The sequence below is a fragment of the Rosa chinensis genome, chromosome 2, assembly GCF_002994745.2.
Source record: "Rosa chinensis cultivar Old Blush chromosome 2, RchiOBHm-V2, whole genome shotgun sequence".
Lineage (NCBI taxonomy): Eukaryota > Viridiplantae > Streptophyta > Magnoliopsida > Rosales > Rosaceae > Rosa > Rosa chinensis.
The window spans coordinates 73,476,936-73,620,211 of record NC_037089.1 but is presented as its reverse complement, the minus strand read 5'-3'; the positions used below and the strand labels follow the sequence as shown (position 1 = coordinate 73,620,211).

Here is a 143,276-nt window from a genome sequence, read left to right as displayed (position 1 = left end):
CTTCCTCATTCGATCTGGTGTGGTACTCCCAACCATCTATAGCGACGCAGAAGGTCCCCCGCCAGTAGGACATTGAGTCCCTTAGATTCTCCATCAGCTTGGGCGCTCCCTGCCGGCGGCTCAAGTTCACTTGCCCTTTGCAGCCTCGGCGCTTCACATACACTAACTCGTAGAAGTGAAGCACTTCCGCCACAGTAGGCCCCTCGCACCCGGATAACCGCCAAAGGGAGTTCATGGCCAACATCAACCGCCACATATTGGGGCAAATCTGACCAAAAGCAAGGCCAAATTCGCACACTAGGATTTGGAGATTCGGCACCAGTGGGAGTGTCACTCCTTGGCGGAATATCTCCTTGTGAACGGCAGCAAATCCCGCTGGGAGCATCGAGGCTTTCTCATCCGCTGTCGGCGGGCGCAGCTTCACCGAGCTCGGCAACCGGAACGTCTGCTTCATCTGGTTAACAGCGGCGGCGTCCATCCGCCCTTCTGCCACGTCGATGGCGGTGCCGTCCGAGAGGAACCACGCCGACTCAGCATGTTTCCCCGCTACTTCTTCTTCTCCAGCAGAGCCGCTAGCAGCACTATTACTCGCCAAACGCTCGTCGCGCCTAGCTTTGGCAGCAGTGGCCTCACCCGCCCTAGAGCTCTCTGGACACGAACCACGACCCATAGCTACTTCCCAGGGGATGGTCTGTAGCGGCTCAACTTCTAGCGGTTCTGGCAGTGAGGTTCCTGCATGGGCAGACGGACGCAACGTATCAATAAAAATTCTATCCGCCGCGCTGAACGACACGTCAGACCCGGAATCCTCACTGCTCGAAATCTCTATGACGTTAGCCATCCCAAACCCTAAAACCCACATCAGTTAGCACAAACACAGATCTAGCCTATTCTCACATCAGATATAGCCAAAGGCATCAAGAACAAAACCCAGAAAATGCCAATGTACGAACAGACGCACTCAACCCAGATTCGGCTATCTAAATCCTTAACCACTAACGCTTGGCTAACCATAATTCAACCCCCCCCCCCCCCCCACCCAAAAATAAACCCCATTTCACACCTCAGAACAAACCCAACAAAACCAGCAATCACCAAAGAGAGACAAAAACAGCAAAACCCAGAAAGTAACAGACCCACTGAAACAAAAACAAAAGGGGGAAATCCAGGTACCAACCTCAGTGATGCAGTCTTCGACACGGTGGTGCACGGTTACGATCAACGTCTTTCTGGAAACGGTATACCCAATCTTCGGCAAACTCTTCTTCAGTCTCGGACAAGCAGAGCTCGAAGACGACGACTAGGTTTTCAAATTTTCACAAAGTGGCAAATCTCCCAAGGTTCCCCCCCTTTTTATGTCGGCATCAACGCGTCCTAAGCCGTCAGCTCCATAACGACATCACCTACCAGCCGTACACGTGTCGTCAGTCTCCACTCACTCTCCGGATTACCCGAGGCATTACCTCGGTTACGAAACCCACAGTTACTATCATTAAAGGCTAGAAGACGGACAGGCTTAGGAGACAAGCCTACGCACGCTAACCCGCTATAGGTTCGACACGTGTTAACCACCGTAGGGACGACTTCTTAAATACCACCAGCGGAACTTCTCCCTTGTCATTCTCCAAGTGGCGAAGTCTCCGCTGAGCGAAACCCCCACCAACGGAACTTTCCCCTTGCCATTCTCCAAGTGACGAAGTCTCCGCTGAGCGAAATACCGCCAGCGGAACTTCTCCCTTGTCATTCTCCAAGTGACGAAGTCTCCGCTGAGCGAAATACCGCCAGCGGAACTTCTCCCTTGTCATTCTCCAAGTGACGAAGTCTCCGCTGAGCGAAACCCCGCCAGCGGAACTTCTCCCTTGTCATTCTCCAAGTGGCGAAGTCTCCGCTGAGCGAAACCCCGCTAGCGGAACTTCTCCCTTGTCATTCTCCAAGTGGCGAAGTCTCCGCTGAGCGAAACACTTCTCCCTTGTCATTCTCCAAGTGACGAAGTTTCCGCTGAGCGAAACCCCGCCAGCGGAACTTCTCCCTTGTCATTCTCCAAGTGGCGAAGTCTCCGCTGAGCGAAACCCCGCCAGCGGAACTTCTCCCTTGTCATTCTCCAAGTGGCGAAGTCTCCGCTGAGCGAAACCCCGCCAGCGGAACTTGCCCCTTGTCATTCTCCAAGTGGCGAAGTCTCCGCTGAGCGAAACCCCGCCAGCGGAACTTCTCCCTTGTCATTCTCCAAGTGGCGAAATCTCCGCTGAGCAAAAGCCCCGCCAGCGGAGCTTCTCCCTCGCTATCCTTCAAGCGGGGTGTCTTCCGCTATACACCTCTGGCGGAACCCCCTTTTCATCTTGCAAAATACCGCCAGGCACGTCTACCGGACGCTGCTTCCTGCTGCATCCAGCGGGGGGATGTCCGCCAAACGGCAAATCCCGAGGCCACGCCTCACTCTGACAACGACCGCCACGCGGCGTTACCGTCAGACCGTCCCTACGGGACACGGGGACTAGTCCAAAAGTCTACGACGGCCCTGATCAGGCACGTTGACCCCCGTCATTTGGGTGCTAAACATTGGGCTCGCTACCCAACACCCTCTGCTCCGTGCAACTCCCCCTCAACAAACAACTTGCCGACCATCCGGAGGTCTATCTTCGCCGGGGAGTGAGGGACTCCCTGAGGGGCCCAGCAGCGGCCCACCCGAAAGGGTATAAAGCGTTTGCTTAGTAAAACCAACGGTTGACAACGCACTGACGCTAATTATGCTCTTGCAAGTCTGGCGGAAGAAAACGCTTCAAACCGTCGAACAACTCCCCAACCAAGATTGCCCTTCTTGACTGGGGACTTGGGGGACTTGTACATACATGTACATCTGCAAGCATAATTAGCTATAATGGGCCATGCTCATTGTACCACCAAAGGTACTAATTCCAACCAAAGGAATGACATGCAGACACACCGCCAGACGGGCTACAACCTCAGCATCGGACCATCTCCAGATCGCCGCCGACGCGCCGCCACGCGCCGCGCCAAGATGACATCAGAAGCTTCTGAAACTGGGAACTGAAGCATATCAGTCCCACATTGAAAACAAAGACAAGATCAGTCTCTTCCTCACCTATAAAAGGTTCTCTCCTCTCTCCTCATTAACTACGCATTCAATACTTACCTACTGTTACTTTGTCAACATAAATACATTGACTAACTTAGGCATCGGAGAGTTGAAGACCGCTCGGCGCGGTCTCCCTCTGACGCCCGTTGTATTTTACTTAACAGGTAACGGGAGCTACAATAACAACACAAATATCGATCCGCCCACCGGATCAGCGTTAGCTAAGAGCCAGCTATCGCTGGACTTTTAGGCATTAACAATATCTATCATGCCCAACTTGTCAACTGAGCTGTCAAATACCTTCATGGACACTCTTTTAGTAAGAACATTAGTTAATTGCTCCTCTGAGTTTACAAATGGAAAGCGAATAACCTTTCTGTCAAGATTTTCTTTAATAAAATGATGGTCAACCTCCACATGCTTTATTCTATCATGCTGAACTGGATTATGTGCAATATCAATGGCAGCTGTATTATCACAATGCAAATCTATATGCTTTTTAAGCTTGTATCTCAGGTCTTTCAAGACATTACAAATCCACAACATTTCACAGACTCCGTGTGCCATACCTCGGAACTCAGCTTCTGCACTTGATCTGGCAACAACTTTCTGCTTTTTGCTACGCCAAGTGACAAGGTTCCTTCCAACAAAAGTGAAGTACCCAGATGTAGAACGTCTGTCAGTTTTATCACCAGCCCAATCTGTATCTGTGTACCCAACAACTTCCAATTCATCTTTTTTCTGAAACAGTAACCCTTTACCTGGCGCCATCTTTAAGTACTTCAAAATACGAAAGACTACATCCATATGCTCTTCACTAGGACAATGCATAAATTGACTAACAACACTTACAGCATAAGCAATATCAGGTCTAGTATGTGAAAGATAAATCAACCTTCCTACAAGACGTTGATACCTCCCTTTATCAGTTGGAACTTGATCAGGATAGATAGCAAGTCTGTGATTCATCTTAATGGGTGTCTCGATGGGTCTGCAGTCCAGCATCCCCGTTTCAGTAAGTAAATCAAGAACATATTTCCTCTGTGAAAGTGAAATCCCCTTCTTCGAACTTGCAACTTCAATACCCAAAAAATACTTCAGTTGTCCCAGATCCTTTATTTCAAACTCTTTTGACAAATACTTTTGTAATTCATTTATCTCTTTCGGATCATCCCCTGTAACAATCATGTCATCAACATACACAATAAGAGCTGTAATCTTACCACTCTTGCGCTTGATGAACAAGGTATGGTCAGAATTACTCTGTCTGTATCCAAAGGCTTTCATGGACTTTGAAAATCTTCCAAACCAAGCTCTTGGAGACTGCTTCAGGCCATACAAAGACTTCTTCAATTTACACACCTTGCCAACGTCACTTGGGTAATTCTTAACACCTGGGGGCATATTTATGTACATTTCTTCTTCCAAATTCCCATTAAGAAATACATTCTTCACATCAAACTGGTGCAAGGGCCAATCTTTGTTTGCTGCAAGTGAGATTAGAATCCGGACAGTATTAATATTTGCCACAGGTGCAAAAGTCTCCTCATAATCAATCCTATAGCGTTGTGTATATCCTTTGGCAACAACCTCGCCTTGTATCTATTAATAGTTCCATCTGCATTAAGCTTCACAGTAAATACCCAACGACATCCTACAGTCTTCTTTCCAACCGGCATAGGTACTAGCTCTCATATTGCATTCTTTTGAAGAGCTTCCAATTCTTCGTTCATCACCTTTGTCCATTTTGGATCCGTCAATGCATCCTGCATGTTACTAGGAATAGATACATTAGATAATTGATCAACAACAAGTGCATGTGACCCAGAAATCCTATGGTTAGACATAAAATTAGCTATAGGGTATTTAGCTTTGGCTTTGATATCTGGTTCATATTGTTCCTTAGGAATTCCCTTGGTAACCCTTTGTGATTTCCTAGGTTCGACACTTTCTAACCCAGAAGACTCATTACAGTTTAGGGGTACATGAGGTGGATCATTTTGACCAGGATATTCAGTTGGTGATGCACAAGGGGAAATATGTTGTGTGTGAGCTTCAGATATGTCTTGATTTTGATTCAAACTATCCAAAAAAGCTGTCTCTTCTGTCTCAGAATTCACAACACTCTGTTCGGCAGTTACATTTTCTATTTCAGAATTCGCGACACTTCGTTCGGCAATCACATTATGTTCGGCAGTCGTATTTTCTATTTCAGAATTCGCAACAGTTCGTTTAGCAGTCGCATTGTCTATTTCGGAAGTTATAATGCTCTGTTCAGCAGTCGCATTGTCTATTTCGGAATTTACAATGCTCTGTTCGGCAATTGCATTTTCTGTTTCCGAATTTCTACCTTCAAATCTATCCTTCAAATTTTCCAAGTCTTCAAAGACTTCAAAATCAATAATAGAATGAGAACGAGGATTCCCTTCACAACCTCTCTCCCCCTGAAGGGAAGACTGAGAAGCTCCCCCTGATTAGTAAGGCTCGGATTCACGAAGAGCAACATCAAGAGAGACATATATAGTGCCAGTAAGAGGATCATAACATCGATAACCTTTCTGGAAGTGAGCATAACCAACAAAGATACACTTATGGGCACGAGGATCAAGCTTGCTGCGTTGAGGCTTGGGAATATGAACATAGGCTGTGCACCTAAACACCCGGGGCTCCAAATTAGGCATAGAAGGGATGGTCAAAAGTGTATGAAGTTTCTGATGAGGATTCTGAAACTCAATCACTCGTGAAGGAGTACGGTTGATAAGATATGCTGCTGATTTTACTGCTTCTCCCCAATAGGACCGAGGTACATTCATGCCAAATAAGGAAGCAAGAACAACTTCCATCAATTGCCTGTTCTTCCGTTCTGCTAAACCATTCTGTTGAGGAGTATAAGAATTAGAGGTTTGATGACGAATTCCATGTGACCGGAAAAACTCAATCATAGGGCCATTCACAAACTCTCCACCATTGTCAGACTGAAACACTCTAATGGATTTTTGATACTGAGTTACCACCATTTTGTGAAATTCGGTAAACATCCCAAATACATCACTCTTATTCTTCAGTAATGATACTCATGTCATGCGAGTACAATCATCAATAAACGTTACATAATATCGAGCTCCAGAAAGAGAAGGAATTTTCGCAGGACCCCAGACATCAGAGTGAATTTTCATAAAAGGAACAGGACTTTTATTAAGACTTGGTGAATATGAAACACGGTGGCTCTTGGCTAGTTCACAAATGTCACAATGGAAATCCAAATCACTGACAACAGAAAACAAATGAGGTTGCAGTTTCTTAAGATAACTAAAAGATAGATGACCTAAACGGCGATGCCATAACCATACAGCTTCCTTCGCATTCTATACCCCAGTGATCTGATTAGCTTGCCCCAAAAGATTCTTCTGGTTCTCTCTAGTCTCTGTCAGATCCAGGTAGTACAATTTCCCCCTTCTAACACCATAACCAAGGATCTGCCGAGTCAGAATGTCCTGAAACACACAAAAAGATGGATAGAAGGTCACAATACATGCAAGAGCTAAAATAATTTGACCAACAGACAGGAGATTATAAGCTAGTAATGGCACAAATAAGACAGATTCAAGGGTTAATGTATCAGATAAAACAATAGAACCTTCTCCGGTGACCGGAGTTGGAGTACCATCAGCAGTAGAGACAACAACCTGAGGGGAATGTCTAAGGTTTTTCACAAGATTAGGGTCATTGGTCATATGATCAGATGCACCTGTATCAATTATCCATGTATTATTCAAAGTAACCTTACCCTTCATACCTGATTGCGCTACATTAGCGGAGGCATTGTCTAGACGCTCTTCCTCTGTAGTAGCAATGGCGGCCTTGCCCAGATTCTTTCGTGGTTTCTTGGTGAAGTCCCACCAATCAGGGTAACCAATCACTTCATAGCACCGCTCTTTGCTATGACCTAGTTCCCCACACACAATGCACCTTCTATTTGCATATGGATTTAGTTTACCTAGAGGACGATGTGAGAAGCTTGGAGGAGGACCTAGTTTGCGTTGGACAGCCATAACAGAGGATTCTGTAGGTATCGAATGCCCCATAGCCTGTTTCTCTGATTGCACCTTGCGAATGTAAGCATAGCTCTAATCCAAAGAGAATTTAGGTTCCTTGCGCAAGATTTCTCCACGCACCTGATCATACTCAAGGTCAAGTCCACTCAAAAACATGTGAACACGCATCCGGGACATTGCTGAGTTCTCTTGAACAACAGCTGCAACATTATCATTCTGAGAGGCCACCCTTTGATCAATCTCCTGGAACATCGCCACTAACTCATTATAGTAGGTAGGAATAGGCCGTCCATTTTGCTTTGCTTCAAAACACTTCTTGTTCAATTCAAAGATCCGGGTTTCATCAAAATCATCATAAAAAGTTTTCTCTACAGCTTCCCAAATATTTTTTGCAGTAGGGAGACGAATATACCGGTTCATAAGAGAGGACTCCATGGAGTCAATGAGCCAACTTTTCACCTTTTCATTGTCCGTGGCCCAAGCTTCATACTCTGCAGAATTTATGGTGGGTTCAGCCTTCACTCCGATCAGATAACTAACCTTCCCTCGTGCTCCAATGCGCATCTGCATGAGAGGAGCCCATATGGTGTAGTTGGATTCATTCAAGACAACACTTGTTGGGAACGCAGAGTTGTCTTGTTGGGTGGTGTAGTGGTGATGGATGACTTATGAGGATAACACCATTGCCTTCTCGAGATTTGACTGTTCGCCTTCAATTACAGTTTCGGCCATTGACGAATTCGGGATTTTTGCAGGATTGGGTTTTCTAGGGTTTCAAGATGGATCTGAATTTTTTTTTGAAAAAAAGGTAGAGTGATGGTGGTTTGGAATTCAATGGTGGTGGTACGCAATGGTTTGTGGTGTTATTCAGGATTCAGGATTCAAAGGATGCAGCGCAAGTTCAAAGGATTGAACCTACTCTGATACCAAGTAGAAAAGAATACTTCAATTCAGGGTTAATTTGATGATTCTATTCATCCCACAATGAGGGTATATATACAAGTACAAAGAAGTAGACTAACTCTAATAGGAAACTATCTTTCCATAATTACAGGATATCCTAATTAAATAAAATCCTAATTATATACAGATTTACAGCGATTCTACAATTATGTTGTAGCACATGAAGCTGGAAGAAACTTTCAAATCTTGGGAGAACGTATGTGATACTTGGAAAATATGAAGAGATACATAAATTCTCCCCACTTGTATTATACCACCCTAGAGCAGAGAAGTGTAAACAACATTTGGCGTTATGGTAAGCATACTCCTATTTATACAAATTAATGTTCAAAATTTCTTTCAATATATAACTTCGCAGTACACAAAATGATATGTCATGTTTCTTGATTATGGACCTTAAATAAGATGTCATATATGGTTTTAAAGTGAGGAAGATTAAAACCAAAAGGAAAATTTCACAAACAGTACACCAAGTAAAGACCACTAATAAAACTTATACATAATTTTTCAAACCGATCATTTTGGTACACGGACTCCTGAGCCCGACCCACTTTATAGACACACCGTCACTAACGCTGTGAAAACCTCTGCCACCTGACATAATTTAAGGGGTAAATTGGTCTCTCCTTATCTCTTGCTCTGGCCACCCATATATTTCTCTCTTACTCTGGCCACCCCTCTCTCTCTCTCTCTCACCCATATCTTACAGTGTCCTCCTTCTCCTCCACCTACCACGTACGACTACGTCTCCACCATCTGCTTTGCCGCCTGCATCATTGGGGTCTCCGTCGAGTACAGCCTCTTCCCGACCCGGCCCATACCCGCTTGCTACGAGGACTCCTGGGCCTCTCTCCAATGGGTCGCCACCCACGCGAACGGAACTAGGCCGGATCAATGGCTAAACGAGTACGCTGACTTGAACCGCATATTCATCGGCGGCGACAGCACGGAAGGGACCGATGATGAGATGTGGCTTTACATAAACAAGGAGAATGAAGGGGTGCAGGATACCAGGTTGAAGCCGGCCGGGGAGAATTTGGGCCGGGTCAGGTGTGAGAAGGTGTTGGTGTTTGTGGCGGAGAAAGACCATTTGAATGGAGTGGGGAGGAGCTGAAGAAGAGTGGGTGGAAAGGAGTGTGGAGATGAAGGAGAATAAAGGGAAGGACCATTGCTTTCATTTCCATGAAACCAAGGACGAGAAGGCTGTGAATTTGGTGAAGACAGTTTGTTCATGGTTTCGAGTTTTGGATCGACCCAAATGACCATATTGATTACTTGTGTTAGTTATTGAGAAATCCATAAACATGTTATATTGTTCCCTTTAAATAGTTGTATATAAATAGGTTTTGTGTTATTTGAGCTCTCATCCACCAAACACCATGTTAAGCAAGTAAAAAATTATGAGTTGAACATTTAACTAAAACTGTATCAGTAGTTTCTCCATAATGGCGGAACTAAAAAGTTGCCATTAGATAAGCCAAACAAATTAACAATTACAAAGTTTTTTCACGTGTGATGTTTTATTTTAGAAAATAAATTGATTAATCATAACTCTTAGAACAAAAAAGAAAGTTAACTAAAAAATGGAGAGTAAAGCAATATGTTTTAAAAATATTTACTGCCATTGATTTTGAAATTCTAAATATTATGGTTTTTAACCTCATTTAATTATAATTTATTTAAGAAAAAAAATTAAATTAGATAGTTCCTAACTTTATTCTTGTATTAAATTGGGAGGCCATGTATAGAAATTTGTTGTGTTTATATAACTTTTAAAAAAAAAAACCAATTCTCATTTAACTCAAGCCAGAATGACACGGATACATACATTCCGTTGCCAACTCTATGGGCAAGTCTAGGACGTGGCATGGTAGTACCACTTAGGGCTGGGCACGGGCCGGGATCTTGATAATCCCGATCTCGGGCCCGGAATTATTTTTCAGGACGGGACGGGACGGTTAATGCTATTTTGAGAAGTGATCCCGACGGGCCCGAACCGGAACAGGACCGGGTCGGGACCGGGACATCACGAAAAAAAAATGCATCGGAGTTTGGATTTGTTCGTGTTGTGAGCCGCCTGTAGAAAACTTGAAGTTTGGATTTGAGCAACTTTGAATTCCCAGTTCGGATTGAATTCTTCCTTTCAGAGTAGCCATCCTAGGCTTCTCAACATGAACAAGTATCACGTGCTTGGGAGAAAGAAACTTCACCAGATCCATAATCCCTTTGGCATCTGTATGAGGACTGAAAGTCAATTGATGAATCTGACAATGCAAACAAATCACCTCATGAATTAATTCCAATTAACTCGACAAAAAAGATATGAATTATGCTAAGGAGTAAGTGAAGAAGATAAACCTGGCATCGCACATCAATTCGGGTGTCCTTGTCCAGATCAATTTTGGTCGGTTTACCAGACATTAATTTATCAGAGAGATGTGAAAACGGACGAGGAGAGAGAGGGAGAAGAAAGAAAAGAAACTGGGGAGGGAGGGCCAGAGAGAGGTGAAGACGGGGGGAAGAGAGAGGGAGAAGAAAGAAAAGAAGGGGGGATAAGAAAGAAAGGAGGAATAAACTAATAAAAGGTGAGAGAGAGATGGAGACAATACCAAGACAAAAGAAAACAGGAGCAAAGATAATATAAGTTATACATATTATATATATATATATATATAAATCGGTACGGGACGGGCCCAAACGGGACATAGAAAATGAGAACCGAAACCGAACCCGTTTTCATGGGACGGGACGGGACGGGTCCAAATAGTAAATTTTAAATTTTGATCCCGTCCCGTTTCGGCGGATTTCGGGACGGGACCGGGATTTAGGTTTTGGGTGCCCACCCCTAGTACCACTCATTAGACAACCAGTGCTCACTTATTTAAAAGCGAGCCTATACACTATGAAAAAACATAGTAAATAGGATAAGTCTAAAAAATAAAACTTAAAATTGGGCAAAAAAACATAGGTGCACAAGAGTGCTTAGAAGCCCAAGACCCTGACTGCAAACCCTAGGCCCAACAACGAAAGCTCAGATTCATCTGATCTTCACAACTTGCACACTGCTCATACGCCAACAGCTGCCCACCCTCGCCGTAGACCACCATCTCGAGCTGTCATCCTGCCTCAAGAAAGACCACCGTCATGCTCCGCCATCAAGGCTTCCCTTAATTGTGCCATAGGTAGATCTAAGGCCGAATTCCCATACATCCAAGCCGCACGAAGCCTTAACAACGGTGCCCGCACAGCCGTTGCTGCCATCTGGGACCAAACCCATTTCGCCGCTGCCCTCGTCCATCCTGAATCAGTGAGCATGAAGCTAATCCACCGCCACTTCTATCCGAACAAATCCAAAAAACCCTTACTGCCAAACTGAAGGCAAAGCAAAATCAGAGGTCAGTGGACCATATTCCATCCATCACCAGTCCGGCAGCATCACCATGTCAGCGACGCCACCGGACAAGAAGGAAATCGCTGAAAGTCGGCCTTGGACTGGCTGCCTCTCTTCATTCGTTCTCCACGACTCTACATTATGTGTTTATCTAACTATACATAAATAGAATAATATAAGAAAAATATGACTATTTTTTTCTTGGCAAAATAGCCAAATTACCCCTAGCTTTTCCCATGGCTTCCGATTTGCCCCACGACATATCAATTTTGATTATCTACACCCTCACTTTTCTAATTGTTGTCGATTTACTTTTTTGTCTTTTCAACTATCACAAAAAAAAAATTATACAAACCAACGCATCGTAAAATAAATAAAAAAATATATATAAAACTGTTCTTCGATAAAAGAAGGGAAAAAAAAAAACTTGCCTTGGTCACTTCTTCCTTGTCCATCTCTTCTTCTTCTTCTTCACTATGTTTATTTCAAGATCGGTCGTTAGCTTGCAACTGTTAGCTTAATTAATATTTAGTCATTAGCATACAAAGTAGTTTTGTATTTTTTTTTCTTGATTTATTAATATATGAGGGTAATATTGGAAGACAGAGGCAAAAAATTTATAGTTGGCCAGGGTGTACTAAGATTTTTGTTCAGTACAAAGAGCAATATTCTTTTTTTTGAGTGACAATTGCAGAGTCGAAAAGGTTTCACACATGCTAACCAAGTTAACGGAGAAATTGGATGGAAAGTATAAAATTTAATTATAGGGTGTAAATTGGCAACATTTAGAAAAGTGAGGATGTAAATAATCAAAATTAAAATGTCAAGGGGTAAATCGGCAGTCATGAGAAAAGTTAGAGGGTAATTTGACTATTTTGCCTTTTTTCTTCTTCTAATGCATAGATGTTTGTTTTGGTCATTTAACCTACTTACAAAATCTAATTTAAAACATAAAGTAATAGAGATACATGTGTATTAAGTGATTAGAGATGTGTATTTAAAATTTCTCATTTATTTATAGTTTTCATATCTTCTTTTGTCAATTCTGCTTTCTCATCATTATATTTGTAAAAAAATTTGCGCCTATAACGTAAAAAAAGTAGCATGTTACGTAAATACTATAATAATAGATATTTTTGGCCATAAAAAATGTAGAATGTCACGGAATTTCACCAAAGTCTTCACTTAAACTTCAATGAAAATATCGCCACTTCAATTGATAGATATCATCTTAGAAACTAAAACCCACCAATTTTTGGAATCATTAGCGTTAGCAAGAAAGGATTGCAATTTGTCTTCTCTTTCCTTCCTTTTAATCTTCTTCACTGCAAGATTATAACCAATACGTTTCTCATCCCGATACCAATCCAAAGGAACAACACCAATTGTATTAGCACCTATTGTATTTTGAGGAGCAACATGTTAAAAACAGAAAAATGAGGGGAAATGTCCTCAAATGCATTAAGATAACTATACTAACATAAATAAATAAATAAATAACTATACTAAAATAAAAATCTTAAGAAAAAAAGAGGAAAAAAACAGACCTCAGGTCCTCATCTTCAAATGAGTCACTTTACTCAACTTCTTCATGAAGTCTAGAACTATCATTTTCCTCCTCATTACCATGATCAAACCATCATTTCTGCTGGTGTTGAGCTCGCCTTGCCATGGTTAATACTTACAATATTAATAGACAATAGAGAACATTCTCAATGCAGACTGGCACATTTTTCTTCAAATCATGAAAACTTTATAATGCCTGAACTTTAGACTATGTGGAGTTCATAATATAGAAAAATAATTCATATCTTTACTTCTTTACGCATATTTTCTTTCCATATATCTGCATATATATCTCATTTTTGGAGGAACCACTCTTCATCTTCTGAGTCTGTGTCTCTGCTTGATGGATAATCCTCTGAGTGAGATCCTAGCCTTCACCATCAGACATATCCTATAATTATAAAATGTTACTCATGTTTTAGGGAATTAGAAATTGAGAGATAATTGCTCTGTATTCTCATTGATAATAGGGCCCTCTTTATATAGAGGATTACAATGCATAGAGTTAGAATCATACAAGGAAAGATAATCTCTAGATTCTTCTAATTAAACCCTATTACCACTAGGTCAAGTAACCTAGAGTTTGGGCCAAACACAAATAGAGATATCCTTAAACACTCCCCCTTGTGTTGTCCAAACGCGGTGCTTCTCTCGTTGCCTCGTTAAAAACCTTGCCGAGTAACAAAAACCCAGTGGGACAAAAATAACCTCAGTCGAAGGGGAAAAAGAGCACAACACACCCTTCACGTTTCGAGGTGAACATGTAGACATCTCCCCCTGATGTCTACATCTCCCCCTGATGACTACGATCATGGGAGTTCAGATAATTTCCGCAAGTCAATTCTTGCCACATGTTTCTCGAATGTGGATTTGGGCAATGACTTAGTAAACAAGTCTGCCTCACTGTCTTCAGATCGAACCTAGTTCACCTTGATCTCGAGGAGTGTCTGTTATTGCTTATTATGCTTGGTGTTATCACTTTTGATGTAACCTTGCCTCATTTGTTCAAAACAAGCAGCATTATCCTAAATGCTCGTAGGCTCATCTGTGGTAGACTTCAAACCACAATTGTTCGAACATGCGTAATTATGAATCCAATCCATATTCATTCATGAACCACTTCATGAAGAGCAATGATCTCTGCATTGTTCGAAGATATAGCGATTAGAGTCCATTCTATAGACCTCCAAGATGTCACGGTCTTTTCCCATGGTGAATACTTGACCAAATTGGGAATGACCTTTGTGTGGGTCAGAGAGATACCCAACATCAGCAAAACCTTTCAAAACACATGTCGTTTTGGGATTGGGATAGTGGATCAGGCCAGTGTTGGCGGCGTACCTGGTGTGTGATGGGTCTAAATCCATCATCTCTTTGTAGGGATAAAACAAGCCCATATCAATCATACATCTCAAATATCGAAAGATATCTTTTACACCAATCCAATGGCGTTGCATTGGCGCAGAGCTATATCTAGCTAACAAGTTCACAATATATGAGATGTCTGGTCTTGTGCATTGGGATAAGTACAATAATGCGCCTATTGTACTAAGTAAGGCACTTCTGCCTCTAGCACATCTTCGTCATCATATTTTGGACGAAGAGGATCATTTTCAGGATCAAGACTACGGACGATCATGGGGGTACTTGAAGGCTTGACTTTGTCGAAATGCCTAAGCATCTATCAGCATGATGCTCAAGTTCCAAACCGAGACATAATCGTGTTCTCCCAAAATCCTTCATCTCAAACTCAGATTTCAAGTGTTTAGCGGTTTCCCTTAACTTTTTAAGAGCTTCTAATGAAGATCATGTCCAACATGAACCGCGATAGAATCTGAAACTTGTTATAGAAACGCGTGGGCATATCCCTTTCCAATCAAGTAGTCACTTTAGTGAGCGTTTCAACCTTATTGTAAACGCGCTCCGTGGTCTTGAACCTCTTGACTTGGGTAAATGAAGTTCGCCATGAACCTTCATGTATATTCCATATTTAGATCCCTATAGAGATACATAGTGACCACATTTGTAAGCTTCATGTTCAGTTATTCGGAAACTACCAAACTGATAGGGTAGTGGAGTGCAATGACATCCAATACGAGAGAATCTGTCTCATCGTAGTTGATTTCAGGGCATTTTATGAGAAGCCTTGGGCCATAAGGCAGATTACCATCTCTTTTTCTCACTACGCTTTCTAACGAAGACCCCATTAGTCAACAAGTTTTATGTTAGGAGGTGTTAACATCTTTAGCTCGAAAACCTTCCTCTTCGTTAGAGAATCCATCTTAACCTGGATCGCATCTTTCCATTTAGGCCAAATTTCTCTACGTTGGCATTCATTAATCAACGGAGCGTGGTTCGATATCATTAGACTCAACAAACTCATGCGTAACGAAATGTGCAACTACATCATCAATCATGATGGAGTTTCTATCCCACGTCTCATGTACACTAGTGTAAGTTTCATAGAGCTCTATATTCTCAAGAATAGGTTCTGACGTTGAGGCATCCCCCAACGATAACCATAACTCGGAAGATACTCATGAGACGGATTTTGAGTCTTGATGATCAAAGGATTGGAATGTACCAAAGTATCCTTCGAACCCACGGGCCTCTCCACGCATCCTAGTTGGGGCCATGGCCTATAACGCCAAAGTGCCACTCTCTTTGGCAATGGCACCATGCCTAACTCCGTGTAGGGTGGCGCTACGTCCTCTAGTAGGGACGTCCTTCCTTGCAGGCATGTTTGCAGCATATTTGTGTGATCTCGTCACTTTAACAGGGATCGAGATGAGACATAGTGGGGACAGACCATGACAATTCATGTCGTTCCTGTTGAACATCTGTGTTCTTATCTCCCCCGAACTATGGGAAGACTGTCTCATCAAAGTGACAACCCTAAAATCTAGCGGTAAAGAGAACGCCTTGCAAGGGCATTAAGTGGCGGACGATTGTTGGAGTCTCAAATCCAATGTAGTTGCCTATTCATCTGTAAGGACCCATCATAGAGCGCTGTGGCTGTGCAATCGGCACATAAATGGCTCACTCAAATGTGCGTAAGTACAAAATACGTGTTCCGAGTCACTAGCTGTAACGCATAGGTACATTGAGTGGCGGTAGGTCGTAGACGAATTAGCATAGCTGCATGCGATATTGCATCACCCCAAGCGGATGTAAGAAGATTGGTGCGCATTACCAATGTTCGGACTACCATCGTAGGTGTTTCCGCGAGACCAATTGAGTGTGTACATGGGAATGTGATGTCCAACATCAAGCCCATTGCAATATCCATCAAAAGTCTTTCGATGTAAACTCTCTAGCTTAGTCAAATCCAATTGACTAAATAGGATGATCTGGGGAGTGAGCCCGTTGTCAAATGATATGTGCTAGGAGTGTAGCATAAGCAGCATTTATAGGTGGACAATGGCACAACACGTGACCGGCGTGTTTGCGTGCCAACCAACATCATGAAATATTTAAGCGTCCGCAAGTTGGTTGAATCAATCCACAAAATACCTACGGATTCTTTGTAAGAACAGAATGAGTATTGTCATATCCTTTGCATAGGACGGTCTCAGTCCTAATTTCCCTAAGGAACGGGCTTTGTAAAACGAGTGAGAGGCCTTAGAAGCAGCCATTGAGTATTTTGGTTAGGCCTGAGCGTCTAAAACGCTATTTGAAGCAAGTTGGTGATTACAGCATCACCTGGGGTGCCATCACCATGATGAATGCTATCCATGGCGTGATGGATATGGACTACGCCAGCCCTAGGCTGGTGGTGGACGGAGGCGGTGCCCTAGGCAGCTGTGTCGATCACACTTAGTCTAGAAATCAACTTTTGATTCATGCTTCGTTTCGCTCGAAAGAAATGATGTCCATGTGAAGTCTTTTGTAGACGGATCATCATATCATGACTAGGATGATCTATCCTGTCGTGACAAAGCCAATATGTGTCTAAATCCAAGAGATCTTCTCTCATAACTTTATTGGATTAATAGCTCGAATAGTGACATAGAATCCACTAGAGAGACACATAAACTTCTCTAAGATGCGTCTTTGTTCGTAATCATTAAAGGTATTGCAAAGGAACTCATTTCCGTTCTCTACATGCATTTTCGCATAGAATTCGTTGGCTATTCATAGGATACGATTTGCCCTAAGAGCGTAGAGAGTTTCTGTGACAGCTGTAATCAAGGTGCCAGTTGGCAAGTGGAACTTGGGCTATTCCATGTCCTTGAATTAATATTGATGGCCCAGCCATCGTAGTCATAAAGTAATATTCTCATAATCAAATTTGAGTCATAATGAAAAGAACTCGAAATTTTATTCATAAGCCAACGGAGTACATCATTGTTTCTTTGATCAAAGAAAATCTAATCCAATAAAAAGTAATATGGCAATCGCCTACTACATCTCTTGGAAAAATAAAGAGACTTAATCAAAATCACCAGTTTCTGGGTCTTGATCCTTGTAGTCTTCCACCCTTAGATCTAGATCGCCATCTTGATCTTCTTGTTCCATGTAATTTGCTTCCCTTGCTTCACGATACGTCTTGTATGCGTTTGCAACATTTTGGGGTGCTGTACATGTTTTGGCCCAATGTTCAGTTGATCCACATAGAAAACAAACATCATTATGGTCAGGCTCCCTTGATCGAGGCGCCATTGGGGTGTGATTTGGACGACCTATGCTCTTGGTGGCGTTACCACCATGATCGGAGGCTCCGCCTCTCTCTCTCTTCACACGTTGACCTCCATGGTTCCGTGCACGCCTCTCTCGGTGATTTCCTTCATCTTTAGGGCAAACATATGGACCAGAATGTCCAGAATTGTCCCTACTCTTAGGGTTTCGCTCCTTACGTCCTCCATTAGGGGCCCGACTATAGTTAGACTCTGGAATAGGCTTAGTTCCCACGGGTCTAGCATTATAGTTCTTCACAAGAATATTGTCGTGCTTTTCAGCTACGTTCATGGCACCAATGAGCTCATGAAACCTTGTGATGCGTCCTGCATTTACATCAATCCGGTAATTCTTTGAAATCATTAGTGCAGAGACGGGGAAGGTAGAGAGAGTCTTCTCGATCAACATCGTATCAGTTATGGCTTGGCCACAAAACTCCATCAGAGACTTGATACGAAGAGCTTCCGAGTTATAATCAAGCACAGACTTGAAATCACAAAAGCGGAGGCTATGCCATCGCACTTCTAAATCAGGAAGCAGGGAGTCACGAACGTTGCCAAATCGCTGCTCAAGTTCTACCCATAGCCTTCTTGGGTCTTCCTCATTGAGGTATTCATTTTGGAGCGCGTCATTCATGTGCCTTGTCATGAGAATTATGGCTTTAGCTTGTTTTGCTTCAAAAGCAGTAGCTTGCACAATGGAGAGCACTTTCTGACTAGGCTCTTGGATGTCTTCTAGAAGTCCATCAGCCTTAAGATGTTTGCACACATCTCGGAACCACCTATGGCATCCAGCGCCAGCTGTCTCTAGTGGAACAAAGTTAAACTTGTTCAGGTAACTCATCCTGAAAAACAACACAAGATTAGGGTTAGTTTCGGAGCGAAAAAAGCTACCACGAAAAACTATTAAATTTCTAAGTGTAGTCGCTTCCAATAAAATCCGATTCCAAGAGGGGTTTTGGATTATATCGAAACAACGATGTATGTGGTCGATCGTTTTCTTCTCAACAAACTCTAAGTTTGGAGGACTCAACAAGCTCCAAGCTTGGAGTGAGCACGAACCCCCACAGTTCGGCTTTTAGTCTCCCCTATGTAGAGAAAGGGGGGTAGAAGAAGGGATGTTGGAAGTCCTCGAGAAAAGAAGAAGAAATTAAAAAAAAACTTCAAAAACGGGAACTTTTAGAAAAAATTACCTTAAAAATGGCCGGAAAATGTAGTCGAAAAAGTACTGTAGATGACCGGAAAGTTGACGGAAAAATATTGTAGTTACCTGAAGTTACTGTAGATGACAGGAAAAGTCGCCGGAAAAGTGTTGACCGACCGTTGACTGGGGGTGCTGACGTGGCAGATCCGATGCTAACGTGGCGGGCTGACGTGGATGCTGGCGTGGCAGATGACGCAAGGATGACGTCAGAGGCTTCAGGTTGCTGGGCTTCAGGCTGTTGGGCTTTGGACTTCAGCTTCTGGGCCTTGGGCTGATATCTGGGCCTAGGGCTGACCGGAGATGGATTGGTTGACTGAAACACAGATTGATGATACAGGCGGCGGTTCAGCGGTTCAGTTGTTTCAAGCGGCCGGTTCGTGTGGTTCTAGGCCGGTTCAGGGGGTGATTTTTGGCTCCGGTGATATGGGGTTCGGTTGCAGCTTCTGGTACAGTTTGGTAGCAGTAGGCAGGGAAGAAAGCTTTGAACCGGGCAGAGGTACTTTTGCTACTTCCGGTGGCCGGTTCGATGGTTTGCCGGCCGGTTCTAGGGGTGGGGCCGCCGGTTCTGGACTTCTGGAGTTGAGATCTTCAAGGTGGGCGGCGGTGGTTTCTGGGATTTGAAGGCTACAAGTTTAGGATTTCAGGGTTAGGGCTTCGTGCTGATAACGTGTTTTAGGGAATCAGAAATTGAGAGATAATCACTGTGTATTCTCATTGATAATAGGGGCCTCTTTATATAGAGAATTACAATGCATAGAGTTAGAATCATACAAGGAAAGATAATCTCTAGATTCTTCTAATTAAACCCTATTACCACTAGGTCAAGTAACCTAGAGTTTGGGCCAAACACAAATACAGATATCCTTAAACAACTCATTTATTTTCTTTGAAATAAAACAACTATTACTTAAGAAAGAACAAAAATAAGTAGTTCCCTGTGTCTTTAGGTCTTGTCAAAAAAAAAAAAAACATTAGACTTCAGGATTGATCACTAATTTAAATCCATACAGAGTCAACTTCATCCAATAAATTTTGATATTTTGATAAATTACTACCTTTTTCAATAAACTTTATGCCCTTTTAAATCTAGGACTATATATTAGAACATGTTTAAAAGTATTTGATTAATTACCCCTAATTTGACTTCAAGGCTGAAGTTCCCTCTTTAATCCCATATAACCAAGTAGTTCTCAACAAAAACAAAAACTCAGGAGCAATAGGCACTGTGCATACCTACAACTCATTCTCTGCTTGGTCAAGATAATCCAAGTAAATAAACGAAAACTGAACCCAGAAAATAACAGAGGAATATCTGGTCCCATGCTATTGAGGACTTTACTATAAAACTGATATACATTTATAAATTAAGCTAAAAGAGTAGTCGAGTCAATTGCGTTAGTAAGAAAGAGTCAATACCAATTCCCAAACAAACAGAAGAGTGAAAAAGCTCCAACCCAAAATCCACCTTATCCACCTAATCTAAAATGGAAACAGGAAATAATATTGAAGTTGTAAAAATTGCGAGAGTACATGTAGATTAGCATCACCTTGAAAACTGGAAACCTCAACTTGTGACAGCTTGGTAAGAGCTAGATCTTGCATTAGTTCACTTAAAAGTACCCAAATCAGAATGGCAAAGCTAGGATCCAACAATAAATACCCTGATTGAAGTGATCATCAATCAACATATTGCTTGATTTTATGTCTCCATGTATCACTTTTGGAGTTTTGGTTCAATGGCCTGGTGTAAATAAGCAAGACTACAAAAAGTGTTGGAGAGATTTTCAAATTAGAATTATTTATTAAGAAATGAAAAGGTGTCAATTTATGTTTGCACCTTTTGGATTTATCTGAGTGAAGTGATATGACCAAAAATCAAATAATACAAATGAAAAGGTACCTTACCTTTTGAAGGGGTACATATACTTCTATATAAAGGATTCATTCTATTCATTCTCTACAGAAAAGGGAAATCCTACACAATCTCAAGACAATCCTAGAGAATCCTAAGAAGATCTAAGCCTCCAAATATTCACCATTTTCTGTTTTATTACATATAAAACTACTAGAAATTAATAGTGCACAATTAGTTTCTAGTAACCTTGAGCCATCTTGTAAACCTTCTTTTGAGTGTTTAGGTTGATCTTCGTAACTGCAAGACATCGATCAACAACAGCATTATGCTGGGCTTCATTGTATCCTAAAGGCATATTTGATTATCCCCTTTGCACACTTGATAGTGGGGCAAATAATGTCTTAAGGAAAGCGTTGCTACAACGTGCCTTAGAAGCATAAACTCTCTCATAACCCATACCCACAAATTTGTTCCAACAATCTCTAAGACATTATTTTAGCCAATGGAAAATTTTGTTGTAGAGAGTTTATGCCCAATTTTGAAAACTGGTGGAGGCTAATTCAAGAGAGGAGAAAAGAAAGTATCGATATGAACATGATGTAAGAATCTTTCATTTATTGTTAAATCTCTAAAAGCTACAAGCATGATAAGGAAGAGGCTGAATATCGTGGAGAGTTTCTGCCATAACTTGAAAGTTCGAGAAGGCCGAGTGTCGAATTTGGAAAGAAAACGCAGGCAAACGTTTATCAAACAAGGAAATCTTGCGCAGATTTGATATTTCAACGTGAGCATATATCATGATTACCGTATGTGCATATGATCTAATAATCTCTTAGTTAATTGTTAAGCTGAATGGTCCTTCATTGCCATTCTGAATTATAGAACTGGGTGCACGGTGTCTGTACCTTCCTATACAGTGAATATATAAAACAAAGTAAACAAAAGTTTATTTTGAAATGTGCATCTCATGATAAACAAAACAATGAGGCAATTGCGTTTGTAGCACCAGTAAGATCTGGATGCAAGGGTGCTCAAGCAAATTTTATGATAAAAAAAAAAAAAATTGCTTCTGTGTGCTAGTTGGATCCTATTTGGAAAGCAACTAGTTGATTATATGTATATCGAAAATGCAAGCTTATTAAAAGCCTCTGTGAATTAAGTTACATTGCATGATATCCATAAAAAAAAACTTGCAGCGTCTATGGCTTGATTATGGACTGTGAATACTCAAGTATTGAATATGAGTATATCATCTAATATAAAGATGAGTTTGGCATAATACTAGATGAAATGTCACTAGAAAATCCAAATCAAAACTTGAGATGGATCTTAAGTTTATGAATAAGAAATTCATTGATAGTCTTCACTATCACAGGGCATTTGCCAAGTAAATAATAACAATGATGATTACCGCCTCATTATTGAGACATAGCTATGCAACATAATTATAAATGACTATGAGAACCGTTAATTCTATGGTCATGATTAAGATTGATTGACCAATTAACAAAGTACTTGTAAATCTTTAAATTTACAAGGATTTGATGGGTGATACATCAAATGGGATGGGGAAGTCCAAAATTTTGATCACCAATGATGGAAACTCAACTCAACACTTGAAACATCAAGCCTTGAGTTCAATGAGCAAAGTACATCATATGTAGTGATTGCAAGCACTAAAATAAATAAATGAATATTTGTCTCTACATATATATCATATCCATCCAAAGGTGAAATAGTGCTTAGTATCTGTAATGTATGGTGGAGGTTGAGTTAATCCTCTTAATAAGCATGATTGAAAGTACTATAGTTACAGGGGTACTACATGCTTACCTATATGAGTGTGAAGGTGGTGCCGCCTTCTATGCGACTTGGACTAGTTTCTAGAGCACTCATGAAATAGGATATAGACACAAGGTCAATCCACGTGTCGGCTTGTAAAAACACTTTAAAGGGAGTTGAAAGATAGTGTGTGAAATGTGTCCGGTTAAATCACATAGAATCGCAAGTTCAAAGCTAAGGCCACTTCGCCATTCTGACTTAACTTTGATGTGTTCTCACTAAGCTAAGGTTCAAGTCCACAAGACACCTTAGTTTATGCACTAAGCTTTCCAAGATTATGCTCAAGAATTTTCAAAATGTTTTTAAAATCATATTTTGATTATATCTTTATATTTTGAAAATGGTGGAGGATTGTTGGAGAGATTTTCAAATTAGAATTATTTATTAAGAAATGAAAAGGTGTCAATTTATGTTTGCACCTTTTGGATTTATCTGAGTGAAGTGGTATGACCAAAAATCAAATAATACAAATGAAAAGGTACCTTACCTTTTGAAGGGGTACATATACTTCTATATAAAGGATTCATTCTATTCATTCTCTACAGAAAAGGGAAATCCTACACAATCTCAAGACAATCCTAGAGAATCCTAAGAAGATCTAAGCCTCCAAATATTCACCATTTTCTGTTTTATTACATATAAAACTACTAGAAATTAATAGTGCACAATTAGTTTCTAGTAACCTTGAGCCATCTTGTAAACCTTCTTTTGAGTGTTTAGGTTGATCTTCGTAACTGCAAGACATCAATCAACAACAGCATTATGCTGGGCTTCATTGTATCCTAAAGGCATATTTGATTATTCCCTTTGCACACTTGATAGTGGGGCAAATAATGTCTTAAGGAAAGCGTTGCTACAACGTGCCTTAGAAGCATAAACTCTCTCATAACCCATACCCACAAATTTGTTCCAACAAAAAGTATATCTTGTTAAATAAGAACAACACCTTGGCATCAGAGGAAAAGTAAGATATCCATGGTGACGCATAGCTCCATGAAGCCACTGCTCCAAGTTTCCATTGTTGACGTAGTCATAAACCAACATTCTGAGATTCGAAAGGCAAATCAGGCCTTTTTACATGACCAACTTACTGATTACTATTATAATTTTTTTTTAGAAGAGTATGCCACTATATGCACAACACCGAGAGATCAATCAACCTATCAGATACCAAAGCCACAAAAGATTCGAACGAACTAAATGCACTTGGATAACCCATTTTATGGATTCAAATCATGGATTCAATCAATCATACAAACTTCGGTGCTTCAGAACAAAGTGGTACCTGTGAGTCCCTTGGACGCAGTATCCCAAGAGATCGACGAACCAAATTTTTGTGGCGCACATGACCTATTGCTTCAACTTCCACTCTAAATTCTCTGTCTGCTGCCCAAATCCCACTAAAAACTCAAATTTTCCCACTACAGAAACCAACCAAGCATCAAACCACAAAATCCAAATGAAACAGAGCAAGTCGAGCAAAGAAGCAGAACCAAACCGTGGAAGTGGTGCGATACATACAAAAGAGTAAATAGGGGCATAACCGTCAAAGACCAGCGGAAGCACGTATACCACCCATTCTGTTTTAGTGTCGAAAGAATTCTTCAACCGCTAGACGTCTCTAACGGTTGGTTCAGTTGTTTCCCAAAGCAAATGGCGTCATCTCTTCTTATGAAACCAACAGTCAGCAGTAATAGAGATGAGGTGTATGTTGCAGCAGTGCCTCTAAGAGCCGCAAAAGGACCTGCCCAGCTCCTCACCTCTACTGCTTACTCTCTCAATCTCTGGGATTTGCAGCACTTCATGGTCATCATTAAGCCCTCCTCACCACCACCACATTCTCAGGTACTCCTCCCTCCAATTCCCACCATTTCGATTCACTTGGACTCTCTTAGTAACTGGCTTCTTTGGTTTAGTTAACTACAATTTGGTTTTGCTTTATTGGTTTGTATCAAAAATTTTAGTGGTGCATGATTATAGTTGCTACTGCTTCTTCTTTATGTCAAAATAAACTTTTGGGCTTTTGTCTCACGCTGGTCCTTGAATCTTTGAGGTCCTTAATCAAAGATATTTGATTTACAGATTTTGTTTACTATATGGAATCGCAGACTGGAATCGAGTATCAAGCTTTGTAATTGAAAGTTTGAGACTCCAGTTTTGGACAGTCTGTAACATGGTTGCAATATGTGAGATTGTGTTTCCTTCAGTAGAAAAGTTTGAACTTCAATTTTATCGAAACTTGTTTTGCAGGCTTTGGTTTTTGATTTTCAACCTAAAGATCCTGAAAACATATATGCAGCACTTGCAGTTCTATCTGGTAAAGCAATACCAGGTTAGCATACAGAACCTACTACATTTAGTCTCTGCTATTCATATACTGCTTTAATATTGTTCAAGAGAGAGAGTTCATCCCTTAGCGTAACTACTTTTGATCGAGTTACTGTGATATACAATGCAAACCATTATATTAGACATGGTTCTTTTTTTATACTACTCCTGAGGGAATAGATCATTGAATCCTTGGTAGTGTCTTTAAGTCTTGAGCCGCGTAATCATTTATTGAAACTACTTTTGACATACCATACTTATGATGTTCGTGCAAAAATCTGCACATGCCATTTCCTTTTGCGAATGACTAACATATAATGTGAAGCTGGGAAGGCAAGAATCATAGAATTGTGGTTGGAGTAAATTTATTCACTTTCACTAATGAACTTGGGGTTTCAAATTTCTTTTAGTTGTTTTCATTTCTGTGTTTCTTAATGGGCTCTGTTTTTTCTGCTAGGAGTTATTCTAACAAGGAAGTTATCGAAGCTTCCAAGAACCAAATGCTGGTTTGTTGGATCTTCCAAAGCAGGTGCCATCGATAAAGCTAGTGAATTTAACAAAGTCTGGAAAACTCATCTAAGGGTTGGCCATCATGATTGTCGAAACTATACCAATGGTACGTCATAATTGACATACCCTTATTAGAATAAATTCTTTTGAAAACATAGGAATATCATCGAATTTGGCAGGATTAAGAAGTGTGATTGAGGATCTTTATCTCTTAAAATACTTGTGAGTTTGCTTCAAGTCTTGGCTGTGTTTCAGCATTTGTGGTGATTACTGTTTTTTTTGGGATAATTTTTGAAGGCCTAGTTGAGTACTTAACAGGCGAAAATTATGTCTTGGATCGCTTGAGAAGTACTGATACTCAGAAGTAACCCCTGACCAGTGAGGCTATTTAACCACAAGCAATTTTCTGTGTTCTGAATGTGTACTTTGGCACTTTGTTTTGTCCAAGTCTGGGGACAAGTTTGCACATCCATGTCTAGCAAATTAGATGTCATGAAAGTATATTTTACTCTTTTATAAACGATGTATATATTAATCCATTAATTATATTTGGTTGATGATGGCTCAACATGATGGAGGATTACCTTTCAATTTTCTGCATAATATAGATTTTCATTGTCTATAACTAAAAGTTGATTATGAAGCTTCAGGCAAATGGGAAATATTCAACATTTATTCAGTTGCTCACATTCCAAAGGGCAATGGCAGCAAAGACAGTTCAATAATAGCAGGGATTTATTTCAATCAGCAGAATTGCAAGGAAAGAAGCTTTGACAGAATTTTAAGGAAACTAGCTTAGAATTCATCTTAGTTTGTACTTCACCTGTTAAAAACGGTATCAACCTGATCGAGTCTGCCCAGATGAACAACAGTTTGAAACCATCTTGGCAGCCCTTCGAATTCAAGCTCTGTAAAATTTCCATTAGTTGGGTCATAAAGAACTAGAGCCCTACCTTGGTACTCCAACAACATATTACATACTGCCACTCTCCAAAACGTTCAGGATCCGAATAATTACTCCTCTTGCTTTGTCTGCAATATTCACTAGGTGACTAGGGACTGTAATAAGTTCTCTTCACTACCTTGTATACTTCAATTAAGGGACCTTCTATACTTCAGTTAAGGGACTATATCCAAATCCAAATATCACGTCTATGTTGATTAGGATACTGGATGGTCCTGGGCAGGTCTATATAATCCCTAGTGAATGGATTATATATGTATGGTGCATCATTGCACACTGCATCAGCTAAGCAGAGCAAACCATCAAATGAGCCTACCAGGCTACCACTTCAAACTCAGGCATTAAAGCACAAAAAGGTTTGTTAATTTTCCTTTCTGCTATCTTCTTGCCATCATTGTTAGAAGGGTAATCGACAAAGTAAAGCTCATTTTTAATGGGATGATCACAGTGCAGGATGAGGCCCATATTGTTTCCAGCTATGTTTGAGCTATGCAAAGTATCAAGGTGACTGCCTGCTAGTGCACGCCATGATCGGCATACATACCAGAATTGCACCAGAGAGGAAAGAGGAAAACTTGATGAACACCACATTGTATAGAACCTAAGTTCATATTCATATATGATTTAGTTTTGAATTCAAATAGCACTAGATTAGTGTAAATCTAACAGAAGCCTGGAAAGTACGTTGACCATGATTTCAGATGGGAGACTTTGCTGCCAAGTTACTGACTGCTTTCCTCCTTGGTTTCTCCTCCTTCTAGAATCTGTGTTTCTCTGTATATATAATGAAGTAGAATATAATTCTATTTTGTGAAGACGAATCCAGATGATGATTTATGGTTGGTTTACAAGAAACCTTGAGTAAATCTTTGAATTTCATAACTAGAATTTAACTTCTATGAATTACTAGTTAAAACTTCATAATCAAGCATATCAGAAACATTCAAGATTTATTAAATGATACATTCAGATAAAGGAAATGGTGGCATAGCCAATGGAATAAAGGAAAGACGGTTAAAAAATAACAAGGTGTTTAAGGACAAGCAAAATTGACAGAGAGAGAGAGATTATAGAGATTCAAGTGTGTCTTTCATTTCATTCAAAGGAGATATTTATAGGGATACATTTTGAAGTAAATAATGATACAACTTGATGGCATCTTCAATTGTAGCCTCATCTTGTGGCTTCTTCATTTGCAGCTTCACATTGTGGTTGTGATGATGATGATTGCCACACTTGTTCCCCATTGGCATAAAGCTTGACTCACAAGTCACTATACCTAAAATACCTATCTTATACATGACATAGACATTTTATACTATGAACAATACAACATGTTTCATATATACTACAACACTCCCCCTTGGATATTTCATGTCGATAGTATTTGTCTAAACCGTGCGCTTCGAAATTGCCTCGTTAAAAACCTTGCCAAGTAATAAAACCCTGTGGGAAAAAACAACCTTGGTCGAAGGAGAAAAAGAGTGCAACGTGCATTGAGTGTGGAGTATGTTTCTAGATACTCCCCCTGATTTAGACTCCCCCTGAAGATCATGAGAGTTCGGATAATCTTCTTAATCCGATACTCTTCACATGTTTCTCGAAAGGGGTTTTTGGTAACGACTTAGTAAATAAGTCCGCTACATTATCCTCTGATCGGATTTGATTTACTTCAATGTTTAGAAGTGTTTGCTGTTGCTGATTGTAGAAGAATTTCGGTGATATATGTTTAGTGTTGTCACCCTTGATAAAACCTAATTTCATTTGCTCAATACAAGCTGCATTATCTTCGTAAATGCATGTAGGTTTATCTGTGGTAAACTTCAAACCACAAGTTCCTCGAATGTGTCTATTTATAGACCTTAGCCATATGCATTCACGCACAGCTTCATGTAGAGCAATAATCTCTGCATGATTTGAGGAAGTAGCGACAAGTGTCTGTTTTGTAGATCTCCAAGATATCGCCGTGCTTCTCATGGTAAAGACATAACCTGTTTGGGAGCGACCTTTATGGGGGTCAGAGAGATACCCTGCATCAGCAAAGCCCATCAAAACATTATTTTTATTTTGATGGAGGGGAGGAGGAGAACGTCGGTCACCATGGATGGTGTTGCCGGCGTCTGTATTACGGAAGGTGGCTTTTTGCCTCATAGGGTCTGATCCCAATCTTCCGTCTTTTATTTTCTCTCTGTAGGGATAAATTAAGCCCATATCAATCGTACCTTTTAAGTATCGAAAGATTGTCTTTATGCCAATCCAATGGCGGCGTGTTGGCGCAGAACTATGTCGAGCTAACAAGTTCACTGCGAATGAGATATCTGGTCTTGTGTATTATGCTAAATACAATAATGCGCCTATCGCACTTAGATATGGTACTTCAGCCTCTAATAATTCTTCGTCCTCATCCCTTGGACGAAACGGATCTTTTGTGGGCTCAAGACTTCGGCCGATCATGGGAGTACTTACAGGCTTTGCTTTATCTTCATTAAAGCGCCTTAGTAATTTTTGAGTATATGCTGACTGATGGATCATAATCCCATCACTACGGTGCTCGAGTTCTATTCCGAGGCAAAACCGTGTTTTTCCAAGATCAAAGATCTCAAACTCGGATTCCAAATATTTAGCAGTTTCCTTTAACTCATCTAGAGTTCCAATTAGGTTCATGTCATCGACATAAACTGCTACAATTGCAAATCCGGAACTTGTTCTTTTAATGAACACGCAAGGGCATATTTCATTGTTAATATATCCCTTTCCAATCAAGTAGTCACTTAGACGGTTATACCACATCCGTCCGGATTGTTTTAATCCATATAGTGAGCGTCTTAATTTTATTGAAAACGCGCTCCGTGGTTTAGAGCCACTTGATTTTGGTAATTGAAGTCCATCAGGAACCTTCATATATATCTCTGAATCTAGATCCCCATAGAGATATGCTGTAATCACATCCATAAGCTGCATGTCAAGTTTTTCGGAAACTACCAAACTGACAAGGTAGCGGAACGTTATAATGTCCATTACGGGAGAGTATGTCTCCTCGTAGTCGATTCCAGGGCGTTGTGAGAAACCTTGTGCCACGAGGCGGGCTTTATATCTCATCACCTCATTTTTCTCATTACGTTTTCTAACAAAGACCCATTTATGGCCAACAGGCTTTATATTTGGTGGTGTCAGCATTATAGGCCCAAATACCTGTCTCTTTGTTAGTGAATCCAATTCAGTCTGGATCACATTTTTCCATTTAGGCCAATCCGCTATTCGTTGACATTCTTCAACAGAGCGAGGTTCGATATCATCATATTCTATGATTCCTTTTGCAACATGATATGCAAACACATCATCAATTGCCATAGAATTTCTATCCATCATCTCATGTACACTATTGTAATTTATGGAGATTTCTCTATTCTCTGGAGTTGGTTCTGACATTGGAGCGTCTCCCAATGGTGTCTCTTGGACATAACCATAATCCGGAATATTCTCGTGGGATGGATTATTCATATCTATGATTAATGGATTATTTTGTGCCAAACTCGCTTTCTTTCTTGGGCGAGAATCCATCGAACATATAGGTCTCCCGCGCTTCCTGGCAGGAGCCGTGGGCCTAGCCAATGTGTCACCCATAGAGGGAACGTTGGCGCTATTCTCATGTATTTTTGAGATGGCATTATGTCTTTTAGGGACATCAATCCTTGCAGGTATATTTGCAGCAGGTATGTGTGATCTTGTCACTTTAGCGATATCAGAAAACGCATCAGGCATCGATTCTGCTACGTTCTGAAGATTGAGAATTCTTTGCACTTCTTTTTCAGATTGTGCGGTTCGGGGATCAAGATGAGACAAAGTGGGGACAAACCACGACAATTCCTGTCCTTTTTGTTGAACATTAGTTATGTTCATGTCTCCCCCTAAAGACGGGAAGACTGTCTCATCAAAGTGACAATCCGCAAATCTAGCGGTAAATAGATCACCTGTCAAGGGTTCTATGTAGCGGATTATGGTTGGAGAGTCATAGCCAACATAAAGGCCTAATCGTCTTTGAGGACCCATTTTAGTGCGCTGTGGTGGCGCAATTGGCACATAGACTGCACACCCAAATATGCGTAAATGTGAGACATTAGGATCATACCCAGTCACCATCTGGGATGCAGAAAAAGGTTGGGTGGCAGTGGGCCTTAGACGAATAAGCACAGCTGCATGTAATATTGCATAGCCCCAAGCAGAAATGGGGAGATTGGTACGCATAACCAATGCCCTAGCAACCATTTGAAGTCTTTTAATGGCAGCTTCTGCGAGACCATTTTGGGTATGTACATGAGGGACAGGGTGTTCAACCTCCATCCCAATGGACATGCAATAATCATCAAAAGTTTTTTATGTAAACTCCCCAGCATTGTCAAGACGAATTGACTTAATAGGATGATCAGGGTGGTGAGCCCTTAACTTAATGATTTGTGCTAGGAGTTTAGCAAATGCAGCATTTCTTGTGGATAAGAGCATGACATGTGACCAACGTGTCGATGCATCAACCAACACCATAAAATATCTAAATGGTCCACAAGTTGGATGGATAGGTCCAAAAATATCACCTTGTATTCTTTGCAAGAATGGTATATTTTCTTTAATGTCTTTTGCATAGGATGGTCTCGATCCTACTTTTGCTAAAGAGCAAGCTTTGCAAAACGAATGATATGCTTTAGAAGTAATTCTTTGAACATTCGTATTCCTTTTTGTTTTAAAGAATGGATGTCCGTGTGAAGTTTTTAATATACGGATCATCATATCACGACTTGGGTGTCCCAAACGGTCGTGCCAAAGCCTGTATGTGTCGGAATCCCATAAATTTTCATTCATGACATGGTTGGATTCAATGACTCTAATAGTGGTTGCGTACAATCCACTAGAGCGACACATGAGTTTCTCTAATACTCGTGTATTTCCGTAGTTATTAGAGGTGATGTAAAGGAACTCTTGTCCATTCTCACAATGTGTTTTCACATGAAAATCATTGGCTCTTATATCTTTAAAACTTAATAGGGTTCTTCCAGCCCTTGGAGCATATAAAGCTTCGGCGACATTAATATTTGTGCCATTCGGCAATAGAAATTGAGCTGGTCCACGACCATGAATCAATTGAGATGGTCCTGCCATCGTGGTCACTGAAGATTGACTAGGCGTCATCCATAAGAATAATTGCCTATGTCGTAATATAGTATGTGTGGTGCCACTATCTAGAAGGCATTCCAATTCTCCCGAAGACATACTGAAAAAATAAAGTTCGGAATATTAACACATGTCAATGACATTGATAATGCGATACTTTATTAATAGGGAAAATAGTCAATGATTACATCAAAGTTTCCAAAGTTTATTCCAATATAAAATCAAACTTTATACAAATTGTAATTGCTCAATCTGTTTGGTAATTCCAATAAAATATGACCAGGTAAGTAGAGAGATGTTGGTGAAGCGAGGCTCGCTTAAGTACCCCGATCTCAATTACTTGCCTAGACATCATACTTCATTGGGTACGCCACATGAGGTTATTTGACTTAAGGCACATTTGCCGTTTTATTGGAAAATAGAAAAGACTATTTTAATCAAAGTCTGCGGCATCCTCGTGCTCTTCATTTTCAGCTTTGAAGTCTTTTATGGTGAGAATAACATCTTCACCATCATTTTCTTCAGCAAGGTGAGCTTCTTGCTCCCTTATTTCCCTGTACTCCTTGTAGCGTGCAGCTAGTTGTGTACTTGCTTGGCATTGCTTAAACCAATGCTCGATTGATCCACACCTATGACACACGTCATTGTGGTTGACTTTCTTTATTTGAGGTGCACGTTGTGGATATTCCTTAGGCGGGTTGTTGCTGCTACTACCACGGCGTATTATGCGACCTCCACGGCCCACAGTGTTACGGCCCATGGTGTTGTTATATTCTCCTCTCCCACGTGTGGAATTGCCACCACGTGTGCCCGCTCCAAAGTTGCGGTTTCCTTCTTTGTTGGGGCGGTTGTATGGACCCATGCGTCCGTCATGTCCCTTGTTAGGGTATACATGCCCCTTATTAGTAGGGTACCGCTCCTTGTGCCCTTTCTTGGGTGCATTATAATTTGCCTCACGAACGCTTTTGGTTCCTATGGGCCTTGAATTATAATTCTTTACAAGGATATTGTCGTGCTTCTCAGCTACCGACAAAATATTGATAAGCTCATTGAACTTCGTAAGTCATCCAGCATTAAATTCAGTGCGATATTGCTTTGATAGTATAATTGCTGCGACGGGGAAGGTGGAGAGAGTCTTCTCAATTAGCTCTTCTTTTGTGAGAGGTCTTTCACAGAACTTCAGCATGGCTTTTAGCCGAAGAGCTTCTGAATTGTATTCAGCAACAGACTTGAAGTCGGAGAAGCGTATATTGTTCCATTGAACCTTCAAGTCAGGGAGGAGGGAATCTTGGATATTATCAAAGCGCTTTTCTAGCGCTACCCATAGGTCCCTTGCATCTTTGATGGACATATACTCTAATCTGAGTGCTTTGTCCATATGGCGTCGCATCAAGATAATTGCTTGTGCATGCTTTATGGGTGTTCGTTGGAACACAAGGCCCGCATTTGGTGCCTGGATTATGGGCAATATCCCTTTTGATGTGAGATGGTTCTCAACGTCGGTTTTCCAACTATGGTAATCCGAACTAGTTGAGTCAAGGATTTGAAAATCGAGTCTAGGTTCATTCGACATCCTTGAAATATAAGAAGAAAAAGATGTATTAGTTTCGGAGTTTAAAACTTCCACGAAAAACTAAAATAATAAGATTTCCGAGCTATGCTACTAAGAAATCAATTTCCAAGAATATTTGGATTAGACCGAAACAATGATGTTTAATAGGGTCATAAATCGATGCTTGCGGACGCTCTTAGTCCGAATATTATGAACACTCTTAGTTCATTGACTACGAACGCTCTTAGTTCGTTTAGCGTGAATTTCTATAATTCCGCTTTTTAATTGTAAGTTCCCAAAAAGAAAAAAGAGGAGAAAAATAAATAAAAACTCAAAAGCGGGAACTTTTAGTAAAGAATACCTTGAAATAGTGTTGTCGGAAATGACTGAAAAAGTTGCCCAAAAGTTGCCGGAAAAGTCACCGGAAGTGGCCGGAAAAGTCGCCGGAAAAGTGTCCGAAAGTCGCCGGAAAAGTGTCGGAAAGTTGCCGGAAAAGTGTCCAGAAGTCGCCGGAAAAGTCGCCGGAAAAGTTGTCGGAAAGTCGTGTCGACAGATGCTCGGCAGGGGGTAGGCAGGCATGTCGATAGCTGCTCGGCAGCAGCTCGGCAGGGGTAGGCAGGAGGTAGGCACGAGCTGTCGGCAGCACATCGGCAGGAGCTCGGCAGATGCTAGGCAGGGGGTATGCAGGGGTAGGCAGGCCTGTCGACAGCTGCTCGGCAGCACTCGGGCAGCGGTTCAGAACTTCCGTAAGCCGGTTCGGGTGGTTTCCTGCCGGTTCTGGGGGTTCTGAAACCAGTTCTGAGCTTCTTGAATCAAGGGCTTTGGTATGAGCTAGGGTTTGGAGGTTTTTTGTAAGTTTGAGAAAATGGCTTCGATTGGATTATGAACTACCTCTTCTCTTCTCAACTTCGATCCTAATTCTAGAGCAATTTCGTGCTGATAACGTGTTTAAGGACAAGCAAAATTGACAGAGAGAGAGAGATTATAGAGATTCAAGTGTGTCTTTCATTTCATTCAAAGGAGGTATTTATAGGGATACATTTTGAAGTAAATAATGATACAACTTGATGGCATCTTCAATTGTAGCCTCATCTTGTGGCTTCTTCATTTGCAGCTTCACATTGTGGTTGTGATGATGATGATTGCCACACTTGTTCCCCATTGGCATAAAGCTTGACTCACAAGTCACTATACCTAAAATACCTATCTTATACATGACATAGACATTTTATACTATGAACAATACAACATGTTTCATATATACTACAACACAAGGATCTATTTCAATCAGTTCTAGACTTCTGCTACAAGGAAAGAAGCATAGAATTCACTGCCTTAGCACTTCACACATCAACAAGGGCTAGGGTATCAATCATCGAATTGAGTCTTCCCGCATGAACAACCGTATGAAACAATTTCGGCATCCCTTCACAATCAAGATCTCTAAATGTTTCAGTACTTTGGTTGTAAAGAACCAGGGCGATACTAGCATATTCCAACAAGATTTGCCCACTTTCCAAAACGTCCAAAACCCAAACATATCTTCCTTTTCTTGCTTCATTTGTAATCTTTAGAAGTGCTCCAGGATGGCAGTGTATGAATACCTTGTATTTCCAGTACCTTGTATTTCATTTGTAATCAGTTCTACTATATACTTTTGATGCTGTTATATTTGGAGTATGCATTTTATTGGAAATATGACAATTTGGATAGAAATGAGGCTTGCATTGTCTAGCACATTAGGAGTTGTCGTGGGGGCACCCGTAGAATTGCGTGTAAAAACATGTAACTTCGTTAACACTATTTCTTCGTTAACATGTTAAGCTCACCATTCATAGACTGTGATTTAAACGTGTTCCAATTGACGAAACACTGATGCTTTGAACAAAATTTTTATTTTATTTTTTTATATTTTATTTTATGAATTTTATTATTTTTTGACTTTGAAGAATCGTAAATGAAACTTGCATCATAATTTTTGAGTTCCGTCAGTTCATGAAGTGTGTAAAAATCATTAGTTGAGGGTAGAAGAATTTTTGTAAGAAAATAAGAAAATGCAATTTTAGCCAAAAATCGCGTGCTATATTCCCCACAGTTTTGGTTAGAAATTATAGTAGTGGGTAAGTTATTTTATTTTTATTTTTGTGGAGTCTAATTTTCACGGAGTTGGGGCAATGATTATAGTTAGTCTATAGTTTTTAATTTTTTTACTTTTCTTTTTCACCTCGAGAACAAATAAATAATTTTATATTTAATTTTGTAATTTACTAACTAGGGCATAAGTAACAAGTTCAAAAATTAAAGCCTTATAGTGACACAAATGACTAAGATGGTGTTACATAACATAGAGCATCAATATATATCAAGTGCCCTATAGAACTGTTTAGTGAAGAGACTCAAACTCTTATAAACTTTTAGGCGAATGTATGTTTTTTTCCAATGTGCATGGAACAAGACTCCATAATCCCACAATAGTATATTTAGGTGGCCTTATGGCTAATAAAAGTTTCAAAGTGACACTTATGAGTAATTTTCAAATTTAATTTGTAAAATTAAATTCTTTAGTAGTGGACTAAAAACGTGACATTTTTAATATAGATAAAATATGACAATGGCTAATGCTTGATCAATCTAGAAATAACTGAGACAAACCAAAGAAATTACAAAGAAAGAAGCAAGAAGGTGTCTCCGAGCTTCTTGGAGCGACTTTGGTTTCGAAACCTAGGTTTCGACTGGCGGCGGCGTTTCTTCCTTTGGGTAAGGCGGCAATCGTGGACGGCGACGACCTAGGGAGGGATCTCTGTGACGATTGTGAGTGCGGCGAGGGATTTTTCTCAGACTGTGGTGGAGGGTTTCGGTCCAGGCGGTGAGTGAAGAGGTTGCCTTCGCGTCTATCGTCTAGGCTGCAGAGGAGCAGTGGGCGAGTTAGATCCAGCGGTGGCGGTTTGGTCTCGAGGTCGCAAAACTTTGAGTTTGGTTTAGCGCCGTAGATCGTCGCTTGGGCTACAGCTGCAGTTCTACTGGTGCAGTGGTGGTTTGGAGGCGGTTTAGCGGCTATTTGCGGTTGCTTAGAGGCCGGTTTCGTCTGGGTGATTGGAGCCTGATGGGGCGGTGGAAAGGACGGCCACCGGAGGGCCGGTCTGAGGCGGAGGCCGATGGGCAGCCGAGTGTTGAGGCAACTGCTTTTTTTGCTTGGGTTTGGGCTTGGGTTTTCAGACCTAGGCTCAACTTTGGGCTGATGGGGTCTATTTTATGGGCCAGTAGGGAGGATGCTTTGTCATCCTCATTGATCACTTAGTGATGGAAGTGGTCCGGCCTAAGAGGTGGACATTCTTGGGCATGTTAGGCCGCCATATGGTCCATGACCAATCATTTTCGGATCAAGATTGCTACGGGAGTTAGTAATTATCTGGAATAAGATTGACATTTTTTGCAAGCGGCTTATGGATAAGGAATTGCTCCTATTTGTTTGCTAGGAATTGGTACCGCAATTGCGCGCCTGGCTAATGGGGATGCTAGTCAATGATTTTGCCCTAGAAGACACGGAGTTGTTCTTTGTTTATGAGTCCGCTTACCAGGGCCGGCCTTGCCCATGGGCAGTGTTGGCGACAGCCCAGGGCCCAAGATTGATGGGGGCACCAGATTTCTCTCCCATTTCTTTATACTATAGTTTTCTCTAATAAAATTTTTATTATAAAATACAAAATGGTCGAAACCCTCACTCCCATTTCTCTATGTCTCTCTGCCACCACCGCACTACCCCATCTTTTTCTCTTTCTTTGTTCTCTTTTTCTTTTTAATTATATTTTATACTATATAAAATCTTTTTCTCTAATAAAATACAAAACCTACCCTATGCACTCCTATAATATCTTTTTAATCCCTTTCTCTTTCTTTGTTCTTTTTTTCTTTTTAATAATTTAAGTGTACTTTATATACTCCCGTCTCTTTCCACTTAGCCGCAAGCCCGCAACCATTCTTCTTCATCTCTCCAGATTCTCATCTTCCTCCTCTTTCTTCTTCACTTCATCGTAGTAGCTAGCTAGTAAAAAGAATAGTTTCGGCAAAAGTCTCTCTCTCTCAAGTCCCAAATCTTGAAACCCAACAAATTTTTTCTTTAAATTAGTTGCAACGTTTACTCAATATCAGATTTTCAAGTATTATTCTATGCTCCAGTGTTTATCAATTATTATTCAAAGTGATTTCTAACAACTTGCTCATTCATCGGTTTTAAATTTTCAATATTAGGTGAAGTTAGATTTGCAAGTCAGTCTCGATCAGAATTGAAAAGCTGTTGTTTGAATCTTGAAACTGCTTTGAGAAGTGGTGAGGGTTTTGCATGAGATGTTGCCGAAGAGGCATATGAAACAGATAGGCCTTGGACATCCATTTAAATTATGGAGTTTTCATAGAAAATGGATATGTTTCCGAGTGTTATGGTTGCCTACAGGATTTTATTGACTATACCGGTGACGGTAACATTAGATGAGAGAAATTTTTTTTTTAAAATTAAAATTATTAAAATCAAGTTTTTTGAAATTAAAATCTTATCTGCGGACTACATGACTCAAGATAGGCTAAATGGATTAACTATTTTAACCATTGAAAGAAATATGTTGGCAAATGTTGACTAGAAAAGATAATTGATGATTTTGCTTTAAGAAATGCAAGAAGACATCATTTAAGATGATTTGTAAACTTTTTTATACGGGGTTTTGGGTTTATCACTTTATGTTCCCGTTGTATAATGTTTCTCTATGTAATAGCCCCTTAAAAAAAGATTTAGAGTATGACATTTGAAAGAATTATTACATGTCTATTTAGGTTAGTTGGGCACACACACAAAATTTCGCCCTGGGCATCAAAAAGCTCAGGACCGGCCCTGCCGCTTACAAAGTGGGCTCAAAATTGATTTGTAATGAGTTTACATTACTTAGATAGGAGCGTGGTCGTTATCCCGCCATTTTTTTGTCTTTAAGTGTATATTAGACTCTGGCTTTTTGGTTGGTCATCTAATGCAATGAACCATTGTTTCATAAAAAAAAAAGATAAAATATGACCTTTCTAGCAAGGGATTCTTTTTCACTTTTTTTTGTTGTTATTTTAAGGAATGGTTTGTGCGACTCACCTTTATTTTTTTTTATCATATATCAGCATCTCAACCGTTTAATTTTTAGGTCTCTATATAAGTAGATCACTTATGCAAATTTTCAACCAAATTAATAATCATTAGGTATCAAATTAGATCAAGTCAATGGACGGACTAATCTTGCACATCTGAAATATTCATGTTCATATTAGTAAATCATGGTAATGAATTCATAATTTTCAATTTAGCCAAAAAAATTTTATAGAAGTGATTTACTCATGAATACCTAAAAACTAAATGGTCGACATATCAATATGTGATCGAAAAGTGGGTATCACAAGTGATTCTTTAAAATGAACCATAAAAAGAAAAAGAAAAAGATATCTTAGTGAAATGGCCCTCTTTTTCTCTAAAACCTAAAAGAGAAGAATATGACTAAATTTGAAATGACAAATGATGTAGTCGAGGGATCTTTGGCTGTATAGCAAACTCAACCCCATCTCAAGTTCTCAACCTAGAAAAATGGATTCAGCGAGAATTGATGTAAACACGATGTTGAAGATGAGGTCCTTCAAATCTTTCCCTCTATTTTCTCATGTACCAGATGAGGTTGCAATGGATGACAAGCAAGGATTTCTTGAGTTTCATTATAGCATTTGTGGTTTTTTGCAACCACTGTAAACTGGTGTCGAAATCCAAATCCTTTCAAATGTTCTTCACCATCTGATACCAATGTTGAATGAGAGACCTTTGTCACCCTGCTTGTTTATACAGGATATCCGACTCCCTTCTACTAGTTCAATGAAAGCCCTTCAATCCTCTAGTTCGAGAAAAAAGCCCTTCGGATCCACTTGATTTCCTTCTGTTTCACTTTCAGGGTACATCCTAGACAGATTGTACAAATATTTGAAATACATAACTCTTCCAAGGGTATGCATATTCACAATTCTTCCTTAAAACTAAGTTCAGACTTGTCTGGCAAAATTGAACAAACTCCAAAGCCAGCTCGAAACTATATGTTTTTATTATTAGTACAGAATTCTATATGTTTATGTTCGCTTGTATGGAAACTGTAAAGAAGAGCATAAATCATTGAAGGGTCACAAGCCTGCAAGTACCAACTAGTTGTTGAGTGGGTGCAACAGCTCACGTTGCAACATTGCCAGCACCCACCAACATATCAGTTTATCACAAGCATTTCTTTTCTCTTATTTCTTGCTTAAGGAAATTTATCCCCGAAATTAGAATGTGGTGTTGTTTTCTTTCTGATTCAGAAAGCATGGAAGTGTTTAACTTAGAATTTAGGGAACTCCAAGCATCATCTTACTAGAATCATGTTCATAAAACTTCCACAGAGACAAAATCAATCAATACAATGAATAAAGTCATTTGGGGAAAAAAAATTCACAAAGCTATGTATAACAAACACTTACAGAATCATCATCATAACCTAACTACTCTACATGTATCATGACACCAAATATGGGTTCTTCCCAATAACCCACAACCAATATCCCTCCCTATGAAAATGTTAACAAAACTCAATTACAACAAATGTATCTCCTACACAAATGGTGAGCTAGCTACACAGACCTGTCAAGCAATGCACATCAAGTGTTGGACGTAATTCCCCAGTGGCAGCTGCCGAAAATCCGAAATCCGCAATGTAGTCAAGAACTCTGCTAGAGAGCTGCTGCCATTAAATCCCCAAATTCAATCAATCAAACAATACACAATGAAATCAGAAAAGGCCGAACAAGACCGAAAAGCCGAGGACGATGAGCCAGACAATGTGAACCAAAAGCAAGGCCTGAGGGGCAGAACCGGCACTCCCCACCTCGCAAAACCCTAACTTGGCGACCTTGACCCCGGCGCACTGCGCATCCGGGCACCCGCACCAGTACGTGACGCCGTCGACGCCGCAGACGGGGTCGGGCCGGAAGCAATTGACGGGGCACACGGCCGGGGACCGTGACAGAGACGAGCCGCGGCAGGCGTCGCCGCCGTCGGATATGGAGTCGGTAGGCATTTTGATGATGGGGTCGGATCGGACGGTGGGGAAGGAGCAGAGGATGATGAAGACGGTGAGAAGGACTAGAGGGGCTTGGGATTTGGTGAAATTGAGATCCATGATTGAAGCCAGTCCAATCGAATCGTTCCTCGCCTAATTTCTTCTTCCCCAAAAATTGAAGAAGAACCCCCCAAATCAAAGCAAGGTACTTGGGTACGATTGGAATTAGGGAATGAGATTCGTTTCGTGGTGGAAGAAAAAAGGGGCAAGATCAAGGAAGCCCTAATTTTGAGGGTTGAGGAGGAAAGGGGGAATAAGAAAGAACCTGGTTGACGCGTAAATAAGAGAAGCTTCGCTGGACCGAGTCGTCTTTTGGGTTAATCGAATCGGGAAAGTTCAGACCTTTTTGGTTTTGGACCAACTGAACGTTGGAATCGTCGTACAATGGGGCCCGCCTAGTTGTTCACCAACTATCAACTATGTGCTGTTTTTTTAGGTAACAGAAATTTGCGTTTATTAACAAAAAAGAAATTGAAAAGCTAGGGGCTAAGCTTGATGGTTGAAGTTAGTAATCAAATCCTCGTAACTTTGGGTGAAAAATATTGCTTATCTTATATGTGATTTTGAAAGTAAGATAATTTGTTACGCACTAAGATTTGGAAGATATTTGTTTTTAATAAGTTTACTTTTCAGGAAACTACACCCACCTCCTTGACCAAACTCCAAAACACAAAAAACTCAACTACATTTGTTTTTAGACACTTAAGGACATTTTGTCTTTAGCAAGTTTCACTTTCTCTTCAAGTTTGTATCTTTCCTTTCAGTAAAAAGAAAATTGATGGAGCGTAGTGGGCCCATGCTTTGAATTTGTTTGTCTAAACATTTGCAGGTATAAACTCATCCTCTATACTCGAAGGTAAACAGTTATTTTACTATTCATAATTTCGATTGTTGACGGACTAGAGTTACTTGCTATTTGTAAAAATACTAGCAAAGAATTAAAAACATAAAGAGAAAAGTTGAGAAAATTGAAACTCTTTAGAGATAATCTCAACAGAAATACTCCCAACTACTGGGATATTATTTATAGACTCCAAACCAGAATCTATAAATTAGAGGAAGATATTGATAATCTCTTATATGTTCTAGAAATAGAACAAAAGCCTCTGGATTATTTGAGCATTGGTTAGATCCGCAAATCACTGGTATCAGAGCTTGTAAAATAGCTCAAAGGAGAACCCCTCCTTAATGGGGACAATGTCAGAATTGTTATTAGAAAAAATAAATTCTCTACTGAAATCTTCTGATGAGAAATATCAGAAGCTGTTACTAGAATTATCTAGATGTCAAGATCATCTAGAAAAATTTCCTACTATAATCCACCAATTGGAAAGATTGGAAAACAAACTGGATTATATCAAAGAACTTCCAAAAACGGAAGAAGAAAAGCTGACAGTCGTCAGTAGAAAAATCAATGAACAGCAAAAAACGCTGGATTCCATGAAAAATATACTGAATGACAAGAAAGTGCCTACAGTAAAAAAGAAAGCTAATGGATTCAAACCATTAGAAAGGCCAGACAAGAATCCTGTTCCAAACATGATTTTTCTGGATCCTTCAACTAGTTCTACTAGCATCCGGTATGAAAACCCGGAAAAAAGAGAAATGAAGATGTTAAGCATCTTTGGAAAAAAGAAAGGAGTACAACTCTTAAATGCAGAAGAATTTGAGTTCAATGAGATTGAACAAGAAGTAAAAAATTCCTCAATCCCAAAGTTAGATTTCAAACAGATCTACAAAAGAGGAAAATTTGATTTACTGGATAGCCATTATTTCAAATTACTGGAGATTACAACCCCAGCAACGGCAGGTGGAGAGACTGATCTTCTACTGATCACTCCAGCAGAAGTTTCCAGAGCACAAGAAAAAAATATATCAATTTATGCATATTGGAGCAGTCCAAGTAGGCATAAACTTGCTTGCTCGTGAAGGTATAAACTGTTCAGTCCTATGTGTTTTACAGGACAACAGGTTAACAGACTTCCAAGCTAGTCTGTTGGGAACCCTTGAAGCATCCTTATGCGACCAAGTAGCATATTTCAACTGCTTCCCCAACTTCACCACCAGCTTGAAAGATGCAGCTCACTGTCTCAGACTGAGAGTCAAGACAGATGGCATATCTATGAAAGAAGATATGCAAGAACTGGCAATAGTATACAGGATATACTATAAATTGATGAGCACCACAGTAGCCCCTAAGACGAGGATTACAAATATCCCAGGTCTTACTACTGGATTCCTCACCAATCAGAAGAACCATTCACAGCAGATCCACAAAGTTACTTGGAATGAAGTAACATTTCCCCCTGAATGGAAATTGTCCGGTCCAAAAAAGCAACCGGAAAGAGCAAAAGCAAAAGTCTACGAGAGTAGAAGAACTGGAGAAATCAGCCTCAACTTCGACAATCACAGGAAGAGTGATGTCTGTCCTGAGAACAACCTCAGGATAAATAGCAGTCTTCTGAGAAGAAGCTACAGCACCAGAGAAGCTAGCATCAGTGGTACAAAACCCACTATTGAAGAGCCAATATCAGAAGAAGATCTGGAAGCTGATCTAAACAGACCAGTCCATATGCTCAGAGCTGAGAGGCTCTATGATCTTTATGAAGAAGCTGAGAATTGTGAAAATCCTGAACGATTAGAAAAACTAATCGAAGAAATGAAAGAATTCAAAATCAGAAAGACGAGAAAAGTCTTTCCATATCAAGATATTGAAATGGAAGAAGGAGAAAGCTCCAAGACTTCCATCGTTCGAGAAAAGGGAAAAGTCAAACTCCCAATACAGAAGGCCCCTACGGGCAGAAACGGAGAAAGAAACTCTCAAAGATTTGTCCCAGAGGACAAGATACCCAGAGTTCCAATTTCCAACTATGGAATTTGGCTTGATCTGGATAAAGCTCTTGACAAGAGAAAAACTCTTGACCAATGGGTAGACAGCCTAATGATGGCCTCTGCTCTTACCCTTGGAAAATTTGAAGCTCCTGATCTTCAGATGTACTTTGAGACTACTCTCACCGGGGTAGCAAAAAAGTATTACTTCTCTTTCAAGGAAACAGCCAGAGGAAAAGAGTGGCTGGAAGAAATCAAGACTTCAAAGTCTCCATATGATTTTGCAGTACCCCTGTACGATCAGTTCTGTGGAGATCTCTCAAATTTGAGTGAAAAAGCCAAAGAAACGGCAAAGTCGAATATCTATGCTCTCAAAATTTGTGACATGAGATACTTCGAAGAATACCTGAATGAGTTTCAGGAATAATACTGTACAATCGGTGAACTAGAGAATACTGATCTAGTTAATCTGTTGCACAGAAAACTCCCTGAACCATGGAGAACAGCTGTGAGAGAAAGCATAGCTGAAAAACCAATTGAAAGATTTTCAGTTGGAGGAATTGCCGACAGAATCCGGCAATTACTAAAAGAGCAATGCAAAGCCAATCTTAGAGCTAAGATGGCCAAGAAGCAACTCAGAGGAATTGAAAATTTCTGTTACGGAATATTGGATATGCCCACAAACTGGGGATGTTATGAATCCAAGTTCCACAGAAAAAGAAAAGAAAAATATTACTCTAAAAAATTCAAAAAGAGTAATCAAAAGAAGAATTGGAAATTCAAGAGAAGTTCCAATTACAAGAAACAGAAGGATGAAGATCCTAAAAAGAAATTCTTCAAGAAAAAGAAGAATACTCCTCAGCATAAACAACCTAGCAAGAAAGCTTGCAGATGTTGGTTGTGTAAAGCTGAAGGGCACTATGCCAATGAATGCCCGGAAAAGGGTAAAAGATCTACTAAAGCTCTCTTTGAAGAATATGAGCAAATAGTAGAGGTAGCAAACTTGAAAGGCTACGAAATAGCCTATTCTGATGATGAAGATGACGAGTCAGTTTATTCTGCATGGTCTGAAGAAGAAACTTCATCAGATGAGTCTGAGATAGATTCTGAAGTAGAGTACTTCGAATCCAGACAAATGAATGTATTGAAAATCAAAAACTGGGAAGAAAGCAAGACAGAATCCTTAATGTCTTCTTATCAGGTGAACCCTGGTACATTCGTTTGTGACTACTGTTTTTGTCACGAAAAGAATGGTCTCCCTATGTTTTGTGAAGAGTCTAAGAAGACTTATCACAAAGAATGCTTCATAGCTGAAGCAAGAAGAAAAACCAAGAATGGCCTTGTCAGCCAATTGGTTGAGCAAGAATATGAAGAATATTTCTCTGAACAAAAAGAAAAAGAAGAAGGACAAGAGGTAGAAACTCTGTTCCAAAAAATTACGGAACCTTCTCCTCCATCTTCCTCAGAAAGAAAGGAAGAAATCATCGGTGAAGAAAACATCGATGAAGATATTGAACTGGTTGAAATACCAGAAAAAGAAGAACTGGTGAAACCACCAGAAACTGTTCATCTCTTAGAACGACAAGATGAGGTTACTAACACATGGGATCTACTTGGCCAACCATCTGGCAAGTTTGATTATAAAGTCAGGTATGACCCTCCGTCATGGTTCAATGATTTAGAAATCACAGAGATAACTCCTACAAACTGGGATGATAGAATTGATAAATCACCCACGCAGGAAAATGTTCCAGAAGAATGCAAACCATTCATTCCCAAGGAACAAGCTCAGAAAAATGAGCCTCAACAATCAAAAGTCGTCTCTACAAGTAGATACAGCAACTATATAGAGATTGGACTCAAGTTCCCTGATCACAAGAAATATCATCTACATGCTTTTGTAGATAATGGATCGGGATTTACTGTTGCAAAGAGATTTGCAATTCCAGAGGAACTCTGGAAAGAAGATAAGAAAAAATCTGCTACTGGTGTTACATTTGATGGGAGCCATCTCACCATGAAAAAAGTAGCAAAAAATGTTCATATCACCATTGGTGGCGGAACATTTATCATCCAGAATGTTTGGCAATCTGAAGGCCAAGGATCTGATTTCTTGTTGGGAAATGACTTTATTCTCCAACAACGATTCATTCAGGATGAAGAAGCGATAGGCTTCAGGAAAGGAGAACGGGTGTTCTGGGCAGACCGACTCACACATGCATTCAGTGTAGTAGGTCCCGGTTTTACTACTCATTATCAGAGATCGCAACAGAATAGTGGTGATCTTACCCCCTACAAACCCAAATTTGAACCCATACTCCAAATCAAGCAACAAGAAGAATTGCTTGTTGAAGAATCTTCTGAAGAAGAAGAAGAAACGAGTGAAGATGAAGAAGCCAGCTTCATCCATGAGCACAACCTCAAGCACTTTCAGAACAAGCTTGAGTCTCAACAAATTCCCACCCTTGAAAAAATCAAGAAACTACTAGAGCAGAATGTGGATACAAATCCTCAGAAGTTTTGGGAAAAAGACCCAGTGGTCTGTGAATTAAGATTACATGACATGAACGCTATCTGCCATGTCAAAGCCATTCCTCAGTACAAAGAGGAAGACCAGAAAGAATTCAGAAGTGATATTGAAGATCTCCTGAAAAAGAGATTAATTCAACCTTCCACTAGCCCTCATCATGCTCCAGCATTCTATGTAAGAAATCATGCAGAGAACCTACGAGGCAAAGCTAGAATGGTGATTGACTACCGAGATGTCAATAAGAAGACTGTCAAAGACGGTTATCAAATCGCTCAGGTACGAGTACTAATCAACCAGCTCAGAGGAGCCAAAGTCTTTTCGAAATTCGATGCAAAGTCGGGTTTCTGGCAGGTCAAGATGCATCCTGAAAGTGTACCTCTCACTGCATTTGGAACACCACAAGGTCATTACGAATGGCTGGTAATGCCTTTTGGTCTAAAGCAAGCTCCCTCAATATTCCAAAGAAAGATGGACAACATCTTCAAGCATGTGGCGGAGTTCTGCGTCGTCTACATAGATGACATCCTGGTCTTCTCCAAGAACCGAGAAGAACACATGAAGCACCTCCATGAGGTAACAAAGCTGATAGTTCAGCATGGGATTATCCTAGGAGAAAAGAAAATCTTCTTTATCCTTGATGAAGTAGATTTCCTAGGGATAAACATCAAGAATGGAGTCATAAAGCTTCAACCTCATATCCTTGAAAAGATTTGGAAGTTTCCAGACAAAATTCCTGATGCTAAGAGTCTAGAGAGATTCCTTGGTGTCATAAACTACGGGAGAGATTTCATCTCTAAAATCTCAGGGTTAACAGCAATGTTATCTCCTAAAACTAGTTCCAAAAGAAAATGGAACTTCACAGAAGATGATGAAAAGATCGTGAAGCAGATAAAAAATCTCTGTAAAAACCTCCCTCCTCTTCAACAACCAGAAGAGAATGATGAAATTATCCTCCAAACAGATGCGAGTGATAATTACTGGTCCAGTGTAGTCCTTGCAAAAACGCTTGGAACTAATATCGAAAAGATTTGCAAATTTTGTAGCGGCAAGTTCAGCCCTGCAGAACTGAATTATCCCACAGGGGAAAAAGAAATTTTAGCTGTCAAGAAAACGATTTTAAATTCTCCAGCTTTTCTTGGAAAACCCTTTACTGTCCGCACCGATTGTGCTAGAGTAAAAAATTTCAAAAATTTCAAACTTGATAAAGCTGCTGATAGAGGAAGATTAGCAAACTGGCAATTATTTCTTAACCAATATGATTATAATGTTGAATTAATTGCAGGAAACAAGAATTATCTTCCAGACGCATTGACCAGAGAACTGGCAATGTTCAGCCAGAGAGAAGACGACGAAGGTCGTAATCCCAGAAACAGAAGAACTGGGAAAGAACATGAACCTCAAGAAGATCCTATGGAAACCAAAGAAAAGGTTCTTAAAAGGTTTCTGCTAAGTCCAAAAGGCTTGGCCACAACTGATCAATCCCAGGGTAAAGGATTGGCTAGCCCGTCTCAAACGGCAGACGGTAAAGGCTCATCAAGACCGTTGATGGCTGCTGCTTTGCCAAAAAGCAGACCAACTCCAAATGGAGTTATAAATGTTTTTAATTATGAATTAAGAACTTTTGATACTCCTGTGTTCAGAACTGGCAGGAGATTAGCTTATCACCAGAAGGCAATCTTGGATAATCTCTTATTTGCCTTTCAAGAAAGAAGCAGTGGTCTAATGTTCCCGGCACTCTTTGCACTAGCTGAAGAACTATATGAGAATGCCATACCACAATTTGAAGAAAGTTATATACAGCAGAGTGCTGTAAAGAAAGAAAAAATTCTCTTCCTGGAAAGTCCAGAAAGTGCTAGGGTTCCTGTCATGGCACTTAATGAATCAGACTGGCATGAATTCCATAGTCTGATAGGAAGACATAATCCAGAAGACCTGGTTCCTCCAACTCTCTTTATTGTTTCAGGTCCTTATGTTGGAAGATACCTGGTTAATGTTCAGAGTGAACATCCTCAAGAACACAAGCTCTGGCTTGTTGAAAATGGTTTTGTCCATAATCTGTGGACTAAAACAAATGATGATCTAAAAGGTTTGCCGCCTGTCATTGTCAACACAGTCAAAAATGTAAGAAAGAATGACTGTATGCTTCGACTGAAGTTCAGATCCACCCCTCCAGAATGGATCCAAAAGGCAAACGGTGAAGTTGAATATATTCCTCCTTATCATTATGTTAGAATTATTCAAAGGAAATATCTTCAACCAGCCTGTGTAGGGTACAATGGCCAGCCAAACTCAAGCATCCCGTGGATGAAGGCCATGACTCTAGAATATATCAAAAAGATCATCTCTGAAGACGTTCACAATACCTTCCTGGCAGCAGGAGAAAAAATTATTATCACTGCCTACGATCATCCTGACGTAGTCAGCAGTGACTTATTCCTATCTCTTACCAGAAAAGAGATAGATTCGACACTGGCATGCTTACGATGGGTGGAAAAGCTTGAAACTGACAACCACTACAAGATGTATGTTGATACAGATGTCGAAGATAATGCAACAACAGTAAGACTGGCCCAGGCAGATAACGACTCGTTTGTCCTTGGTCACAATTCAGAAACTGACGAGAACATGTGAAGCAGCAGGTGTAGAAAACACCGAAAGTTCTTTTGGACCTTTTCCAAAAACAACTTTTGCTTTTCAAAAGGCAGGTGAAAAACATTTCACCTAAAGGAATCTGCTTTTCCCCGGCCGACCTCCACCAGCAGGAGCACTAAGGAAAGCAGGAAATCACGGAGTCGTACTGTACATTTTGTTGTTTTGAATTGTAATTTGAGTTCCGCTCCCTATATAAGGAGCTTTAGCTTCTCTTAGAGGGCATTCGAAAAAAGAGGACATCAGTGCTATATTCGAAAATCTCTAAAAAGCAGTTCATAGTAGCAGTCCGTCTGTGGACACAGTGTGCTTTCTATTACAAGTAAGTCTTTATAACTCAGCTATGAGTAGCTAAACAGCTTCTAGCTGTTTGCCCAAGAGTGAGGCTCTGTGTCCTGTATCTGTATTTATGTTTGAATAAATAAATTCAGTTTGTGCCCAGTACTCTGTCACAAAAATATTTTACTGTTTTTTGGTAACAGTAGCAGTCAGTATGCAGTAGCAGTCTTTATGTTTTACTATATAGACTGAACCCTTTACCATACTAAGGCAGCAGTGATTCCGCCCTGAAGTAGCCGTTTAGACAGGAAGTCGTTAGGTGAAATTGTGGCATGTTGAAGGCTAGTCCTTAGGCTGATACTGTGTTTAGCCTAGAACAATACAATATGAAGCTGATACTGTGTAAAAATATAAAGAAGGTAAAAGGAGAATAGTGTCTGTCCTTAATTGTATAGTGGAAAAGGTTGTGGACTTAGTTGTCAAAAAATCTGTTGTCTGGTAGTGCTTTGTAGTTAACCCATTCCCGCTAAAAGGCACCAAAATCCCTACACCCTTTTTCAATTTCCATTGAAATCTCTGTCTCCCTCTATATAGCCTCACACCCCTTGGCGCTCTCAGGTTTAAGCAAGCCTCTGATTCCCGTCACATCTTCACTTCTTCTCAAAACCTCCTCCCATTTGCCTTCGCCCGATTCACAATGCCTTCCATCGCCGACCGCAGCGTTGAACTTGAATCCAACGCCGTCGGAATGTCGGATCTGCCGGAGTTTCTACTCCTCCGAGAAACGATGAAGCTGAGATCCAATTCGTCGCCGATGAAGCTGAGTCCGATGAAATGCAAGCGCATTGGAATTTCTTCCGTCGCGAAATTACGCAACGTTGAGGTCGAATCGGAGAGGAGCGTGGAGGAGGTAGTCGGATCCGGCGGTGATTTGACTCCTCAGAAGCGGAAGTCGAGGTCCGATTCGTCGTCGCCGATGAAGTGTAAATCGGCTCGCCGGAACCTCAGTGCTTGCAGCAGCACTCCTGCAAATGTGAGATTTGGATTGGATAGTAAGAATTGAATCCGAGAAACGATTGGGCAAATCAAGAGTACTTAAGTGTGTTTGTTTTTGCAGGGAATTGAGAAGTATTTCAGTCAGAAAAAGCCTCAAGCCTTTTGCAAACCACCGATTGTTGCTAAGCCGAATTGGAATCCCAGAGGCAAGCCTTGTTTAAACAAACTGAGATTAAATTTTGGGAGAAAATGTGTTTGTTTTGTTTCTAAATTAGCGAATTGTGTTGAATTTGTAGATAAGGAGCAGATGAGGATAGTGAAGGAGGCATTGCACTTGTCAACGGTCCCCTCTACTGTTGCGTGCCGCGATGTGGAGCATAAGAGGGTTCTGGAGTTCTGCAAGTCATGCATAGAGCAAGAGAAGGCCGGGAGTTTATATGTATGCGGGTGTCCTGGGACCGGAAAGTCCTTGTCCATGGAGAAAGTGAAACAGCTTTTGGTGAATTGGGCAGGAGAGGTGAGATTATCGCCTTCTAAAGTTTATGTGTTCACTTTGTATAGATGTCAGAACTTCAAAATATCTAGGCTATAATTGATTTATTTTCAAGCCCTAAAATGTGATTGTGTTTATCTCGTTGCAATATCATATTTCACGTCTAGAAATGGCTTCATTGCTTCAAGTATGAAGTGTTTGACACTGAATTGTTTTAACTACCAGGGTGGATTTCAGGAACCGGATGTGTTGGAATTGAACTGTACATCGCTAACAAAAACTTCTGATATTTTCGCTAAGGTACTCAAATTTTGAAGCAAATACTATTGTTGATTAATGTATCAGATGTCCTTATCCAATTTTGCTTGGTAGATACTTGGTAAATACCAACCTCAAAAGAAAGCTAATGGCACTACCTCCCTGCAACTTCTTCAGAAATTATATTCTCAAAAGCCTCAGTCAGATGGGACTAAGATGATGTAAGCAAATTATCTGCAACCTATACTGTATTGCATTTCCAGATGAACTCATAATGCTTCTTTCCTCGTCTTAACAATTTTGATGTGACCAAGAGAGTGAATCTAAGCGGTTTCTATTTTATCAGGTTGATAATAACTGATGAGTTGGATTACTTAATCACTAAAGACCGGGCAGTGCTCCATGACCTTTTCATGCTCACAACATACCCATTCTCAAGATGTATACTTTTAGGTACTAACTGTAGTCAATAACACAATCTATTTTAAAATGTATGCCACATTTGTATGTTAAGTGCTCATAATATATTCGCATTGCAGGAGTAGCAAATGCAATCGATTTAGCTGATCGTTTTGTTCCAAAACTTCAGTCATTAAATTGTGAGTTCATTACCTACTTTTGTATTTCCTAACGTTTATGCATACAAGTTTAGAAATCTATAATCTTTTTGTAGTAATTACTGGTGCTTGTACTCATATGTTCTTCTAGGTAAGCCTATGGTTATAACTTTTCGGGCATACTCTAAGGATCAGATTCTCAAGATTCTCCAAGAGAGGCTTATGGTAAGTTTGTGCTCCTTTTGACTTTCTACTATACATGTAGAGTTCATTTACGTGTTCAACTCATTAATGTATGTAAATCTTGAAATAGTTTTCATCGGGAACCTTGATTAAGAATGTTTGTTTTTCCCCTTGGGAGGAGGATTTGGATAAGAGTGAATTTAATAATCCTGCTAAAGAAAAAATTAGTTTAATGTAATCAGAGTGTTGTTTTTGTCATACTTGTAATTATGAGTAGAAGCTAGTTATTGTTGTAGCTAACTAGTCTTTCTTAGTAATAATTGTGTCTTTTATTCTGTTTCAACAGGCACTGCCTTACACTGTTTTTCAACCACATGCATTGGAACTTTGTGCCAGAGTAAGTTTACCATGATTTATAATATTTCAAAGAAGATTTTTTTGGATTTTGAGGCCATTGCCCTTTTTATCAAAATCATCTTTATATGATGTAGTACTAATTGTATGAAATTGGCAGAAAGTTGCTGCTGCATCTGGAGATATGAGGAAAGCTCTCTATATTTCCAGGTTAGTGAAAGCTCAGGCATTCAAAAGCATCTTACTGAACATCATTTATTTAACTTCTGGAACATCTTACAGAAGCATTAAAAGCAAAATATTGGAATATATAGCTTACCCTTAATACGAAAGAAGAAAAACGTAGAACAAGAATGGTTGATACAACTCCAGTATGAAGGCAATTTAGGATGGTTGTAACCTAGCTTTGATTAGTCCCTCAAAAATCCCGGTCCTCCAAGTTGAACTGGTCCACTTCTATCCCTGTTACTGAAAAGTGTATCAATAAGACTAGGGTAACATTTTTGATATCGATGACCAAACAAAAAACATACTGATATCTTTGAGCTCTCTGTTGGGCATGAGCCTAACCTAAACTTCTTTTTTCCAGGAGTGCAATTGAGATGCTGGAAGCACTACAACAAAAAACCTCATTTGCGAGAAACAAATTCCTCGCTAAAAACAGACATTTCGTCGCGGAAGTACTTCCGCGAGGAAATTATTTTCGTCTTCAATTCGTCGGAGAATGCTCGTCAAGAAAAGGTTTAGCGACGAAAAAACAATGTCCTCGTCAAACCCTTTCCGTGATGAAATCTATTTGTCTCGCTATTATTCTATAGCGACAATTTCTTTCCTCACTCAAACCCATACTTTTTTCTCGTTAAAAAAGTTCAACGATTAGAAAATAGTCGTTAAATATATTTTCCGACATACTAGATTTCGTCACGAAATTAATTATTTCCTCGCCAATGATAACTAAAATAAAAAAATGTAAATAAACAAAATATTTAAACTACTTTTTCTGCGACAAATTTTCGTCGTTATAAGCTTTGGGTGAGGAAGCTTTTTCTCGCTGTAAACCTTTTTTAGCGAGGATATTTTGTTTCATTGTACCATGTATTCTTTCAATGAGAAAAAGTTTTTTCGTTAAAGATACTTAACAATGAGGAATATGTTTTCCATCGGCGTTGGAACTACGGTTTTTGGAACGAAAATATTTCCGTCGTTATAAATAGCTTTGGGCGACCAAGTTTTTCTTCGCTATAAACTGTTTTCAGTGAGGAAATTTTGTTTCTTCGTAAAATGTATCTTTTCAATGAGAAAATGTTTTCTCGATAAAGATACTCAATAGTGAGGAATGTGTTTTTCGTCAGTGTATAGACTACAGTTTTTGGGACAAAAATATTTTCGTCGTGATAAATAACTTTGGGCGAGGAAATTTTTCCTCTCTATAAACTGATTTCAGCGAGGAAATTTTGTTTCATCGTAATATATATCTTTTTCAAGAAGAAAAAATTTTCTCGATAAAGATACTCAACGAGGAATGTGTTTTCCGTCAGTGTAGGATCTACAGTCTACAGTGAGAAAATTTACTTTTGTCGTTATTGATTTTAATCTATAGCGAGAAAATTTATTTTTGTTGCAGTTATCTTCTTATTACGATACGATCTGTCAGGGATACATATTATTTTATTCTAAAAAGAGGATTCTTATTCAAAACTAGTTAAACAGTAAACAAAATAATAATTCATAATGTTGTCTACCATAACTACTAATTGGAATAGTCTAAAGTCAATATTGAACTAAAAATGATCCAAAAGTCAATTAACTTGTTTAACTGATACTAAATCCTAGATAAGCATAACTAACTTGATGCTTGTTGGTTCATAAAGGTTGTCATGAACTGCTCAAACTTTTTGCCTTGCTCCTGCAATTCTTGGATCAGCACGTTTTGTGCATCAATCTTTTCTTGTTGAGCCTTTATAGTATCTTGGGTCTCTTCAAGTTTATCTTCTAACTCTTTATTCTTCTCAGACATTTCATCTAGTGACGATCGAGAAGTGCTAGATGGTGGAGGCCTAGGGCCAAAACCACAACCCTTGATGTAGCCTGATTTTACTCCAAGAACCTTTGCACATATTTCATCATCATTCATAGTTTGAGTCCCATCAGGAAGGGTTGTCTCGGTTCGCATCTTAACCATTTGATCATGCAAATAAAAGAAAATACATTTAAGTGTGTATGCTTAGTTTCTAGTAAATCAAAATAATCTCTTATAATCTATAGGTATATTCATCATCTTAATCTATGTAATTGTTTTTTATATAAATACATATCTACGTATGAATATGCATATATAGTTATACATCTATAATTCAAGTTATATTATACACCTCAATAGGTCACTTACCCATAATTCTTTCGCTCCCAAGTCCCAACCTTTTTTAATGCTTTTGTACTCCATTTCAAAGCGTTCAATTGCACCTAGCATCTCCCCTGATTGTGCAGCCTATTGCATTAAACAAAAAAAATGTTGTTAAGACATGTATAATAGTTACAATATATTAATTAATAAAATTATATAGATAACTTACAATCTGTTCTTGATGCGACATAAAAGACTTCGACCCTGCTTTATGGTGATATTTCAAATGTGACCTATTAATAGAATTTTTCTCTGAAACAATCTAGAAAGTATAACATATCAAATGATTATTTTGGAATTATAATTTTATGTTCTTATCATTAAAAAGCAAACTGAAATGTAGAAATTATTATCAAAATTAGTGTAGTATTTGAAAAGCAACTATAGCAAAAATAAAAAGAATAAACAAACAATCTTGTACGTACCTGAAAATCTTCACTAGAAAAATAAGTGCACAGAAAAGCCCATTCATCTTCAGTTTTAACATCTTTGTGTTTATTTTCTAATGCTTCCTCTTTTGTTGAGAATTGCTCAAAATGCTTCTTCAGCTTATAACGGAAGTTAGCAAACACTGTTCCAAAAGATTTATTCACATATCTCTTAACCCAAGGCAGAGACATGTCAATGTCATACTTAGTCTGCATATAAATAATTTAATGTTAGACAAAATACTTTACTATAGTTATATAATAAAATAAGAAAATTATTTAGGAAAAAAAAAATCACTCACAGTTATTCTTTTGATCAAACTTGTCCTATCTTCTGGTTTTACTTCCTTCCATTTTTTCACATTTAGAGGTGCATGATTCCGAATGGTGAATCCAATTTCATTAGCAAACATTTCTGAATATGGACCTGTGGGTCTGCCATTTTCTTTCTTGAAAGTCACAGGTATTTTAGTACCAAGCTGCTCATGCACCTTATTAGCATTTAAACCTCTTGTCTTTCCACGCACTTTTTTTTCTGGACCTTCTGTTAAAAATTTAATTAGTGAAGTACATGTATAATTAATAAATTTTAAATACAACAAAGCAACACAATGAGTACCTGTAGTAGATCCTTGGATATCGACTGATGTCCTAGCATCATTCAACCCTTCAGTTGTAGTATTTATTGATGGCTGGTTAGTTCAGTGCAACCCTTCAGTTGTAGTATTTATTGATGGCTGGTTAGTAGTTTGGCACTGAACGTGTGCATTCATTGAGTCACCTGTTATAATCAATGTAATTTTAACTTATGATTTCTATTTTTTTTTTTTTTGGGAATCAAGTCATGGGTTGAAATAACTTAATATTACAGTAGTTGTTTTAGACCCATAAAGAATATATATATATAACCTAATTCAAAATTGTCAGAGTCTAACTTACCAACAGTAGGCCTTTGGATAATGGTACTAGCAATAGCCCTTTGGGTAGTTCTATTAGAGGTAGGCATATCAGGAACATCAAGTTCATCTTGCAAAGAATTTGGAAGTGAAGGTTCGTTTGCTTGTACACGTCGCCGTTTTGTCAAAGTGACACCTGTTCATTTAACATGATTTTGAGTAATCATGAGTGAAATAAATAAAATAATTCTATATTTACATACTATGTTTGTAGCAAAGAAATTATATTGTACATACCAACATTAGCCTTTTGGGCACCGGAAACGCTCGAACGAAGACGTTTCGACATTTTGTTACTGTTACTATAAGAGAAATAAAATAAGTTTAACTTGCAAGACTTACAAGAAGAGCCAAAACTACAACTACATTGGATATCTAAATCAAATTTCGAGCAAATTAAAAATTTGAACATACATGACTAATAATAATTATAAACTTCATACATAAATGAAAAGTCATAATATTATAGAGAATAGAAAAACAATGAAAAATTATTAAAAGAAGTTTCAGGAAATATATTTTGGAAATGTTAGTTTCAGGGAAGCATCTTAAAGTGTTCAGGTGGTGCCGCCGGCCGCACTAAGTCTCTGATCTTTGTAGGCCTCTGATTATATGCCTTCGTTGATATAGATACACGCACACACACACACACATCCTATCCAAAGTGAGGCCTCACTCTGAAATTAACATGTGAGGTTGGAGTTTAGGGTCACTTTTCAGTCTCATATCCACATCTCGACCGTTCAGTTTTTAGGTACTAATGTATAGATCATCTCTGCAAAGTTTCAGCCAAATTGATGATCTTTAAGGTATCTAACTCATTTAAACCAATGGACGAACTGAATCTGTCCACCCTAAACCGTAGTAGCTTTAAGGCAGTTATCAACGTCTTAACGACCATCAATATGAGACCGAAAAGTGACCCTAAACTCCAACCTCACACCTTAATTTCAGAGTGAGGCTTCACTCTGGATAGGATCTATATATATATATATATATATATATATATATATATAAGATATTTCTCAGGTGAGGAAGTCCGTACCAAAATTTCGGTACGGATTTGCTGTTTTCAACCACTTTCTGGTCACATTATTACATGTTAACCGTTCATTTTTTAGGTCCTAATGTATAGATCATCTCTGCAAAGTTTCAGCCAAATTGATGATCTTTAAGGTATCTAACTCATTTAAACCAATGGACGAACTGAATCTGTCCACCCTAAACCGTAGTAGCTTTAAGGCAGTTATCAACGTCTTAACGACCATCAATATGAGACCGAAAAGTGACCCTAAACTCCAACCTCACACCTTAATTTCAGAGTGAGGCTTCACTCTGGATAGGATCTATATATATATATATATATATATATATATAAAAGATATTTCTCAGGTGAGGAAGTCCGTACCGAAATTTCAGTACGGATTTGCTGTTTTCAACCACTTTCTGGTCACATTTTTCCATGTTAACCGTTCATTTTTTAGGTCCTAATGTATAGATCACCTATGCAAAATTTCAGCCAATTTGGTGATCGTTAAGGCATCCAAAACTACAATTTACACGAACGGACCGAATCTGTTAAACCGGAACCGTTCATATTTATAATGGTAAATTGCAGTTTTGGATGCCTTAACGATCACCAAATTGGCTGAATTTTTGCAGAGGTGATCTATACATTAGGACCTAAAAACTGAATGGTTAAGATGTGAAAATGTGGCCAGAAAGTGGAGGTGATCTATACTTGAGAAGGACTGATATATATATATATATATATGTGTGTGTGTGTGCGTATATTTGAAAAAAAATATATATATATATATATATGTATATATTTGAAATCGGTGGCCTCCAAACGCGCGTGTGTGTGTATATATATATATATATATGTTAGAAGTTATGAATAACGATTGCATTGCTAGTTCAATTAGTAAGACCGTTGCACAATTTTTCAGTCTTCGAATCCCTGCGGAGGTCTTCTTGATTTTTTTCATTCTCTATTTTTTTTTCTTTTCTGTCTCCATTGACTTATTCTATGTCTTTTTTGGTAACTTTTTCATTCATAAATCTTAATATAAAACAGTAGCCTTTTTTTATTACTTTTACTTTTATTACTTATTACGTGAGAAGTTAAAAGGAATCAGATCATTCAAACCAAGAATCTATATTTAACATATGAATACAACAAATTAAGGTATGAAGCCGCAGAAAAAATAAAAAGGATCAATCCTCAATCTTCAAACTATGACAAATTCTTACATAAGAAGAATTAGGCTACAAGAAAACAACAAAGTCGATTAACCAAAAGGAGAACTTCAAAAACAAATACATTGACATTGAACTTAATTAATCCAATTCTAAATAATATCAAGATTAGATTAAACAAAACAAACCATGATTAATCAAACAAAACAAAACAACAATAAGATTTTAGATACCTACCCACGAGGAGAGTTTCAGAGAGAGCTGATAAGGAGAAACTAACAAGTAGGGTTTTGTCCTCTTAGTTCTCTTTTATATGTTTTATCATTTTTTTTTTTATTGCAATCTTAATTACTACTATTTTTTACTGCCCACCAAAAGAAAAAATCTACCCGCTCTTTTTCTTTTTTAATACCGCCAATTTTTCTCCCTTATTTTTTTTCCCACCAAAACCTACAGCGATGAAATAATTAGATCCTCGCTAAATGCATCAAGGGCGAAGAGATCAATCATCGCTGAAAGAAGACTTTTTGCGAGGAATTCTTACATTCGTCCCTATTAAATTTGGTTGGTTTTAAATAATTTTCCGCCAAACAAGTAACGACGAAATCGTTATTTCCTCGCTAATTGCTTCTTTTCACGAGGAAATAGTTCATCGTAAAACACGGGTTTTTAGCGAAGAAACCATAATTTTGTCGCTATTGAATTTGGCGGGTTTGTAATGATGAAATCATTATTTCCTCGCTAATTGCTTCTTTTCACGAGGAAATAGTTCATCATAAAACACGGGCTTTTAGCGAGGAAACCATAATTTTGTCGCCATTGAATTTGGCGGGTTTTAAATAAATTTCCGCCAAACAAGTAACGACGAAATCGTTATTTCCTCGCTAATTGCTTCTTTTCACGAGGAAATAGTTCATCGTAAAACACGGGCTTTTACTGAGGAAACCATAATTTTGTCGCCATTGAATTTGGCGGGTTTTACATAATTTTCCGCCAAACTAATAACGATGAAATCGTTATTTCCTCGCTAATTGCTTCTTTTCACGAGGAAATAGTTCATCATAAAATACGGGCTTTTAGCGAGGAATTCATAATTTTGTCGCCATTGAATTTGGCGGATTTTACATAATTTTCCGCCAAACTAATAACGATGAAATCATTATTTCCTCGTTGAATGTCGTTTTTGCGATGAAAAAATTCCTCACCCTAGTCTCATATTTCCTCGCTAATAACTTGATGATTTAGGAGACCAAACTATGGTCACCTTTAGTGATGAACAAAAATATTCGTCGTAGAAAGTGGTGTATAGTGAGGAAAATATGTTTCTAGCAGAAAACCTAATGACATTTAGTGAGGAATTGAAATCTTCCTCGTAAAAAGTGACATTTACTGAGGAAAATAAATTCCTCGCAAAAAACTTGGTCGCTAAAAAGACTTTCTGTTGTAGTGAAGCAGAGTTGAGAGAATCTACCGACAAGTTAAATTCATCAACAGCAGAGAATCCATTCTCTGAGCAACAGACAGCTCCAGCTCTTGCTCTGGTGAAAAAACAGGAGATTGATATTGTAAGTAGTTACTATTGACACCATGCTTATCCATTGTAGACTTTTATGTCATTTTCATCAAGAGGAGTTTTGGTCCCTTTTGTTAGATAGACTATTCTTTTTCTTTTCTATTTTCCTCTTTAATAACTTCCCATGAGTTTTATGATTAGTTTTCAAATTTCAGACCTATAATTGTTTCACTTTAACTCCACGGTATTATTAGTACTAAGAGACTCAAAGTGGCAGAAGTCTGATAATGCATACATCCAATTAAAGCTAGTTCATATTATATTTTTGCTTACGAGTTTTACCACTGGTTGCAGGTGAGAATTGATCACATGGCCATTGCTTTGTCAAAGACATTCAAGTCACCAGTAGTGGATACCATACAATGTCTTCCTCAACATCAACAGGTAACCCTCATGCAAGTATTGTATTCAGTTGTACTAGTGCATAGCAGGAGTATTTGAACTCCTCTTTATTAATCTCACTACTTTCAAGCCATCAATTGAACATATTGACAGGCTATAAATTTTTGGTCATTGCTTTAGCTCAGTCTGCAAGGTGCCGTTAAATTAATTGCTAGCTAATATTCCTTGGCTCTATGTCTCTAAGTTTAGTTGTGTAAATTTTAGTCCTTGTAGTTGTGTTTAACAAGTGTTGATATATTTCCTCATCTGCATGACCACAGATTATAATGTGCTCTGCTGCAAAGCATTTCCGTGGTGTGAAGAAAGATACAACTATAGGAGAGGTGTGTTTTCTGGCTAATATTTGACCATAAAGATAATGGAAGCATGTGCATACTTTGTTACTGATCTCTTAAACTTGTTATCGTATGCAGTTAAACAAATCTTACATAGACATCTGCAAAGCAACACTAATTCCCCCGGTTGGGAGTTTTGAATTTTCAAGTATGTGCAAAGTGCTAAATGACCAGGTAAGAAAATACATTTTGTTAATATAACTCCTCTTAATAGTACATACCAACTTGGAAAATGGGAAACTAGTCAGTTACTGAAGCATCATCAATTTGCAGGGCCTCCTCAAACTCAGTGGCCAATCCAGAGATATAAAATCCAAGAGAGTGACATTGAATGTAGATGAAGGGGACATCACATTTGCATTGCAGGTGAGGACACATATCTCAGCCTCTGAGATGGTCTGCATTTCATTTATGTTGTATTCTTGATTCTCAATGTTTGCTTCTTGACATTAACCTTTTTCTTTTTTCTTTTTTTTGAACAGGGAATCCGGTTTTTTCGGACTTGTCTTGAGTAATTATGTTCAGCTTAGAGATCAATGCTCCCAATTTTGACATCAAGCCTTTAGAAAAGATGACAGAAGAATAACAAAGAAAAATGTAGTATAGGTTATACACAGGAGATTAATCTTTGTGATTGCTTGTACTAGCTGTTGTAGACTTGTAGTACATTCTTTACATTGAAAACCTGATTATTTGTTGTACACTTGTACCAAATGAAGCATATGAATTATTGATTAATAAAGATAGATATTGCAGCATGATTTTGTGTAACATTTTGTGTAATCTGATTATTTGCTAGTTGGTGCTTGTTTGAATACATGTATTTTGTAGAGATTCTTGATATTATTTCGGGACATACTCTAGATGTTTATTGTAATAAGGGGTTTATGCTCAATGTTTTCCCTTTGTATTCGGCAGTTTCATTAATCAAAACTTGAAGGCTGCCGCACTAGCTTTTTATTTAAAAAAAAAAAGTGGGTTAAAACAGTGGGTCCAAATAGGCTGGTACCATGAGTGTTTGTATAAAGCCAGCCAGCTAGGTTACACATAGAATACTCATGAGCATTAAAGATTACATGCGAGCACAACTAACATAGAAACTTGTTACTTTAGTTGTTAAGAATGTCTTATATACTATAGTGGCGCTTGCTTGTGTCATACATTTATACCCCTTTCAATATGTCTTGAGTAACTGTTTGAATATAAATTTGGCAACGCCCACGCGATAGATAGGTGGGGTGAGCCCACAAAGCATTTTTGTTTACGTGACCCATATCATAGCTATTTACCTGAATTCGATGAATGGCATGTGAGATCGCAGTTGAATGGCTGCGACATAATGAATGACCGCGATTGAATTACCGCCAAAATAAAGAATCACTGCAGTCAAATGCCATAGCCCAATGAATGAAATTGTAGAAAATGTGGTTAAATAACCACAGTATAAGGAATCAAGTTAGTCACCAATGTAGTCATATATCCCAGATTATGTGTCACACATCGAATGGATAGCAGTATAATAGATAAAAGGGGTAATGAACGTTAACTACGAATTCTTACATTTCTTTCCCATGCGCAAGAGCCACAGACACGGTCTCCGTGCGGTCAATTAAAGCTAGTTATAATAACGATTCTATACGTTAAAGACAGAAAGGACAGTTAAACTTTTATGAAATTACAAAAATTGCCACTCACTCTATATCATGATACAGCAGCTGTTTCTCTTTCATATCTCTTTCAAATCCATTTCTCCTCAAAATCAAAACCTCTCTTCCATTTTGGCGGCTAAGCAACAATTCGAGGCTCCAGTGACGAAGCAACAAATCGAGGCTCCGGCAGCGAAGCAACAAATCGAGGCTCCGGTGGAGAAGCAACAAATCGAGCCTCCGGAGGCCAAACAACAAGGCGAGCCTCCGGCGGCGAAGCAACAAAATGAGGCTCCGACGAAGCAACAAAACTAGGCTCCAGCGTAGGCCTTGAAGGTCAGTAGCAAAAGAAATTTCTAGTCACTAAAGGTCAGTAGGTATAATCTTTGATTCATGATATATTGATTGTTTGGTTTGGTTTGGTTATTGAGAAATCCAAAGTAAGTGAATAACGAATTTATGTGGCTATATATAGGATAGTAGGCTACTAATTTTGAGATTTGATTAGGAACTTTCTGATACAGTAGAGTGAGTTAGGGTTAGGACGAGAAAATGCATGAAACTATTTAGAAATGATGAGAAATTTCAATTTTAGTTAAAGCTAGTGAGAGTTTAGTAGCGGTAGCCTGTTTTGGCTTAAGTAAAAACTGAGTTGTGAGGGTCAGTAGTATTAAAATTTTAATTGCAGTTAAAGCTAGTGAGCAGTGAGTAGCAATAGCATGTTTGACTTCAGTGAAACCTGAGTTGTGAGGGTCAGTAGCATTAAAATTTCAATTGTAGTTAAAGCTAGTGAGCATTGAATAGCAGTAGCAACTAGCATGTTTGGCTTGAGTAAAACCTGAGTTGTGGGGGTCAATAGCATTAAAATTTCAACTACAACTAAAGCTAGTAAGGATTGAGTAGCAGTAGCATGTTGGCTAGAGTAAAATCCGAGTTTTGATGATCAGTATCATTAAAATTTCAATTGCAACTAAAGCTAGTGAGGATTGAGGAGCAGTAGCATGTTTGGCTTGAGTAAAACCTGAGTTGTGAGGGTCAATAGCATTAAAATTTTAACTGCAATTAAAGTTGGTGAGGATTGAGTAGAAGTAGCATGTTTGGCTTGAGTAAAACTTGAGTTTGAGGGTCAGTAGCATTAAAATTTCAATTGCAGTTAAAGCTAGTGAGGACTGAGTAGCAGTAGCATGTTTAACTAGAGTAAAATATGAGTTTTGATGGTCAGTATCATTAAAATTTCAATTGCAATTAAAGCTAGTGAGGATTGAGTAGTTGTAGCCTATATGGCTTGAGTAAAACCTGAGTTTTGAAGGTCATTAGCATGAAAATGTGTCATATGTGCAATGTAGTATTGAGGATCAGTACCTTTCTTTTCCTACATGAAATGGAAGAGTTCAAATTTTTATGCAACATATGACACTTAATATCCTAGTTTCTTTGGTCAATATTAGAGCTCCTTTGGTCAATACCCTATTGAGGGTTAGTACCCCATTGAGGTGTGTTTCAATAGCTTGAGAATGTGGGATACATTATATGATTCCCTTATAGTTGTGTTCTTTATACCGCAATACCGCATGATTGTGTAAATACATAACACATGAATTTCATGTGTAAGCTACTAAGTAAGCTAGTGAAGGTTAATATGTATTCATAAAGATGTTCTATTAAAGGTCAATATTCTTAGTTTTTAGCTATACTCATATATTCGCATATCATATACACAGATAAATCACAGTGGAAAAGAGGAAGGCTGTTGTAATGGAAGAAGATGACAGAATGTGTATTTGCTACTACATGGAATATGCTTGCAGCAATGTTTTCTGTAAGATTTCATTATACCTACCTTACTCAATGTCAGTAGCTTTAACTAAGGGGCCGTGACCACTTACCCAATTTTAACCTAAAAATTGCCCACTTGCTCCACTAAGACACTACTAGAATAAAGTTCATAGACATCAGTTCACAACTGATGTTAAAAAAAAAAAAATCCGATGTCTTAGTGGGTGATGTTAAAGATCACCAAAACTAAGACATCGGTTCACAACTGATGTCTAGTTTGCCACAAGACATCGGTTTAAGGTTCAGAACCGATGTAAAAACGTTTATGTGATCACCATTTTGGTGTGTTTATCTATTGTCGAACCTTCATATTTTGGCATTAGATGCTTAATGAAATATAAGTCTCACAACACAATTATCTATTTTAACATCGTTTCTGATTTAGAAACGATGTCTAATAATATTTTACACATCGGTTCTAATAAATTTTTACATCTGGTTCATAAGCTAGACATCGGTTTTCTACTTAGATCGATGTCCATAGTTACTCTAGACATCGGTTTTTGTTTATATCTCGATGTCCATATTAAATTATAGACATCGGTTTTGTATTTATATCGATGTCTATAGTTACTCTAGACATCGGTTTTTGTTTATACATCGATGTCCATATTAATTCTAGACATCGGTTTTATGTTTGTATCGATGTCCATAGTTACTCTAGACATCGGTTTTTGTTTATATATCGATGTCCATATTAATTGTAGACATCGGTTTTGTGTTTTTATCGATGTCCATAATTGTTTTAGACATCAGTTTTCGTTTATATCTTGATGTCCATATTTATACCCTTTCGTGCTGTATTTGGTACTAGAAAGTTGATCCACAAATAACATGAAATTCAAATATTGGGGAATTGCATTAATTTCTATACAAAATTAGAGCTTGAGGTAGCTTCAAAAATTAAACCCTAACCTACTTTAAGGCTAGTCTAGAAGATACCGCTACTGCAATAACTACATGCCGTATAATTTGTTCACAATTCATCCTGATATCACTACATCTACTACAAAATAGTCAGCAAAATCTAGCCTTACTCAAAATCATATTGCCCTGCAACATTGACATGACTGTGAACTAAAGAAACAAGTTCATGAAGAGCATGGACGGCAACCAGCTCCAGTTCCTGCAAAGTAGTTTCTTGCTTTAGCTCTTTTCCTTCAAGATCCTGCCTCTCACTCGCCCGATCCAAATCCTTGTCGTTCTTATCTGGCTAACATATAAAATCATGGCTGTCAGCAAAAAGAGAAATGCTGCTTGCATAAACATGCACTTCATCTTATATGTTATCACATTCCAAAGGATAGTTTAGATCTGATCATTGTCAAGAATTAGCCTGAACAAAACATTTGGATTTCCATCTTATATTATCAAATTCAGCTGCATAGTTTACTTCATTTGGAATAGAACAGAACAACCAACTTTCTTTACCTTGAAAGTTGAAACATGGAAATAATCATTTTAGAGTAAAAAGTAATCAAACTGTAATAATGATTTTCACTTGATCAAAAGTGGTACTCAAAATAATGATTTATTAACAGACATGTGTGGTATTTGTCCAGGTAATGAGCCTACTAGTAAATTTACATTAAGGCCCAAAAGAATCCACAACCAAGCTATTAGAATTTGGACACCATTATTAAATCTAGGCAACCAGGATGGTAAGGTCCAAACGACACTAACTGAAAGATTAGCTGGAACTTCGTTAATCAATGGCCAACTAACTGTTTTGTGCGTTCAAAAGCACATGTATGAGATGATAAAAAAAAAATTTAAAAATAATAATAATAATGCCAAACAGTCATCTCTAGCAACTTACATTATATTTTAAACTAGTATATATCATCACAAAGAGGAAACACGTACTATCTATATTTTTTCGTTTCAAAATTAAGCACTGAAGGCAGCTATTTACCCTCGAAGATGCTAGCTTTGTCTTAAAAGTATGCCATTGCTCCTTGCCGAACACACGCTGAGTAGAGCGGCTGCATACCGAGCATTATAACAGATTACACAAAGGTGAACTCTGATATGCCAAAAACAATGAACCAATGAAACATATATTTACTAAAAAATAAATAAAATAAATAAATACATAAACCAAAAAAAAAAAAACAAAACAATCTTACGTTACTACTACAACTTCATTCATCTGGTCCATCCTACAGACCAATAACTTGGCTGTTATAGCCTTAACCACCCAAGGTTCCACTTCATCATCATTAATCTGTCAAAAGAGTGCATAAATATTATTAACAAGATGAGAAAGGAAAACCAGCGGGACCAGAAAAGGTAATCCAAACCAACCTGAAGTGTATCTCTGATGAGACTATACGGAATTCATCCAGATTCATCAGAGCCCAGATCCACCAATGAAATCAACCTCATCTTAGTAATACAATCTTCATGGACCAGACCTGCAAAATGTGAAAAAGCACCCATAGTAAGCAATTAGAATACATCTATTGTTGAAGAACACAGAAATAGCCCAGATTTATGAATGACGTGGAACTAAAATTTTACCACAGCTTTGTAGCAGAGTAGAATTTGCTGCCTGAAACTCCAAGTAAGCATCCAGCCTCTGGGTCAAAAATACCTTCAAAAGTTGATATGCCAATGCATGTTTAGCATCCTTCTCCAACTGCGCTACAGCAGGCATATCTGGAAAATCACACTGCAATGTAACAACGCAAAAAAAAATCAATTTTCTGAACAACCAACGCGTGAGGAATTTCTTTCCCAAAGAAAGAAAAATAAGGAACTTGACTAAGGTCCAATAAAAACCAGAATAACTACTGTGAAAGACAATCCTACTAGAAAGACGTTGAACATCTGAGCCAAATGCCAATTATCTAGAGGTTTGAAACAGCTGACCTTAAGCTAGCACCTCCTATCGCTTATAGAGACCAATGTCTAAAATCTAAACAAAGACTTATATGTAACTGCAGATGACACTAAATGACTCCAAATCAATTTTGAACTGCTTATGCTGGTAACCTGAGTCTACCTCATAACATTGGAATATATTCAAACAAACAAAAAAAAAAACAAGTAACTAGGATGAACATGCACAAAGTAGAAATAGGACTAAGAAAGTGCTATGCGACATCTTTGAAATTCCTCAAGACATTACAATGCCTGAAACATGTCTTTTAAAACATTAGATCTTGACATTCCAGAAGCTTTCATTGCTATGAACTTGTTAAAGCAAAGGACTAGCAATTACTATAAACTGATTCACAGTACATTCGCAATAAACAATCATTTCATCATTCCCTTTCCCACGAGGATAACAAAAATATATCAATAGATTCAAATTGCAAGAGTGAATGCAATGATTTGAATTGTCTTTCTCAAATTAAATTGAGATTGCCCATATTACTGGAGCTCAAATATGGCCATCATGCCGAAAAATTTGATAAATGTATGCATAACAAATTATATACATGTATGCGTAACAAAAAACAAAGAAAATTAAAGATAAACCCGGGAGGTTGGTGGTCACTCTTTCTATCTACCTGAGGTTAGATGTTACCAGAACTAGACGTGTGTAGACTTCTTCTTGCTCAGTCCAGATCAAAACTATATAATCTGACCTCATCTGCACTTCAAACCCAACTAAGAGACTGATAACTATTAACATTCTAAACATACGAAAGAATTCAAAATGCAACAAATTAAATGGGGGAATCTAAAAATGTTACAATACCTCAAATACATATGCACCGGTACTTTCAATCGGCGTCACCGGAACAATTCAACCTACAACCAAGCAAAAACGAAAAGAAAAACAATCCAAAACATATATCAGAGCAGTGAAACATACAACCCAAAAAATTTGAAGCTTTAACAAGCTTGAGAGGTCGACAGAGAGGTCAATACAAGAGTAACTGACCTATAGTTTCAGAAAGGAGCTTTAACCTTGAAGAATCAGAAATCAAACACAGAAAGTAACCTAGAATTTCTGCTTTATTGCTTGAGGAAGTAAAACCCAGAAAGCCCAGAAAATCATGGAGATGCTCATGAGAGATAGATCGATTGAAAACCCAGAAAGTAAAACCCAGGCAACTATTCGACTGTCAGTTCGTCTTACCGAGTTACTAACGAGGAGAGCGAGGGCCATCGATGTCTCGATGGTCGAAGAGAGGGGCTGAGATGGAGAGGCCCATGGAGAGAGAAAGAAGAGACGGCGACTGCAATCTGTGTTTTGGGGGTGATAAGGATGGTCTGTGTCTTCGGATCTCGTCCTTGCTAATTGGGAGCTCTGACTCCGGCTTCAAACTAGAGAACGGTCAGAGGCGGACAAGGAGGAGAAGAAGGAAGGGAACGGTCGGAGGCGGAGAAGGAGGAAGTGGATGTCGGTTGCTAGACGGCTGTCGCGGTTGTTAGGTTTTGGGAATGAAAATTGACGAAGTGTAGGAAAACATAGTCTGGCAAAACTGACTAAGCGTTGGGGGGAATGAAATTTTGGTTCCGCGCTTCCGAAATTTTGGTTCCGCGCTTCCGAAATTTTGTACTTAGTTATTTCCGCGTTTTTTAAAAATTTTGAAAAAAAATATAGACATCGGTCAGATATAAAAAACGATGTTAATTGTATGAATAGAAATCAGTTTTTCAAGAACTGATGTTAGAAAAATAATTTACATCGGGTGAAATCTTAACTGATGTAAATGACATGATGTCTATTAACATTATTCTAGTAGTGAGAGTTTTTTGACCCCATTTACCCAATCTAACTTCTACTGACATAATTACCCTCATTTTAATCTCTCTCTCTCTCTCTCTCTCCCCCCTCACCGATTCTCTCTCTCTCTCTCTCTCTCCCCCTTCCCCCCAGCCGGACTACCAGATGTTGAGCCACGACGCCTTCAGCACCATCTTCTCCGAGATCGGTGCCGGCAAGCATGTCCCAGGCGTAATCTTCGCCGAACTCGAGCCCACCATCAAAGCCCACCATCTTCTTCTCCGAGATCGGTGCCGGCAAGCATATCCCAGGCGTAATCTTCGCCGACCTCGAGCCCACACTCAAAGCCCACCATCTTATTCTCCGAGATCAATGCCGGCAAGCATGTCCTAGGCGTAATCTTCGCCGACCTCAAGCCCACCGTCAAAGCCCATCGTCCCAGTCGCTGCTGCTCGTGCTTGAAGCACCCGGAGGCGCTGGTCCCGATGTGGGAATTCGGGTCGGGTTTGTTTGATGGTCTACTGGGGGGCAGTAGACACATTATTGGCCCCCAGTAGACTTTGATACGAGGGACATGGATCACTATAATGTGGTGTTTTGATAAGTTACATGTTGTTTTCTGTGTATTAAAGTCAAATTATCTGTGAATCCTATAAAAAGGTGCATTTTTGGTGGTCTATTGGGAGGCAGTAGAAACATTAGACTTTGTATTGGGGGGCAATAATATGATTACTGGGGGGCAGTAATATGATTATAAATTGATCAATTGTTCCTGTAGTGTATTCATTTTGGTTTTGGGAGTTCATACAATTCACTGGGCGTCAATAATATGATTTTTCGGAGGCAATAATATGATTACTGGGGGGCAGTAATATGATTACTGGGGGGCAATAATAGCCGGATTCTGGAATCCGGTCACTGGTCGTCGAAATCCGGTCACCGTTCTCCGAAGTCCAGTCACCGTTCCCCGGAGTCCGGTCACCGGTTGCCGGAGTCTGGTCGCCGGAGACTGCGCCGGCCACTAGTCACCGTAGCACAACAAGGTGGAAGGTGAGTTCTCCCTCTAAGTGAGAAAGAAGGAGAGGGCAAAAAAGTCTTAAAAAAAAAAGAAAAAAGAATTAATTGGGTAAAGGGGAAATAATCCCTTAGAGCATCTGCAACAGAGTAGCTAAATTTAATTTTTAGCTATATTTAACTATTTTTGAAGCAAAATTCAACTCCAACAGACTAGCTATAGCTTAGCTATATTTAACTTTAGCTAAATTGGCTAGCTATATTTAGCTAGAGAATCCTACATAGCTAAAGCAAAAGTTATATTTCTCTCTCCTCTTTTGTCCACATGTCAGTTTACGATTCGATGAAACATAATATATCACTTACAAATAGCTATCATTGATGGAGCAACATTGTTAAATCAATAATTATATTTCACAAGTTTAGCTAAATTTAACTAAAAAATAAATTCTACTGTTGGAGATGCTCGAGTGTTTTGGGTAAATGGGGTTAAAAAACAGTTGGTGGAGCAAGTGGGCAATTTTTAGCCTAAAATCGGGTAAATGATCATTTTCCCTTAACTAAATGCATACCTTCACTTAAATTTCTTTATGCATTTTCTAGTTTGATTGTGGAGTGTATATATCCTAAACTATATACAACAAGTTGCAGATAACCAAGAAGTCAAGGATAGAAGAGTTTAGGTAGAAAATGTGCTATAAAATTGGAAAGGAAATCAAAGAAAGCCTCAAGCACATGAGAAAATTTTGTTGGAGAAACTTCTTCATCATGAGAAGACCTGGAATTTAAAGCAACTTATATGGGGAAGCAGCAAAGCCATAAAAAAAATATATATTGTTTAAGTTTCATTCTGTAAAATGTGTAAATAAATTTTGGGATGTTATTATATAAATGAGTAGTTTATTAGAAAAGTCAAGATGAAATGTAATAGTTCTCTATTTCTTTGTATATTTCACAACCTCAAAAAAATATTATTTATATAGCAAAGACGTGAGCATAAATAGAAAAAAGTATGGGGTTGATTATCCATGAAGATAGAATTGATTCAATTCAAAAACAAAGAGAATCAGAGCTCGTTTCGAACGAAGAGGAAACCAGATCTACCAAACTAAACTAAACGAAAAACATATCTAGGTCTAAGTGAAGGGTATTTTAGTAAAATATCATTTAACAAAAAATCTTGAAAATAAACAAAATTAAGGCCGCATGGGTTTGTGCCTTGCGCATGGGTAATTTGATATACCGCATGAATTTCCTCAAAACAGGGTATGCGCACGGGAAAAGTTGGGCTGAGTTTGTAGTTTGTGGTAATTTGCTATAGATAAAATTGGTTGGGACCGCAATAATAGTTTGGGCTGTTGAATGAAATTGACCGGCACCGCGGGGTAATGAATGAAATTGTTAGAACCTTGGTCAAATGACCATAATAATAATGGATGAAGTTGACTGACACCGCAACCGCGAGATTGCATAGCTTAGGTTGTGGCTGTTACCAAATTAGGCCAAGGTCGACCGGTAAACCTAGATTGAAGTTTGACTAACCTGCCAAACCTAAGACCATGGTTGGTTCACGGATATGAGGAATCAGGAAAGGAAAGTCATTCATTTCCTTTGTTTGGCAGGCGCAAACTTTGGAAGTATTTTCTTGACAGAAGGGAAAATAGGGGGGAAAGATCATTCTTTTCAGACTCCATGGGATTGATTTTTCCTTCTCCTTTCCCAGCATTTATTATGAAAATTTTAAACTACAATATTCCTGCTCAAATGTGCTATTGTCAAAATTGGTGTACTTTTAAATTTTCATGATGTTATTTTTAGGGTTAAATACTGCTTACTCCCTATACTTATAGGGTTCCATCGTTTCAGTCCCTGACATTCGAATTTCACCTAAAAAGTCCATGAACTCCCAATTTCCTCCCAATTGGTCACTGTCGTCAAGCATCCGTCAAAAACTCCGTTATCTTTCCCTAAAACGTCTATTATACCCTCATTTACTTTTTAAAAAAAATCTCTTCCTCTTTTTTTTTTTTTTTCCTTTTTACCTCTTCTTCTTCTTCCGACTCTCTTGCCTCCTTCTGTTCATCTCCTCATCAAAATGGTTCCAATCCACAGACCTTTTAGAGGTGAAATGAAAAAAAGAAATAAAAGAGAGAGAACAAATAAATTAAAAAAAACAAAGTAAGTGAGGGCATAATAGACATTTTCGACAACTTTAACATAAAATTTTAATGACAGGGACTAATTGGGAGGAAATTGAGAGTTCAAGGACTTTTTAGGTGAAATTTGAAGGTCAGAGACTGAAACGATGAAACCCTATAAGTATAGGGAGTAAACAATATTTAATCCTTATTTTTATTTTAAAATATAAGGGTATTATTGAAACATAGATGTATTTTTGCCTTTCCTTTACTGCACCAATCAAACACCGGAAGGGAAATCAAATGGTCTTTTATGAATGCTTTCTCTGCTTTACAAAATATAGGAAATGAAACCTGACAGGAATTTTTACCCATCCCCATGGAAAAGACAATGGAAGTAATATTCCTTCCGTCAACCAAACAAGTCTTAAGTGTTCATCAAGTTTACAAAATCCATTAATCCCAGGAGTCAAAGAAAATTTATGGAATTCAAAGTCGCAGAGAATAAAAGTTGGGATAATCAGCTTGAATGCATGGTTATGAATTTTAATTCCCAAGTTAGTCATTACTTCGTTCAAATGCATATAACCGTTTTGGTTCTCAAGTTTGAATTCTTATAGTCAATACAATCTCGATAGTTACAGGCAAGAATGCATGGTTTTGAGTTTTGGTTCCCAAGTTAGCTGTTACTCCATTCAAATGCATGTAACCGTGCTTTTGTTCCGAAAAGAGATGCGGCTGTGTTGAAGAGACAATTATTTCACTTGCAAACATCTCAAGTTTCAATTGTTGTAGTCATATACGGTCTCGACAGTTATAGCCAACAATGCACATTTATGAGTTTTGATTCCCAAGTTAGCTGTTACTCCATTCAAATGCATGTAATCGTGGTTTGGTTCTCAAATTTCAATTCTTTTAGTCATATACGGTCTCGACAGTTACTGCCAAAAATACGCGGTTATGAATTTTAATTCCCAAGTTAGCCATTACTCCATTCAAATGCATGTAACCGCGCGTGCTTTGGTTCTCAAGTTTCAATTCTTATGGTCATATACGGTCTTGACATTTACTGTCAAGAATGCGCGGTTATGAGTTTTAATTCCCAAGTTAGCCGTTACTCCATTCAAATGCATGTAACCGTGCTTTGGTTCTCATGTTTCGATTCTTATAGTAATATAAGGTCACGACAGTTATTGCCAAAAATGCGCGGTTATGAGTTTTGATTCCCAAGTTAGCTGTTACTCCATTCAAATTCATGTAACCGTACTTTGGTTCTCAAGTTTCAATTCTTGTAGTCATATACGGTCTCTATAGTTACTGCCAAGAATACGCGGTTATGAGTTTTAATTCCCAAGTTAGCTATTACTCCATTCAAATGCATGTAACTGTGCTTTGATTCTCAAATTTCAATTCTTGTAGTCATATACGGTCTCAACAGTTACTACAAAGAATGCACGGTTATGAGTTTTATTCGTGCTATGGTTCTCAAGTTTGAATTCTTGTAGTCAATACAGTCTCGATAGTTATAGCCAAGAATGCATGTTTATGAGTTTCAATTACCAAGTTAGTTGTTACTCTATTCAAATGCACGTAACTGTATTTTGGTTCTCAACTTTGAATTCTTATAATCGATCAATACGGTCTCGACAGTTACAGCCGAGATTGTATATTTTATTTATTCAGTAGTTTTATCTTTCACTATAAAAAAGACCATAGACATCTTCGCTAGATGTGCTCGACCAAACGCTCAACGCGATTATACATATTATCTCAATAACTTGTCAACATTTCAACATAATTATCAGGCTTTACTTGTTCTATCTTACTGTTTTTCTTTACCGGTATTTATCTATCTTTCCTGCACTTTATATACCTACAATTTATCTTCTTGCTTGTTATTATCATGCACTATATTTTATGCACTTTACGTTCATGCAATTTCTTTACTTGCATCCACTTTTCTGCTATTTACTTCCTCCCATTTAATTATGCTTTATTGTATGCAAAAATTAAGGAAATCATAAAAATTATTGTCATAAATACTTTCACATCAATCACCCACATCACAAAGATTCCAGCTACTAAGGCCGATCCGTGTTAAAATTTTATATCCAAGATAGAGATAACCCCGCAGTTGAGATCAATCATATATTCTTCGGTCCACAATATATCAGTTAATTAGAAGTCAGATTAATGCAAGATCAAGAACCATAACAAAAGCTCGCCTAGCCTCGAGTTGGCACGACCGTGCACATGTCACTAAGCCAAAAGAACACTTGTAAACCAAAAAACCTTCAACCAAGTGACACGTGGTTGAGACAATTTTTGAGCAAACAGTATCAAAATAATTATAAGTTCTATTTTCATTTTGTTAGGTGTCAAAAGAAGTATAAGATCTATGTATAAAACTGGGCAACTTCTTTGAGCAAATCATCATATTGTTTCCATGTTCTTCTGGATATTTTTCTTTTTGTTTGAACAATTCAGGATACTTTTCTATAGTTGAGTTTATCAGAAGATCATTGGGTGTTGTTGTTTGAGCAAATCATCATATTGTTTCCACGTTTTTCAGGATATTTTTCCTTTTTTTTTTATCATATTTTTCACGAGATCTCAGTCCACAACATGGGGCCCAAATAAAAGGCCCACAAAAATCTGTCTCTTCTTTCTCAGAGCAGGACCGCAGAGACAAGTTAACACCACCCCCCCCCCCCGGTCTGTTGAAAGTTCAAATTAGTCCTGTTGCTTCCTCCTCCTCCGCTCCACCATGGAAACCCTAGCCGCCGTCAGCTCCCGTCAGCTGACGTCAACTCTCGCATTGCCGTCCACCATCACCGTCAATTTCAACGGCCGAGTCTGCAGCTCTCTACCTCTGCTTCGCTCCACTGCGCGTGTCCGTTCACTCAGATGCTCCGCTATTTCGTCTCTTTCAGTAGGTACAATGCTCTCTTCAATTTCTGGACTCCGTTGATGTTCGTGTTTCGATTTACATTAGAAATGTACATTTTGCTGCCATGAGCTGAGTAGTGAGCTCAGTTCAGAATTCAAAATTGAAGAAAAATGATGTATGGAGTTCTTGTGAAAAATTTGGTTATAGCACTGGAAATATGTTTAAAGTATTCTAATGTGAGGTTTGATTGGAATGCTGCTACAGCTGAGCAGTCAGAGAGGTTTTTCGACTCTTCGAAAAATGGGAATTTAATTCCTTTATACCGAAGTATATTTTCGGATCACTTAACTCCTGTGCTTGCTTACCGGTGTCTGGTTAAGGAGGATGATAGAGACGCTCCGAGTTTTCTTTTTGAGGCAGTTGATCCGGGTTTCAAGGACTCCAATGTTGTAAGATTCTTCAGTCTTTTTGCACATTTGTGTTTGTTTTTTATGTCACCTGACTTAGGCCTCATCAAAAAGCCCGCGGATCAAGTGGGCCGATGGAGGCCCGCCGGCCCGGAGGGCTTTTAGTTCGGCCCGGCCCGTCAAAAAACCCGCAAAAGCCCGCCTTGGTGGGCCGAGGGCCGGCCCGCCTAAAGCCCGCAAAAACCCGGCCCGGCCCGCTAAAGGCCCGTAAAATATTATATATATATATATATATTTGTAGTTATGTGTGTGTGTGTTTATAAATATATATACACACACATAGATATATATATTTGTGTGTGTTTATATATATATATGTGTGTGTGTGTGTGTGTGTTTATATATATGTATATATATTTATATATGTGTGTGTGTTTATATATATAATATATATATAGAGATATATATATATATGTGTGTGTTTATATATATAATATATATATATAGAGATATATATGTGTGTGTGTGTGTTTATATATATGTATATATATATATATATATATATTTATATGTGTGTGTGTGTTTATATATATATAATATATATAGATATATATATATATATGTGTGTGTGTGTGTGTTTATATAGAGGATATATATATAGATATATATATATATATATATGTGTTTGTGTTTGTTTATATATATAATATATATATATAGAGATATATATATGTGTGTGTGTGTGTTTATATATATGTATATATATTTATATATGTGTGTGTTTATATATATAATATAATAATATATATATAGATATATATATATATATATATGTGTGTGTGTGTGTGTGTGGAACTTCTTATACTTCTATTATTCTATATAGAATATGTGCATATATATATATTCTACATATCGGTAATCGGTTGACCAATTAGATCGGGTTCAAAACTATGGTGAAATTGACTAAATTTTTAACCACACGCATTATTTATTGTAATAAACTCATCCAACGGTCGGTTTTTCCATTTTCTTTGAATTGATAGGGGTTGCTCTTTGGAGTGTATGATATATAAATATAGGTTTATAAGAGTAACTAAGTTTGACCTAGTTGATCGAATTCGAAACAATAACGAAATTGGCTAGATTTTCTATAATCACCATAAAACATTACAATCTCTCCATCGAGCGGTTGGTTTCTCCGAATTCATTTTCTACTTCATGGTTGCTTTAGAATGAACCTAAACAATTTAAATGCAATGTATAAGTCATACAACTAAAGGAATAAAATTGGTATACACCAATGTGTTTGTAATTAAAATTAATTTTTTTATCTTATGTCCACGCACATCCATCGATGGAATATATACAAACGTGATGTGAAAAAATAAGCAAGTTTTCGCGGTTGCCACGCCATCGGTCAACCAATAAAACATATAAGTGACTACGGTTGACCAATCCGATCGGATTCGAAAATATGGTGAAATTGGCTAAATTTTTTACCACACTCATAATTTATTGTAATAAACTCATCCAACGGTCGGTTTTTTCATTTTCTTTGAATTGATAGGGGTTGCTCTTTGGAGTGTATGATATATAAATATAGGTTTATAAGAGTAACTAAGTTTGACCTAGTTGATCGAATTTGAAACAATAACGAAATTGGCTAGATTTTCTATAATCACCATAAAACATTACAATCTCTCCATCGAGCGGTTGGTTTCTCCGAATTCATTTTCTACTTCATGGTTGCTTTAGAATGAACCTAAACAATTTAAATGCAATGTATAAGTCATACAACTAAAGGAATAAAATTGGTATACACCAATGTGTTTGTAATTACAATTAATTTTTTTTATCTTATGTCCACGCACATCCATTGATGGAATATATACAAACGTGATGTGAAAAAATAAGCACGTTTCGCGGTTGCCACGTCATCGGTCAACCAATAAAACATATAAGTGACTACGGTTGACCAATCCGATCGGATTCGAAAATATGGTGAAATTGGCTAAATTTTTTACCACACTCATAATTTATTGTAATAAACTCATCCAACGGTCGGTTTTTTTCATTTTCTTTGAATTGATAGGGGTTGCTCTTTGGAGTGTATGATATATAAATATAGGTTTATAAGAGTAACTACGTTTGACCTAGTTGATCGAATTCGAAACAATAACGAAATTGGCTAGATTTTCTACAATCACCATAAAACATTACAATCTCTCCATCGAGCGGTTGGTTTCTCCGAATTCATTTTCTACTTCATGGTTGCTTTAGAATGAACCTAAACAATTTAAATGCAATGTATAAGTCATACAACTAAAGGAATAAAATTGGTATACACCAATGTGTTTGTAATTAAAATTATTATTTTTTATCTTATGTCCACGCACATCCATCGATGGAATATATACAAACGTGATGTGAAAAAATAAGCACATTTCGCGGTTGCCACGCCATCGGTCAAACAATAAATCATATAAGTGACTACGGTTGACCAATCCGATCGGATTCTAAAATATGGTGAAATTGGCTAAATTTTTTACCATACTCATAATTTATTGTAATAAACCCATCCAACGGTCGGTTTTTCCATTTTCTTTGAATTGATAGGGGTTGCTCTTTGGAGTGTATGATATATAAATATAGGTTTATAAAAAATTAGTGTCTTTAAAAATTTATTTATCAATAAATTAGTATGTATATATAAATATAGATTTTTTTGGGTACAATATAGTTATATAGATCTATTATCTTTGGTTGTATTTGATCATTATCCATTGAATTTCCAAAGCTTGATTAAAAAAAAAAACTTGTGTCTTTAAATATTTATTTATAAATAAAGCCCGCAAGGCCCGGCCCAAAAAAGCCCGCAAGGCCAAGCCCGGCCCTGCCCGAAAAAGCCCGCAAGGCCCGCTTTATATGAACGGGCTTGGATCCTTTGATTTTTAATAAAGCCCGGCTCGGCCCGTTGACGACCCCTAACCTGACTCTCATTTTATACAGTACTGGATCATATTTGTTAGGGGCGGTACAGTATTATTGGAGCGCAACCAACTATTGAGATCGTAGCAAAAGAGAACATGGTTACAGTTATGGACCATAGAGAAGGGCGTAGGACAGAGGAGATTGTGGAGGATCCAATGACTGTTCCTCAGAGAATCACGGAGGGATGGATGCCGCAACGTCTTGATGAGATGCCAGAAGCATTTTGTGGTAAGAGAAGTGCATGGATAACAAACTTGAATTTTACTCATAGTGTTCATATCTTAATATCACCACCCCTCTTGTGGTGTTAGATACTTGTCACGTGGTGATGAATTTCTTCCCGAAGAACACATATTTTTGTTTGTTTGTTTCCTCTTAGTTTGTGTCTAAGTTCTAAATTATGCAGATACAAGTTCTGGTCAGTCTGTTTTGCATGTACTTTTTTGTTGACAGAAATTCTATATATTATTTGACGTTATGGATTCTTACAGAAGTCAATTTTTTGCGTTGTCTAGCTTTTGAAATGACTAATTGGTGTTAAATCTTTGATCAGGTGGATGGGTTGGTTACTTCTCTTATGATACAGTGCGTTATGTGGAGAAGAAAAAGCTGCCATTCAGTGGTGCACCACCAGATGACAGAAATCTTCCTGATCTTCATCTTGGCCTGTATGATAGTGTGATAGTGTTTGATCATGTGGAGAAGGTACTTTGATCTATGACCGATTATTTTTCTTTATGTACAAGTTTTGACTCTAATTTATAGTTGATAACTTTTTATTTCTTGTCACTATAGGTAAATTTTATTTAGTGGCACTAGCTGCCTTGATTTCTGTGTACTTGGATTTTCATGCTAGAGTTCAATACCTTTGTCCAATTTACTCACTGAAACATAGTGAGATGAAGAATGAATAATTTGATACCATACCTAAATTTAAATGCAAGTCAGTATAACATATCTGCTCGTTAAAAAGAGCTTCTTCCTTCGCAATTACTCTTATTCATACATTCTTCATATATTTAAGATCATTGTTTTTTCAATATTTTTGAAGTAGTCCATGGTTTTCCTTAAAGAAAAAAAGAATTCCATGGTAAAACAAATTATTTAATCCATTAATAAAACTAGGAGAATGAGCTACTTGCATTCTTTTAGTTGTAAATTTGCATTTGAACATATTGGTTGCTATGCTCTCTGAGTATAACCATTTTATTTGTTAATCTTGTGACTATAGAAAGCACATGTAATTCACTGGGTGCAATTAGATCGGTATTCTTCAGTTGAGGAGGCCTTCAATGATGGGATGAATAGATTGGAAACACTGGTATCTAGAGTGCATGACATTATCACGTTAGTAATCAATTCTTCCTGTTTCTTTCTATTTTCAAGTGTTTCTTCTTCTATCCTACCTTCCACTAAGCCACCGTTTCAGTTAAAAAAGAAATATATATATATATATATATATATATATATATAAAATAAATGAATGAATAAATATATTAAAATAAAGAAAAAAAGAATATTACTGCTATGGCCTGGATAGCAATAGAGTTATGCCACAGCATGTGTTGGGAGGTCATAGCTGAGGACATGGCAGCATTTTGTGGTTGCCATGGTCATCAGAAAAAAAAAAAAAAATTTAAGGTTTGGCTCATAAAAGTTTGAAGGTACTTTTCAATGTTAAGGGTGAACTAATCTATTTTGAAGGAAAATTAAGTTAGTGCTGGTTGGGATTTGAGTATAAAGTGTGCTAGAGTACAATCACTTTTTTTTTTGTGTGATTTTTTGGGTGTTTTACAAATGCATGATTTTCAACTGTCCTTTTTCGGCTTGAGGCTGCCTGAGGGCAGGGGAAAAAATTGTTGTTCCTGTTGTAGTAAATAGGTAAAATGTCTATATCATGGAGTATGCACTTAAGAAGTGGAGAATGTGTGGTTTGTATGGAATGCACATTGAGAGGTAGAGAAATTGTGTAGCAAATATACTAATGTATGTAGGGCAAATTTACACTACTTTGTAACCCTATATAAACCCCCTCAATATGAGAAGAAGACTCACCAATTCACTCTTCAGTTTCTCTGAAACACGTTATCAGCACGAAATTGCTCTAGAATTAGAATCGAAATCGATTAGAGTAGTGAAAGTTCATGATCCGAACTAGGTCATTTTACCAACCTTACAAGAAACCCCCAAATCCTATCACATATCAAAGCCCTTGATCCCAGAAGCTCAGAACCGGTTTCAGAACCCCCAGAACCGGCCGGAAACCTGCCGAACCGGCTGCCGGAAGTTCTGAACCGCTGTCAGAGTGCTGCCGAGCCCCTGCCGAGTGCTGCCGAGCCCCTGCCGAAGTGCTGCCGAGCCCCTGCCGAAGTGCTGCCGACAGCCCCTGCCTACCCCCTGCAGACCCCCTGCGCAGCAGCTGCCGAGTATCTGCCGAGCCCCTGCCTACCCCCTGCCTACCCCCTGCGCAGCAGCTGCCGAGCACCTGCCGAGCCATCTGCCGAGCACCTGCCGAGCAGCCTGCCTAGCACCTGCGCAGCAGCTGCCGAGCTGCTGCCAAGCAGCTGTCGACACATCTGTCGAGCGACTTTCCGACAACTTTCCGGCGACTTTTCCGGCGACTTTTCGGACACTTTTCCGGCGACTTTTCTGACACTTTTCCGGCGACTTTCGGGACACTTTTCCAGCGACTTTCGGACACTTTTCCGGCGACTTTCGGGACACTTTTCCGGCGACTTTCGGACACTTTTCCGGCGACTTTCCGGACATTTTTCCGGCGACTTTCCGGACACTTTTTCCGGTCAATTCTTAAGGTAAACTTTTCTAAAAGTTCCCGTTTTTGAAGTTTTTATTATTTTTCTCTTCTTTTCACGGGGACTTCCAACATCCCTTATTCTACCCCCCTTTCTTCTTCATAGGGGAGACCAAAAAGGCCGAACTGTGGGGGTTCGTGCTCACTCCAAGCTTGGAGCTTGTAGAGTCCTCCAAACTTAGAATTTGTTGAGAAGAAAACAATCGACCACATACATCATTGTTTCGATTTAATCCAAAACCCCTCTTGGAATCAAGATTTTCTTGGAAGCGACTACGCTCAGAAAATCCCTAATTTCTTGAAAGCGATTACGCTCAGAAAGTTTATAGTTTTTCGTGGTAGCCTTTTTCGCTCCGAAACTAACCCTATTTTCTTGTTGTTCTTCAGGATGAGTAACCTGAACAAGTTGAGCTTCAACCCACTAGGGACAACAGGCGCAGGATACCACAGGTGGATCCGTGATATGCGCCAGCATCTTAAGGCTGATGGGATCCTGAGTACGATCCAAGAGCCAAGTCAGGACGTGCTTACTCCTCAACAAGCTCTTGCTTTTGAAGCAAATAGAGCAAAGAGAGAGGCTAATGAAGCAAAAGCCATCATTCTCATGACAAGGCACATGAATGACGCGCTCCAAAATGAGTACCTCAATGAGGAAGACCCAAGAAAGCTATGGGTAGAACTCGAGCAGCGTTTTGGCAACGTCCGTGATTCCCTGCTTCCCGACTTAGAAGAGAGATGGCAAAGCCTCCGCTTCTGTGATTTCAAGACAGTTCTTGACTACAATTCGGAAGCACTTCGTATCAAGTCTATGATGGAATTCTGTGGACATCAAATCACTGATACGATGTTGATCGAGAAAACTCTCTCTACCTTCCCTGTCTCTGCATTAATGATAGCTAAAAACTATCGAATTGATATCAATGCTAGACGCATCACAAGATTTCATGAGCTAATTGGTGTCATGAACGTAGCTGAAAAGCACGACAACATACTTGTGAAGAACTATAACTCTAGACCCGTGGGAACCAAGTCAATTCCGGAGTCTAATTATAGTCGCACCTCCAAGAGAGGACGCAAGGAGCGAAACCCTAAAAGTAGGGATAACTATGGACGTTCTGGTCCATATTTTCGCCCTAAAGAGGAAGGAAACCGCCAAGATAGGCGTGCACGGAACCGTGGAGGTAAACGTGTGAAGAGAGAGCGAGGCCAAGCCTCCGGTTATGGTGGTAACACCACCAATGGAAACAACCGTTTTCAAAGTGCTCCTAAAGCACCTCGATCAAGGGAACCTGACCATAATGATGCTTGTCTCCGATGTGGACTACCTGGACATTGGGCAAGGGCATGTAAAGCATCCCAGAATGTTGCAAACGCGTACAAAATGTATCGTGAAGCAAGGGAGGCAAATTACATGGAACAAGAAGATCAAGATGGCAATCTCGATCTAAGGGTGGAAGACGACAAAAATCAAAACCCAGAAACTGGCGATTTTGATTAAGTCTTCTCATTTTCCAAGAGATGTAGGCAATCGCCACATTATCCTATAGTAGATGCCAATGGGATTAATCTTTCTTCAAAAGTAGGCGTACTCAATGTGATTGTGATGTCTAGGAAGGTTTTGAGATAATTGGTACTTAAGCGAGCCTTTGCTCCACCAACATCTCTCTACTCACCTGGTCACCTTTGCATTGGAATTACCGAAAGAAGTTAGACAACTACCATTGCTTTGCATTAACTAAGTTTATTGGATTACGCTTTCTTTGATGAAATAAATGATGATGTAATTCCGTTTGGCTTATTAATAAAAGTTGAGTTCTTTCATTTATGACTCCTTTTTAATTACGAGCTTTTCTCTTAAGGAATGGATGAACTACAATGTCTCGCAGATAGTGCGACTACGCACACCATTCTACGACATAGGCAATTATTCTTGGAGATGTTGCCTACATATTCCACTGTGACTACGATGGCTGGGCCATCAGGTTTAGTTCAAGGACATGGAATGGCACAATTCCTATTGCCAAATGGCACCTTGATTAAAGTCACTGAAGCTCTCTATGCTCCTAAGGCAAATCGAACCTTATTGAGTTTTAAAGATTTAAGAGCCAACGGATTCCATGCGGAAACGCATACTGAGAACGGAAAAGAGTTACTTTGCATTACCTCTAATGATTGCGGACGAAAGCGCATCTTAGAGAAACTTATGTGTCAATCTAGTGGACTTTATGTCACTACAATTCGACCAATTGAATCCAATAATGTCATAAGAGAAGATCTCTTGGATTCTGACACATATTGGCTTTGGCATGACCGACTAGGGCACCCTGGTCGTGATATGATGCTCCGTATACTAAAGACTTCACACGGACATCCATTCTTCAGAGTGAGAAGAAGCAAGAATCGAGAATTGATTCCTGGACTCAACAAGACCGCAACAATTGCAGCATCTGGTGCTGCAGCCGTCTTGGGGCGCCATAAGGCTGCCCAAGTCCCATGTAATGACACCAACCATGAGCATAACGCCATGATTGTTCCTCCCAATGGCTACAATGCCATAGAAGGAGATGTAGTCACACATTTTGCTTCTAATAGCGCTACAGACGCTCAGGCCCAACCAAAATCCTCATTGGTTGCTTCTAAGGCCCCTCGCTCATTTTGCAAAGCCTGTTCCTTCGGGAAATTAGGACCGAGACCGTCCTACGCAAAGGATCCTAAAATACTCATTCCGTTCTTACAGAGAATCCAAGGGGATATCTGTGGACCAATTCAACCATCATGCGGACCTTTCAAATACTTTATGGTATTGGTTGATGCGTCGACACGCTGGTCACATGTCGCGCTGTTGTCCACTCGAAATGCTGCTTATGCTAAACTCCTCGCCCAGATTATACGTCTACGGGCTCACTACCCTGACCATCCAATTAAGTCAATTCGACTTGATAATGCTGGGGAGTTTACATCGAAAACATTCGATGACTATTGCATGTCACTGGGGATTGATGTAGAACATCCAGTTCCCCATGTTCATACCCAAAATGGTCTCGCAGAAGCTGCTATCAAACGACTACAAATGATAGCACGGACATTGGTAATGCACACTAATCTTCCTGTTTCTGCTTGGGGATATGCAATATTACATGCAGCGACGCTAATTCGTCTACGACCCACTGCAACCCAATCTTACTCTGCGTTACAGCTAGTGACTGGGTACGAGCCTAATATCTCGCACTTACGCATTTTTGGGTGTACTATTTATGTGCCTATTACGCCGCCACAGCGTACTAAGATGGGTCCACAACGACGAATGAGCATTTATGTTGGATATGAATCTCCAACTATCGTCCGCTATCTTGAACCCTTGACAGGCGATCTCTTTACCGCTAGATTTGCGGATTGTCACTTTGATGAGACAGTCTTCCCATCATTAGGGGGAGATAAGAACACAAATGTTCAACAGGAACGACAGGAATTGTCGTGGTCTGTCCCCACTATGTCTCATCTCGATCCCCATAGCGCACAGTCCGAACTTGAAGTGCGAAGAATAATCGAGCTCCAGAACGTAGCAGACACTCTGCCTGATGCGTTTTCTGATATTGCTAAAGTGACGAGATCACACATACCTGCTGCAAACGTGCCTGCAAGGATTGATGTCCCGAATAATGGACATAACGCCACTCCTATAACGCCAGGAGATGGCACCATTGCTCAACATGGCAATAATGTGGCATCTATGGCTGCAGGTCCCGCAAGGAAGCGCGGTAGACCGATTGGTTCGAAGGATACTCGCCCTAGAAAAAGAGCGAATGAGGCACAAATAAATCCTTTGATCATCGATACTCAAAATCCATCCCATGAGAATGTTCCGGATTATGGTTATGTCCAAGAGACATCATTGGGGGACGCCTCAGTGTCAGAACCTATCCATGAGAACATAGAGATCTCTGTAAATTACACTAGTGTACATGGGACGTGGGAAAGAAACTCCATCATCATTGATGATGTATTCGCGTATTCAGTGGCGCGTGAGATTATTAAGACCGATGACATCGAACCACGCTCCGTTGATGAATGTCAACGTAGAGCTGATTGGCCAAAATGGAAAGATGCGATCCAGGCAGAACTTGATTCTCTAACGAAAAGAAAGGTATTTGGCAAAATTGTACCAATACCACCCAACACCAAACCAGTTGGTCACAAATGGGTATTCGTTAGAAAGCGTAATGAGAAAAACGAGATTGTAAGATACAAAGCTCGTCTCGTGGCGCAAGGCTTCTCACAACGCCCTGGAATCGACTACGAGGAGACCTACTCTCCCGTAATGGACGTTATTACGTTCCGCTACCTTGTCAGTTTGGTAGTTTCCGAAAAACTGAACATGCAGCTTATGGATGTGGTTACTGCATATCTATATGGGGATCTAGATACGGAGATATACATGAATATTCCAGATGGAATTCAACTACCCAAATCAAGTGGCTCTAATCCACGGAGCGCGTTTGCAATTAGATTGAAACGCTCACTATATGGATTAAAACAATCCGGACGGATGTGGTATAACCGTCTAAGTGACTACTTGATTGGTAAGGGATATGTCAATAACGAACTATGCCCATGTGTGTTCATAAAAAGGACAAGTTCCGGATTTTCAATAGTAGCGGTTTATGTCGATGACATGAACATAATTGGCACCCTTAAAGAGTTAAGGGAAACCGCTGAACACTTGAAATCCGAGTTTGAGATGAAAGATCTTGGGAAAACACGGTTTTGCCTCGGTTTAGAACTTGAGCACCGTAGAGATGGTATCCTGATTCATCAATCAGCTTATACCCAAAAGATGCTTAGGCGTTTCAACACTGACAAAATTAAGCCTTCAAGCACCCCAATGGTCGTCCGTAGTCTTGATCCAAAGAAGGATCCATTTCGTCCAAAAGATGACGATGAAGAAGTGCTAGAGGCAGAAGTGCCCTACCTAAGTGCAATAGGTGCATTATTGTACTTAGCACAATGCACGAGACCAGACATCTCATTCGCTGTGAACTTGCTAGCTAGATATAGCTCTGCGCCAACACGACGCCATTGGACTGGTGTTAAAGATATCTTTCGATACCTAAGTAGTACGATCGATATGGGCTTGTTCTATCCCTACAGAAAGAAGATGGATTCGGACCCATCAAGTGTCAGGAACGCCACACATGGTGGATTGCGTTCCCTCTCCCCATCCCAAAACGATATAAGCGTTTTGGAAGGTTTTGCTGATGCTGGGTACCTCTCTGACCCACACAAAGGTCGCTCCCAAACTGGTTATGTTTTCACCATGGGAAAAACCGCGATATCTTGGAGGTCTACAAAGCAGACCCTAGTCGCTACCTCTTCAAATCATGCAGAGATTATTGCTCTTCACGAAGCAGTTCGTGAATGTATATGGCTTCGATCCATAGTTACACATGTTCGAAGCAATTGTGGTTTGAAGTCTACCACAGATGAGCCAACGAGCATTTATGAAGATAATGCTGCTTGCATTGAACAAATGAAGCAAGGTTACATCAAAGGCGACAACACCAAGCACATATCGCCCAAATTCTTCTACAATCAGCAACAACAGAAGCTCCTCAAGATCAAAGTGAACCAGGTTCGATCTGAGGACAATGTGGCAGACTTGTTCACTAAGTCATTGCCCAAATCCACGTTCGAGAAACATGTGGCAAGAATTGGCTTGCGGAAATTATCTGAACTCCCATGATCGTTGTCATCAGGGGGAGGCACAGACATCAGGGGGAGATGTCTACATGTTCGTCTCAAAAGCGTGAAGGGTGTGTTGTGCTCTTTTTCCCTTTCGACCGAGGTTATTTTTATCCCACTGGGTTTTTGTTACTCGGCAAGGTTTTTAATGAGGCAACAAGAGAAGCACCATGTTATCCAGAAACAAACTCCACACTCAACGCGCGTTGTGCTCTTTTTCTCCTTCGACCAAGGTTGTTTTTCCCACAGGGTTTTATTACTTGGCAAAGTTTTTAACGAGGCAAATTAGAAGCGCACCTCCAAGACAATACTACTGACATGATATATCCAAGGGGGAGTGTTGTAGTAAATAGGTAAAATGTCTATATCATGGAGTATGCACTTAAGAAGTGGAGAATGTGTGGTTTGTATGGAATGCACATTGAGAGGTAGAGAAATTGTGTAGCAAATATACTAATGTATGTAGGGCAAATTTACACTACTTTGTAACCCTATATAAACCCCCTCAATATGAGAAGAAGACTCACCAATTCACTCTTCAGTTTCTCTGAAACAGTTCCATACTTTTCATCACATTATTTTTTATCTTAAGGTTGATGTAAGAAGTCAATTCCAGCCCGAGGCTGCCTGCAGGTTCAATAAAGTTACACACTCATCTATTTGGTGCTAAATTGGAGGATTCAAACATGACAAGTGAGGAATACAAGGAAGCAGTTTTGAAATCTAAAGAACACATCTTAGCTGGGGATATATTTCAGATAGTATTAAGTCAGCGCTTTGAAAGGCGAACATTTGCAGACCCATTCGAAATTTACCGATCGTTAAGGATAGTTAATCCGAGTCCATACATGACTTATTTACAGGTTTGCCTCCTTTTGAGTAAACCACTATTTGTTGATTCTTGTTTACCGTGCAATCTGATGTTATTTGATTACTTACTTCCTGTGATCAGGGTAGAGGCTGTATTCTGGTTGCTTCAAGTCCAGAAATTCTTACACGTGTTAAGAATGTAAGTCATGGAAATCCAAAAACCTCTGTCATCTGAGTTTTCGTCTTATTAATTTATTATGTGACATTGTTACTAGCTGGGTGCCTGGGTTATTATAGTGTTAGTCATATTGCTATGTTTATTTTCCTTTTGTTTTTCTATAACATTCTCATTATCTTTGGTTGTTTTCTTGGTTGTTAAGAGAGAACAATCACCAATCGACCTCTTGCTGGGACTGTTAGAAGAGGAAAAACACCTAAAGAAGATCTAATGTTGGAAAATCAGCTTTTGAATGATGAAAAGCAATGCGCAGAGCACATTATGCTTGTTGACTTGGGGAGGAATGATGTCGGGAAGGTTTATACTCTTTTCTCTCTGCTACTTTACTCTCCAGACTGTAAAATAGGCATAAATTGTTGTTTTCAGGTTGATAGAAATTCTATATCAGAGAGCCTTGATGTTTGAAATATTATAGTGATTTAATATTTATTACCATATCACAAAGTTCTCCACAAAGATCTGTTACTTTGGAGAAGTGTATCCTCTTTTCTATGGCATATTTGATTCTCTCTTCCTATGGCATTTGCTCTAGAGCTCCAGTTAAGCATGTTGTGGATTTTGTTTCTCTTTTTGGTTCTTGAAGCTGATAAAATAACAAATCAAACCCACTTCCTTTATGTATCCCCTTTCCCTAGACTTACAGCAAAAGAGGCAAACTTTATTATATTTTATAGGAGTATGGTAATTGCTAAACTTTCCATTCCAATGATATTAAATTTTAATTTTCTGAATTAGAATTTCATGTGTCTATTTTGCATCAAATTGGAGACTGAGCATTTGATGGTGTTAGTTCTTGACTTTAGGCCAACCATAGCATGAGAAGAGACACACCATAGATGGAGTGCCCTTTGATTTGCATAGAAATTTTTCAGTCTGATGTGTCTTTTCGAATTAAGGCAACATATTGCTGTACTACCCGTTAAAAACTGTTTCACCAAAAGAAAAAAAGAAAAAAACCCTTAAATCTGGCTCAGTAGGTTTGTGCGGGATCTGACCAGTTATTATCTCTCAAATTTTATTAATTTTTTTCTTTTCATTCTGCTATTTTATTGAGTATATAGTGGCCATTATCATATGCTTAATTCTTCTTGCAGGTCTCAAAACCTGGTTCTGTCAAAGTTGAGAAGCTCATGAACATTGAGCGTTATTCCCATGTCATGCACATAAGTTCTACTGTAAGTAATCTTCCTTTGCTACACACATAATAATCATGAGTGGCCTTTAGCCTATTTAAGAATCCACGTACTTGTATACAGTAGTTTTGCTCAATTTATTCTTGTGGAGTGGATATCAAGAATGTACACTGTATTTTCATCAGTTTGATGTCACCACTGAACTCAGCAATGAAATGAATTAACTCCACTGAACTCACCACTTTTCATGGTAGGTCACTGGAGAGTTGCTTGATCATTTAAGTAGCTGGGATGTTCTACGAACTGCATTGCCGGTTGGGACTGTCAGCGGAGCACCAAAGGTTTTCATCATGAGCCCTATTACACTTTTTTATTCTGCATTTATGCTTTCAAAGTTTCTAATTAATTGGTTGTTTGCCATTCATGTTGTGAGAAGTCACCTTAGTTAACTAACATTATCCTGTATGTGCTGAAGAGGATAAACCTATATAGTTGGAAATGAAGTCGTGGACTTGCAACAGATTTTGGGAACATGTAGTTGGTAGATTAGATATATAGGAACATGATATCGAGATTCCTATTCTGTCTTAGATGGACTTGCTTATGATTAGATTCATTCTTAAATGACTTCATTTTCAACTATGCAGGTAAAAGCCATGGAGCTGATTGATGAGCTGGAAGTGACTAGACGTGGTCCATACAGTGGCGGTTTTGGAGGAATTTCATTTTCTGGAAACATGGACATCGCCCTTGCTCTGAGAACTATTGTTTTCCCAACTAGCTTTCGATATGATACAATGTATTCATACAAGGACACAAATAAGCGGCGAGAGTGGGTTGCTCATCTCCAAGCCGGAGCTGGAATTGTGGCCGACAGTGTTCCAGCTGAGGAGCAGAGAGAGTGTGAGAACAAAGCTGCTGGTCTTGCACGGGCTATTGATCTTGCAGAGTCATCGTTTGTTGATAACTGAATAAATTTTTCTTCACTTTCAGATTCTGTTTTTTTATGCAATTCCGAGTTTGCCCAAGAATTGAGTGAGGAATTTTTCCGGATTTATAATGCAAGTTTAAAGAGAAAAGATATGATGTTAGGATTGTCTCAGATGCTGGAATGCGCTTAATCTTGACGACATAAAAAACAATGACAAACTTTGTGCAATTTGCGACAAAGAAACAACGAGATAAACCGAAAATACTGGACCGAACTACGATGTATCAGTTTATAGTTGATAATTCTTTTGACAGTGAGTATATGAGTATACAACTGCTTAAAGTTGTTTATGTGATGGTGAAACTGAAACCGAAAGACCTTAATTGTTAAGCTTCTTTGCAATTCCAGCCACGTATTTACCCTGGTAAAAGGCTTGTTGTAGTTCCAGCTCTGTTGGTTGACGAGATCCATCTGCTGCAAATGTTCCAGCACCATAAGAAGAGCCACCCTTCACCTCGTTCATTTCATACATGCCCTTTCCAAATGTGTACCCAAGAGGGATAAATATCATGCCATGATGTGCCAACTGTGTTACTGCTGTTAATCTGCAGACGTAGAACATGGAATGAAAATGAATGAACTTCATGAAATCAGATTGTATTATAGAAGTGAAAATAAAAATTCTTCTCTTTTTGGGGTACAAAACCCCAAACAGAGGCCAAAGGGAAAGGGGGAAGTTCGAATTCTGGCCTTAAGTGTTGTCTAAGGCTCAGTATTATTGGAGCTACAAGTCACCATAAGTGAAATGAAAATTTAGAACATATTATTGTCCTTGTGGAAGAAAGTAGACACAACACTATAAGGTCTTCCCTAAGTTTTATCTCATATATGAAGTTTATGCACGAACAGTTAATGGAGTCAATGACACAAACAAGTATCCAAGACTAATCAAGTGAACTGGTTTATACATGGAAGGTTTTAAGGAGAAGTGGAAACTCACGCAGTAAGCTCCTGGCCTCCCCCATGAAATCCAGTACTCCAGAAGATTCCAGCAGGTTTGCCGGCAAGTGCTTGTGTTTCCCATATTTCATGACTGGCATCAAAGAAGGCCTTGCATTGAGCTGACATCACACCAAAACGCGATGGAAATCCAAAGAGAAAACCATCAGCTTCCACAAGTTGTTCTGGCCTTATCTCTGGCACATCATTTGCCTTAGGAGGGGCCTTCATCTTTTGCAATATTACATCAGGAAGTGTCTCAGGCACCTGCTCCATTCTAATCAAGTCAAAACAAAGCTCCATTCAGAATATTAAAGGGCCACTATCATAGTAGAATTCGGCTATCTTGATAGTTGTGATGAGTAATAAAGATGACTGTGATCATTCAATATCAAAGATGACTACAATCAAAATCAATGAGATCAATTACCTGCCAAAGTGTTCCTTCAACACCTTCCACTGCATTAACTCCTCGCTGTACTTCTCGTGCCATAGTCTCCACATGTCCATGTAAAGAGTAGTACCTGCAAGAAGTAGTTTCAAGATCCAAAGTCTGTTCAGGGAGAAGTTTTTAAGGAAACAAATAGGAATGGTCCAAGTTCATTAAATGATGCATGTATGCAAGAAAAAAAGGGAGATATAGAAATACTTACACTATGTATATCTTGGTAGTTGCCATACAGATAGACTACTGGTAGGAATTTGATCCTGATTCCTGACTTCCAACTATTTATGCAAGTACAATCGCTTCCCTGACAAATGCAACCCACATAACGAATGAGAGATGATAGTTGACGTGCAAATAAATATTCGTTGATTAACATCACTTATGCTCATTTGTACAAGCTACAGTACATAGACGAAAAGCAAAGAAGAAAAAGAAGAATGGTGAAGAATTTTGGTGAAAGTGTGCCAACTATATGGATCTATTCAAAACCAAATGATAATCCTTAATTGATACCAAATGATAATCCTAAACCCTAAACTACATGGATCTATTCAAAACCAAATGATAATCCTTAATTGATACAATAGGGAACATCACGGCATAATTTTGCCGATAAAGGTCTAATGAGGATTACTACTTAGAGAAGGCTCTCGATCACTTCAAGAGAGGAGAAAATTCACAGAGAGCAAAAGTGTTTGATGAATATCTCCCATAAATGGTATGATTTTGAATTCAAGAATATCCCAGTCTCTGATATGTTTTATAAAAACAGACATTCATCTCATGACTCCTCATTACAAGAAGTATTTGGAAACTAAAAGGCAGTCAAGGCAGAGTGCATAAGTTATGGAAGTAGAAGAAATTAAAATAATGAAAATACAGAAACAGAACCTTATCCTTCTCCTATGATCCAATTTCCAAGTTATTGCAAGTTTGCAACTAACTATGAGATTCAATTATGCAATGACATAACCTACAATTAGTCAATATCAAGATCAAAACTCAAGTATACAAGACCTAAACATATCAAAAGCTCATAAACAATGGAAAATCATTTTGTTTTCTTCCACATATTAGCACAAACCCAGATCATCAAACAGTCAGACAGTGCAAAACAACTGCAATATGATCAATTTGAGGGACAAGAAAAGGAGGTAAGAGTATGTTGGTGGTACCTTGAAAATGCAGAGTCAGGGTATGGAGGTAGGAGAAGAAGATGATAGAGATGAATCAGATGATGATCCAGTTTTAGTTTCAAGCCAACTCAGCCAAGTGTTTATGAAGCGTAAACAAGTGTTAGCCAACTATATTATTATCACTATGACATGGCAAAGTCTTATCGTGATTTTGTTTCTTTTGCTGCATCATTGTCTTCTCTTGTACAGTTGTAGTGTGGTACATAATCCATGATATTTTCACAAGCGAACAATAATAAAGAATAGCGAGGACAATGCTGCCGGAAAATTCATCGATAAAAAGCCTCCACATACTCACATAGTGTGTTACATTTTTATTGAGATTTTTACAAATGATAATTCATCGACAATTGTTTCCCCCGGTTGTTCGGTTCTTCAGTTTGAGCATCTCTGCAGTCTTTCACAGGCTGCTACCCACTTCCCCAATTCGCACTAAACCCAATCAACATTTTCATCCCAACCCGGCCTAAAGGTATTTTCTTTTCTCTTATTTCCAATTGATTGTAATGACTGGGTTTGTTGTTTCGGTGTTGGTAGAATTATCAGGAATCTTTGATCAAAGTATCAAAATTTGGGTAAAGTTGCAATCTTTTATTGTCTTGTTTTAAGCAATGAATCGATTTTTGATTAGGGGTTATATTTTGGATAAAAAGATTGATTCTTTAGAGTAGAGAGAGTTCAAAGATTGCAGGGAAATCGGGTTATATGAATGATGCAACAGTTTAGAATTATTGGGATTGCAGTGGACTCAGTTTATGGAGAAAGTTCATACTAGGATTATAAAGATAATGTGATATATGTGAATGGGTTTAGATGTAATATGAAACTTAAACTTGTATGTGGCTAGGTTCTGAGTTAAGAAATTCTATGGTTGATCGCTTAAATTGTGAATGTTATGCTTCAATTTTTTGGAGTGGACAATTTGAACTGAGGGAACAAAGTATTTGGAGTGCCAAACTGACTTGTTGTAAGTTTGAAACTTGGCTGCGGAGCATTATTTGATTGTGGGATTGATTTTTTTTGTTTTTTTTTTTTGGTTAATTGAAATCTGACCTGTTATACAGGTGAATAGAAATACTTGTTTCTTAATTGTGAAATTTGATTCCTGTGTGAATAAAGCCAGGAATGGCAGAAATTGGAGAAAGCTCTGGTGCAAAGCCCTCTGGTGAAATCTGGGCCAAGCTTGTTCCTTCCGACTCGAGATTTCCGGATGTTGAGATCAGAGATCTTGTTCTGACTCAAGATACCCCTCAGAGTCAAGATATTGGTTCAGATGAGAGTTTAGTTTGCTCTCCTATTGACAAATGTGAGTGGTGCAGAATTACGAGGAACCCCGATCAGTCTTCTGCCACTATACAAAATAAGAGTTCAAATGCAATACTTGTTGATGGAGCTGTGATCCAATCCGAAGAGAGTACTGTTATCAGATCTGGAAGTGAAATTATTACAGGTCTTGAGAGAGAAGGGTGTTTAAGCTACAGATTCAATGTGTTGCTTGGTCCTGAAACTTGTCAGAAGATGCTGAAGATTAGTGTGGATGCTGAGCATGCAAAGTGCTGCATTTGTTTAAATATATGGCATGATGCTGTTACCATTGCTCCTTGCTTCCATAACTTCTGCAATGGGTGCTTCTCAGAGTGGTTAAGGAGATCACAGGAGAAACGTTCAAGTGTACTCTGTCCCCAATGTCGAGCAGTTGTGCAATTTGTTGGAAGAAACCACTTCCTGCATAACATTGCCGATGAAATACTGAATGCGGATTCTTCACTGAGACGCTCCAACGAAGACACTGCAGTTTTAGATTCCTATGCAACAGTACGATCAAATCTGGTAATAAAGTCGGGAAAGGGGCTGCTTGGGAAAAGGGTTCGTTCAGCAGTGCAAGATGAAGCTGATAGTGTAGAGCTTCCCTGCCCTCAATGCAGTAATCAATTTGGTGGGTTTCTCTGCAACCGAAGCACTACCCATCTGCAATGTCAAGCATGTGGAGGAATGATGCCTTCACGAACCAATACAAGTGTACCTCAACACTGTATAGGGTGTGATAGGTCATTTTGCGGTGCATATTGGCATGCTCAAGGCGTTGCACATAGTGCTTCTCACCACATATGCAGTCGCGATACTTTCAAACCAATCACAGAACGCACCATCTCTAGAATTCCTACTTCAGCACATGAAAACAATCGCCATGAACAAGAAATCACTATGAGGTGTATTGCACAAATGGGAAGAACATTGTAGGATGTTATTGCAGAATGGATGGTAATGTTCAATAACAGAACAATTGATCGAACTAACAGGATGCCACTGAAGCATGCCGAGCTGATAACTTCTGGGACATATACATGCAGTGATTGTTATGAGAAACTGATCGCATTCCTCTTGTACTGGTTTCGGGTTTCAGTTTCTGCACCTCATCTTCCCCCAGATGCATCAAAAAGGGAAAATTGCTGGTATGGATATGCATGTCGAACACAGCACCATAATGAAGACCATGCTCGTAAAAGGAATCATGTATGCCGGCTGACTAGGGGTGCTAATGTGTAGATTTTTATTTTTTGCTGTTGCTATTTTCACTTTTCTGATATCGTTGTAGATGCCAGCCAGACTATGTCTGGACTGTTTTATTCTAAGTTGAAGTATTTAGGTTGTATCAACCAATCAGTGATTTTATAAATGTAAGCCTAAATACTATGCGTACCATGTCTTGCTCTGTATCGTACAGGTCTTCTTTTATTAGGGTCTATTCTTTTCCAATGAATATTAGGGTTGGTGTTAGGGTTGTTTAAGTATAATGTATTTGAGAGAGATTGATGAGAGAGATGTGTTCTTATTATTGAGAATAGGAGCCCTATATATAGGGATTACAAAGTGCTAGTTCTAATGTTACAAGGAATACCAATCCGTATAGGATTGGGAAATCTAGAACCTTCTCTCCTATTGCTACTCCTAGTTTGATAAGGCACACTAATAGCTGATTTCCTTCAACACTCCCCCTTGTGCCGCTCAAACTTGGTGGTGACGCTTCATCCGTTGCCTCGTTAAAAACCTTGCCAGGTAACAAAAACCATGTGGGATAAAAATAACCCTGGTCGAAGGACAAAAAGAGCACAACACGTCCTTCACTCTTCGAGATCGAACATGTAGACATCATAACTCCCCCTGATGTCGATATCTCCCCCTGATTGCTATAATCGTGGGAGTTCAGATAACTTTCTCAATCCGATGCTCTTCACATGTTTCTCGAAGGTGGATTTAGGTAACGACTTAGTGAATAGGTCCGCTACATTATCCTCTGATCGGATTTGATTCACTTCAATCTTTAGAAGTGATTGTTGTTGCTGATTATAAAAGAACTTAGGCGATATATGTTTGGTGTTGTCGCCCTTGATGAAACCTAACTTCATTTGTTCAATACAAGCTGCATTATCCTCATAAATGCATGTAGGTTCATCTGTGGTAGACTTCAAACCACAACTTCCTTGAATGTGTCGAATTACAGACCTTAGCCATACACATTCACGTACAGCTTCATGTAGAGCAATAATCTCTGCATGATTTGAGGAAGTAGCAACAAGGGTCTGTTTTGTAGACCTCCAAGATATCGCAGTGCTTCCCATGGTAAAGACATAACCAGTTTGGGAGCGACCTTTGTGAGGGTCAGAGAGGTACCCTGCATCAGCAAAACCCATCAAGACATCATTGTCGTTTTGATGGAGGGAGATAGGAGGACGCCGGCCACCATGTGCGGTGGCGGTGCCGGCGGCGGCAACATGGCCGGCGGCCATTCCATGGACGGGGGCGTTTTGCCTTTTGGAGTCCAATCCCAATTTTCCGTCATTCCTTTTCTCTCTGTAGGGATAGAATAGGCCCATATCAATCGTACCTCTTAGGTATCGAAAGATTGTCTTTATACCAATCCAATGGCGGCGTGTTGGCGCAGAGCTATGTCGAGCTAACAAGTTCACTGCGAATGAGATATCCGGTCTTGTGCATTGAGCTAAGTACAATAATGCGCCTATTGCACTCAAATAGGGCACCTCGGCCTCTAATGGTTCTTCGTCCTCATCCCTTGGACGAAACGGATATTTTCCGGGCTCAAGACTACGGCCGATCATGGGAGTACTCGTAGGCTTTGCTTTATCTTCATTAAAGCGCCTTAGGATTTTCTGAGTATATGCAGACTGATGGATTAAGATTCCATCACTACGGTGCTCGAGTTCTAAACCGAGACAAAACCGTGTTTTCCCAAGATCTTTCATCTCAAATTCGGATTTCAAGTATTTAGCAGTTTCCTTTAACTCATCTAGAGTTCCAATTAGGTTCATGTTATCGACATAAACTGCTACGATTGCAAATCCGGAACTTGTTCTTTTAATGAACACGCATGGGCATATTTCATTGTTAATATATCCCTTCCCAATCAAGTAGTCACTTAGACGGTTATACCACATCCGTCCGGATTGTTTTAATCCATATAGTGAACGTTTTAATCTTATTGAAAACGCGCTCCGTGGTTTAGAGCCACTTGATTTGGGTAATTGAAGTCCATCTGGAACCTTCATATATATCTCTGAATCTAGATCCCCATAGAGATATGCTGTAACCACATCCATAAGCTGCATGTCAAGTTTTTCGGAAACTACCAAACTGACAAGGTAGCGGAATGTTATAACGTCCATTACGGGAGAATATGTCTCCTCGTAGTCAATTCCAGGGCGTTGTGAGAAACCTTGCGCCACAAGGCAGGCTTTGTATCTAACAACCTCATTTTTCTCATTACGCTTTCTAACAAAGACCCATTTATGGCCAACAGGCTTTACATTTGGGGGTGTCTGCGTTACAGGCCCAAACACCTGTCTCTTTGTTAGTGAATCCAATTCAGCCTGGATCGCATCTTTCCATTTAGGCCAATCTGCTCTTCGTTGACATTCTTCAACAGAGCGAGGTTCGATATCATCATATTCTATGATTTCTTTTGCAATATGATATGCAAATGCATCATCAATCGCCATAGAATTTCTATCCATCATCTCATGTACACTAGTGTAATTTATGGAGATCTCTCTATTCTCTGGAGTTGGTTCTGACATTGGAGCATCCCCCAATGATGTCTCTTGGACATAACCATAATCCGGAATATTCTCATGAGATGGATTATTTACATCGATGATTAATGGATTATTTTGTGCCGAACTCGCTTTCTTTCTTGGGCGAGAATCCATCGAACCTATGGGCCTCCCGCGCTTCTTGGCGGGAGCCGTGGGCCTAGCCACAACGTCACCATCATTGGGAGATGGGGCGTTGGCGCCATGCTCATGCATTCTTGAGTTGGCGTCATGTCCTCTACTTTTAGGGACATCAATCCTTGCAGGCACGTTTGCAGCAGGTATGTGTGATCTTGTCACTTTAGAGATATCAGAAAACGCATCAGGCATCGAATCTGCTACGTTCTGAAGATCGAGAATTCTCCGCACTTCAATTTCTGACTGTGCGGTTCGGGGATCAAGATGAGACATAGTGGGGACAGACCACGACAATTCCTGTCGTTCCTGTTGAACATTGATGTTCTTATCTCCCCCTAACGACGGGAAGACTGTCTCATCGAAGTGACAATCCGCAAATCTAGCGGTAAAGAGATCGCCTGTCAAGGGTTCTATGTAGCGGATAATCGTTGGAGAATCATATCCAACATAAAGGCCTAATCGTCTTTGAGGACCCATTTTGGTGCGCTGTGGCGGCGCAATAGGCACATAGACTGCACACCCAAATATGCGTAAGTGTGAGACATCAGGCTCATACCCAGTAACCATTTGGGACGCAGAGAAGGGTTGAGTGGCAGTGGGCCTCAGACGAATAAGCACAGCTGCATGCAATATTGCATAGCCCCAAGCAGAAATAGGGAGATTGGTGCGCATCACTAATGCTCGAGCAACCATTTGAAGTCGTTTAATGGTGGCTTCTGCGAGACCATTTTGGGTATGAACATGAGGAACAAGATGTTCAACATCAATCCCAATGGACATGCAATAATCATCAAAAGTTTTTGATGTAAACTCCCCAGCATTGTCTAATCTTATAGACTTAATGGGATGATCAGGGTGGTGAGCCCGTAACTTAATTATTTGTGCTAGGAGTTTAGCAAATGCAGCATTCCTTGTGGATAATAGCATGACATGTGACCAGCGTGTCGATGCATCAACCAATACCATAAAATATCTAAATGGTCCGCATGGTGGTTGAATAGGTCCACAAATATCACCTTGGATTCTTTGCAAGAATGGTATATTTTCTTTGGTGTCCTTTGCATAGGATGGTCTCGATCCTAACTTTGCTAAAGAGCAGGCTTTGCAGAACGAATGATGGGCTTTGGAAACAACCAATGAGGATTTTGGTTGAGCCATGAAGTCACAATGGACTTTAGAAGTAAAAATTGGAGTCAAGGGAGCAGGGGTGGCGTCAAAGCCACCCTTGGGCCGCAGGGGGATGGCGGCGCCGACCGGGGATGGCCGGACTTGAGGGGGAAAGGCGCCGTGAGGCGCAGGTGCTCCTCCTTGATCCAAATTTCGAGTTTTACTTCCTTTTGTTCTGAAAAAGGGATGTCCGTGTGAAGTCTTTAATATACGGATCATCATGTCACGACCTGGGTGTCCCAAACGGTCGTGCCAAAGCCTATACGTGTCGGAATCCCATAAATCATCTCTCATGACATGGTTGGATTCAATGACTCGAATAGTGGTTGCATATAACCCACTAGAGCGACACATAAGTTTCTCTAATACTCGTTTATGTCCGTAGTCATTAGAGGTGATGCAAAGGAACTCTTGTCCATTCTCTTTTCAATGCGTTTCCGCATGAAAACCATTGGCTCTTATATCTTTTAAGTAATCGATACTTTATTAATAATAGCCAATGATTACACCAAAGTTTCGTGACCATAATCTAATCCAATATAAAAATCAAATCGTAGACAAATCGTAGTCACTCTATCCGTTCGGTAATTTCAATTTAGTTGTGACCAGGTAAGGTAAGGCAAGATTTTGGTGGAGCGTTGCTCACTTTTAAAACCGTTCTCTCAGATCAAACCTTGCCTAGACATCACAAGTACTCTTGAGTACGCCTAGAGGGAAAGAGTTAATACAATAAGTCATTTTATTGATTTAAGGCATAATTGCCATTACATAATTCTTGGAAATATAAAAGACTATTCTAAATAAAAATATGCGGCATGTTGTCTTCATCGCCAGATTTAAAGTCTTTGTGAACTCGATGTCTGGATCACCATAATGCGACTACCTCCGTAGGTACATTGCAAATTCAGGTCCATTGATCAGACGTTCCATATCAGAAATAGACACCATAAAGAGGATTCTCCCTTGATTGAGGCGCATTGGCGCAATATGCATAGTCCCTAGGACTGGTGGCGTTGGAAAGTGGTGCCCATGGCCAATGTTGGCTCCATGGTTTCCAACCCTATTTCCCTCAAAATCACGCCTCCTACGGTCGTGGGATTGTCGCCTTGAGCGATTACCTTCTTGAGCATTTCGATCGTATGGATCATGACGTCGATGGCGACTTTCTCTAGCCATAGGACGATGCTCTTGATAGCTATCTTGAAGCCTATCAAATCTTCTTTGCACAAGTTCATTGCCATGTCTTTCAGCAGTGGCCATAGCTTCAATAAGTTGTTGGAAACTTGTGATCCGTCTTGCATTTACATGAGTCCGGAATAAGTCAGAGGACCTCATAGCATAGACGGGGAAGGTATTGAGGGTTTTCTCAATCAATTGGTCTTTTGTGATTGTTTTTCCACAGAGACGCATCATTGCTCTGATGCTGAGAGCTTCCGAATAAAATTGCATGACAGTGTCAAATTCAGAGAAGCGAAGATCTTTCCATTCTGCTTCTGTATTCGGAAGTATGGAGTCACGAACATTGCCATATCGTTCGCGAAGCGCTTGCCAAAGCTTTATAGCGCTATCCTCATTTATGAACTCAAACTGGAGGTCACTATCCATGTGACATTTCATAAAGGCAAGTGCCTTGGAATTATCTTTCTCAGTTTGAGGGCTGGAGCTGTTTCTATAGGACAAAGCTCTTGGATTGTATGCAATAAATCTTGGGCAGTAAGATGGGTCGCAATGTCAATGGCCCAGTATAAATATCCTTTGCCTGCATAATCCAATGGAACAAAATCGAGTTTGTTCTTGTTTGACATCTCGAGAGATGAAACAGGAACAAGTTAGTTTCGGAGCCAATGCTTCCACGACAACTAAATAATAAGATTTCCGAGCTATGCTACCAAGAAATCGATTTCCAAGAATAATTGGATTAGACCTAAACAATGATGTTTATATGGTCGTTAATCGATGCTTACGGACGCTCTTAGTCCGAAGTCTTACGAACGCTCTTAGTTCGTTAATTGCGTGAATCCCCACGATTCCGCTTTTCTCAAAGATCGAACCCACGTTATAAGAAAGGTGGGATGTAGAAGAAGGGAGGTTTTCAAGTCCCCGAGAAAAGAAGAAGAAATATAAATTCTGAAATTACAGGAACTTCAAAACTTACTCTTTTGAATACTTACTTGTATTTGGATCACGCGCGTGTCGATGCAGGCGTGATGGAGCGAAGCAATCCGAGTAGATTCTGTTCTGAACAGCTTGTACCTCGATTGGTGTACAGATCTCAATATGACTCCGATAAGGCTGAAATTCGGAGGTTAGATGGAAGAGACAGAGACGAACAACTTTGATGAAGAAAGTTTTTCGATCTGAGCTTCCGAACTAGACGTTTCGAGGCTTACAAGAAGACGGATGTGCACAGGAACGGGAAAAAGATGCAGTGGGTGTGCGTTGGCTTGTTTGCGCAGCAGTGATGCTTCGATGGCAGCAGGCAGGAACGCAGGGCTGCAGGGAGGGGGCAGCAGGGGCTGCTGTGCAAGGTTGCAAGCGCACGGGCGCGCGGGCTGCAGCGAAGGCTCGGCTAGCTCGGGCTAGGGGCTGCTTTGTGAATGAGTTTTGGTTTTCTGTTTTGTGGTTAGAGTCGTGCTGATAACGTGTTTAAGTATAATGTATTTGAGAGAGATTGATGAGAGAGATGTGTTCTTATTATTGAGAATAGGAGCCCTATATATAGGGATTACAAAGTGCTAGTTCTAATGTTACAAGGAATACCAATCCGTATAGGATTGGGAAATCTAGAACCTTCTCTCCTATTGCTACTCCTAGTTTGATAAGGCACACTAATAGCTGATTTCCTTCAACAAGGGTTACTAAACTTGGCAGGAAGAAAAAAAGAAAAAAAAGAAAGGTTTTGATGCATTTGGGGATGAACTGAAGACTGAAGGTTCAAAACGCATATTGCACGATTCAGCATACGAGTACTACACTTGACAGGAATTAGAGAGTCCCTTCATCCAAATTAAGTGTCACATGCTGTACCAAGGTTACAATATTACAATATTACTTCTTGCAAAACCACTGTTGCAGTGGATATCATCTTGCTTTTTCTTACCATTTCCAAAATATCCGGATGCTGCGGTGAATGAAGAATCACCATTTTCTTCAATTTCTGAGCATGCTCCAGAATGTACCTTGCTAAATCCAATTCATTATTATTACCCTCCACAATCTCCAGTTTCACCTCCTTTAGCTCACAAGTAAAATTAAGGTTTTTGTTGTAGTATATATGATTCACATGTACAAACATGAGTCATAATATAAATGTCTATATCATGTATACAATAGGTACTTGAGTGTATAATGTAGGTATTGTGACTTGTGTGACAAGCTTTATGCCAAAGGGCAACAAGCATGACAATTTATCATCATCACAGCCACCATGTGGAGCTGCAGCTGTAAATGTAGATGTTATCAAATTGAGTTACTCTTTAAGCTTTCACACTTGTAATATATCCCTATAAATACCTCTTTGTGTGAGATGAATAAACACACTTGAATCTCTATTCTCTTTGAAATTTTACTCTCTCTCTCTGTTTATCATTTCATACTTGTCCTCAAACACGTTATCAGCACGAAATTGCTCTAGAATTAGAATCGAAATTGAAAAGAGGAGAGGTAGTTCATAATCCAATCGAAGTCATTTTTTCAAACTTGCAAAAAACCTCCAAACCCTAGCTCATATCAAAGCCCTTGATTCAAGAAGCTCATAACCGGTTTCAGAACAGCCAGAACCGGCCGGAAACCGCCCGAATCGGAAGATCTGAACCGCTGCCGGACCGCTGTCGATATCTGCCGAGCTGCTGCCGAGTCCTGCTGAGCAGCTGCGCAGAAGCTGTCGAAGACCTGCCGAGCTGCTGCCGAAGGCCTGCCGAGCACATGCCGAGGATCTGCCGAGCCCCTGCCTACCCCCTGCCTAGCAGCTGTCGATACCTGCCGAAAGGACCTGCTGAGCTGCTGCCGAAGGCCTGCCGAGCCCCTGCCTACCCCCTGCCTAGCAGCTGTCGAGCGACTTTTCCGACAACTTTCCGACAACTTTTCCGGTGAATTTCTGACAACTTTCCGGCGACTTTTCTGGCAACTTTCCGACAACTTTTCCGGGGACTTCGGACAACTTTCCGGCGACTTTTCCGGCTACTTTCCGACAATTTTTCTGGCTACTTTAGGACAACTTTCCGGCAACTTTCCGACGACTTTTCCGGCGATTTTCGGACAACTTCCCGGCGACTTTTCCGGCAATATTATTCCAAGGTATTATTTACTAAAAGTTCCCGTTTTTGAGTTTTTACTCTATTCTTCTTCTCTTTATTTTTCTTGGGAACTTACAATCAAAAGCGGAATTCCAAGAAATTCACGCTAAACGAACTAAGAGCGTTCGTAATTATGAACTAAGAGTGTTCATAATATTCGGACTAAGAGCGTCCGCAAAACATCATTGTTTTGGTCTAAAGATTATTGATTTTAGATTTCGTGGAAGTTTAAACTCCGAAACTAATATATCTTCTCTTATCTTCAGGATGTCGAATGAACCTAGACTCGACTTTCAAATGCTTGACTCAACGGGTTCGGAATACCATAGTTGGGTAACCGACGTTGAGAACCACCTCACTTCAAGAGGAATATTGCCCATAATTCAAGCTCCTAATCCAGGCCTTGTGTTCCAACGAACACCTACAAAGCATGCACAAGCTATTATCTTGATGCGGCGCCATATGGATAAAGCACTCAGACTAGAATATATGTCAATCAGAGATGCTCGAGACTTATGGGTAGCGCTAGAAGAGCGTTTTGGTAATATCCAAGATACCCTCCTCCCTGACTTGAAGGTTCAGTGGAATAATATACGCTTCTCCGACTTTAAGTCTGTTGCAGAATATAATTCGGAAGCTCTTCGCCTCAAAGCCATGTTGAGGTTCTGTGGAAAACCTCTCACAGAAGAGGAGCTAATTGAGAAGACTCTCTCCACCATTCCCGTCTCAGCAATTGTGATATCAAAGCAATATCGCATAGAAGTCAATGTTGGACGAATTACAAGGTTTAATGAGCTTATTAATATTTTGTCGGTAGCTGAAAAGCACGACAACATCCTTGTAAAGAATTATCATTCGAGGCCCATTGGAACCAAGAGCGTCCGTGAGGCAAATTATAATGCACCCAAAAAGGGGCGCAAGCAGCAATACCCTAATAATAAGGGACAAGAAAGGCGTACGGGCCCATATAACCACCCCAATAAAGAGAGAAACCGCAACTTTAAAGCGGACACTCGTGGTGGCAACTTCACACGTGGGAGAGGTGAATATAATAACAATATGGGCCGTGGAGGTCGCATCATAAGGCGTGGTAGTAGCAGTAACCCTCCTAGGGAATATCCACAACATGGACAAACTGCACCTCCAATGAAAGGAGGCAACCATAATGACGTGTGTCATAGGTGCGGATCAATCGAGCATTGGCTCAAACAATGCCGTGCAAGTACTCAACTAGCTGCAAGCTACAAAGAGCATAGGCAATTCAGGGAGCAAGAATCCAACCTTACCGAAAATGAAGATAGTGAAGATGTTAATCTCACAATAGAGGACTTCAAAGCTAAACAAGTGCACGAGGATGTAGCAGACTTTGATTAGAATAGTCCTTTCTATTTTCCAAGGGCAAATGTGCCTTAATCAATAACAATTGTATTGACTTTTTCTCATGTGGCGTACCCAATGAAGTATGATGTCTAGGAAAGTAATTGAGATCATGGTATTTAAGCGAGCCTCGCTCCACCAACATCTCTCTACTTCCCTGGTCATATTTCATTGGAATTACCAAACAGAATGAGCAATTACAATTTGTATAAAGTTTGATTGTATTTTGGAATAGACTTTGGAAACCTTGATGTAATCATTGGTTATTTTCCTTATCAATAAAGTATTGCATTCAATGTCATGGACATGTGTTAATATTCCGAACTTTATTCTTTTTCAGTATGTTTTCCGGAGAGATGGAATGCCTTCTTGATAGTGGCACCACACATACTATATTACAACACAGGCAATTATTTTTATGGATGACGCCTAGTCGATCTTCAATAACTACGATGGCAGGATCATCACAATTGATTCATGGTCGAGGACCAGCTCAATTTTTGTTGCCAAATGGCACGAATATTAATGTCATCGAAGCTCTATACGCTCCTAGGGCTGGAAGAACCCTATTGAGTTTTAAAGATATAAGAGCCAATGACCTTCATGTGGAAACACATTGTGAGAATGGATAAGAGTTCCTTTGCATTACCTCTAATAACTACGGAAATACACGAGTATTAGAGAAACTTATGTGTCGCTCTAGTGGATTATATGCAACCACTATCAGAGTAATTGAATCCAACCATGTCATGAATGAAAATTTATGGGATTCTGACACATATAGACTTTGGCACGACCGCTTGGGTCACCCAGGTCGTGATATGATGCTCCGTATATTAAAAACTTCACACGGACATCCATTCTTCAAAACGAAAAGAAGTACGAACCAAAGATTGGTCGAAAGAACTACTTCATATCATTCGTTTTGCAAGGCTTGCTCTTTAGCAAAGGTAGGATCAAGACCATCCTATGCAAAGGACTCTAAAGAAAATATACCATTCTTGCAAAGAATACAAGGTGATATTTGTGGACCTATTCAACCAACTTGCGGACCATTTAGATATTTTATGGTGTTGGTTGATACATCGACACGCTGGTCACATGTCATGCTATTATCCACGAGAAATGCTGCATTTGCTAATTAAACTCCTAGCACAGATCATTAAATTAAGGGCTCACCACCCTGATCATCCTATTAAGTCAATTCGTCTTGACAATGCTGAAGAGTTTACATCAAAAACTTTTGATGATTATTGCATGTCCATTGGGATCGAGGTTGAACACCCTGTACCTCATGTACACACCCAAAATGGTCTCGCAGAAGCTGCCATTAAAAGACTTCAAATGGTTGCTCGAGCATTGGTTATGCGCACCAATCTCCCTATTTCTGCTTGGGGCTATGCAATATTGCATGCAGCTGTGCTTATTCGTCTGAGGCCCACTGCCACCCAACCATTTTCTGCTTCCCAGATGGTCACTGGGTATGAGCCCAATGTCTCACACTTACGAATATTCGGGTGTGCAGTCTATGTGCCAATTGCGCCGCCACAAAGCACCAAAATGGGTCCTCAAAGACGATTAGGTCTTTATACTGGATATGACTCTCCCACCATTATCCGCTATATAGAACCCTTGACAGGTGATCTATTTACCGCTAGATTTGCGGATTGTCACTTTGCTGAGACAGTCTTCCCATCATTAGGGGGAGACATGAACAGTAATGTTCAACAGAAAAGACAGGAATTGTCGTGGTTTGTCCCCACTCTGTCTCATCTTGATCCCCGAACAGCACAATCTGAAATAGAAGTGCGGAGGATTCTCGATCTTCAGAACGTAGCAGAATCAATGCCTGATGCGTTTTCTGATATCGCTAAAGTGACGAGATCACATATACCTGCTGCAAATGTGCCTGCAAGGATTGATGTCCCTAACACTAGAGGACATGATGCCATCTCAAGAGTACATGACAATGGCGCCAACGTCCCCTATATGGGTGACGTAATGGCTAGACCCATGGCTCCCGCCAGAAAGCGTGGGAGGCCTATAGGTTTGATGGATTCTCGCCCAAGAAAGAAAGCGAGTTTGGCACAAACTAATCCATTAATCATCGATACAATTAATCCATCTCATGAAAATATTCCGGATTATGGTTATGTCAAAGAGACATTATTGGAGGACGCTCCAATAACAGAACCAATTCCAGAGAATAGAGAGATCTCCATGAATTACACTAGTATACATGAGGTTATGGGTAGAAATTCTATGACTATTAATGATGCTTTTGCATATCATATTGCAAAAGGAATTATAGAATACGATGATATCGAACCTCGCTCCGTTGAAGAATGTCAACGAAGAGCAGATTGGTCTAAATGGAAAGATGCGATCCAAACTGAATTGGATTCACTAACAAAGAGATAGGTATTTGGGTCTATAACGCTGACACCACCAAATATAAAACCTGTTGCCATAAATGGGTCTTTGTTAGAAAGCGTAATGAGAAAAATGAGGTTGTTAGATACAAAGCCCGCCTTGTGGCACAAGGTTTCTCACAACGCCCTGGAATCGACTACGAGGAGACATATTCTCCCGTAATGGACGTTATAACGTTCCGCTACCTTGTCAGTTTGGTAGTTTTCGAAAAACTTGACATGCAGCTTATGGATGTGGTTACAGCATATCTCTATGGGGATCTAGATTCAGAGGTATATATGAAGGTTCCATATGGACTTCAATTACCCAAATCAAATGGCTCTAAACCACGGAGCGCGTTTTCAATAAGATTGAGACGCTCACTATATGGATTGAAACAATCCGGACGGATGTGGTATAACCGTCTAAGTGACTACTTGATTAGGAAGGGATATATTAACAATGAAATATGCCCATGCGTGTTCATTAAAAGGACAAGTTCCGGATTTGCAATTATAGCAGTATATGTCGATGACATGAATCTAATTGGAACTCTAAATGAGTTAAAAGAAACTGCTAAATATTTGAAATCCGAGTTTGAGATGAAAGATCTTGGGAAAACACGATTTTGTCTCGGAATAGAACTCGAGCACCGTAGTGATGGGATTATGATCCATCAGTCAGCATATACTCAAAAATTACTAAGGTGCTTTAATGAAGATAAAGCAAAGCCTGTGAGTACTCCCATGATCAGCCGTAGTCTTGAGCCCAGAAAAGATCCATTTCGTCCAAAGGATGAGGACGAAGGCTTATTAGAGGCTGAAGTGCCATATCTAAGTGCAATAGGTGCATTATTGTACTTAGCTCAATGCACAAGACCGGATATCTCATTCGCAGTGAGCTTGTTGGCTCGACATAGTTCCTCGCCAACACGCCGCCATTGGATTGGTATAAAGACAATCTTTCGATACTTAAAAGGTACAATTGATATGGGCTTGTTTTATCCCTACAGGGAGAAAAGAAAAGACGGAAGTATGGGATTAGATCCCACAAGGCAATATGCCACCTTCCGTAATATGAACGCCGGCGACACCATCCTTGGTGGCCGACGTTCTCCTCCTCCCCTCCATCAAAATGATAATGATGTTTTGATGGGTTTTGCTGATACAGGGTATCTCTCTGACCCTCACAAAGGTCGCTCCCAAACAAGTTATGTCTTTACCATGGGAAGCACCGCGATATCTTGGAGATCCACAAAACAGACCCTTGTTGCTACTTCCTCAAATCATGCAGAGATTATTGCTCTACATGAAGCTGTGCGTGAATGCATATGGCTAAGGTCTGTAAATAGACACATTCGAGGAACCTGTGGTTTGAAGTCTACCACAGAAGAACCTACATGCATTTACGAAAATAATGCAGCTTGTATTGAGCAAATGAAATTAGGTTTCATCAAGGGGGACAATACCAAGCATATATCGCCAAAATTCTTCTACAATCAGCAATAACAAACACTTCTAAAAATTGAAGTAAATCAAATCCGATCAGAGGAAAATGTAGCGGACTTATTTACTAAGTCGCTACCAAAATCCCCTTTCGAGAAACATGTGAAGAGTATCGGATTGAGAAGGTTATCCGAACTCCCACGATCTCTAGGGGAAGTCTAAATCAGGGGGAGTATCCAGATACATACTCCACACTCAACGCGCGTTGTGCTCTTTTTCTCCTTCGACCAAGGTTGTTTTTTCCCACAGGGTTTTATTACTTGGCAAGGTTTTTAACGAGGCAATTTCGAAGCGCACGACCTAGACAATACTATTGACATGAAATATCCAAGGGGGAGTGTTGTAGTATATATGATTCACATGTACAAACATGAGTCATAGTATAAATGTCTATATCATGTATACAATAGGTGCTTGAGTGTATAATGTAGGTATTGTGACTTGTGTGACAAGCTTTATGCCAAAGGGCAACAAGCATGGCAATTTATCATCATCACAGCCACCATGTGGAGCTGCAGCTGTAAATGTAGATGTTATTAAATTGAGTTACTCTTTGAGCTTTCACACTTGTAATATATCCCTATAAATACCTCTTTGTGTGAGATGAATAAACACACTTGAATCTCTATTCTCTCTGAAATTTTACTCTCTCTCTGTTTATCATTTCATACTTGTCCTCAAACAGTTTTGGGATTTCCAATATTCCACATCAAACTTGGGAGCCTGGAAAATCCATAAGCATGTCAGTTGACAACCTCTTAAATTCATCTGGCAAAACATGCTATATGCTATGAGAGAGAGGCAACATATACAATAATTACTTACATTTTCCCCTTCCTCAGTTGCACCATCCTCTTCTGTAGTCTCACTATTCTCCTGCTTAGTTCCGTTGTCCTCTTCCTCATAATTATTATCCTCTTCCTCAGTTTCATTATACGCTTCCTCAATTGCTTGCTTGTATGTGACAGACGTTATGCATAGAGTATTCAAAGTAGTGATTCCTCTGAAAAGAGAGACCATTGCTGGGACGAAGTCATCATTCACGCTTCTAACATGTAAAGTCAAGTCATGAATATTATCTAATCGTAATGGCATCGAACTTTCCATGAAAAAAGCCTGCAGTGGTGTAAAGGCCAAATCTTTAACAATAAATAGTAATATAGAATATTTGCACTACATATTCTTCAGAATCTAGATGAATAGTAATTTCCTGTTAGACTTATTTATGCCCATCTCATGTGTCCAGTTTATTTGTCGAAGCTACTGCTTAGTATTCTAACCAGTAATTTATACCTCTATAAGACTTTCAAGTTTGAAATTGAACTTCTCATCTATGCTGGAAACAAGCATACATTAAGCCTAGCATCATCATATAGTAAATGCAGTGACATGCCATATATAGCTAAATAGAAAGGATTCATACTCTTAGAGGATTGTCTCCTTACCTTTGTAGTCTCTTCGTTTAGGACAAGAGCTTTAACCATGCGAATGTTAAATCTGGTAATGTATTTCTGTATATTCAAGCACACTTACAACTGAATTACAAACATGCTCTTATAGAGCTCCTACAAGATTATAATATCAGCATTGTAGCTGGAAAGTTCATATTTACATCTTGTCAAGATGAGTGTGATCCAGCTGATGTGAGGCTGGAAAGTTTAGTGGCTACAGCTCACTTAACACTCCCCCTCAAGTTGGGGAATAGATGTCTCGCATACCCAACTTGTCTAGTGAGCTGTGGAACACTTTTCCAGAAACTGCTTTGGTCAGGATATCTGCAAGTTGATCTTCAGTACGCACATGTGGCATGTTAATGGTTTCTGACTCCAACTTCTCTTTGATGAAATGTCGATCCACTTCAACATGTTTTGTTCTATCATGTTGAACTGGATTGTGTGCTATATCAATGGCTGCTTTATTGTCACAATACAAATTCATAGCATGCTTGGGTTTGAACCCCAAGTCTTTTATCAAATGACGAAGCCATAGCATTTCGCATACTTCATGAGCCATTCCTCTGTATTAAGCTTCTGCACTGGATCTAGCAACCACTTTTGCTTCTTGCTTCTCCACGTGACCAAGTTACCTCCCACAAAAGTAAAGTAACCTGAAGTATACCTTCTATCAGTGATAGAACCAGCCCAATCTGCATCTGTGTATCCAGCTATGTCTGTGTGGTTATTCTTGGAAAACATGATCCCTTTACCGGGATTTGTTTTCAAATACCTCAGAATTCTATGTACCGCGTGCATGTGATCTTCACTTGGTGCATGCATGAATTGACTTACAACGCTTACAGCATATGCAATATCAGGTCGTGTATGTGAGAGATAAATGAGCTTGCCTACTAACCTTTGATATCTCTCTTTATTAATAGGCTCTTGGTTTGGATATTCTGCTAATTTTTGATTTTGTTCCATCGGTGTATCTACTGGTTGACATGCTAGTAAACCAGTCTCTATGAGTAAGTCAACCATATATTTCCTTTGAGATAGGGAAATGCCTTCTTTTGATCTAGCCACCTCAATGCCCAAGAAGTATTTCAATCCTCCAAGATCTTTCATCTCAAAAACAGATGATAGATGTGCTTCTAGTTTCTTGACTTCTTCTGGGTCATTACCTGTCACAATCATATCATCAACATAAATGATAAGTGCAGTAAGTTTATCTTTTCTGTGTTTCAGAAACAGTGTATGGTCAGAGTTGCTTTGTTTATAACCAAACTGTTTCATAGATTGGCTGAATCTCCCAAACCATGCCCTGGGGGACTGTTTTAGTCCATAAAGGGATTTTTTCAACTTGCACACCATTCCTGTTTGTGAAGGTAGAGAATAGCCAGGAGGTAGATCCATGTAGACTTCTTCCTTCAAGTCTCCATGTAGGAAGGCATTTTTTACATCAAATTGCTTCAGAGGCCAGTCAAGGTTAGCCGCTAATGACAGTAGTACTCGAACAGTATTCATCTTGGCCACCGGTGCAAAAGTCTCTTGATAGTCAATACCATATGTCTGAGTATACCCTTTAGCAACCAACCTGGCTTTATATCTATCCAATGTACCATCAGCTGCGTACTTCAAAGTATAGATCCATCTGCACCCTACTATTCTTTTCCCTGCTGGTTTTGGCACTAGTTCCCATGTTTGACTCTTTTGCAAGGCTTCCATTTCCTCTTCCATAGCTTTAGTCCACTTACGATCTGCTAGAGCATCCTGTACTTTATTTGGAATGATAATAGCAGATAAATGAAATACAAAGGACGCATATGACTTGGATAACCTATGGGATGACATGTAATTGCTTATGGGATATTTGGCCTTGGCTTTAGGATCTGGTTCATATTGAGCCTTTGGTTGACCTCTATTTTTTCGAAATGGCAATTTATGACTTGGTTCCGTTTCAGTGTTAGGCTCAGAATTTATATTATCATGAAATTCAAACACATGGTTATTAATTACCTCTGGATCATCCTCAGGGAGCATTGGTGTTGATGGGATAGTAGAAGGGGAAGAAATCTCTCTTACTGGTGATTCTGGAGTTGGCAGCTGATTTCCATTTTCAACCATTCTAGAGTTTTCTTCTGATGTCGGTAACTGGTTGCTCCTTTCAGTATTTCCATGTTCTTGGATGTCCATGGGTTCCAAGGGTGGACACAAGCAATCCCTCGAAAACTGCTCTTCCTCAATATCATTCTCCCCCTGAAGAGTAGTATTCGGGGAAAAATGTAGATCATGTTCATGGAATGTAACATCCATGGAAACATAGGTACGTTTGGTGGTTGGACTATAACACCGATAGCCCTTTTGAGGGGAAGCATAGCCAATAAAGATACACTTTTCAGCACAAGCATCCAACTTAGTCCTCTGGTTTCGATGGATATGTACATAAGCTACACAACCAAAAATCTTTGGATCAAGGGCATGGGTAGGTGGTAAAGGTAAATGACTGGCAAGAGCTTGAATTGGTGTTTGTGGTGGTGGACTGGTTTCCTTAGATGTAGACGGAAGGGCCTGAGTAGGAAGTCTATTTATGAGGTAAACAGTAGTTAGGATGGCATCCCCCCAAAAAGATTCTGGCATATGAGCTCCGATCAACATGGAGCGAGCAACTTCAAGAATGTGGCGGTTCTTTCTTTCCGCCACACCATTTTGTTGAGGAGTTTGTGGACATGTGGTCTGATGAATGATGCCATGGGTAGCTAGATACTGGTGAAATAGATGGTTCACATATTCTCCACCATTATCTGAACGAAGGACTTTAATAGGTGTTTGGAACTGAGTTCGGATCATGGCATGAAAAGTCTGAAAAACTGGGAAAACATCACTTTTATTTTTCAACAAGTAGATCCAACTCATTCGGGTGCAATCATCGACAAATAAAACAAACCATTTCATTCCAGAGGGCGTTGGTGGACAAGGTCCCCAGACATCAGAGTGAACAAGATCAAAAGGGGCAATACTTTTAGTTGAGCTCAATGAATAGCTGACATGGTGACTCTTGCCTAAAATGCAAGTGTTGCATTTAAAGGTGGATGGTTTATTATGTTGAAACAATAAAGGGAAGAGAGTTTGAAGATAACCGAATGATGGATGTCCCAATCTCTTATGCCATAACCATATCTGTTCTTCATTTGTGGAAGTTCTTTTTTGAATCTGATGCACTTCACTTACACGATGATTGCCAGCAGTGGTCATCTCCATGTAGTATAATCCCCCCTTCTCAATACCCCGCCCAATGATTTCCCCTGTTAGGATGTCCTGAAATATACAACACCACGGGTAAAGAATTACACAACAATAAAATTGTTTTGTTATCTGTTTGACAGACAAGAGATTATGAGATAGGGAAGGAACAAGTAACACTGTATCAAGGGTAATGGAGTCTGTAAGAGTGACAGACCCAGCACCTGTAATTGGATAGGAATCGCCATTGGCATTAGTTACGCCAGACCGGCGAACTGAAGTTAAATGGTGAATATTGCTAGAGTTATTAGTCATATGGTCCGTTGCACCTGAATCTATTATCTACATATCCTTCCTATTAAAGTCAGAGTTACTCGATAGCAGAGAGTAAGGTTTACCTGAAGTGGTCATGAAGGTAAAAGTGGAGTTACCAGAGTGATTCATGGGAACTGAAAAAGGTGCTTTCCTGGGTGATGTAGATGAAGAAGGCTGGAAGTTACGAACATGCGGCGGTCTGTATCGAGCAGCCATGGTTCAGTACTGACTAAGTAAAGAGAAGAGAAATCGGATCCTTGGGTGTTGCCTATCGCGCAACCTTTCAGTAACTCCTTTTAATGTATCCAGGTAGTAGAGGAACGATTTTGGCGGAGCTCAGCTCACTTGTTTAGCAGGGGACGAGACCCTTTGCTAGCACTTCTCGTATCCAATCAACCTAGACACCACATTAATTGGAAGGACCTATGTGGTTGAGCGAGTAAGCTCGACGTTACAAGGATAAAATTTCTAATCTTTTTTTAATTTTTTTTTTTATATAATGCGAAGAGGAAGACAAGAGAGGTGGGTTTCTTCTTGGATTCTCCTCTGCGAGATGTTTTTCTGCGAGATGTTCCTCTGCACGATTCTATCTTATCTCTTTTTTTTTTTTTTTTTTTGGTTGTCAAAAAACTTGACAGAAAGTGATGCCCACTTTCTTTCTTTCTTCACGTGGTCATCATCATTATGCCTTCAATTTTCTCCTTTTTCGAGAAAGCTTCTCCTTTTTTTTTTCCTTTGCTTTTCTTTTCTTTTCTCCGGACCTTGCACGCCTCCTCCTTTTTCGAGAAAGCTTCTCCTTTTTTTTTTCCTTTGCTTTTCTTTCCTTTTCTCCGGTCCTTTTCTTTTCTCTCTTTGAAACTCACTCCTCTCGTCTTTCTTCTCCTGCTTTTGCCGAGACCAGCCATTGTCTCTCTCTCCTTTCTTTTCTTCTTTCTTCTGTCAGCTGAAACTGAAGTGGAAGTGCAGATCGGAGAATGGAGCTGCTGCTGCGGTGGAGTGGAAGGCGCGGTTCGATCGGAGATGTTGCAGATTGGGCTTCGTTGGTGGGAATGGAGGTGGTGCAGTACGGCCTGGGTCGAAGGAGGATCCGAGCGACGGAGAGGGTCGAAGTTGACCGGACCAGAATCAGAAGGTACTTCGACTTGGTTAATTCTGATTCGAGCTTCGATCGAGTTCGCTGAGGATTCGCCTCTCTGCACGGAACCAATTCCCAGGTGGTCGATTCAAGAAACTGGTGAGTACTTGCTTTCAGTTTTGGAAGCTATGGAGGTCGATAATTGCAGGATTGAGAACTCGAATTCCGAAGATGTATGGTCAGAAATGTGAGTTTCTGGTGCTGGTATTTTTGTTGGGTAAAGCTTCTGCTCAATTGGTATGGATATATTTTCTGGGAAAAAAGATGAAGAACAGAATTGGTTCTTGGTATTTTTGTGAGCTTCTGTTCAATCTTTGAGCAAAAAATTTGGTTATGGGTAATGGGTAAGATGAAGAAACAAGGTTCTTCTTTTGATATTTTTGGCAGCGGAATATGGGTATGGGTAATCTAGATTTCTAGAGGTGGGTATCAGTCTCAAGAGCAAAACTGCTCTGATACCATGTTAAATCTGGTAATGTATTTCTGTATATTCAAGCACACTACAACTGAATTACAAACATGCTCTTATAGAGCTCCTACAAGATTATAATATCAGCATTGTAGCTGGAAAGTTCATATTTACATCTTGTCAAGATGAATGTGATCCAGCTGATGTGAGGCTGGAAAGGTTAGTGGCTACAACTCACTTAACAGCGAATACTGCAGAGAACCTCAAATGGGTTATTGAAGTCATCTAAGTCGGGGACCAGAAAAATCTTAGCTTCTTCTAAGCACATCAAGTTCCCAAGATGCTGATGATCCAGAAAGTTCCCACCCCACGTGATCTTTTTAAGCTTTGGGGCGGGAATATTTAGCGACCTGATGCGAGGTATAAGACCACGTCTTGAATCATCATTCGAATCAAAATGCCAAAGTATTATTATTTCTTCAAGTTTCTCCCCTGAAATGTTAAGATCCCAGAGCTCATAATTGTTAAAAGGAAACAGATAAATAAAAATTTCCAAAGACGAGCTCTCAATCGTGATATCTTTTATTCCACTAACATTTTCAAGACGTAATTCCTTGATGCATTTGCAGGAAGATGATATCCATTCGAAAAACTGGTCATCTTCAAGCATAGCATCCTTCAACTCCAAGTGCTGGAGATTACTTGAAAAAGACAAGGAGGGTGATTGAATATCACCCCCACTCAAGTTCACATAGAGTTCCGTCAAAGAATGACAATGAAAGATGCAAGATGGTAACACAACTATATTCAAGTTGTTTTGAGTGAATTCAAGGTGAAGCACTTTAACATTACACCTTACTGCATTTTGGATCCACGTGGTGATTCGAAAAAACTCATCACTTATCTCTGCATTGACTGCGGCATCGAAAGACCAGCAAATGCCAAAGCACTCTATCTTATTATCACCACGATGAAACAAGTACCTGTCCCAATAATTCATCAACCTTACCCTCGACCTGGTGCAGTTTGAAACATGACCTGAAACAATAATCAAAGACGGAAGTGATAGATAAAGTTGTCTGCATCTCTTGGACACTGCGCCCTCTCGGATGAGGTTCATTAAGATGCCACAGTGGAAGGAAAGAATGTGATGAGCAATTTCATCTGGGAGATCACTAAATCTGTCGATGATGATACTCTCACTAGAAGTTCCTAGAACATGAGAACTTGTCATTGCTCCCAACTCACACTTGGGCTCCATGATAATGTGTTTCTTTTCATTACTATAAGGGCACCTGGTTGGACAACTGAGCCACAAGAATTGTTCAATCGTTTCCCTGGAGCATAAAAAAGAATTGGACAAATGATTTTTGTGTTCTTACAAGAAAAGTGAAGACGATTCAACCCAAGAAAATAAAAGCATCATTCTACACGGATTAAGGACATGTGAAACCAAAAGCACTATGTTTCTTTGTTTCAACTTTCAACTGTTAACCAAAAGTTCAGGAAAAATTAAAAAATGTGGAACCAAACATTATTGGAATGCGCAGCCAACCAGTATTTCAATAAACCCATTATAGCTAGGCTAGGAAAGTTCACTACCTTACTAATTACATGAAAAGGGCATTGCTGAATTAGGTCTAGAAACCACTCATAGAAGAGCACTCTCCAAATTTCAGCCAAGTTCTTGTCAAAAATAGTCTGAAAGCTATCACTTTTAAGTGACTAATCCAACAACTAATCACGACCAAATCTGGGAATTATTTCAAATCTCAAAAATATAACAATTAAATGTTGGTTCATAGAAAACTTCTTTAGAGAGTAAAGGGAATAACATGAACTAGAAGAGTAGTAAAAACAAAGAGAGTAAGTATAGTAACATTAGACTTACCTTTTCAATCGACCATTTCAAATGCTGACATCTATCCCAAGAAGGAGAGTTGCAGATGAAGAATCTAAGGAATGAGAGAGGTGAGTTCGCACGAGAATCGAGAACAATGAAAAAGACGAGAAAATAGTGTTGGGTTGTGTGATGGGCGATTCTGAGATTGTTTTGGTGAGTGGGCCAACTGGGCCTGGTCTGTTGTAACACTCTTTTTCTTGTAACATTCTTTTTATTGTAGTGTAGCCAAAAGAACATAATAATTGTGGAGAAAATGACAATTGGTTGTGTAAGAACGTCTGAACGTAGAACATATATATAAAAAATAATAATACATTTTCAGAGCATTAATTTCATTAGTGATCTAAATCACACAAATTACGGATATTAGTAATTTAATTAAAATAATTTTCAGTGAGGTGTAAGATTGAAAATTCTAATGCAATTAGAAAAATAAATTAGTTTTTGATGAGGAGTAGGATTGTCTCACTGTATTAGTAAAATTTCTAAAGAAAATATGAACGAGTAAGATCGGAATTCGGAAATACTAAGTCGATTAGAAAAATGAATTAATTTTCAATGAGGAATATGATTGTCTCTCTTTCTAGTCTATAAATACTGCATGCATGCCTTCCCAAAAACCCAGTATCTTATTATTTCTTTCTCCTCCTTTACCCACCAGACAACCTCCTACTCTATTTACTCTCTTTATCTTTGAGTGATTGATAATGGCTAATGAGAAGGGTCTGATTGTGAGTTTCGGGGAGATGCTGATCGACTTTGTGCCAACTGTTTCGGGAGTTTCGCTGGCAGAAGCCCCGGCTTTCTTGAAAGCCCCCGGTGGCGCCCCCGCCAACGTGGCGATCGCGGTGGCTCGGCTCGGTGGCAACGCCTCCTTCGTCGGGAAGCTCGGCGCCGACGAGTTCGGGCACATGCTTGCTGGAATCTTGAAGGAGAACGGTGTCTCCGGACAGGGCATCCTGTTGGACCAAGGCGCACGTACCGCTCTGGCCTTCGTGACCCTACGCGCTGATGGAGAGCGCGAGTTCATATTCTACCGGAACCCTAGCGCTGATATGCTGCTCAAGCCCGAAGAGCTCAATTTCGAGCTGATCAGATCCGCCAAAGTGTTCCACTATGGATCAATAAGCTTGATTGTGGAACCATGCAGGTCGGCACATCTGAAGGCAATGGAGGTCGCAAAAGATGCAGGTGCCTTGCTTTCCTACGACCCGAACCTCCGGCTACCACTGTGGCCCTCACCGGAGGAGGCACGCGAGCAGATAATGAGTATATGGGAAAAGGCTGAAGTGATCAAGGTCAGTGATGTGGAGCTTGAGTTTCTCACAGGAAATCCCAACATTGATGATGAATCTGCTATGAGTCTGTGGCACCCTAACTTGAAGCTCCTCCTTGTCACTCTTGGTGAAAAGGGTTGCAGATACTACACTAAGAATTTCCGTGGATGTGTGGAAGCTTTTCATGTAACTGCGGTAGATACTACTGGTGCTGGTGATTCATTTGTGGGTGCTCTGCTCGCAAAGATTGTTGATGATCAATCTGTTCTTGATGATGAGCAAAGGTTAAGGGAAGTACTCAAATTTGCAAATGCATGTGGAGCAATAACAACGATCAAGAAGGGAGCAATTCCTGCACTCCCCACTGAGTCTGAAGTCCTCGCCCTAATCAAAGGGGCATAGATTCGTTCTTGTGTTATTTTTTTTTGGTAATAGCATAGATTCATTTCTGTTGTTCATCCGTCTCTAGAACTTTATGTTTTAAACTTCTTTCCTTTTGATTGGAGAGTGTTTTCCAACCTCAGTAGTCATTAATTCATCTCTTTCTTGTTAAATTTTTGGCTGTTATTTTAATTTATTTTCCTGGGTTTTTTTGTTCATGACTTTAATTTTTGTGTCAAAAAATAAAATAAAAAACAAAACCTTAACTCCAGTCAAGACAGAGCGTTTACATGACAAAACTAGAGGGGTATTTTTTTTTATAATTATAGCCCTCAAATAATAATAAAATATTTAAAATTGAATTATTTCAATTCACAAAAGAAAAGAAAAAAAGATCAACACGTTCTTCACGAAAATTACCCACTATTTTTCACAAAAATTACCCCACTATGTTTCAGTTTTTATTTTCTTTTTTGTCACACAATTAGGGTACGGGCTGCTTGCTAGAACAAAAAAAATGTTATCTAAGTTACACAATCTTAATTAATTAAAACAGAAAAAGATATAAATACTACCAGTTGATATGTGGAGAAACATCTCCAACTTTAAGCATTTGTTTGCAAAACTCAACATATGTAGAACTCCAAATGTATTGATGCTCAAGGATATATCATATCTGCACAGTAAATATATATATATATATATATAGATGATTATTTTACTAATGCGAGATAAACTATATATGCATGTAGTATTATATGTATTCAGAGATGTTCATTTTTAGATCAGCCTTTAAAAATCATCTCTCTCAAAAGTCAAAATTGATGGTTGAATTGCATTAATGATTTGAGTCTCAAGCGATCTCAAATTAAATTAATTATCTATAGATATAATCTTTAACAATAAACCTAATAACTGAAGAATTTTGATCATAATAGCACAATCAGTGCCCATACCAATTGGTCTAGTAGCATAAGTTGATAACATTGCATCCATGGTGGCAAAATCTCAAGCTAGAAGATGAAGATGAACCAAAAAGCGAGAGAGAATGAGAGGCTGAAAATATCTGAGTCTATTTGATTATGAATCTTAGCCACAAAGTTATTACAGCAATCCCTATTTATAGTAGTCTGAAACTAAAACAACCACGAGTAACAAACTTTTACATAAAGTGAATCCACCTAGGATCCAGCAAAGCAAGCCACATCATCACATATTATTCATCAACAAACTTAAAATAAATGAGTCATGGTGTTGACTCGTTAACACCTCCCCTCAATCTCAATGGGGGTGAGCACACTGAGATTGGAGCAGTGTTCCTTGAAGACTGGACTGTGAAGCCCTTTGGTTAGAATATCAGCAGTTTGTTGATTTGTAGGCACATACTGCAGAAGCAGATCTTGTCTTTGATCCCTCTCTCGAACAAAATGAAAGTCATTATCCAAGTGTTTAATCCTGGAATGGAATACTGGATTATAACATAAAGCAAGTGCAGAAGATTATCACACTTTAGAAGAGGTGGAGCAGGAACTCTAATGTGCAGATCACACAGAATGTGTCTAACCCAAGAGATTTCAGCAGCAGTATTTGCCAAAGCCCTATATTCAGCTTCAGTGGAGCTTCTAGAAACAGATCCTTGTTTCTTTGACTGCCATGACACAAGACAATGACCAAGATAGACAATAAAACCAGTTGTGGATCTCCTTTGATTGATCTCTCCAGCCCAATCAACATCACAGTATGCATTAATGTAAGGCACAGTCTTTCCAAACTTAAAGAACAGTCCCTTGGCTAGAGTACCCTGAAGATACCTCAAAATTCTTTTCACAGCTGCATAGTGAACATCTGTAGGAGCAGACATGAACTGACAGACAGTGTTCACAGCAAAGGCAATATCTGGCCTTGTAAATGTGAGGTATTGCAGAGCACCAACAATACTTCTATAAAGAGATGGGTTGGAAAGCAATGTACCTTCAGTCTTAAGCATCTGCATATGAGGAATACAAGGAGTAATGCAGTCCTTGCAAGTTTCAAGATCAGCCTTGATGGTCAATTCTCTGGCATATTTTTCTTGAGAAAGAAGTAATCCTTTTTCTTTAATTTGAACCTCAATTCTCAGAAAATATGACAATGAACCTAGATCCTTCATGTCAAATACATCTGATGTCGCTTTTGGGAAGCGACCAATTTAACCCTGAAATGTCATTAGTAGTATAAAGTAAATATGGATCGTTCTATTCCGGGGATTGAGGGTACACCTGTCATTATCAAACAATTAAACAATTAAAATTAAAACAAAGTACAATATTCACACAAATATACATTATTTACGAAAACAAAGGGGGATTTTTGGTTTTCTTTTTCGAAAATAAAATCTAAGTTAAAAATAATTGAAATGCAAAAACATAAAAACACAAATGGAATGCAAAAACAAAGATCAAACCGAAATATATAATTAAAATCAATTCAAGTTCATCATTGTTCATCATAGTCATGCAAGAGGAGTTGATCATGTGAAACGTTCAAAAGCAAACAATTTCCCATATTTTACTTTTCAATGCTAATTAACCTAAGCGAAAGCACCTAGATTAATCCTATCAAACATGCAATCAAACCCTAGAAAGCTAGTCAATCATGTCATGTTTAAATATTAAGCACCTAGAAAGGCTATCAACTCAAATGTGCAATTTAGTATGAAAAAGTCCACCTAATTGCAATCTTCTTTGATTAAATTCGGTTTTTGCACAAAACCTTTACCACTTACTGATTTAAGAACACAAAACCAAAAAGTTGATTCATGTTCTCAAATTCATAGCAACATTCATATAAAAACCCTAAATGTTTCGAACCATCCAAGATTATCATACAAAAGATTTCTATCATGCAAATTTAATCAAACACTCACACAAAAGCAACCATAAATTGCAATATATGAATCTGAAAATTAACAATTAATCATAAAATTCCAGAATTTAACAATTGTTCAAACATATGTGTCAACTAAAGCAAAACCAACGAAAATACAAAGCAAAGGTTACAAGGAGAATCGGATTACACCGTGATGAAGATGAGATGAATGAAGTGATGAATGGTCTCTTGAATTTCGAAAGCAATCTTCAAGGATGGTGATGGATGATGTGCACGGCTTGTCCTCTTCTTCCTTGGCCTTGCTTGAACTTCGTGGTTGCCCTAGAGGATGGAGAAGAGCACGGCTAGGCTAGAGAGAGTTTTCTGATTTTTTTCTAACGTCTAGAGTGTAAAGAATTGGAACTCCTTGACGTTGAGAAAGGGGAAGAATATATAGGAGCACGACCTCCTTTGTTTCCAAGCCGTCCAAAACCCTAGAAAAGCTCACGGCTATTGCTTGCTTCCTCCACATAATTTCCTCCAATGAATTCTTGCCACATAAGCCCTATGAGGTGTTGCAACCAATCACAAAATTCCAATATTAATTCCCTAAATAATTCTTGCCGAAATATATAGATAATTTCTGATTTTCTACACCAATTTCGGCAACAATATATTTAGAGATTAAAGGGGAATGAATCTAGACTCCTTTTAGAGCTTTTTGTGTTCAACACATATTCTCTTTCCTTTAAAACCTCCCTAAGAAATCTCCACGAAATCTCTTTTATTTTCTGATTTTTCCTTACGGCAAAACCCTAATTTCTCTCTTCATTATCTCTTGGCCGAATTCTCTAGGGTTTGCACGGCAATCCCTCCTTTTTCTCTTGGCTTGGACGGCTAGGAGTCTTCTAGGGTTTATCTCTTGATTTATTTCCATAAAAATAACCCTAGAAAATCTCCTTTTAATTTCTGATTTTCTTGGACGTCACCTCCTTGTTTCTCTCTCCCTTTTGGACGACAAAACTCCCCTAGGGTTTATTCTTGCGTCATAAACCCTAGTTGTATGGGCTTCATGGGCCTTTTATCCATTTGCCGAAAATCCACTTCATTCTTGAGAGTTCTTGGGCCTTGTTGCTTCTCATTCAAGCCTTGTCATCTTCCAACGTCACAACACTTTAGTTTTCCATTTCCTTTTCATAGTAACGTTGGAAACTTCATTGGTGAGCTTTCCTCCCTTTCGCAGGGTTTCCTGGTTGGACCAGGAAAACTTCTTTTCTTCATTTCTGCTCATTTCTGTGGCTCATTGTTCTTCATCTTTGCTCCCCTTGGTGTTCGCAAGCTCCTCTTTCCATTTGTGAGTTCATTTCCACGTTTTAGCTCGGAGGTCCTGAAAATAGAAACTGGTAAGAAAAATAGAAACTTTCCTAAAATGAAAAATGGCAACTTTCCTAAACTGAAAATGGGAAACTTTCTAAAAATGAAAAATAGAAACTACAAAAATAGAAACTTTCTACAAATAGGAACTTTCCCAATCAAAGAATGGAAACTTTCCTAAACAGGGTTTTATTAAGGAAATAACGCAAGAAATGTAGGGTAAAACAAGTAAAACGTCGCATTAAAATGCTCCTATCAACATCACTGAGTTCAGTGATAACAACTGATATGCCAAGTCTATCAGTACCAGTTATAACAATGTCATTAACATATAGCAACAGACAAACCATACCTTGATCAGTGCATTTCACAAACAAACTTGGATCAGAATGAGAAAACTGAAATCCCAAAGATGGAAGAAAATTAGTGAACTTTTCATTCCAGGCCCTAGGTGCTTGTTTCAAGTCATACAGTGATTTCTTAAGTAAGCAAACATGTTCAGGATACTGAGAATCAACAAAACCCTGTGGCTGATGCATGAAAACTTCTTCTTTAAGATCTCCATGAAGAAATGCATTTTTGACATCTAATTGTCTCAACTCCCAGTTATTCATAGCAGCAAGTGCAAGAATAATTCTCACAGTGCTATGCCTAACAACTGGACTAAAGGTTTCATCATAATCCAAACCTTTCTCTTGACTGTAGCCTTGAGCCACAAGCCTGGCCTTATACCTCGAGATACTACCATCAGGATTTTTCTTAATTTTATAAATCCATTTACTTCCAACTATATTTTTACCATGAGGTAAAGGGACAAGTATCCAAGTTCCTTGTTTCTGCAGAGCTTCAATTTCTTCTTTCATTGCACAATCCCACTCAGGAATCCCAACAGCAGCTTTAAAGAACTTAGGCTCTATGGGATCCTGAACATCTATAACAGTAGACAAGCCACTGAAGAAAGCAAATTCATCAAGCAAATTTTGTTGCACAATGCAGGAATAAGCACAATACTCAGGAAAAGATTTCTTTTTCACAATGCCATTCTTAGCTCTAGTCAACATGGAATGGTTATTATATGCCTGCGCAGGATCATTAATAAACTGTAGCTCCAAAGGAAGTTCATTCAGTTCATTCACTTGAGACACAACATTGCCAAACTGTGAATTCCTAAGCTAAGAGGAAGCATCTTGAGTATCTTAGGAATATTCATGTATCGCAGTAGAGCCATCAGAAGATGATAAAGCAGTAGATGAAGATGAAGACACATCATTACCCCCCCCCCCATCAGCCATAGGAGAAATACCTGCAGATGGCTGAAACTCAGGAGCAAAAGGTAGCACAACTTGTAGCTGATCAGGTGTGAGGACAGGCATAATATCTTGCTGAGTAGGGGAAGGAGGAACAGTGGGAGCAGTATGGGAAGAAATGGTGTATGAGTGGGAAGATGGGGTATGAAGAGAAGAAGCAGAATGAAGAATAGGTGTAGAGAATGGAAAAATTGTCTCATCATAAACAACATGTCTGCACATATTCAATTTGTGCTTCTCAATGCAGTAACAAAACACTCCCTTGTAACCTAGAGCATAACCAAGAAAGACACATTGAAAAGTTCTGGGGTCAAGTTTATCCTGAGTAAGTCTTGAGATAAGGATAACATGCAGTACCAAAAATTCTCAGTGTGCTAAGATCACGTGCATGACCAAAAAGTTTGATAAAAGGAGAAGACATATTCAAAGACTGACAAGGCATTCGATTAATGAGGAAAGCAGCATGAGCTACAGCATGGAACCAAAATGGTTTTGGAAGTTTAGCAGCAGACATCAAAGTAATGCAAGTTTCAACAATGTGCCTGTTCTTTCTCTCAGCAACCCCATTTTGTTGAGGGGTATAGGGACATGTAATGAAGTGAATGATACATTTTTGTGCAAGGAACAGTTTGTGGGGCCAATCACAGAGTGTTTAATGGGGAAGGACTGTTCCTATTCAAAGAGTGTAAGCCAATCACTCTGTGAAGTGTAATGAAGTGTTTCTGCTTTTAAACACTCTGTGCTTGTCTGCAAGGAACAACCCTTCCTAACTTTTTGTGCAAGGAACAATTATGTGTAATGAAGTGTTTCTGCTTTTAAACACTCTGTGATTGTCTGCCAAATCTGTGGCCTCAAAGGACATGCTGCTCTTGATTGCCATCACAAGAGTAACTTTGCATATCAAGGAGCTGAATAGCCATCCACACTCACTGGAATGACAGCTAACTCTGGGAGTCCTGGTGCAAGTTCTTCAAATTCTCAGAACACTGTTTCCGAAGTATGGATTGGGGACACTGGTGCTACTCACCATATGACATCTGATCTTAGGAATCTCTCCATTCCCAGCTTCAATTAAAGTTGTTGATACTAGCAGCACTAGCAATGTCTGCCACGCCTTCCCACAACTACGCGGATCGATATACGCTTTGTCCAAGAGTATTTTGTTTTTCGAAGGGTAGAGGTCGGGATCGTTACCGCGTACCCAACGAGTGACTTGGAGGAAAGATTCAGCTCTCCATTACGGCAATGACGTTCATATGGATCTGGTAGGGGGTTACTATGATGCTGGAGACAACGTGAAGTTCAACTTTCCCATGGCATTCACAACAACAATGTTGTCTTGGAGTGTTCTAGAGTTTGGTGAATCAATGGGCTCAGAACTTCCATATGCTTCGGAAGCTATAAGATGGGGCACTGATTACTTGCTTAAATCCACAGATGCTTTTGGTTCTGTTGCCGGCTTTGTTGGCGACCCCGTAGGCGACCACACTTGTTGGGAAAGACCCGAAGATATGGACACTCCTCGAACATCCTACATAATAACCAGAGAAAAGCCAGGCAAAGAAGTATCTGCCGAAACACCGAAACTGCAGCTGCCCTTGCAGTTTCTTCCATGGTTTTACAGGTTCGGACGACTGGTACTCTGGTTTGCTACTTGACCGAGCCAAGGAGGTTTTCGAGTTTGCAGATAAGTACAGAGGATCTTATAACGACAGCATTGGGGAAGCGGCGTGCCCGTCTGCCGAAACACCGAAACTGCAGCTGCCCTTGCAGTTTCTTCCATGGTTTTACAGGTTCGGACGACTGGTACTCTGGTTTGCTACTTGACCGAGCCAAGGAGGTTTTCGAGTTTGCAGATAAGTACAGAGGATCTTATAACGACAGCATTGGGGAAGCGGCGTGCCCGTTTTACTGCGATTTCAATGGCTACATGGATGAGTTGATTTGGAGTGCTTCATGGTTGTACAAGGCTACAAAGGATCCCTATTATTTGAACTAGCTATGTCAAACAGAACATGCCTAATCTAGGTGGTTTTGTCACTGAATTCGGATGGGATGGAAAGCATGCTGGGATCATCATACTTGTATCTCAGTTGGTAACGACTGATGATAATAGTCCCTTTATTTTAAATTCGGACCAACTTGTATGCTCAATTTTACCCGAATCACCTGCTCCGAAATCCGTCACATTCTCACCCGGTGGGCTATTGTTCAAACCCGGAGGAAGTAACCTGCAACATGCAACTTCCTTATCGCTTCTTCTTACAGTTTATGCTGACTAGCTGAAAGCTGCCAATAAAGTTGTTAACTGCGGCAACAACGTCGTGATCACTGCGTCTAGGATGATCGACTTCACCAAAGGACAGGTTGACTATATACTAGGAAGCAACCCATTGGGAATGTCATACATGGTGGGATATGGTTCAAAGTTTCCAAAGAGAATACACCACCGCGCTTCGGTGCTACCTTCTATGGATCAGCAGCCGGGCAACATTGAATGTCACGCAGGAACGCCATATTTCGAGACTCAAGCTCCAAATCAGAACTTGCTAATAGGCGCGATTGTGGGAGGACCTGCTGAGAACGATTCTTTCGAAGACTCTCGGTACAATGTGTACAATGTACACAGTCGGAGCCAAACACATACATCAATGCACCTTTTGTTGATGTTTTGGCTTACCTTAAGTCCATATTTCTGATATAGGACGAGAATGGGCCTGGTTTAGCCGGAAAACTAGAAAAAAAAAAAAAAAAAAAAAGCGGCGTGGAATCAAGAAGAGTGATTGGAAAATAGGTAATTCACGCATAATGAGGTTACTAGCCGCTGTAATATCCAAGAAAATTAGGTTTTGGACTTTTCAGGTTTCTCGTGCGAAAAGTTAGGTCTTAATTGTGTATCAGATTTGATCAACTTTTGGCCAGAATGTCTGTTTGAGACTCATGATACCTTTCCAGAATGGGAACGACAAGATCTTCAAGATACTAACCTGAGTTTATTGCTTTTTAGGGTTTATTGCTTGTAAACTCAGGTTAGTATCTTGAAGATCTCGTCGTTCCCATTCTGGAAAGGTATCATGCGTCTCAAATGGACATTCTGGCCAAAAGTTGATCAAATCTGATTCACAATTAAGACTTGACTTTTCGCACAAGAAACCTGAAAAGTCCAAAACCTAATTTTCTTGGATATTGCAGCGGCTAGTAACCACATTATGCGTGAATTACCTATTTTCCAATCACTCTTCTTGATTCCACGCCGCTTCTTTATTTTTCTAGTTTTCCGGCTAAACCAGGATAATTCTCGTCCTACATCAATTTCCGTAAAATTGAGTTTAAGTGGCCTGTTAGTTTAGTTTACATTGTAGATATGGATAATCTAATTTTCATATCACAATAGTACACATGAAGTTGATTCTTTTTCTTTTACCCCTTTTGTTTCACAGCGAAATTAATGCCCATTAATTCTTGCATGGACTTAAATTATTAGGCCATCTCCAACCCAAAGGGCTAAAAATGGCCCTGAGGCTAAATTTTAGCCCTAAATTCTGTACTATTCATTGATTTGACATCAACTGTCTCCAACCCATCAAGGCTAAATTATAGCCCTAAAATATATTTTAATATTTTGGATTGGTTATATATATATATATATATGTGCTTATTTTTTAAAGTCAATTGACTTATAGTAATTGAAATAATTTATATGATAAAAAATATTTTTTCGGTTGTATTTTTTTTAAAGATAATTAAAAATATTTTTAGCTAATTTTGAAATGAAATAAAACTGGAATCATATTTTTAATATTTATTTTATTCATGAAAAAGTAAGCAAAGATAAAAGTTACAAGCAAAATTTATTCATAATAAATAAAAGTTACAAGGAAATTTTAATAGATTATAACAATTTATTTGGGCAACATTAATTACTCATCCAAGTCATTGAATAGCATTTCCGGGCGGTACTCATTCGACGTCGAACTGGATGACGGAAACAACTCATGGCGCCCAATTTTCTCCATTAGAATAGAAAGATATATATGCGGAAGTAGAAGGAAGATGTGAAAAAGAATGTTGAAGTCATATGTATTTATAGTGTAAAAGTTTTTTTTTTGTTTTTTTTTTTTTTAATTTCAAACCAACGGCTATAAAAATAAAAAAATATAAAAAAAATCTAACCAACGGCTAAAAAAAAAAAAAAAAAAACCCAACGACTAGTTGACGTCAGCAACTAGTCGTTGCTGACGTCATGTTCACGTCAGCATCACCTGCAGCCCGTGGGCCACCACCAAGCTGATCCATTTTTTTAAAGGGGCAAAAGGCTACCTAAAGTGCTATATTTAGCATTACAACCTCACCTTTGGCCCTAAATTTTGGCCTTTTGGCCCTTAGTCTCATGGGTTGGTGATGATTTGGGCTAAATTATAGCCCTTTGGCCCTTAGTCTCCATGGGTTGGAGAAGGCCTTACTTCTCTGAATTGGGACCTGGTCCTTTGTTCATCTTGAGGTTTTTTTGTTCTACTAATTACTGTTTTTACCAGTTATTATTTGTCATCATAAACTTGGATAGTTTCATAGGCGCTAACCTTGCTCGTCTTGCGGGCCTAAGATTTCTATTCTAATATCTCATTTAGAGGATTAGATTAGGTGATCAAACTTATCAAGATAGATCTAAGAGAGGATGTGTTAGATGCTGGAAAATGGATTCAGAGATGCTCCGACGTTGGTTTCAGGGAGAAGGCAGCGATGAGACGCCGTTGGCTCCTCAGTGATCAGTGGGAGAGTCCTTCGTCTTCTCCGGATTATTCAAAAGTTAGTATCATACACTGTAGTTGCAGTGTTTTTTTTTGGATATCTATTGGGCCTGACCTGTTAGATAAATGTTTAACTGTTGGGCCTGCCTTTTACGATTATTGGGCTGGTTGTTCCGATGTGCCAAACCGGATTTTTTTTTTTTATCGGAGTAGAAATGAAGAATGGCCTTAAAATGATCATAAAAACCTTAAAACACTATTGATTGACCTTCCTTAAATGTAAAAGTTAAGGAAAAATGTAAAACGCTTTACTTTTTATGCTTGTAACAGTTTAGAATCTAGAATTAATAAGCATCCAAAATATTACATGTTAAGGGCCATATCGATTTTCTGCTAATCAGACTCTAGCTATTTCCGTAACTTAGCTAGGAAGCCTAGGCTAATTATATAGTTGAGATTACATCTAACTTTCTTGTACCTAGCCTGAGAGTTACTTCGGGCAAGCTAGATCGTCATGATGAGTATATTAATCTTGTTGATAGTATCATCACTAGGGATGTTGGCAATGGCAACATTCACAAGCTCTGTAAGGCATTCACAAAACTACTCGGATGCTTTGTTGAAGAGTATTTTGTTTTTCGAAGGACAGAGGTCGGAAGGTTACGGCCCACCCAATGAGTGACTTGGAGGAAAAATTCAGCCCTGCGTGACGGTTTCACGTTCATAGGGATCTCACAGGGGGTTACTATGATGCCGAAAACAATGCGAAGTTCAACTTTCCCATGGCCTTCACAACAACAATGTGGTCATGGAGCGTGTTGGACTTCTGGCAATCTTTAGGTTCGGAACTCCAGCATGCAAAGGAATGGGGGACGGATACTTTCTTAAATCCACAAACGTTCCTGGTTCTGTGGTAGGCGTTGTTGGTAACCCAAATGGCGACTACACTTGTTGGGAAAGACCTGAAGACATGGACACTCCTCGAACGTCCTACATAATAACAAAACAAAATCCAGGCTCTGAAGTCTCGGCCGAAACTGCAGCCGCCCTTGCAGCTTCTTCCATGGTGTTTAGAGGTTCGGACAACAGGTACTCGGCTTTGCTTCTTAACCGAGCCATAGAGGTTTTCGAGTTTGCAGACAAGTATAGAGGATCTTATAACAATAGCATTCCCAATGGAGCGTGCCCGTTTTATTGCGACTACAATGGATACATGGATGAGTTGGTTTGGGGAGCTACGTGGTTGTACAAGGCAACTAAGAGACCTTACTACTGGGGCTATGTCAAACACAACATACATAATTTAGGTCGCGACGTTACTCAGTTTGGATGGGATGTAAAGAATGTTGGCATTCACGTACTCTCTTCTTAATGGGTAATGTCTCGTAATGTTCCCTCCAAGATAGACTTGCTCGTATGCTCGATTTTGCCCGAATCACATGCTCTAAAATCAGTCTCCTATACGCGCGACGGGCTCTTCTTCAAAAGTGGAGGAAGCAACATGCAACATACGACTTCATTATCGTTTCTTCTGACAGTTTATGCTAACCACATAAAAGCCACCAATAGAGTGGTTAACTGCGGCAACAACTTCGTGAATCATGATCACTCCGGCTAGGCTGGTCAATTTTGCCAAAAGATAGGTCAATTATATACTAGGGAACAACCCTTTAGGCATGTCGTACATGGTGGGATATGGGAAAAGTTTCCACAGAGAATTCATCACCGCGGTTCAGTCCTGCCTTCGATTAACAAGCACCCTTAACACATTCACTGCCATGAAGGAAATCCCTTTTTCGCAACTAAAGCTCCAAATCAAAACCTGCTAATTGTTGAGAATATATACATCCCACATAGGAAAAATGAGACCTTGCCTATGGGTTTATAAGGGTTTGAACTACTCCATCCATTGCTAATTGGTTTTAGATGTGAACCTCAGATTGTTTTATCATGGTATCATAGCGGATTACCCATGTGTGCATGCCTAACGGCCATACGAGCTCCACGTCACCCAAGTTGTCCAAGTGTATGGCTTGAAAATTCGCCACACGTGCGGGGGCGTGTTGAGAATATATACATGTCACATGGAAAAAATGAAACCTTTCCTATGGATTTATAAGGGTTTGGGCTACTCCATCCATTGCCAATTGGTTTTGGATGTGAACCCCATATTGCTTTATCAAGGTGCAATAGTGGGAGGACCAGTTGAAGATGATAGGTTCGAAGATTCTCGTTATAATGTTGGACAATCGGAGCCAACCAATCAACCACATACATCAATGCACCTTTTGTTGGTCTGTTGGCTTACTTTAAATCACAAAATGCTCACATACGAATGCATTTCAACTGTATCTCGAAATCACGATTTGGAGGATGAAGATCAAAAGATATTCAAAGATTTGATCGAATTGTTATTCTCTTTTGTAATCAAGTCTCGTAACTGTTGATCGTTAAGCAGTTATTGTTTAATACCACACGGCTATAAAATTCAATTATGTGGGATGGATCCAACCTCGTATATAGAAAGCTTACATGGTGCCTAAGGTAGGCGTTCAAAAGAAGCCCACGATCCCCCAAGAATGATGTTTTTGGCTAAAATATGATTGGAGAGAGCAGAGCCTCCCAACTTGATTTATTAACAGAGATAGATATTAAAAACAGAAGAAGGGAGGACAATGCCCATGCCCCTAGCCAAAAATTGAAGAACTAAAAAGGTACTAATAACCTCTAGTCTAGTAGAATAAAAGCGACAAAAACACTACAACTCAAATAAATCGGAAATTTGGAAGACCAAGTGAGTCTCGTCGACAAAGATTCAGAAGAAAAAGAGGAGCATCATTCTACCAAACCAAACCTGATGATGACAAACCAACATTAGCAAGAACATCTGCTACTGGATTTCCCTTTCTGAAAATATGAGAAGATTTAAATTGTATTTGTCAGATACAGTGCAAACAATTATCAATCCCAAGCAACAAGGTGCCTCCATGAAACAAGATGGGGTGCATGAAGGAAATTAAGTACCATAGTTGAATCAACTTCAAGCAAAATATGCTTTCACTCCTTAACCCAAACAAGCTCAATTTCCTGAATAACCGCCATGATCTCTGCATCGACGAAACTAGGAATCTCAAGATTAGAAGCAAAAGCACCCATAAAAGAACCATTATAGTCCCTAAACACTCCACCATAGCCCGCTCTTCTAGAAACACGTTGCCAACTTGCCATGCACCATCGGTATTAATCTTCACCCAACCAATAATTGGAGGAATCCAATTAAGTTCAACGATCCTTGGAGTCTGACGAGGATGACAACCAACACCCTAAAAAATTTTAGGATTTGAAGTTCGATCACTACTAGAATTTTTGCCTTTACCATCGGCCAGAAACCGATGTTAAAAAAAATGTACCGATGTCTTAGTGGGTGATGTTAAAGATCGGGAAATCCCAGACATTGGTTTTTAGTTAATGTTAAAAATGACTCTAGACATCAGTTTCTTATAAGCTCCCGATGTATAAAATGACTCTAGACACAGAATTATACATATTCCTTGTGGCTAGCTTACTAGCAGCCTGAACGTACATGGCCCATAATTAACCTCTTCATAGCCTCTATAGTAACTACACAATCCCCCAAGAATGATGTTCTTCCAGTCAAACTATGAAAAATTTGATCTACCACCACCATGAGGACTTAGGGATGAAAAATTGAACAACTTCAATTTAAAAATACTATTTTCCAACATTAGATTTCCAAGGTTGACTAGGATTAACTGACCGGGAGAGCATCAACAACTGATGAGAGTGGTCAAAACTAGCCAAGCCCTCGACGGTAAAGTTAGTCATCTCAACTAACATGGTGGATATATGGAGATCTTCTAAATGAAATGAAGAAATGAGGCATTATGATCCTGAACAATGATCCCTAACTGTCAATATGAGAAAGAATTAAGGAAAAAATTATGCTTACTACCCTGTACTTTCAAGGTTTCGTCAGTTCAGTCCCTGTACTTCTAATTTAATCAGAAAGTCCTCACACTCTCCAATTTCATCAAATCGATCCATTTCCTCAACATTTCGTCAATTTCCTCTATTTGGGTGCTGACGTGTCCAGACGCTGTCTGATCTATCAAATTTATGGGACCTTCTCACATACAAAATTCCCAAGCTACCCTCCTTTTCATTCCTTCCCTCGTTCAATTCTCAATCAGCTTCCCAAGATCGATCTGATTCATTCAGCCTAGCCATCGCTGATTCCATCATTCACATATTCAAGCTCGATCCGATTTAAGAACCACCTCTCTCTCATCGCCGATTCACATGATCGATGGCCCCAACAACCCTCCTCAGGCCTCCTCAACTAGATGCCCCACCTCTCCGACCCCAAAGCCATCATATTGCTGCCATGACCCGCGCCGTCTCTGACGTCGCCCAGACCCGCTCTATCCTCAACGCCCTCGACGACCGTCTCGACCACGAGACCGTTGACACCTCCAAGGCCAAGCTCGCCCACATTGAGTCCACTCTCTCCAAGAAGCTCGAGGACCTCGTCCTCGCTTATATTGTTAATGGCAACTCGCATAACAAAACCAATAAGAAGAAGAAGAAGAACAAGAAATCCAAAACCGACACAGCCGCCGTGATTCCCACCGTCACTATAGCCATCGCTGATTCCATCATTCACAATGCTTAGTCCCTCAAACTCACCACTCGGGTACTTTTCTATTCCTCTAATCCCTCCCTACCCAACAAGATTTAGCTTCAATCTTTTTCTAATTCATTTATTTCTTCTTTTAATCTCAGTTGGCCGTCAGATAGCTCATGCCGTCATGATTTTCCGAGTTGATGAGGTGGTGGTATTTGACAACAATAGTGAGTCTGGCTCTCCGGAAGCTAACAATTCCGATGAGAATTAAAGCGAGGCTGGGGAAGTCTGGCCGGTCAAATAACAATGGCAGCTTTGGATTCTTTTGGAGGCGTGGGTATGGTTGGTAGTGGCCTGGGTGTGGTTGGTAATGAGCTTCTGTCGTTCTTTCCAGGCGTGGGTCTGGTTGATAGTGGGCTGGGTGGGTGTGGTTAGTAATGAAATTTTGATTTGGAAAGAGATCTGTATCTTTGGTTTTGATTTTCATGTTGGGTTTACATGCATCTTGATTTGAATTTTGTTCAGATTTGGTTTTTCTACATCTTAGTTGAATCTATAGGACTCATCTCAATCAAATTAGGTTAATTCGCACACCCAAATACTTAAATTTTTTGGGTTTGTTGTGAGCATGATCTTGGCCCTATTAATGATCTCAGACTCCCTCATCTTCTTCCGGCCATGTTGATCGGTGGAGGAAGTGAGGAACCATAACCAAGAGCTGAGAATAAGAAGAGAAGACGCGGTTCTGAGGAATTAGGCTGCTTGGGTGGGAAAGGGGAGGGAGATATATTGGAGGAGTAGCTTGGGAATTTTGCATGTGAGAAGGTCCCACAAATCTGACAGATTAGATGGCGTCCGGACATGTCAGCACCCAAACAGAGGAAATTGACGGAATGGTGAGGAAATGGATCGATTTGATGAAATTGGAGAGTGCGAGGACTTTTCTAATTAAAGTAGAAGTATAGGGACTGAACTGACGAAACCTTGAAAGTACAGGGTTAGAGGTGGCAAACGGGCCACTAAACACGAGCATAAAAGCGGCCCGGCACGGCCCAAGCCTGTTAGTGGCTCGACACGACCCGACCACGTTAGAATAACGGGTCGGGTTGGGCCTAAGAATATTGGTCCATTGGCCCGGCTCGGCCCAGGCCTGTAATTGGCCCGGCACGGCCCGCGCAAGACATATTGTGGGCAGGCCCGTTACAAACACAAAATTTCATTTTATTTTTAAAAATATTAAAAAACTACAATGATGAGATTTGAATATGAGACATTTTTATTTAAAATCTCATGACAATTCCACCAATGCTTTATTTTATATTGTCAAAATAATGAAACAAAGCATTATATCCTTGTTTTGACATAAGTATTTTTTCTAAATATTAAACATAAGTTTATTAATAAAGACTAATCTCATAATAATACAACTATAGAATGAAGAAAATAATAATAGATACTTTATTTCATAAACAATGACAGACGATAGAATGAAGAAAATAATAATAGGAATGATAGAGGTGGAAAACAATGTAATAATAATACAACTATAGAATGAAGGAAATAATACAACTATAGAATGAAGAAAAGAATAATAGATACTAAATCTTCATTATATTAATAAAGATTAATCTCACAATAATATACTAAAAACAATATATTTTGATTTTTTTTTCTTTCTTTCTTATAGTGGAATATAAAAAATTATTGAAAATCTAATCTTAAAAAGCTAAGATTAAGAAAAACATTGCAGATCTTAATTTATTTTAATTTTCTAAATAGTTAAATAAAATTAATTTTATTTGTTCAAATTAAAATTTTAAAATGGTGCTTTATAGTGGGTAGGCACGAGCACGGCCTGTTATTGACCCGGCACGATATGGGCTCAGGCCATGGGTCGGGCCGAGCTTAATGTTTAAGTAAATAGGCTGGCACGAGCCCGGCACAGTAATAAATAGGTTGGCCCAAGTACGGCACGAAGTACGACTATGCCAGCTTAAAATGGGTCAGGCCGGCCCGTTTGCCACCTCTATACAGGGTAGTAAGTAGAATTTTTTACAATAATTAATATGCAGTATTTAATTCCTCGGTCTGAAGTGGTTAAGAAGATTTTCTAGGCGTTGAACTGATTGAACATGGGTCAAAAGTGGAACTAATATGAGTGTGCAACTACTACTAATCTAAAACTTCTTAGCGCGTTTATTCCAATACCAAAACTTGAAAAGAATATAGTGAAGACAGAGATGACTATCTTCAGGTACGTAATTACGGATTAGTAGGCAAAGCCGTAGGTTTTCTGATTTGATTCTTAATATAAACAATGGCAGTATGGCACTTGACTTGAATTGGATGAACATTGACTTGGACCTTCCAAATCCCATCACTAAACATTTTTAATTATAACTTTAAAACATTAATGGGATATAATGGGATAATAGATCTCATCTGACAACGTAAATGCAAGATCCTTTTGAACCAATCAGATTGCATTGCAGGTGGGCAAACAAAAAAGGCTCAAAACTTCACCTAACTTGAGATCACATTGAGATAAGAACTAGCTCTCTCTCTCTCTCTCTCTCTCTCTCTCTCTCTCTCTCTCTCTCTCTCTCCTCGCACTGTGAGAGAAGAGTCAAACTTGAACTCTATTCAATCCAGTAGAGAGAGAATTTTGTGATTAGAAGGGAAAGAAAAGGAAAAAAAAAAATAGAGACACTGAAAAGATGAAATTATTCATGAAATAGTTTACGTGGCAATAGACTTGAGATTGTTATAACGGAGGGTTTGAAAATAGTATCATGTTTAAATGTTGAGGTATCAATGTAATAATTTTCAAATGTGATGTATCAAAGTAATGAACAGACTTTTATTTAGCATACTGTTTGTAAAATTTTCTCTTCAATTTTCAATGTGCCATTCCATTCTCTAACAAGTCAATATATAAGAACTACATGTCGATCTAATAACTAGGCCCGAGAATGCAACATTGGCTGTGTACTCGGTTGGAATGTCACCGGATACTGTAAATGCTTTGATGCGAAAGCTTGAGCAGGACCAAGACACCGAAAGAACAAAGAGGGTCTCTAGTTCTCCGGTAGGTTATATAATTGTAAATTCGACTAGTTAATATGCAGGTTCATGGGTCCACTTTTTTCCTTCAGTTTGGACCTAATTTAAATTTATTACTTTTCGGTTTCTTCCACTTTATTCATTTTTTAATTTCTTTATTAATGTGGAAGTCCCTGGTTTTGAATCTTCATGGAGGTACCTAGAACTAAACCATGGGGTTATGGGCAGCTTAATTAATTAAAGACAAGTAAATGGCAGATCAAGAGCGATGACACTATCAATGCTCATCTCATTGATATCTATGGTGGAGGATAAGATGGGGTTTCATGATCGATAAAAGAGAAAAAATATATTATTTCTTCAAAAGATGTGAAAGAATCCAAAGAAAAAATGGGGTAAAGTTAAGAAAATATAAAAACATACATTTATTTATAGATGTGACAATAAAACACACTCAAGTTAATATTTATGCGGGGTGTCCGAAAAAGCATAAGGAATTATCACTGGAAATCTCAATCAGGTCACTTAAATGAGCAATTCAACTGTTTTAAGTCTATTATCTGTCAAACTCTGACAATGAGTCAAAATCGGGGGTTTCAAATTTTTACACTAGTTCAGGCAGAGTTGTAATTTTTCAGTTTTGATATCTTTAATAAAATTTTGATCACACTATAGAATTTGTAGTATTTGATTCTCCAACACTGTCCAAATCTGGGACCCTGAGCTGATAGCTAGGAGATGACTTCCTCAATTATACATCATCGATTGTGATAATTTTTTGCTATAAGAATCCCAGAAAGAATATTTATAGGTCAAGTTAAGTAGTTATCAAAAGGTTGAAAAACTTGAAATTCTCTCCATCATAAAAATGATTGGTCTTCCATTGTCTGATTTGATACTATCTGCTACTTGCCTCTCTTTTTTTTTTTTCTCTCTTCTGCCGACTAAATGAGTTTCATACATAATTACATATGCATCTTGGGTCCCTCTTAGTGCTTGTACAATACAACTGTAAAGGTGTGTTCACAACAAAAGTATAACTTTTATGTTATATGCTAAATTTATGTCGTACTAGTTCAGCCCACAACAGGATCGGACCTGTATGGTTTAAAATATTTGTGTATACTTTTTGATTGAAATTTAATTTAGGCAGATTTGTTGGAATGTTGGCATTGATATTACCCCACACACCACATACGTTTGTATATAAGTAGTGAACTGGAGGTCTTTAAAAGGCACTCATAAACCATTGTGATAAACACCATCACTAGCTAGTCCACCAACATATGCCATTATCGAAAGCCATATAGAATAGTTTGGCCTAACTAGCTAGTTCCAAACCTTTTAACTTCTTCCCCTTCCAAAACCAAAACCCATTGATTGATCAGTTTTCCATTTATTCAGGCAAGACAGCTCCATCTGGTCCTCGGTCGAACAAAGATGTGGCATATGCTAGCAACAATGAGGCAAAATCTCCAAAACATGAGGAAAAGCCCCAGAGTAGCAGATGAGAGCATGGTTAACATAGGAGGCGGGAACTTGGCAGTAGAATTGCCAATTATAAGAAGATCATCATCTCGCGGTTGGAAAGGATTTTCGGTTATAGTTAGCGTTGTGATCCTGCCATTTTCGGTTCTTTCTTGCTTCTCTCAGCCTCATGTTCATGGCGCTGACGGGGTTTGGGCGTCGGGTGATTTTGCGCAGATAACGGAGATGAATCATCTAATGGTAAGTGACAGCATGCGCTATGCCATCTTGATGTAAAATTATAATGAAATGTATCGATGGTATTGGAGTGTGCTGGTGTTGCAGCAGTTCTACTACTTGCATGGATCGGCAAACATATATACCTTTCTTTTATAAATAGATGGTGATTCATGTAATAGTTTTGACTTCTCCTATATCATATATGAATGTCGAGCGCGCATACAAATTCCATGTATGGCCACTGACCTTATTTCCTAGCTAACTAAGTCCATGATCCGGTTTACTGGTTAGAGAGTGAGACCTCCCACCTACATTACTATGTGATATCTAGTTGGTGAGTGGGGTTTGGTGTGGCTGTCTCCGTCCTTATTTAAGATTCTAATAAACTTTTTGAATTCTGGTTTCAATGCTCTGATTATAAAAATAATGCATGATAAGTTTGTTTGGAATTTTCTTGAAAAAAATGGCAACAATTTATATTCGTTAAAATTAATATATTTAAAGAAATAGATAAAAGCTATGCACTTTGTTGTCTGGTACTTTGTGCTGTACTGTTTTTTCATATACAATGAATGCTGGTTGTGGAGGAGAAAAGGAGGATCATTATAATAATTTGAAAATTGAGATCAGAAAATTGAAAAAGAGAGAAAAAAAAAAACAAGAGGGGGAGGGGAGTATATTTATTCTAATAAAAAAAATTGACTTCTGCAAATTTCTAGTCTAATGATTTTTTTTTGGTTGTGTGTCTGGAGATTCTAAAACATCAGAGTCCTCCATCTTTTGCATGCTCTGCGTATATTTCTACGTAGGCCTTTTGTGGAGAAATAAGCATATATTGAAACTTCGGCAATCAACTAAGCTATGTGTTTTTTAATCAAAAAGGAGCAATTTTCTTGTTAATTAACTTGCACGACAAAAATACCAATATACCATGGCTTTTGTAAAATTCTATCTATCTAATTAATTTATCATCTTTTGGACAAAACAAGGAATTTTGATCACTTAGTTATTGATCGAATGCACTCTCCATAGTATTTAATGAGATCTTAATTCCAATTTTCTCCGTCACAAAAATAAGAAAAAGGTTTCTATAACGAAAAAGGAGTACCTAGCTACCACATTTTTCGTGCCCTCCCACCATATAATTAATTAATTTTCAACTTTTGAATATTTGATTCACTTTCTAAAATTAATTCATTTAAAATTTTTAAATAAGGTCTACACTAAATCTAGACAAATAAGAGTGTTTTTTTTTTTTATCGAAATAGGTCAGCCATTTCATTAAGTTTGGCAAGTAATACAAAAATGAAACACCTCTATGGGGTCAACAGAAAGCAATCGTTTCTTCAAACCTCTGAAATCCCTATTCTAGAATAACAAGAACTCAACAAGTCCCGATTACACCCACCTTTTAGAAAATCCACATGCCTTTATTCTAACAATAACCAAGAAACCTTGCAACAGATATAAAAGGGAAAATTTTGCAAACAGAACACGAACTAAAGGCCACTAATAATTTCTATACATAAAGTTCCAAACCAAACATTTTGGTACAGGGAATTTGAAGACCGACCCACTTTCCTTACACGACGTCAATGACGTCGTGAGATCTCTGCCAGCTGGCATACTTTTAGGGGTAAATTGGTCTCTATCTCTTTCTTACTCTGGCCACCCAACACTATCTCTCTCTCTCTCTTACTCTGGTCACCCATCTCTCCCTCTCACAGCTATATCCGATCAGTATTTCACGGGCGGCTGAAACAACACCACCACCACAACCATAAGTAGTAGCAGCGGCGGCGCTAGCATTCAATCCACCAAGAAGCAACAACTGGCTGCCATTTACGACCGATTAGTCACTGAGAAAAAGCACAACAAGCAGAGATCCAATCCAGCCATGTGAGCTCTTAACCTCTGGATATATCATCAAACTAATTACCAGATAGTCATGTTAGAAATAACTAGTGGTCGTAACTAGTGGCTTTGGAAAAAACTAGTTTCCAAAATGGCATCCCATCTCCCTAATCATCCATACACAGAACAATGAATCTCTACAATATTACGTGAACTAAATATAGAAATGAATATCGATTTTTGAGAAACCCTGCTTGATTTCAGCTGGAGTTGCAGTCACACCTATAACAAGTATCAAAATTAGATTCTGTGATGGGATTTTCATTCGGGAATTGAAGTATTGTGGTATCGAAACGCACCTCTTCGACGAGGTTGGCTAGCTGCAAGAGAGTACCTCTGGCGTCCATCAACAATGCATCGTAGGCTCCGGGAGGCGATCGAAAGGCTTCGCCGGAGCGAATTGGTGTTGAAGAGAAGCAAATGTGTGGAGGACATGTGGTGGTCGCCGGGATTGAGTTTGATGGGTGTGGATTTGGAAGGTGGAGGACATGCAGCGGTCGCCGGGATTGAGTTTGGTGGGTGTGGAGGACACGCAGCGGTCGCCGGGATTGAGTTTGATGGGTGTGGATTTGGAAGATGGAGGACATGTTGTGGTCGCCGAAATTGAGCTTTCTGGGTTTGGGTGTGGGGAGAGAGAGAGAGAGAGAGAGAGAGAGAGAGAGAGAGAGAGAGAGAGAGAGAGAGAGAGAGAGAGAGAGAGAGAGAGAGAGAGAGAGAGAGCTGGAGGAGATTCATCGATTTGGGTTCTTCATTTTAGGGCTTTTCCATTCTGGAAATTTCGGGGTCTAAGAGAGAGTAAGAATCGTGGGACTTCTAGAGGTGGAGGAGAGCAGGTATGGTGCCGGCCTTCTGGTGGTGGCTCATCTCCGGCTTGGTGAGCTTCAGTTCGTGCCCATAGGGGCAGAGAGTAGTGGGTATGTGGAATAAGAGAGTGAGTCAAAGTGAAGAGAGAGTCAGAGAGGAAACCGATGAAAGTACTAAATTACCCTCCGACGAATGAATAATGGCATAAGGGCTAACGACGTCATTGACGTTGTGTCTATATAATGGGTTGGGCTTCAGATCTCGTGTACCAAAATGTTCAGTTTGAAACTTTATGTATATAAATTATTAGTGGCCTTTGGTTGGTGTTGTGTTTGTGAAATTTTCCCGACATAAAATGGAACCAACTAAGGCTCTGGATTTTGCAACCTAAACAAGAATTAAATTAAACTATCAATAGAAGGTGATATAACACCTTCCACTTGACTCTCAGCAGTAGCAGACTCTACCCTCTTCACAACTCGCCCTCCACCTTGAAAAGAGACATCATGACCAACAATAAAATGAACAAAATGCCACTTTGCTGATGGGCCGAGAACCACCGAGCCCACCAACACAAATCAAAACAGCCCAAAAGGAACCCAATCCCAAAGAAGCAAGCCCAGTTGCAGGCCCAAGTCACCAACCAAGACCAGCCTCCGTCCAGCCGCCAGAGAAGAGGTTACCGCCGTCACCAACGCAAACCGCTCCACCAGCATCCAGGATCCAGAGCGCCTCAATCTTGGACGGCACCGCCATCAAAGTATCAATTTCCTGCCCTTCACCCTCATCTACTTCCCAAGGAGGAGCTCCGTCGCAAGCAATGAAGAAATCAGTCCCTAGTTCAGGACGAGCCCGATCAGAGACGCACAGCACAACCACCACCAAGCTTAGATCGAACCCCCGATCTCTACCATAGCCTTCCTCGACACAGATCGTCGCATAGAGAGCAGATCCATCATCACTGCCAATTGGAATTGGTCCATGCTAGATTCGGTCAACCAGAACCCCATCCCCACCAATGTACATAAGCAAGCAATGGCAGAACTTGAAACTTCTCTTTGACGGGGCCAAAAATTTTGATACATTTTTTTTTTACAATTGAAATTTACTATAGAATTCAAATACAAACAAATATTGAATAACAAGAAAGGCAAAACTATTTTTTCTTCATTTTCAAAGCCATATATCAAGCATGCATTAATATTATCCTTTAAATGCACTCATTAATTTATATTTTATAGAATTCTATAAGATGCATAAGGCTATTAATGAAGGTAATTATTATAGTTATCTGTTTACCTCCGGCCCCCAAATAGTTATGCCATTGTCAACAAGTATGCCTCCTCCACCTGAAAAGAGAGACAGACAAGTGATTTTATCGCCGCCGCAATATGAAAAAAGAAGCAGATGAGACGTTTTGTCGTTGTTGCTCGCCGTATAGAGGAACTGACGATAGTCCTCTCAAGAGAGAGTCAGAGACATAGTTTATTGCTTTACTTCGAGTATAGAATCTTTCTGGTCGACATTTCTCTTAACATTTTTTGTTTATTATTCATGTCCAAAAGGATATTGGGCACAAGATCTGAGTCTCTAGTGTGTTATCTGCTATATATATATATATATATATATATATATATATATATATATATATATAATGTGTGTGACAAAATTGGGTGAAGATACACAAAAAGTTGGTTAAAATTAGACAAATAAGAGTGATTCTATTCATACATCTTATATTGGCATTTAGATCTCTATTCGTTTTTGAATAATTCAAAATCCTATTTTACCCTTCTTATAAATTCTACAAAAAAAAAAAAAATAAATAAATAAATTGCACTGGGTTGCGCCTCTTTGAGATTATCCTCTATATCCATGTCCTCTTTTGTGAGGAACACTCTGACACACACTGACTTTCTCCATCTCAATATATCTTATATCTAGAAGCAAATTTAAAAGCAATAGAATGAAAAGAGCATATGATTATATGAATCCCCTGCCACAGCCTTAAAATTCTCTCTATTTTTTTTTTTTTGCTGCAAATCTTAGGCACCTCTTGATCTATATTTGATTATATGAAAAGAGCATATGATTATATGAATCCCTTGCCATAGCCTAAATATTCTCTCTCTCTCTCTCTCTCTCTCTCTCTCTCTCTCTGTTTTTTTTTTTTTTTTGCTGCAAATCGTAGGCACCTCTTGATCTATATTTGATTTCATTCCCAACTGAGCAAACGCAAACTCCTTTGCTCCAGCTCTCTTTGAATTCAATTAAACAAAGATACAGAGTTCTTAGTTGATACAATCATAACCTATAATGAGAGTCAAAATATTGCACTATGGATAATTGGTGCAGAAAGCTATCGACTTATAAGTAATGTCGCTCTGCTTCTTTTTCTTCTACATTTTTTCTTTTTTTTTTGGGTTGTAGCTAATAGCCATGGATTTCTGTTGTCGGAGAAGGTTGTGTAGGTGGGGGTGGATGGTGTAGGAGTTATGGCTGTACGAAGAAGATGATCGCCTATTGATCGCTGTAGACTAGAGAGAGATAAGAAAATGGGCAAAACTGAAAGTTTAAAGGTGAAAATTAGTATAAGAGGTCCAAATATCAATATATACACACACATATATATATATATATATATATATATATATATATGATTACAAGTTTGATGAGTTGGCCTAAGTTTCATGCTTTTCGCCTAATTGTTAGCTAGGATTGTATATCTATATGATTACAAGTTTGATGAGTTGGCCTAAGTTTCATGCTTTTCGCCTAATTGTTAGCTAGGATTGTATATCAAGCTAGCTAGTAGTATTCCTTGGTTCTCTTCTTTCTTCTTCAATGGAAAACGATCTCCAAATATATATTTATTTATTTTTTTGTCATTTTTTCATTTGGGTAATATGAACTTGAATGGTCTTATTAACTTTGATGTAGGGAGAAAAAAACCATTGATGGGTACAAATAATTTAAATTTCAATCTTAAAGTTTTTAACTTCACTCTCATCACATTATTTATTCTGTCTACTCTATCTTTATTTGTCGAGTGGTTCTATTCATATCTCTTATATTGGAGGAATTTGATTCTACACCCAAATTC

The 143,276-nt window shown here is 39.2% G+C and overlaps 12 protein-coding genes, 1 long non-coding RNA gene and 2 pseudogenes across 32 annotated transcripts; 9 read left to right on the top strand and 6 right to left on the bottom strand.

The window, feature by feature from the left end:
• The first annotated feature begins 24,172 nt into the window (after positions 1–24,172).
• On the top strand, positions 24,173–27,263 carry LOC112188859. Of its 4 annotated transcripts, none has more exons than XR_005805963.1 (5): positions 24,173–24,491; positions 24,897–24,978; positions 25,432–25,590; positions 26,135–26,804; positions 26,897–27,263. XR_005805963.1 is itself a non-coding variant. In XM_024328094.2 (4 exons), exons 1-4 carry the CDS (start codon positions 24,300–24,302, stop codon positions 25,850–25,852), a joined length of 504 nt encoding a protein of 167 aa, XP_024183862.1. In that variant the 5' UTR covers positions 24,173–24,299; the 3' UTR covers positions 25,853–26,109. The 4 variants fall into 4 exon arrangements, 1 of the variants encoding a protein (XP_024183862.1); XR_005805962.1 differs by having other exon boundaries at positions 26,129–26,804; positions 26,902–27,263; XR_005805961.1 differs by having other exon boundaries at positions 26,129–26,804.
• Positions 27,264–39,587: 12,324 nt separating this feature from the next.
• LOC112187871 lies at positions 39,588–40,605 on the bottom strand. Its single transcript, XM_024326827.2, has one exon. It carries the CDS (start codon positions 40,381–40,383, stop codon positions 39,994–39,996), a length of 390 nt encoding a protein of 129 aa, XP_024182595.1. The 5' UTR covers positions 40,384–40,605; the 3' UTR covers positions 39,588–39,993.
• Positions 40,606–49,307: 8,702 nt separating this feature from the next.
• On the top strand, positions 49,308–53,153 carry LOC112184970 (cell division control protein 6 homolog B). Its single transcript, XM_040513578.1, has 12 exons — positions 49,308–49,643; positions 49,728–49,812; positions 49,903–50,123; positions 50,325–50,399; positions 50,472–50,578; positions 50,704–50,810; positions 50,897–50,956; positions 51,066–51,139; positions 51,444–51,494; positions 51,612–51,661; positions 52,041–52,131; positions 53,076–53,153. Exons 1-12 carry the CDS (start codon positions 49,308–49,310, stop codon positions 53,151–53,153), a joined length of 1,335 nt encoding a protein of 444 aa, XP_040369512.1.
• Positions 53,123–54,490, bottom strand: LOC112184969. Its single transcript, XM_024323189.2, has 4 exons — positions 54,281–54,490; positions 54,025–54,117; positions 53,841–53,939; positions 53,123–53,639 (listed from the first exon to the last, which is right to left on the bottom strand). The coding sequence occupies exons 1-4, from the start codon at positions 54,473–54,475 to the stop codon at positions 53,295–53,297; spliced, it is 732 nt and encodes a 243-aa protein (XP_024178957.2). The 5' UTR covers positions 54,476–54,490; the 3' UTR covers positions 53,123–53,294.
• Positions 54,489–55,529, bottom strand: LOC121048881. The gene is made up of 6 exons (XM_040513577.1): positions 55,477–55,529; positions 55,223–55,375; positions 54,995–55,064; positions 54,903–54,949; positions 54,606–54,827; positions 54,489–54,493 (listed from the first exon to the last, which is right to left on the bottom strand). Exons 1-6 carry the CDS (start codon positions 55,526–55,528, stop codon positions 54,489–54,491), a joined length of 549 nt encoding a protein of 182 aa, XP_040369511.1. The 5' UTR covers position 55,529.
• Positions 55,530–58,895: 3,366 nt separating this feature from the next.
• Positions 58,896–60,301, top strand: LOC112187957 (cell division control protein 6 homolog B). The gene is made up of 6 exons (XM_024326940.1): positions 58,896–59,006; positions 59,309–59,398; positions 59,677–59,739; positions 59,830–59,925; positions 60,025–60,117; positions 60,234–60,301. Exons 2-6 carry the CDS (start codon positions 59,324–59,326, stop codon positions 60,264–60,266), a joined length of 360 nt encoding a protein of 119 aa, XP_024182708.1. The 5' UTR covers positions 58,896–59,006; positions 59,309–59,323; the 3' UTR covers positions 60,267–60,301.
• Positions 60,302–64,051: 3,750 nt separating this feature from the next.
• Positions 64,052–67,882, bottom strand: LOC112186054. Of its 13 annotated transcripts, none has more exons than XR_005805922.1 (8): positions 67,129–67,858; positions 66,943–66,995; positions 66,752–66,859; positions 65,757–65,907; positions 65,541–65,650; positions 65,363–65,460; positions 65,149–65,218; positions 64,052–64,442 (listed from the first exon to the last, which is right to left on the bottom strand). It is a non-coding gene; the product is annotated as an uncharacterized LOC112186054 (long non-coding RNA). The 13 variants fall into 13 exon arrangements; XR_005805924.1 differs by having other exon boundaries at positions 67,327–67,857; XR_005805919.1 differs by having other exon boundaries at positions 66,752–66,851; positions 67,129–67,856.
• Positions 67,883–73,821: 5,939 nt separating this feature from the next.
• Positions 73,822–89,191, top strand: LOC112186680 (anthranilate synthase alpha subunit 2, chloroplastic). Of its 2 annotated transcripts, XM_024325177.2 has the most exons (11): positions 73,822–74,005; positions 74,224–74,408; positions 77,396–77,585; positions 77,911–78,062; positions 78,589–78,704; positions 86,525–86,771; positions 86,861–86,917; positions 87,101–87,253; positions 88,051–88,131; positions 88,344–88,430; positions 88,737–89,191. In XM_024325177.2, exons 1-11 carry the CDS (start codon positions 73,837–73,839, stop codon positions 89,058–89,060), a joined length of 1,761 nt encoding a protein of 586 aa, XP_024180945.1. In that variant the 5' UTR covers positions 73,822–73,836; the 3' UTR covers positions 89,061–89,191. The 2 variants fall into 2 exon arrangements, with proteins under 2 accessions (XP_024180945.1, XP_024180946.1); XM_024325178.2 differs by lacking the exon at positions 73,822–74,005 and having other exon boundaries at positions 74,280–74,408; positions 77,407–77,585.
• Positions 89,192–89,271: 80 nt separating this feature from the next.
• Positions 89,272–91,774, bottom strand: LOC112186683 (probable NAD(P)H dehydrogenase (quinone) FQR1-like 3). Of its 4 annotated transcripts, none has more exons than XM_024325180.2 (6): positions 91,643–91,727; positions 91,359–91,440; positions 90,673–90,771; positions 90,450–90,543; positions 90,021–90,286; positions 89,272–89,625 (listed from the first exon to the last, which is right to left on the bottom strand). In XM_024325180.2, exons 3-6 carry the CDS (start codon positions 90,696–90,698, stop codon positions 89,400–89,402), a joined length of 612 nt encoding a protein of 203 aa, XP_024180948.1. In that variant the 5' UTR covers positions 90,699–90,771; positions 91,359–91,440; positions 91,643–91,727; the 3' UTR covers positions 89,272–89,399. The 4 variants fall into 4 exon arrangements, with proteins under 4 accessions (XP_024180948.1, XP_024180950.1, XP_024180947.1 ...); XM_024325182.2 differs by having other exon boundaries at positions 90,021–90,296; positions 91,643–91,725; XM_024325179.2 differs by lacking the exon at positions 91,359–91,440 and having other exon boundaries at positions 91,643–91,774.
• A 149-nt stretch (positions 91,775–91,923) lies between these two features.
• Positions 91,924–94,412, top strand: LOC112186681 (annotated as a pseudogene).
• A 20,029-nt stretch (positions 94,413–114,441) lies between these two features.
• On the bottom strand, positions 114,442–115,464 carry LOC112190080 (F-box/LRR-repeat protein At4g14103). Its single transcript, XM_040513576.1, has one exon. The coding sequence runs from the start codon at positions 115,462–115,464 to the stop codon at positions 114,442–114,444; it is 1,023 nt and encodes a 340-aa protein (XP_040369510.1).
• A 1,349-nt stretch (positions 115,465–116,813) lies between these two features.
• Positions 116,814–117,785, top strand: LOC112190079 (probable fructokinase-4). Its single transcript, XM_024329508.2, has one exon. The coding sequence runs from the start codon at positions 116,814–116,816 to the stop codon at positions 117,783–117,785; it is 972 nt and encodes a 323-aa protein (XP_024185276.1).
• A 6,608-nt stretch (positions 117,786–124,393) lies between these two features.
• On the top strand, positions 124,394–125,996 carry LOC112184968 (annotated as a pseudogene).
• A 2,852-nt stretch (positions 125,997–128,848) lies between these two features.
• Positions 128,849–129,412, top strand: LOC112184967 (endoglucanase 17). The gene has a single exon (XM_024323188.1). It carries the CDS (start codon positions 128,849–128,851, stop codon positions 129,410–129,412), a length of 564 nt encoding a protein of 187 aa, XP_024178956.1.
• Positions 129,413–136,979: 7,567 nt separating this feature from the next.
• Positions 136,980–137,705, top strand: LOC112189103. The gene has a single exon (XM_024328377.2). The coding sequence runs from the start codon at positions 137,189–137,191 to the stop codon at positions 137,510–137,512; it is 324 nt and encodes a 107-aa protein (XP_024184145.1). The 5' UTR covers positions 136,980–137,188; the 3' UTR covers positions 137,513–137,705.
• The last annotated feature ends 5,571 nt before the right edge of the window (positions 137,706–143,276 follow it).

Coding starts and splice junctions, on each gene's coding strand:
- LOC112190079 (XM_024329508.2), top strand. CDS start 116,814: ATGGCTAATGAGAAGGGTCTGATTGTGAGTTTCGGGGAGATGCTGATC.
- LOC112189103 (XM_024328377.2), top strand. CDS start 137,189: ATGTGGCATATGCTAGCAACAATGAGGCAAAATCTCCAAAACATGAGG.
- LOC112187871 (XM_024326827.2), bottom strand. CDS start 40,383: ATGGATCTCAATTTCACCAAATCCCAAGCCCCTCTAGTCCTTCTCACC.
- LOC112186680 (XM_024325177.2), top strand. CDS start 73,837: ATGGAAACCCTAGCCGCCGTCAGCTCCCGTCAGCTGACGTCAACTCTC. Junction 77,586..77,910: donor GATGCCAGAAGCATTTTGTG/GTAAGAGAAGTG, acceptor ATCTTTGATCAG/GTGGATGGGTTGGTTACTTC. Junction 86,772..86,860: donor CATACATGACTTATTTACAG/GTTTGCCTCCTT, acceptor TCCTGTGATCAG/GGTAGAGGCTGTATTCTGGT.
- LOC112186683 (XM_024325179.2), bottom strand. CDS start 90,698: ATGGCAACTACCAAGATATACATAGT. Junction 90,544..90,672: donor ACTACCAAGATATACATAGT/GTAAGTATTTCT, acceptor TACTTCTTGCAG/GTACTACTCTTTACATGGAC. Junction 90,287..90,449: donor TTGAAGGAACACTTTGGCAG/GTAATTGATCTC, acceptor AGAATGGAGCAG/GTGCCTGAGACACTTCCTGA.
- LOC121048881 (XM_040513577.1), bottom strand. CDS start 55,528: ATGTCGAAACGTCTTCGTTCGAGCGTTTCCGGTGCCCAAAAGGCTAAT. Junction 55,376..55,476: donor TGCCCAAAAGGCTAATGTTG/GTATGTACAATA, acceptor TTAAATGAACAG/GTGTCACTTTGACAAAACGG. Junction 55,065..55,222: donor TATCCAAAGGCCTACTGTTG/GTAAGTTAGACT, acceptor TGATTATAACAG/GTGACTCAATGAATGCACAC.
- LOC112184969 (XM_024323189.2), bottom strand. CDS start 54,475: ATGTCTCTGCCTTGGGTTAAGAGATATGTGAATAAATCTTTTGGAACA. Junction 53,940..54,024: donor TGTCGCATCAAGAACAGATT/GTAAGTTATCTA, acceptor TTAATGCAATAG/GCTGCACAATCAGGGGAGAT. Junction 53,640..53,840: donor TGGGAGCGAAAGAATTATGG/GTAAGTGACCTA, acceptor TTTTATTTGCAT/GATCAAATGGTTAAGATGCG.
- LOC112188859 (XM_024328094.2), top strand. CDS start 24,300: ATGGCGTCATCTCTTCTTATGAAACCAACAGTCAGCAGTAATAGAGAT. Junction 24,492..24,896: donor CACCACCACCACATTCTCAG/GTACTCCTCCCT, acceptor CTTGTTTTGCAG/GCTTTGGTTTTTGATTTTCA. Junction 24,979..25,431: donor ATCTGGTAAAGCAATACCAG/GTTAGCATACAG, acceptor TTTTTCTGCTAG/GAGTTATTCTAACAAGGAAG.
- LOC112187957 (XM_024326940.1), top strand. CDS start 59,324: ATGGCCATTGCTTTGTCAAAGACATTCAAGTCACCAGTAGTGGATACC. Junction 59,399..59,676: donor GTCTTCCTCAACATCAACAG/GTAACCCTCATG, acceptor GCATGACCACAG/ATTATAATGTGCTCTGCTGC. Junction 59,740..59,829: donor AAGATACAACTATAGGAGAG/GTGTGTTTTCTG, acceptor TATCGTATGCAG/TTAAACAAATCTTACATAGA.
- LOC112184970 (XM_040513578.1), top strand. CDS start 49,308: ATGCCTTCCATCGCCGACCGCAGCGTTGAACTTGAATCCAACGCCGTC. Junction 50,957..51,065: donor AAAACTTCAGTCATTAAATT/GTGAGTTCATTA, acceptor ATGTTCTTCTAG/GTAAGCCTATGGTTATAACT. Junction 51,140..51,443: donor TTCTCCAAGAGAGGCTTATG/GTAAGTTTGTGC, acceptor CTGTTTCAACAG/GCACTGCCTTACACTGTTTT.
- LOC112184967 (XM_024323188.1), top strand. CDS start 128,849: ATGGAGCGTGTTGGACTTCTGGCAATCTTTAGGTTCGGAACTCCAGCA.
- LOC112190080 (XM_040513576.1), bottom strand. CDS start 115,464: ATGGAGCCCAAGTGTGAGTTGGGAGCAATGACAAGTTCTCATGTTCTA.